At 50.1% G+C, this 141689-nt stretch overlaps 1 protein-coding gene across 1 annotated transcript; it reads left to right on the forward strand.

Annotated features, from left to right (window-relative positions):
• Positions 1-28172: 28172 nt before the first annotated feature.
• Positions 28173-113744, forward strand: HSPG2 (heparan sulfate proteoglycan 2). The gene is made up of 99 exons (XM_049775565.1): positions 28173-28244; positions 29112-29253; positions 30913-30992; positions 37121-37262; positions 37785-37829; positions 44437-44546; positions 44619-44677; positions 44938-45098; positions 47010-47138; positions 47330-47584; positions 47662-47781; positions 49756-49887; positions 50011-50155; positions 50260-50411; positions 50506-50652; positions 53778-53941; positions 54365-54544; positions 54645-54841; positions 54950-55097; positions 55723-55850; positions 56120-56206; positions 56287-56345; positions 56504-56571; positions 57371-57511; positions 57632-57808; positions 57934-58113; positions 58216-58334; positions 59650-59761; positions 59855-59968; positions 60051-60178; positions 60476-60562; positions 61194-61243; positions 61575-61672; positions 61956-62096; positions 62389-62580; positions 67927-68019; positions 68357-68437; positions 68580-68810; positions 71300-71413; positions 72921-73048; positions 73172-73258; positions 74807-74865; positions 75028-75195; positions 75324-75434; positions 79386-79486; positions 79576-79756; positions 83753-83893; positions 84070-84219; positions 84293-84435; positions 84795-84930; positions 85018-85172; positions 85345-85507; positions 87473-87642; positions 87727-87886; positions 88284-88435; positions 88637-88772; positions 88865-89016; positions 89704-89839; positions 89985-90136; positions 90228-90366; positions 90465-90616; positions 91362-91497; positions 91612-91763; positions 91992-92130; positions 93283-93434; positions 93615-93750; positions 94125-94276; positions 94681-94822; positions 95287-95438; positions 95748-95889; positions 95992-96132; positions 96437-96571; positions 96692-96876; positions 98929-99124; positions 99333-99512; positions 99761-100021; positions 101710-101899; positions 102394-102491; positions 103593-103859; positions 104812-104921; positions 105041-105188; positions 105272-105388; positions 105862-105967; positions 106383-106527; positions 106612-106711; positions 106832-106941; positions 107060-107168; positions 107559-107657; positions 108149-108370; positions 108791-109035; positions 109895-110066; positions 110140-110262; positions 110361-110417; positions 111504-111579; positions 111675-111753; positions 111845-111915; positions 112086-112169; positions 112410-112513; positions 112604-113744. Exons 1-99 carry the CDS (start codon positions 28173-28175, stop codon positions 112774-112776), a joined length of 13458 nt encoding a protein of 4485 aa, XP_049631522.1. The 3' UTR covers positions 112777-113744.
• The last annotated feature ends 27945 nt before the right edge of the window (positions 113745-141689 follow it).

The raw sequence follows: 141689 nt of genomic DNA on the forward strand, positions 1-141689 counted from the left end.
ATGCATTGTTCACTTTGATTGAACTAACAGCCCCACAGCCGAGTATCTCTTGCTTTCTTCCCACACATCTCTTGCTGGACCGTCCCCCTAGGCAGAGTCAGACCCAAGTACCCAAATGCAAAGTGACAAATGCTATTCTAAGTCTGTCCACACTGACTGCTGGAGTCTGGAGGCACCTGGTCTGCTCCCTTGCACTTTCTGCCAACTTCCCTGTGCTCACCCCTATTCTTTGTTTGTTTCTTTTTTTTTTTATTTTTGGTATGTGTGTATGGGGTGGTGGGTCACACCTGTTGGTGCTCAGGGATTATTACTGGTTCTGCACTCCTGGGAACCATATGGCATGCCAGAGATCTAACCCAGATTGGCTGAATGCAAGGCAATAGCTCTACTCATTGTGCTATTGCTCTGGCCCCTTTGTTTCTTTATTTGGGGGAGCACGTTTGCTCAAAGTATTCAGGCGTTACTCCTGATTCTGCATTAAGAAATTGATCCTGGGCCCGGAGAGATAGCACAGCGGCGTTTGCCTCACAAGCAGCTGATCCAGGACCTAAGGTGGTTGGTTCGAATTCCGGTGTCCCATATGGTCCCCTGTGCCTGCCAGGAGCTGTTTCTGAGCACCGCCGGGTGTGGCCCAAAAACCAAAAAAAAAAAAAAAAAAAAAAAAAAAAAGAAATTGATCCTGATGGTGCTTGGGGACCATGTGGGATGCCAGGGATCAAACTTGTGTTGAATATGTGCGAGACAAACCTGCTGTACGATTGTTCTGCTACCAGTTCTTTGTTTCTTTCTTTTTTTTTTTTTTTTTAGTTTTTGCTTTTGGGTCACACCTGGCAGTGCTCAGGGTCTACTCCTGGCTCTACATTCAGAAATTACTCCTGGCAGGCTCAGGGGACCAACTTCCCCCAAGTTTATTATGGGATGCTGGGATTCGAACCGACCTCCTTCTGCAAGGCAAATGCCTTACCTCCATGCTATCTCTCCGGCCCCCTGTTCTTTGTTTTTTTTTTTTTTGTTGTTGTTGTTTTTGGGCCACACCCAGCGATGCTCAGGGGTTACTCCTGGCTGTCTGCTCAGAAATAACTCCTGGCAGGCACGGGGGACCATATGGGACACTGGGATTTGAACCAACCACCTTTGGTCCTGGATCGGCCGGTTGCAAGGCAAACACCGCTGTGCTATCTCTCCAGGCCCTGTTCTTTGTTTCTTAAACACCCACTTGGCCCCCTTTGGGCCTTCCTGCCACTTGGAACGCTTGTTCCCTAACTCTCTGTATGATCCCCAGTCTCACTTCCTTTATATCCTAACAGCTGGGCCCTTGTTTGCCCCCCCCCCCCCAGCTTTGATTCCTCTTTGTCACAGTCTGCCCTGCTTGTTTACTTGGATACCTCCCCCATGTGTCCCCCACCCCCAGTTTAAGCTCCCTCTTAAGTATCTTTGCTCACTTTCCCCTAGTGCCTGACTAACATCAAACACATCTATTTACCAGGTTCACCTATAGTGGTTAGGGTGCTCATTCTTTGACCAGAGGAAACTGAGACACAGAGGTCATTGACTTACTCAGGGCCTCACACACATAGCCACTGGTACCACAAGCCTGGGTCACTGGCCTTCTTTCCACCCCCCTCCACCCCCATCCAGCCAACCAGGCCCCCACTTTCTTGTCACTGTTGATAAAACTGTCGTCATTGGTGTGATAAAAGGTCCCAGGTAGTGTGGGTCAGGGACAGCAGGGCCTGGCTGTGGGGACAGAGGCACGTAGGGTGGGTGTGCCCCATTGTCCTTGAGACCTTGGGATGCCTTCGGGGCAGGAGGGGGTTAAAGAGACTAAACTCTAGGATTACCTGTCCTCTGTGGGCTTACAGTGAACTGATTTTCTCATCAAATGTTCCCTTGTGGGGGCTGGGGAGGTGGCGTAGAGGTAAGGTGTCTGCCTTGCAAGCGTTAGCTTAGGACGGACAGCTGTTTGATCCCCCGGAGTCCCATATGGTCCCCCCAAGCCAGGGGCAATTTCTGAGCGCATAGCCAGGAGTAACCCCTGAGCGTCAAACCGGTGTGGCCCAAAAACAAAACAAAAACAAAAACAAAACAAAACAAAACAAATGTTCCCTTGTGGACATTTGGGATCCATCCAGGAGCTTTAAGGCCCAGGGGTGTCAAGCTGGGCCCTACCAGTTTGTGTGTGGGGGTGGAAGGGGTGCTACTAGCTATTGAGGGCCTACTCAGTTAGTTGTCCTATCTACTCTGTGGAGTTATGGGGGGTTGAAGAGGAAGAATGACTCACTTCTTTACATGGACACCTCCCAAGGGTCCCTGGGGCTGAAAGATAAGTCTTTCAAGAGTTTGGGGGCTTGCTGGCTTTGGGATGAGAGCCTAGGGAGAAAGGGTAAAAGGGACCTGCCAGAATTGTGGAAAGATCTGGAAGGATGATTCAGAGGCCACTTGGATGCCAGACATGTGGTTCTGGACCCTCAGAGCCCTTGGGGCTTAAGGGGCGGTCTCCCCTCCCAGCTCTGACTGATCTTAGTCTGCTGGTGGAGGAGGGGCTTGGGTGACCCTCCTTTCAGAGCCCACCTTGGCCTTTCCCTATCTTGTCCTGCAGGAAGGGGCAGGTTGGCATGCTCTTCCCAGCCCTACTCCAGGCCTGGGCCTCATTGGTCCCACTGCCCCCTCCTGCTCCAAGGCCTGGCTGCCCAGCAGCCAGAGCTGGCTGACTGAAACCCAGAAGAATGTGTGGAACTCGCTTCGCGGGGAGCCGCCAGCCTCACTGCCTGGCCTGGTGGCGGCGGGTCCAAGTCAATAGTGGCCTTGAGAGGGGAGTGGCTGAGGGTTACTGAGGGTGGCTGGGCCAGGGGCACAGTCAGGAAAGTCCTGGGAACAAGGCGGCTCTTTGAGGCCTGGGAATGAGACTGCCCTCAGACCCTCCCCTCCCTTCCTTTCCCTAGGCCTGACTGTTCCAGAGTTATGGGGACCTGAACACATCCCAGGGCCTGAAGGGCAGTCTGAGATGTCCTTAGGATCAACTTCTTATCCTGCCATTGCTCTTTTGCTTTAGATTTAGGGGGTGTCTGCACACAAAGGCCTGCAGTGTGTTGTATGGATGAATGCACAATGAAGTATGTGGTTAAGTATTCAGTCTAGTCCCCTTCAGGTGTGCGTTTGGTCCAAACTTCACTTAACAGGCTGGGGAGACATCTCAGAGGGTGAAGCACATGTGTCTAAGATTCTTATCACTGCATGGCTCCTTGTTGACTAGATAGTGCTTTGGTGGTCCCTGAGCTGCCCCTGAGTGGCTCTTGTATGTAGTGCCCGATATGTCCGCCACCCTACAGCTTCACTGCTGAGCTGAGTATCAGAGGGAGCTTCCTGAGCCCCCCAGACATTGCTGGGGATACCCCTGTAAAAATTTTATTTAGGGGACTGCAGAGATAGTAGAGTAAGCAGATAGGACACTTATTTTGCACATGACTGACCTAGGTTCAATTTTCGGCACCCCATGTGGTCCCCTGAGTCCTAGTAGGAATTATCACTTGGGCATAGGGGCAGGAGTGAGCCCTGAGTACCAAAAATGAGGTGTGACTCAAACCACTTTGCCCACCTCCCCAAAATTTTCATTTAGTGGGTTGGAGGAATCATTTAGGTGTTAAGCTACTTGATTTGCATGTAACCAACCCTGGTCAATCCCTGGCACCACTTATGGTCCCTGAAATCCTTCCAGGAATGACCCTAGAGCCAGGAAATAATCCTCCAGGAAGGATTCCAGAGCTAGGAAAAAACTCTGAGTACTACTGGGTATAGTCTCCACTCCTACCCCCAATTAATTTAGGAGACTGAGAAGTTGGAATCAGCCTAAGGGTTGGAGTCCATGCTTCACACATGCAGGAGACCCATACTACATGGTTCTCCACCTTAGGAGTGACTCACATGTACTGAGCCAGGGCTTGCTCCAGCTCTGCTAGGTATGGCCCCAAAACCTAAACCAAAAAACACTTTTATTTAAATATTTGACCCTGTTCTACTTGCTGAGGTTATGGCAGAGAACAAAAATATCAAATTCCATCTCTTAGGTAACTTTTGTGAGAGGTTGGGCTGTAGAGGAAGAGAGACAAACCAGTTATTATGTCAGAGGGAACGAGAGCTGATCACTGGGAAGAGAAGAGGCAGGGCAGAGGCAGGATGCAAGAGACATCTTTGCTAGCCTGAGGGAGGAATCCTGCAGAGAACCTGGACAGGGAAACTAGTCAGGTACAGGAACACTGGTGCAGGGGTCTGGGGTGCTGGCCTTTGTGTGGAAATCAGAGAACCTTATAGCTGGAGCAGCAAGCATGAGGAGAGTATGTTAGCTGCATCAGGGATTGGCACATGCTGTTGTTGAAAAGGATTCTGGGTTTGCTTCTGAGTGGAGAGAGATAGAGACAGAGAGAAAATGTTGTTGTAAGACAGAATAGAGGGGCCAGGTCCGGGAGTCCCTGACTCAGTCCAGAGACCATTGAGAGTTTTGGACCACGGTCAGGGAATAGAGATGGAGGAAGAACCAACAGGGGCAAAATCCAGGTGGAGCTTGCCAAGAAGAAGATGGAGAATGGTGGAATTGGAGGGTGTGTGTATAGGACATGGTTTGGAGGGGATTGCATTAGACTGATGCTGGGATAGTCAATATCCCTTCTGCTTTTCACCCAAGCTTGGGCCCCTCTGCCTGGGCCTGACGAGTACAGGCAGGAATTTGGTTAAGTGTACGAGGGGGAGCTGCAAATGCAGATCCCTGAGAACCCCAGCCACTACTCTTGGTGTTTGACTTGTGGGCTCACCGGAGTGGGCTGTTTCTCATATCTGCAGTGGAAGCTCCTGAGTGCAGGGACTTGGCTGTGCTCACTGTAGGCATCTGTGCTCAGAAGGATGGCTGAGAGAGAGAGAGAGGGCTGGTGAGTGGTGAGGGACAGGATGAATGAATGGCCTTGAGGAAGCCAGCCAGTTCTGCTGAGGACCTGGAAGGGCTTCTAGTCCTCACTGCTGGGGACTCTGTTGATACCTGGGGACTGCCCAGCCATTATCCCTTCTTCTGAGTCTTGCTTATAGGAGTCCCTTTTCCTGGGCTCTGAGATAGAGAGAAAGGAGGAGACTAGGAGGGCCTGGCCTACAAGTCTCAGCTTGGCCCAACTGGCTGTGCTGCCTGGGGTGGTCTCTGCGCCTCAGGTCAGGAGCAGTTGGGAGGCCTATTTCCAGGTGGACTTATTCTCGTGGTGTCTAGAATATGCTCAGTGCTTGGCACCGGGTGTGGCCCTGTTGGTCTGATTTCTGGGACGGCAAGGCTAGAGCTGCTTTTGGTGCTGGTTTCCAGTGCCTAGCTGCCCTGGATCCACATGGGTTTTGCTGGGCGAAGGAACAGGTCTCTCTTCTAAGGTCTGCTTCTTTCCAGTAGTTTGAACTAGCCCCAAGGGTTCCCTCAGCTGCTGCAGGACAGAGTCCACCCTTCAACCCTGATGCCTTCTTCCTGCGGGGGGGGGAAGGGAGGCCATCCCTGGGTGGAGCCTGGGAAAGGCTGGAGCCTAGGGATGTGGTTTCTCCTTCCCAGATGTGAGCACCAGGAGGTGTGGCTGACAACCCATCTGGGTGCAGAGGGGTGTTTACGGCCCTGATCCAGCCTCCCTGAGGACCTCCCAAGCCTGGAAGATGGAGACAATTTTGAGGTCTCTTATACCAGGTGGGGGTGTGGGCTGCTCAGCTCTAACCTGGCTCCTCCCTCTTGTCCTGGAGGACCTGAGCTGCTGAGAGACAAGTTCTTCTCTACTTGAGTGGGTTGCCAGCTGGTGTTTCATTTGTTAATATTGTTCCCTAACTTTCCCTCTGCCCCAGACCCTGTGACTAGGGGAGGACTTCAGAGTCCTTCAGAGGTGAGGCTGGGAATTCCCAGCTGCCACTGGCCCACCTCTGTTACTCTGTCTTTACCTCCCCTTCCCTGCCTGCCGGGAGGAGCCAGCCCGAGCCCCCACTCCCTGGTCCTGGCCTTTTCTCCCTGTAGCTGACTCATCTCTTTCCTTGTTTGGCGGTTCCCATTTCCACATAGTTGGGAACTGGGATCATGCCTCTTGGATCCTCACTGTGCTGAATGGATTGAAGTTCTGGCCTCATAAACTCTAGCCCCATGGCCTCTAACACAGTCCGCCTGATCCCTCTGCTACCCTCATCTTTCTCTGATTCTTGGGCTAGAGGAACTGATGCTGAGGTTTTTTTTTTTCCCCTGAGGACAGTATAATAGTCTCTTTGCCCCAGACCCTCAGGATCTCCCCAGTGGCCTCAGTTGTCTGTCAATGCTCTCTAAGTGTCATTGCCTTCTCTTGGTTAAAATCACCACCCTCTCTTGTCCCAAGCAATCCCTGAAACAGTTGTGGGAGAGTGGCATTGTTTCACTGTGCATGGGATGGCATGGAGTGGGGGGCTATCCCATGCTAGGCAGTCAGCTGCCACCCTGTTCTTTACTTCAGTTGAAGCCTGGAGGAGGAGAATGGCTGTTCCCTGTCTTCCATCCTGGGCACAGCTAGGAGAAGAGCTAGGTGGTCTGACTCCAGAGTCATTGTAGCCCCTTCTCAAGTCCAGACTGTTGAGCACAGAGAGAGGAAGATGTTCTAGAAGGATTAGCTTAATTAGGATAGACTGGCTGCCTGGAGGAGGACTTATAGTTGCATTTCTACTGAGTGGGTTTATCCAGTTCCTGCTTCAGAGACTTGGGTGTTTTTTTTCCCTTGGGCCTCCATTTATTTGTGACAACCAATGGGGGAAATGGATTTGGCTTCCCCTGTGGTGGAGACACTTGGAAATCTGGATCCTTCTCTGTCATGCCCCTAAGTTCCTTACAGGGCCTGTGGGCCTTGCCCTTGTTGGAGTTCAGGTAACCTTTGTTAAGTGGATTGTGTATTTAGCTGTCCCTCACCTCAGTACTGTTGGTTTAGATGATTACAAGGCCCTCAGGCCTAGTCAGAGGCAATCTTGTCCTAGGTTGTGCTGTTTATTTGTTTGTTTGGGGGCTACATCCCTGCATGCAAAATATGTGCCCCAATCCTTTGAGTCATCACCCTACTCCCCCTCCCCCAATGTGTCATTTGAACAGAGGAGGAGCTGAGAATTCGTCCATTCATCATCTCCATTCCTGTGTATTCATTGCCTATGTTCTTAGCAATTTTCCTGTGGTCATTATGGTGTTGCCGTTTCCCAGAATAACTCAGAGATGAGCTTTGACTTGCCCAGGGTCTCAAAGTCAGGTTCTGAGGAATGTGGGTGGTTGTTGAATCCAGCTCTTGTCTGTCCTCTTGAAGAAGTTAGAGCCACGTTCCTTTATCCATAGCACTTAGCACAACTCCAAACCCAGACAATAATAGACAAGGGAAGGGACAAGATAAGATTGGCCAGAGTGATCTGGAAAGACTTTCCAGAGGAAGTAGGACACAGAACAAGGAGGACATCTTCATCTCCCGGAAGTCTCTGCATTGTCCCTGGGGTCGTATTGTTGACAAGGCAGGAAGGCTTTGTCTTGCTTCTGGAATCCTTAACACTGAAGAAAGAATAAAAGGAAGTCACCAAGATAGCAGAGGTGACATCCATCTCAGGCCCCACCCACCCTGTACCTGATCAGACTAGGAAACCAGAGGTGAAGGCCCGAGCCTCCACTTGGCTGGCAACACTTGTTTCTGGGCCTCACTTTTCCTACTCACAAAGTGGGCTCCTTTCTTGCTTGTTGGCTACAGGTTAACTCAGATGAAAGGGATTGAACTCATGGAGAAAATGGCTAGCTTCTCTGTGGTAGGTAGTGGTCTTTGGCTCTCCAGGACTGGAGTGCTTGATTGCTGATCTTCCTCTTCCTCTACTGAAAAGCACTAGGTGCTGTGCTAGAGAATTAAAGGAGAGTGCTCTCAGCTGTCTTAGATCTGAGAGGTCAAGCCTATGTCCTCTGGGGTCACAAGGAGTCACAAGAATACCTTCCTTACTCAGCATCATCCAGGGCAAGTCATTCATTGTCTCTGAGCATGTTTCTAGCTGAAAAACGGGCTCATTTCATTACTCAATAAACTTGTGTGGAGCGCCAGCTCTTTGTTAGATACAAGTAGCCAGTGTGGGCTAACAGATTGTGGACTCAAAGGGGAGGCAAGTAGGGCTGCACCTAGGCATTGGAGGGTGTGGGTAGGCTGCCTTGGGGCACTGCTTCCTTAGAGTGGTCTCCAAGACAATTTCAAGGACACAGACCTCTAGGAAATATCTGGGGTCTTTGATATCCCCTTGTTCTTTTAGTGATTGCAGTCTGCTTCCCTTGCCATTAGCTGGTGGGAAGAGAGACCTCAGGGATATAACTTGTCTTTGCCTAGGACAGAGGAGCAAGTCCACAGTGTGCAGAATGCAGGAGATTTTGTGGTACAGTCTGAGTTGAGCTCATGATGTGAAAAAAAAAAAGCAACTATGCATACTGAATCATTTTCATTTCCAAGAAACAGAAGCTGCCCACGATACTCAGGTATGGGATTCTGGGGGCACTGAGTGAGTTAAATGAGAGGAGTCCTGAAGTTATAGCTTTTCACTTTCCTCCCTCTATCTGGGGAGCCAGGGGGATAAAGAGAGGGGACTGAGGACAGTGATTAGCTTATGTCTAAATTTGACTTGAAAAAGTGGGAGGAAAGGGTTAAGTTAGCCCGGTTTCTCACCTAAGGATGGTGGGGAGCTGGGGGGTGGGGGAGTTGGGGACGAGGACTCAGAGGCTGGAATGTGTGATAAGATCAAAGCTTTCAGTCTGGCTGGGCCCCACCTGTTTCACCTGAGCAATTGAAGGGAATTCTCTAGGCTTGAGGATTCAGAACTGCAGATGGTGATTTCCCTTCCCGCTTTCATTCAACACTCCAAGAAGTCTCCATTGCTTACCAGGACCTAGAGTCTGCCCTCCTTCCCTCTCCCATCTCCCAGAAGGTTCAACCTCTGCTTGACAGCTGCTGGAGCCATCTTTATTTCTCTATCGCAGTCTTGGACAAGGTTGGTTGGAACTCAGGCTCTCTGTGTGACCACAGTTTTCCATTAGTTAATTCTGCTCCAGTCAATCTTACAGACCTGCCTATTGGGACAATACAGTGCAGGAGGCATGGCCCTAAGTGCTGTATCCTGGCTCTATCCCTTAGGCTATGTGACCCTGTGCTGGTAGATTTAACTTCTCTGAACATAATCTGTCAGTTGGGAATGGTCAGATCTTCTTTGCTGGCGTTTTTTATTTCTTTTTTTTTGTTTGTTTGATTTTGGGCCACATCCGTTGACGCTCAGGGGTTACTCCTGGCTATGTGCTCAGAAACCACCCTTGGCTTGGGGATACCAAATGGGACGCCAGGGGATTGCCAGTGGATCGAACCGCGGTCCGTCCGAGGCTAGCACTTGCAAGCCCTTATCTCTAGCGCCACCGCTCTGTCTCCCTTTTTTTAATTTTGATTTCATTTTTTTAGGTCACATCCAATAGTGCTCAAGGCTTACTCCCAGACTCTGCATTCAGGAAATACTCCTGGCAGTGCCCCAGCTAGGATGCCAGGGATGGAACCTGGGTCAGCGGCATGCAAGGCAAGAGCCTTACCCTGTACTATCAATACTCCAACTCCTTTGGAGATTAGAGATTGAGATCCTCTAAATTTCCTCTAGCTACAACAGGAAAATGACAAATAACAGGAGCTATGATTTGGTGATTTTCTTTTTCCAGTTTCAAGATTGCCGCTGGTACCTGGTCTCTAAATTAACTTGGGAGAGAGGTAAATTCCTTCCCTCTTTGAGAAGACCCCAAATCCCAGTTTTCATCCTTCTGCCCAGCACTTTTTCTTCAGTCTTCCTAATGCAGGAAGGGAGAGGGTGTGACATGGAGGCCCAGAGGCTGTAGGGGATTTCTGGGGATGAAGGCACCCTTTGGGTCTGTCCAGCCCAGCCATGTTACTGGGAAGATGGTCCCCGAATGCCCCAGTTTGGGTGGATCCTGAAGCTGTCTGGGGGCTGGGAGAGCAGAGAGAAACATGGCACAAACCAAGCTTCTGCCTCAACTGTCTGCCTGGCTCTATCAATGTTAATGGATAATTATTCTGGCCAGCAAGAGAGCAGGGGCAGGGGAAGGCAGCCCTCTCTCTCCTTAGCCTCTGGTTGCACCTGAGGTATGCTGGCACCTGGCTGGGTGTTCCCCGCTTTAATATGGCACAGCAATCAGGAACAGGGAAGGGAGTGAGAGCTTGAAGTCCTCGATTGACAGGTAGCCTATGCCTGGGGTCCTGGAACCAACAGAGTTGCAAGTGATCTGTGAGCCGCTTTCAGCTAATCTCCTGGGCCATGGGACCTCCCACCACAGCCTGTGGCTTCTACTTAGGGACCCCCAGTCCGTCTTGCCAGGGGCACATGTAGGAGAACCCGTCAGAGAGCATGTGTGGTGGTTTAACTTTGGGGCACTCAGGCTTGGCCTCTAAACTGAATCAATCCTTTGGCTTTGCAGCTTTGTGAGTAGGTCCACTCACTCACCTTCCCTCATCCAAAAGCTGAAGAAAATGAATCTCTATTCTGAAGGTCTCTACAGGCCACAGCATGGGCAGTTCCTCTCATGATTAATACTCAGGGCATGGTAGTAATTTGTGTTCATAGGGGAAAGTGAAAGTTGAATCCTAGTCTTGGGAAACCAGAGAACAGAGCCATGGCATGAGCCAGGAGAAGAAGCAGGTCTGGGGAAATCCAGGAAGCTGTGCAAGAGGGCTGCTTGGGGGTGGGGGGCAGGAAGGACAGTCAAAAGGGGGTGCTGCTTTGTCTCTCTCTTCCACCCTAGAGGATCTCAGACCTCCTTCATGGGCTGGGTCCTGAGGCTGGTGTCCGCCCAAAGTGGGAGAGGAGAGAATTATTTATTTTTATAACATTAGGGCATTTCCCCCACTGGCAGCTGCTATTTTGAGCACCCTGGAGAGCAGCGCCTATGGTTAAATTAGGTAATGTTGCTCCTGGAGGAATGCGGGAAGCAGCGAAGCTGCAGAGGCTGCAGCCAGAGGAGAGTGCAGCCACTCACTCCGTATTACAATTAGTACAGCTTGAAAAAGAGCAGCAAGGGCCTCTTTATAAGGTGATGCAAGAGAGGCCTCTGGAAGCTGCCACTGGGAGAGAGGAAGTGAGGGCCTCAGGACTCTCTGGGGGAAGCCTGGAGGTCTGCCCAGGTCTGGCTGACCCAATGTGGATGGCCCTGGGTCTGAGGAGCAGGCAGGGGGGCCTGGCCCCCTCTTCAGGACTCCTACTGCCAGTGAAATGGGTGGGCCTTGAGGGAGGTGTGGTTTTGGCAAGGATGGGTCTGGAATCCTTCTGCCTCCTTCTGGACTTCTGTGCTTGGGTCAGTCACTTGGCCTCACTAGCCCTCAGTATTAACAGTAGAGTAATAACAATTCCAATCCCCTGGGCATGTGTTCTAATTTTTTAAATTTGGTTTTGGGGTTCCACCCAGCAGTTCTCAGGGCTTACTTCTGGCTCTGTTCTTAGGAATCACTCCTGGTGGGGAACTGTCTGGGGTGTTGGGATAAAACCCAGGTTGCTCAGTTAGTAGTTAGGCAAGCACCCTACCCACTACATTATCACTCTGACCTTGTCATCTGTATTCCTTATAAGGATTAAATCTCTAGAAGTGGAAAAGGCACAGCTAAGTTTTATTGAGGACTTCAGTGCATTGTTCTCATTCCCTTATGTCCTTATGGCTCAAAGACTGGTCCAGGCGCCAGTAGCTGGCTGGTACCTGGAAGCACGCACATGCAGTTTCAGGCCACACCCATTCCTGACACTCAACAGTCCACTTACTCTCAATCCCCCTCCACCCACCCCCCCCACATCCTCTGGAGTTCCCAAGTGTGCCAAGGCTGAAGCAGCTCCACTTTACTTATGCCAGTTCCACCCTTTTCTGTGGGAATAAGCATCATTAGACAGTGATGAACATTGGATGTGGGGAGAGGCCAGCAAAGACACTAACATTGTTTATTCTCCTCCCAAACTGTATCCCTTCTTGCCCTCTTTTGGTCTAGACTGGACCAGTGGAGGAGAAGCAGGTTCTGGTTGGATAGGAGAAAGTCATGACTGGTTTCTTCCTTCCTTCCTTTTGTTGGGAGGAGGGATGTTGGGCCACATCCAGCAGCACTTGGGTTACTCATAGCTCTGGGCTCAGGATTTACTTCTGGCAGGTTCTGGGAACTGTATGGAATGCTTGGGAATGAACCTAGGTTGGCCATGTGCAAGGCAAACACCCTACCCACTTTAGGACTCTCTTTCTCCTTCCTTCCTTCCTTCCTTCCTTCCTTCCTTCCTTCCTTCCTTCCTTCCTTCCTTCCTTCCTTCCTTCCTTCCTTCCTTCCTTCCTTCCTTCCTTCCTTCCTTCCTTCCTTCCTTCTTTCTCCTCCCTCCCTCCCTCCTCCTCCCTCCCTCCCTCCCTCCCTCCCTCCCTCCCACCCTCCCACCCTCCCTCCCTCCCTCCCTCCCTCCCTCCTTCCTTCCTTCCTTCCTTCCTTCCTTCCTTCCTTCCTTCCTTCCTTCCTTCCTTCCTTCCTTCCTTCCTTCCTTCCTTCCTTCCTTCCTTCCTTCCTTCCTTCCTTCCTTCTTCCCTCCTTCCCTCCCTCCCTCCCGCCCTCCCTCCCATAGATGAAAGCCAGGGTTGCATTTACAAAGACCATGAACTCTATCCTGAGTACATCTCCAGCCTAAACTGGGCTGTGCTTTTGTGTGTGTGTGTGTGTGTGTGTGTGTGTGGTTTTGGGGCCACATCCGGTACATCTCCAGCCTAAACTGGGCTGTGCTTGTGTGTGTGTGTGTGTGTGTGTGGTTTTTGGGCCACATCCGGTGATGCTCAGGGATTACTTCTGGCTATGCACTCAGAAATTGCTCCTGGCTTGGGGGACCATATGGGACACCAGTGATTGAACCCAAATCTGTTCTGGGTCATCCGCTTACCAGGCCAACACCCTATCACTGTGGTATCACTCCAGCCCCTGAACTGTGCTTTTGAGATTTAATAAGAGTCACTTCTGACTGAGTCCACTCACCCATTGGATCCATTATATATATTCTGCCCTTGGAGAAAAATGAGAGTATGAAAGGATTTCTTCAACAAAGTAGCTTGTGGTCCCAACTATGGCCAGAGTCTGGCAGGTCTGGGGAAGGCAGAATCAGAGCAGGAGCTTTCTGCTCAATTCTGGTCACCCTGTCTCTCCCTGGAACACTTGGGATGAATCAGTCTAGCAGCAAATATCCAAGAAATACTTGCTTACATACAAATCCTTGGGGAATGCTAAATAATCCCAGTTGTAGGTGCTTTGTTGACCTTGTTCCTCTTGCTGCTGAAATCCACATGCAGTTTTGTTTTTTTTGGTGGAGGAGTGGGCATTGGGTTTTGGGCATGACCTGAGAACAGTGGTTTTCATGAGCTATTTCTGGCTCTGTGGTCTGGGGAACATATGCTACATGCAAGGCCTTGTAGTTTTGTTCTATCCCTCACATGCAATGGTTTTTTTTTGGGGGGTGGTGGTGGTGGTGGTGGTGGCTCACTCTGTCTCTCTACACTTTGGGATTACTTCTGGTGGCACATGGGTTGTCTGGCATCAAACCCAAATATCTTACTGCTGTGCTATTTCTCTAGCCCCATTTACATGCAAGTTTTGAATCTCCCAGATAGAACTTTACTATTCAGAATGTGTGACTGACTAGAAATCCTGCCATTCCTATATGAATTGATTAACATGAAATTTGTAGGGCATGTTATTTATATATAGTTTTCTGACAATAAAGCAAGATAGAGGAAAGAAAATGTTGAGAAAATTATAAGGAAGTGAGGGCACATTTACTATGGTGTATTTATTGATATTATAAGTTTGTATCACCTGTTAATAAGAAAATACTTTATCAATATATGATAAGACAAATGAGCCCACATAATTCAAAGCTGTGATTCAGTGGTCAATAATATAGAAAAAGATGCCAATACAATTATTTTATATTTACTGTATGTGCCACAGACTATGCCTAGCATTTGACTTACATAATTGCTTTTTTCTTTTTAACTTTGTAATTTTCTCCTCTATAAAATGAAGAGAGTACAAGAATATAAAGTCTCTATAAAATGAAGAGAGTACAAGAATATAAAGTCTATCTTAAGGGACTGTTATAATGCTATTTGTCAAATGTCTGTAACCTAAGGGTCTATTATGTAAATGTAATAATTATCAATCATATCCCAGGTAGCAATGGTACCATTTTTTTTTGTTTGTTTTTGGGTCACACCCAGCAGCGCTCAGGGTTTACTTCTGGGTCTACGCTCAGAAATCACTCCTGGCAGGCTCGGGGTACCACATGGGATGCCCCGGCATCGAACCACCGTCCTTCTGCATGCAAGGCAAATGCCCTACCTACATGCTATCTCTCCAGCCCCCAATGGTACCATTTTTATCTTTAATCACAGATGGAGAAGTTGAGAGTCAATGCCAGGAAGAGTATTTCCCAACAGAATCACAGGAGATAGAAACAATATAAGCCATTGAGTCCCCAAAATTCCAAGTCACAATTCTAATTCAATAGAATGTAATAGATGTTCAATGATTTATCATAGCTGCTGGGCAGTGGGAAATATCTCAGAGTTAAACATATATATTTGGGGGGCCGGTGAGGTGGCGCTAGAGGTAAGGTGTCTGCCTTGCATGCACTAGCCAAGGAAGGACCTTGGTTCGATCCCCCAGCATCCCATATGGTCCCCCCAAGCCAGGGGCAATTTCTGAGCACTTAGCCAGGAGTAACCCCTGAGCATCAAATGGGTGTGGCCCAAAAAAAACAAAAACATAAAGAAAAAAAATATATATTTGGGGCCAGAGTGATAATACCGCAAGTATTTGCCTTGCATGTGCCTGACCCAGGTTCAATCTCCAGTATCCCATCTGGTCCCCTGAACCCACCAGGAATGAGGGCAGAGCCAAGAGTAACCCCTGAGAGCCAGTGGATGTGGCCCCAAAATCAATATATATATATATATTTGCGGGGGCTAGAGAGATAGTATAAGGGTTAAAGCACTTGCCTTGCATATGGCCAACTCTGGTTTGATCCCTAGTACACTTGGTCTCCCCACCTCAGCACTACCAGGAGTGAGCTAAGAGGATTGGGTAATCACCTGGAGTGATCCTAGACAACTCTCCCCAAGTACCTATGTACATAATGGGGGATAAAAAAACAATCTGGATAAAAACCAGTTAAGTCAAGGTCAAAAGATACAAACTTCTACTAATACTATAAATAATTTCTAGACACATAATGTCCAGCATGATGAAGATAGTTAGCACTGCTGTGTAGTATAAGAAAAATTTATTAAGACAGGGGCCAAAGAGATAATATTGCAGGTAGGATGCTTGCCTTTCACACAGCTGACCTGGGTCCAATCCCTGGTACTACATATAGTTCACTGATCACTGCCAGGAGTAGTTCCTGAGTGAAGAGTAAGAAATAAGCATAGTTGGGTGTGACCTACCCCCGACCCCCAACAATTTTTATAAAGTTAAGACAGTAGATTCTAAGAGGTCTCACACAAGGAAAGAAAATTTTTTTCTTTTATAGCTACATGTGATAATGGATTATAGTTAAACTTGATAAACTAATTTTGGGGAGAGGATTTTGGGCTACGCCCAGTGACACTCAGGGGTTACTCCTGGTTATGCGCTCAGAAATGGCTCCTGGCTTGGGGGACCATACGGGATGGAATCGAACCCAGGAATCAAATCCAGGTCCATCCGGTGTGCAAGGCAAACACTCTACTGCTGTGCTATCACTCGGCCCCTTGATAAACTAATTTTTATCACTAAAAGTAATTATGAGTCAAGTCCTCATGCTGTACATGTTAAACTTCTATAATACTGTACTCGATCTCCATGAAACCATGGGCTAGAAGAAAGACACTAAAACTGTAGCACAAAACACTAATTTTGGGGTTGGAGAGATAGCACAGCATGTAAGGCACTTGCCTTGCACACTGTCAACCCAGATTGGTTACTGGCATCCCACAGGCTCAGGTCCTCTGAGCACTGCCAGGAGTAAGCCCCGAGTATTGCTGGGTGTTGTCCCAAAACAAAACAAGAAAAATCACCACCAACCTGGTGTCTCTTCCTAGGTAACTTGATAACACAACAGGAGAGACTTTTATTCAGATGGCTATAATTAAGACCAAGTCGGTTGCTCTCAGAGGTAGAAATTAAGTCCTATAGAAGTGGGGATGGGCAGAGAAAGATGTCTTTGTGAGAATTCTAGAAAAATTTCAGAGTAGAAGGAGCAGTTGAATCAGGCCCTAAGAGATGAATGGATTCTATTGGAGGGGTCCACAGGAATAGCATTTTAAGAGGGAAGAGCAGATATAAGGGCCCAGAGGCAGGAAAATGTATCCAGTTCTCAGGAGCTTCAAGGTTAGACATGGTATCTGGGTGATGAGGTGGGGAAGGCTGGGCCCAGATTTTCTTTACCAATTCTTGTTTCCTCTACCAGCTGGGATTATGCCATCATCATCCTGCCCTTTCTTGTCTGGAAATCAAAGACTTTTTTAAATGGTCTGGCCAGCATGTGATAACTGGGACAGCTGACAGAATTCAGGCCAAGAGCAAGAGACTTGATGTCTTGATTTACGGGGCAGTCTTATCGGGCACACATGTATGATTTCCGTTAGCCTGTTCCAGTATTGACAATGGCCTGGGTGGGGAGCCACAGAGCCTGGCCTGAGTTCTGGTTTTGCCTCTGTTGTTACTCTGTTGTGTTCGGCCAGTGGTAAGCCTCAGTTTCCTCCTTGTAGAATGGAAACAGCTTTCCAAACTTGGCTTCAGGGATGGTGATGTTCCGTATAATAGCTACCAGTCACTGGAAACTATTTATATTTTTGTTTATTTTTAGAGAGCGCACTTATTTATTTATTCTTTGTGGGGGAGGTGTTTATGGTCACATCTGATGTTGCTCAGGGACAAGTCCTGGCTCTGTACTCAGGGATCATTCCTGGTGGTGCTGGGTGCCGAGGATCAAACTGGATTTGGTTGAATGCAAGGCAAGTATTTTAAACCCTGTGCAATCTGTTTGGCTCACAGGGGACTATTTAAATTTGCTTTAATTAAATACCAGGTAAAATCTTAAAGGTTCTATTTCTTGGTAGTACTAACCATATTTCAAGTGCTCTGTAGATGATTCAAAGAACTGGAACGGGGGCCGAAGAGATAGCACAGTGTTAGGGCATTTGCCTTGCAGGTGGCCGACTTGGGAGGGATCCAGTTCGATTCCTGGCATCCCTTATAGTCTCCCAGCCTGCCAGGGGTGATTTCTGAGTGCAGAAACCAGTGCTCAGACCCCTGAGCGCCACTGGGTGTGGCCCAAAAACCAACCAATTAATCAATCAATAAAATTTAAAAATAAACAAAGGACTGGAGCTCATGTTTTGTATGCTGGAGGTGAGAGTTTGATCCCTAGTGCCTCATGATCTTCTCCAGAGTGGTGCTGGGGACACTGCCAAAAAAAAAAAAAAAAAAAAAAGAAAAGCATGCTAAAAAAAGACAAAGTAAAAGGGGAATCATAATAAATTGGTTCAAATAAAATCACTAGTTTCCAGTACTATTGAAATGAATTCTAAGTGCTCAGTGGGCACAACTGGCTTGTGTCTGCCTTCTTGGTCAGTATGACTTTGCTGTCACTGCTGGAAGTTGTTCTGGGAAGCTACCCACCATAGGACTGCTGCTGTCACTGTCACAGACCTCTGTCCCAGCCTGGTGGCTCTCATGCTGAGGGCACTTGAGAGACTCTGGCCTTGATTGGACAGGATTACCCTTGTCTTTGTCCTGTGCTGTCTGTTCCCATTCTCTCCTAGACAGCTGGGAGGTCTCATTCTTCCTTCTCCTGACTCCACCCAGAATGTTGAAAAGTTCCTCTTTCTATTCCCACCTGCTCTTCCTAGTCTGTCCCTGCTTATGTCCCCATTCAGCAGTTGCTATCTAGAATCAGAATCCCCTTGTCTATTAGGGGAAGAGGTCTCCCTTATCTTGTCCCCAGCTCCCAGCAGAGGTGCCAGCCTGGGCCCCGGGGCCCCTCTTAGCTAAGCAGAGGTGATGGTTTGTTGTGACGGGGGCTGTGGGCAGCCTGCCCGCTCTAACACGCCCGTATCTGGGCGCCAGGCATGCTGTTTGCACTTGGCTGGGCCTTCAGGTCTGGCCCAGTGCCCAAGAGGGCAGGCTAACTTTGGCGCCCCTAGTTACAAAGGCTGATGTGGGCCTCTGCCTGGTCAAAGCACTTTCAGCTTTTCTGGGCTGGGCCTTGGGGTAAGAGGTGTATCTGCCACTTGGTGCTAGAACATAGGACAGATTCCTAGCCCTGGTTGGGCACCTGGGGCTGATGAGTTCATGGCTCAGACAGGGAGCTTTGGGTCTGAGATACCCCTCCTCTCTCCTGCTCCCTCTTTGGACCTCCCTCCCAACAGACAGGAGAACCTGGGCAGGGTGATAGAGGCTCCCTCTTTCCACAGTGACACTTGTACCCTGCCACCATCACTCTACACTTCCCTGTGCTCTTCTCCCTGCTTGTTCTTCTGTTTCTTCTCTACTGTATTACCTTCCTTCATGACCTTGAAATTGACCCCTGGCTCCCCTACACGACCACCCCCACACCCTCTTAGCCCTCTCACAGTGGAACCATTGCTTCTTTATGGTCCTTCTGGTCATGTACCAACTCCATAAAGGAGGAGTATGCTAAGAAGACCTGCTTAGCCAGCCATCCCTGGCTATTTGCCTTCTCAAATTCTTTCCCCTGAGCCCCAAACTACTGATGACCAGGGTGTCTTGGCACCTCGCTCTATGCCATGCCTTGTGCTAAGAAATTCAGGACTCAGGCCCATAATTTCATGGGGAAACCCTTGTCACTTGTATTAGAGACACAAGCTGGGCAGTCCTCAGTGATTAATTTAGCTGGCACAGACTGAGCTTGGCTTCCTGCTGGTTTTGTCCTTGCAGAGAGCACCTTGTGCTGCCTCCCTAGGTCCAGTTAAGATTCAAGCACCTTCCTCCAACTGGAGCCATGTGAGACCAATGACACAGATCAGAGTTGGGGTGGCTCTCATCCAGCCACTTGATTGATCAGTCATTATGGCTTCTCCTGGCTGAGGAGACCCAAGCATGGGAGGTAGGGAGCCAAGAATGAGCCCATGCCCCACAGTCCCTGGGCTATCCCTGGATATTCTAGGTCCAGGCAGACAGGATGTTCGCTTAGGCTTCGGGCATTCCAGGGCTGAAGTGCGGGAGCGATACCATTTCTGGTAACCTGAGTCCCCCAGGAGGTGGCCCCGCTCCAAGGACACATACCCTGGCCATGTCCTTCTTGCCATTGCATTAGCTCTGCCTGCCTGCCTGGGACTTAGACTAGACCAGCTCTAGACCTGAAAGTTAAATGTGAGGTTTGGGGTCTGATTTGTGACCAACAAAGACTCAACTGAGTGACATCCTTATTAGTGTGACCCTGAATCCTAGTCTTGGGTAGGGGGTGTCCTCATCCTCAAGGACAGAGCAGGGACTGTGAGTCTATGGCAGGTGGAGGAGCTTGTGTTAAAGATGGGAGAGTTGGGTCCTGGGTGTGCCCCCATTGAGGTGCTGGTAGATGCTGTTTGCTCTCCTTGGAGTCCTCACAAGGTTCTAAGCAGATTGCATATGGGATATGGCTCGGCCATGTGATAGTATGAGGGGCCAGAAAAGGGGCACTTACATGAAGCCTAAAGAGGCAATGATGTCCAGCAGGAAGTGGGAGTCACAGATGGAATTTGAACTCAGGCCCTTCAACTCTGTTCATTCAGTCCTCCTTAGTGTCTTTTGTTTGATCAGTTTTGGGCCACACCCAGTGGCAGTATTCAGGGCTTACTCCTGGCTCTGTGTTTAGATTTCACCCCTAGAGGGGCTCAAGGGAACATATGTGGTGTTAGGAATCAAACCTAAGATAGCTGCATGCAAGGAAATCCTTTGTACTATTTCTTCTGCCCCCCCCCCCCCCCATGTTTTTACTTCTCAGGCTTCTATTCCCCACGTGATGAGGCTTTGGATTGGGCTATCCCCCACCCTCCCACCCCCAGCCTGACAGCACACCGTCTGGGAATCTGTTGGAATCTTTTTCAGGCAGGTTTCTTTTGTGCCTTTTCTGGACTGTGGAGACCAGAGCAGGAAGTACTTCTCCATACCCAGAATTCTGGAGATCTCTCTTGTCCTGGGGACTCTAGGTGCTGGGACCAAGGGGAAGATGGGATGCTGTGACACTTTCACTTAATTCTGTAAGTGCCAGACTCCAAGCAAAGCTCTTGGGTTGTCCTGTTGGATCTTCAAGACAGCAGCTTGTTAGGTGGCTGTTTTTATTCCTGTTCTGTGGATAGGAAACAGAGAGGCTCAAAGAGGTCAAGAGATTGTCCCAGGGCCACACAATTGCTGAGGTTAAAGTCAGCTCCTAGTGGTGGTGTGGCATAGCATGTGGCCCACATATTTCTTAAGATGGTTGGGGGAGGGTTGGAGGAGTTTCAGAAGGGCAAAACTGTAATGCTCAGGGCCTACTCTCAGCTCAGCACTGGGAGGTAACTCCTGGCAGGGCTCAGGAGACTGAAGGCTCCTGCATGTGAAGCATGCACCCAGCCCATCGAGCCATCTCCCTTAAGATGGATTTGTTTCAATAGTAAAATATGAGTTAAAATAGCAGACTTTCCCCTAACCTAGAAATGTGGTCTGAGAGTGCATCCAAACTACCTCTCCATCCAAGCTTCCTCTCCCAGGCTGTCTCCGGGACACGGAAGTGACCTGGGTGGAAGTGACCTGAGTTTGTTAAACTGCTTTTCCATGGCTGCTTTGGAAAATATGGTCAGTTGTAATTATGGGTATGTGCAACTTTCGAGGAGAGAGGGCCATGTGGGCTGGAGCCGCCGAGAAAGGACTGGCATGGATCTGGGGTTGGAGCTGTGGGGGCTTAGGTGGGGCTGGCAAGGTTGAGTTCATAGCCTCCAGCAGGCTCTTTCAAAGGCCTGCATCCAGGGCACTTGCAATAAAACCACAAGACCTCTCCTTGGACCCCCGTCCCACACTGCTTCACTCTGCCCCCACTCCCATGGGATCTCCGGGGCAGCCCAGACTCCAGGCATGCTCAGCCCACAGACCTTTGCTCCAGCCCCTCCGCCTCACTCCAGACTTCTCGGGAAACTGGGTAAAGGGCTGTGGGTGGGGCAAAGAGGCCTGTATTATTTCCAGGACCCAGCCAGGCCAGGCATGGTGGGATGTGAGTGCTTGTCAGCATGAGGACCAAGATGACTCCAGGCACTCCAGGCTCGTACAGTGGGGCCTTTGGCCCTGAGGCCCCAACTGCTGTCAATAGGGAAGGCTGACAGAGAAGAGTCAGAGTAACTGCCTAGCCTGCCCCCTTGTTCTGCTGCCTATGCTAAGCACAGAGGTCTTATCAGCTGCTGTTGAGCTTGTTCCAGAGCCAGCACAGGGCATTCCTTGCCTCTAACACATCTCAGCATTCTCAAGAGCCGCTGCCCTTGGGGAGGGATTGGGGCTAATATTGGGGAACATAGTCACATCCCTTCCTTCTTTTGATCTCTCTAATAGCGAAAGAAAATAGGAATTATCATCCTGTTTTGTGTGTGTGTGTGTGTTTTGGGATCACACCTGGTAGTTCTCGTGTGGTGCTATGGGTGGACCCTGGGCCTCCCATGTGAAAAGCTTGTATTTAGCCCATGGAACTGGCTCATTTTTCATGGAAGAGAGAACAGATTCAGAGATACCAAGGGACTTGCTTGAAGTCAGACAGCTTTGTGGCTGAATGAGATTTCTAACTCTCAACTCATGTTCTCTCTGCTGTCTGCCTGCGCAAGTGTATACATGTGTGTGCAGGATGCAAAGGGCTTGGGGTCTTGGTTTGAATCCCAGCTTGGCCACCCAGTAGTTTTAGGACCTCAGACAAGTTGCCTTAAACCACTTGCATTGAAACTCCCATTTTCATGCTTGTTAGTATCTTTTTGTTGATTGTAATTGTGGAACAAATTAAATGAGATAATCAGTGTAAAGAACTTCACCGGAAGACTTGGCATGATGTTAGTGCTCCAAATGAGAGCCTACGGTCTTATCATCAAAGAGGGTTTGCTACTTGTGCACCCAGCACCGCGGGTGGTTCTGTGGGAGGTACAGACACACTTCATCAAGATTCATATCAGTCAGTGAATATTGATTTGTTTGGCACCTACTGGATGCTAGGAAAAGAGCAGTGACAAAGTATACAAAATTCAGTCCCTGCTTATATTCTAGTGCACATACTAGCTAGGGAGACATGGTTTAATCTCACAGATGCCTCAGAGCACTTTTTTTTATACATGCTTCTATTATCTTATTTTGGTGGGGTAGATGGGGAAACATACCCAATGGTGCTCAAGGTTTACTCATCTCTCTATGCTTAAGAATCATTTCTGGGGCCAGAGAGATAGCATGGAGGTAAGGCGTTTTGCCTTGCATGCAGAAGGTCGGTGGTTCGAATCCCGGCATCCCATGTGGTCCCCTGAGCCTGCCAGGAGCAATTTCTGAGCATAGAGCCAAGAGTAACCCCTGAGCGCTGCTGGGTGTGACCCAACACCCCCCCCCCCCAAAAAAAAAGAATCATTTCTGATCAGACTTTGATGACCCTATGGGGTACTGGGGATTGAACCTGAGTCCACCATGTGCTTACTTGCTGAACTATCACTCTGGCCCTATTATTCACATTTTGCAGAGGATATATAACAGACCCTGAGAACTGAGGTAGATCAAAGGCCAGGACCTAATGCTTCTGAGGATTTTCAGCAGCTGGTCCATGAAGGCCTCCAGGAGGAGGTGGCACTTGATATGCTGCCGAGTTTCAGGGCCTGGCCAGAGAGGCACAGTCCTTAACAGTCTGAGCAGAACAATTTCAGGAAGGTCTTGCAGAGGTCAAGGCCTTTTGTAGCCTAGGGACCCCAGAGACCCAGCCAGAGCTTTAAATACTCCTCCCGCTCAGAATAGCCCCCATTGTCTCAGGCTACAGCTGGGAGATCCAGGAGGACTGAGGGAGACTGATCCTGGAGGTGGGGAGCAGGAGCTCTGGGAGCACTTCCCTATATGGAGCGAGTGGTGTTTCTGCGAAGCCTTTTCCACTTGGCTCCCGCAGAGAGACCCGCCTTGTGGGAAGGGTGGAGCTGCCGCCCAAGCTGGGTTCTGCGTGAGCAACGTGCAGTGAGGGGCAGCTGAGGAGGTGGGTGACTCCCAGACAGCCCTGGGCCCAAGCAAAGGTACTTATTTGTATGCCAGGGCTGTGTGTGCCTTTATCCCCCACCCCATTTACTCCTAAGCAGGCCAAGCCTGGGCTTCTGCCCGCCCAGCCTCCTGGCATCTTCTCTTGCTCTTGCTATTTTGGGCACCGACTGTGTTTAGACCTGGGGAGAGACGGATAATCCTGCCCAGACCAAGGATGCTAGCGAGGTGCTGCCTGGGCGGCCGATCCAACCACCTAGATCACTACAGTCTTTGTCCCTAAGTCGGGCCTTGCAAGGCCATGATTGAGAGTTGGGGTGCCCAGTGCTCCCTATCGACAAGGGCAAGTAGGGCACTAGGCAGAGCCTCTCCCTCCGGACGTTCCTGCCCTCCGAGTCAGGAGAGTTTATGCTTTGCCTAAGCAACGGATTTGTTTTTACCTCCTGGGACACACAGTCTAGGGGCTGGTCAGGTTTCCTTCTTCCCATTGGCCACTGGAAAGCTCCAAGCATGGACGCTTGATGCCAGACACACAGCTCAGTCAGTTCAGCCACCTTCTGACCATGTGCTGCTCCAGGCTGGCTGGCTGCCCTGCCTATGTGTTTGTTGCCCTGCTATATATGTTACCTTGACATGTTCTGTGACGTGTCCTTCTTGGTGAGCTGCTTTGAGTTTTTTTGCAACAGGGTGTTGGGGACATAAAGAATAAGTGACCATGCTGGTGATAACCACCCTCTGCCAGGTGGTTCCCTCTCAATCTGCTCTTTAGAACTTGGTCCTGACTTTGTAATTTCCTGCACTGGCCCTACCCTCTTTGCGGTTGGGGGCTATAACCTAGACTCTTAGTCTCTTGGTATTTCAGGACCTTAGAGTCCTGCAGCGTCAGAACTTGGGTTCTCTAAATTGAGACTTTTAACATTAGTATTACTAAGTAGAGAAACCCTAATTACAGCCAAACAACAGTAATATAGCAGACACTTACAGAGCCTTGGCCTTGGGTGAGTGTTCTCTGTAGCATTTTGTATTTTTTTTAGTTCTCACAGCTCCCATAGGAGAGCAATACTGTTCTGAATTACCCTGACCATTTCACACATGCAGGGATGACCTGCTTGAAACCATGCCGATAATCAGGACTCAGAATATGTCCTGAAAAAAAAGCAAAAATTTTTTTGACTGAAGTAAATATTAAAGGAGGGGCTCAAAGTCTATCTGACCCACTTTGTATCCTCTTACGCACTCCATAGTGGCACCCTAGAGAGAAGAGACTTGGCTTAGGCATCTGGGTGAGCCAAAGCCTGTTCTCTTCCCTCCTGGCCCACCAGCCTGCCCAAAATACCTCACTTCCACTTCCATCAGACCCTACCCCAGTCCCACTATATTGAACCCAACAGTAGGCTCTTCTCCTGCCTTCTTAATCCTAGGCCCAAGATACTTTACCTCTTGAACACATCAATCTCCGACCCTTGGCCCAGTAATTCTTGGTACTCCCTGGAGTATACAAATAGACCCAACCCCTGAGTTCAAAACCCACCCCTTGAATACAACAGGTTTCACTCTGGCCCAATAGGCCCTGCCCACTAGGCACCACAGGCCCCGACTCTAGAACACCCAGCTTCTTCCTTTTCTTCTGTATTCTGCCTCTGCCAGCCTCTGGTGCTCACTCATAGGGTGGAAACTCCTGATGTTTTCTTAGTCAACAAGTTGTCCATGCTAAGAGGGAGACACCTCCCTTCCTGCCACCGCTTGCCCACACCAGCACTTCATTCCATGGGACATTTTCATTTCAAGAACTCCTTTCACAGTCCTTGTGTAGACATGGAGGTAGCATGAGGTGGGGCTCACAGCCTTACTGAGGGAGAGTGCATTGGTGGCTGAGGAAAAGCTGTACTTTTAGCTCAAAACATGTGTGACATCCCATTCCCATGAGCTCTGTCTGAAGAAACGGTTTCAAGGTGAGCTAGTGTAAGAAACACTGAATGGTGAGCTCCATTCTGGTGTGCAAAGCTGTTAGGACTCAGGGACCCAGCTCATCTTTGTTTAACCGGCCTTCCCAGATGTGTTTGTTGGCTTGGACCCAGGCCAGCACCTCTTCCTGTCCAGCTCCTGTGCTGCCTGGGATGGACATCCGTCTGAGAAAAGAAGTCGGGGCACTTCAGAAGGAAGGGGCCCTTGCTTATATTTCCAGCTCTGGGGCCTTCAGACTGCCTTTCGCTGTGGATAGGAGCCTGCTGCCCCTCTTCCCTCTTCCCCTACAGGAAGCTGATGAGAAAGTCCTGAGGGACGGGGGGAGCTGACCTCCTCAGCTGCAGCTGTGGGGCTGCTGTTCCAGCCTGTTTTTTCCTGTTGCTGATGCCCGCGGGAGCAAGCAGGAATGGAGTCACTAAGGCCTGGTGGTCTGCCTGGTGGCCTGACACAAGGGTCTCAGGTCCCTGCCTGCCTTTGAAAGTGGCCCACTCCCTGGAATGCCATGTGGGAGGAGGGCAGTTCTTTACTCTGTGACCCTGGACTGTGGCTTCTCCCTGCAGAAACAGATCTCCTGACTGAAAAACCCAGGTGTTGGGTGGTGGAAGGAGGGTTCAGGTCATACTGGGTAAAGGGATTATTTTGTTTGGTTTTGGTTTTGATTTTGGGGGAGGGGGTGATGCTCAGGGCTCACTCCTGGTTTTGTGCTCAGGAATTACTCCTAGTGGTGATGGGGGACCATATGGGATGCTGTGGATTGAACCTGGGTCAGTTGTGTTTTCGAAAGGCAAGCTATCAGGCTCTGGTTAGTTTGTTTTTATTTTGGGGCTACACCTTGCAGTGCTCAAAGCTTACTCTGTACTTAAGGGTCTGTACTCAGGGATCACTCCTGGCTATTCTTAGGAGGACCATATGCAGAGCCATATGCAAACCCAGGTTGGCCTCATACAAGGCAAGTCCCTTAACCCCTGTACTATCTCCCTGGCTCCCATGAGCTGTAGGGATGGAACCAGAGTTCAAGGTTCAGTTTCTGACACTTCCAACTCTGTGATTTCAAGCAAAGCACCTGTGCCTCCATGTGCTCATCTATTAACCTCATTCATTCATTCATTCATTCATTCAACAAATATTAATGACCATCTACTGAGTACCAGATCCTGAGGATACAGCAGAAGCAGAATGAACATGGGTCCTGCCTTTGCAGAGCTGCTGTTGGAGTATGGAGGCAGGTGGTTAGAGCTTAATTGGGCAAAGTGGATGGAGCCAGTGAGGTGTTCTGTAGCAGGTAAGAGAAATGGCATACTTAGCTCTGATGAATTCTTTACACAGGCTGTGATTAGAGTAGTAAGAGAAATTGGAAGAAGAAACGGTATGAATGTAGCTGGGAGCAGCCTCCTAGGTAGGACACAGAATGTGCAAAGGTGGGAAGAAGAGACTGAGTGTGTTTAAAAGCTCTGGACAAGCCTGAATGTGGCAGGGAGTGAGAAGCACAGGGACAAACTGGAGAGGTGTGTGGGCACATACACTGTGGCAGTGGCACCTACAGGACCTGTTGGGTCCTGCAAGCCCTCTGGAGAGTTGAGGGCAGTGGAGGCAATGTCTGACCTCAGAGGTCCAGAGAGTGGCCATTACACTTAGGCCAATGCCATAGAACTTAGTGCAACATCTACCCTCCCTGCCCCCCATCCTTCTGTAACCTGGCACTGTGCTAGGGCGTCAGGCAGGAAATCTACGGCTAGTGGCCCAGGAGCACTTGGAAACTCCCTGCCAGGTGGGTGTGGCCTTGACAGTCTGTGGATTCACTATGTAGCAGGGCCACCCGGGAGCCAGAGAAACGGAAAACCTAGCCCGGCTGTGGGCATGAGATGGGCACGTGAATGCTACAGGAGTTCTTGGCTCAGACATTGCTTGGTGGATTGTGTTCAACCCTCAGGGACCTTCTTGCTGGGCGGCCTGGCCTGAAACTGCTCCTGCTTACTTTCACCTGGCAGTGATGTGGCATTTTCTGGTGGCTTCTCGCTAGGTCCCAGTGAAGTGACAGGCCATTTTTTTAGCAGAGGGGAGGCTCCTTTGGGATTGCCTGTGGGGTAGGAGAGCACAGGAACTCTGGGGGCACTAGTGTTAGGTGCTAACATCGTGACAGAATACACTAGAGAGCATCCCCCTTCATGTGGAAATAGACCCATGGCGGTTGGTTTCCTTTGGTCTCCTGTCACCTGGCCTTCATTGTCCATGGCACCAAGTGTTTTACCCTCGACGTGTCCTTCCTGTTCCCTGAACACTTCCTCCTCCACCTGTTTCAGTGAAGTCATCTTTTGGACCCCAGGAAATAGCCATTTCTCTGGGAAACCTTCCCCTGACTTCCAGCCTCTGTAGTGAAGCGAGGAGGCCTTCCTCAGGACTCTGCCCAGACCTGCCCTTCTTTAGGAGTGTTTGCAGATACAGCTCCCACAGTTCAGGATAATGGCACTTCCCTAGGATCATGGTGTTGGGGTTTCTGTCTCCACAGAGTCCAGAACTCAGCAGGGCCAGTGTCAGGCATGGTCAATGACTTAAATCCAATCTTCAGGGACAGAGCTCATTTGTTTGTTTATTTTTTTGAGGGGTGTCACTCATGTTGAGCTTAGAGAACAGACTCTGTAATTGGCCATTTGCCTAATCCTTGAACTATCTCTCTAGCCATAGGAGCTCATTGATTATCAACTTACCTTTACAGAGTCAAAATGACAGGGACTAAGATGGCCTGGAATGAGAAGTGTCTGAGCAGAGTCGACTTTCTGTTCCCCCTCGCCCAGTGCCACATCACTGAGTTATGGTAAAGAGCTATATCACTGGACCCTGGCAGTAGCAAGGCCTTCTGGGTACAGATCCCAGCTTTGTCTAGGGATCTTCAAAGCAGAGACTCTATCAGGGCTACCTGGGATAGGACCAGCCATGTCCAAGGTTCTTGTCATGACACAGGGCCCCCCTCATCCCATTTCTCATCCCCAGAAGCTCATGGAACAGGTACTCAAACAGTTCTCCCTCTGCGTCACTGGGAATGAAGCCTGAAAGATGGATTTCAGGGTTCCTTATGATGAGGTGCTGTGGCCTCAGTTTTGTGAGTGCAGAACTGAGGCCTAGGCTAAGTTTGGAGACTTTCTCAAGAGTGTTCTTGGAAACCCTCATTTTCTCTTTCAGAACTTTGCTTTCTTCTGTCAAATGGGCTCGTTTCTACTTGAAATGTTGGACAAATTCGTTCGGTCATTTGTGCTCCAGGAAGACCTCTCATAGTCACAGGGCCCATGTCCTGTGTTTTCTGTTCTGAAGAGGCAGCGCTGGTCAAAATAAACGAAAACTTCCTAGTTCTTTTGCCTATGATGGCTGCAGTGGCTGGTGTGGAGAGAGGCCTAGCTCAGGGGTGGGGCTCAGGAGTTTGTTAAATGGGAAGAGAATTTCGAGGCTTTGTTTCGTGGGGTGGCTAGGGAGGTGCCCCTGGGTTTGGTCCTTTGCACCAGACACAGGCGCTCCATGCCACAAATTCACAGACGCCGGCTTCCTGCTTCCTTCCGTGCTATGGAAGTAAGGCTCTGACAGGAACAGACCCTGGAATGCAGTCTTTCCAGCTCCCAGGCCTTGGGGGTCAGAGCAGGGGCCTGTTCACAGAAGAAAGAGGGGGCCTGCTTTCAAGCTGGATTGCCTTGACCATGTGATCTGGGGAGGGGGGAGCAGCCAGTGACTTCACCTCTGAGCCTCCTTACTTATCAATAAAGTTGAGGGGGAGGCATAGTGTCTGACTCATGGTACTGTGCATTTACAGGAGATAAGGGTGAGGCCTTATCTCAGCACCTGGAACTGGAACCCTGGATGAGCTGGGCCCTGCTCCTTTCTCAGGGACCATCATTCTTCCTCGCCAATTGGCTGGCCAAAGTCATGGCATCCTGGGAGTTAAGCGTGGGAAGCTGGCAGGCTTCCCATGTGGCACGGGCAGCAAAGGCATGCCAGAAGAGGCTGCTGTCTCCTCCTTTCCGGCCTGGTGCCCCTCACAGCCTGCCAGAGAATTAAAGGGTTTGTAGCCCTTTGTGTCAGCGTACTTGTCCCTGGCAGTTTACATAGCAAAGTGCAACCCTGACAGATTCCTCTTGCCTTGACCTTGCTATAGTCCATACGCCGCTCCCAACCCTGGGCAATGCAGTGGCACTGGGGCAGGGAATAGGACAGGGCACCAGGACCCTGTGTATGAGGGGCAAGGAGAAGCAGGGTTAGCAGAATCTAGGTGCTCTGGTGGCCTGCCTCCCACTAGTTGACTGATTTGGGTTTCTCCCTTGAAGTTAGGCTAAGGATCTCATTGTGATGAATGGGAAGGGATCATTGAGACAGAATGCTGGGGGGCTGGAGCAGGTGGGCAGGCAGGGGCCCACACACAATCACTTCCCTCCTCCTCCTGGATTTTCATGGGGTGAGCTCACTCCACCCAGATGCCTGGAGCCTTGCCCTGGGCAGCTGCGGCTACCCTGGGGGACTGTGGGCTTCAGCCTTCCTGCCCAGCTGTGGGGGTGGTGGAGTATTGGGCCTTAAGCCTGGGGCCACAGAGAGGGGGTGGTGGGATGGCTGCCCAAGGCATGTAAGGAATGTCTGAAGAAACCCCTTTATAATCCCCTAGAGCTGCCCAGAGTCAGCGCAAGAGCAGGCAGATAAATGGAGCTTTGGAAACAAGCTCTGGGGTCACCCCCAGCGAGGGACTGGCCTGTTGAGCTGATCCTATCCTGAACTGGAGGCCTCTAGCCCCACCCCTGAGTCTCCCTTCCCATTTATGCCCTCCTCATTTTTTTAAATTTTGGGACCATGCTTGTCAGTACTCAGTATTTCTGACTCTGCTCGAAGATCTCATGTGATGGGACTTAGGGTACCGGGAATAGACCTTGGGTTGGCCACATGCAAGGCAAATGTCCTATCCACTATATTATCACTCTGATCACCCCTCCTCATCCTTTTTTTTTATTTTTGGATTTTGGGGTCACATCTGGCAGTGTTTAGGGGTTACTCCTGGCTCTGTGCACAGAAATCGCTCCTGGCAGGCACCGGGGACCATTTGGGATGCCGGGATTCAAACCACCATTTGTCCTGGATTGGCTGCATGCAAGGCAAATGCCCTATCACTGTATTATCTCCCCCCCCCCCCATTCTTTTTTATTTTATTTTAATTTTGTTTGTTTTGGGGTCATACCCAGTTGTGCCAGAAATTACTCCTGACTCTGCGCTCAGGAAAGATTCCTGGATGCCAGGGAATCTCTGCATGCCTGGTAAATGCCCTACCCACTGTACTATCACTTAGACTCCATTCCTCATTTGTATCCACACCACCACCCATTTACCCTGAGCACCCTTGGTACTAATCTGACACTGTTTTAGCACTTACTGAAAACAAGGCACTGCCCTGAGCACTGTGCTCTGGCTCATTCACACAGATGACCCTGCTGAGTCTCAGGTTTTCCATCATCAAAATGAAAGAACACACACTTGCAGCCCCTCCTTGAGTGAGGAAGGTGACCTGGGAGCACAGGGCAGCTGTGGTGTAGGTTGCTCCCTCAGTATCATCTGGGGCCACACCCCAAATTCAAATACCTAGACACTACAGCCAGTGGGGATGGGGAGGGAAAGTGAAAATGCTATTCTCTGCTTCCTGTCTGCTCAGGTCAGGATCTGGCACTGAAGAGGATTGCTATAAACTTTGTTAAAACCAGCAGAACAGGGGCCTTCGTGGTGGCACTAGTGGTAATGTGTGTGCCTTGCCAGCGCTAGCCTAGGATGGACCGCGGTTCGATCCCCCGGTGTCCCACATGGTTCCCTAAGCCAGGAGCGACTTCTGAGCGCATAGCCAGGAGTAACCCCTGTGCGTTACTGGGTGTGGCCTAAAAACCTAAAAACAAAACAAAACAAAATAAAAAACCCAGCAGAACAGCAACAACAAAAAGCTCCTTTTTGCATGTCAGAGCTTTTTGACTCCCTTAATGGCCATGAGAGACAAGCAGGTTCATTCTCCAGGCTAATGCTGAACTAAGAGTGATAGTTACCTACTCAGACTAGGGATAGAGCCTGGCTGAGAGACAATGTCAGTGACATGTAATTCTTAGTGCCAACTGGCTGACACCATCTTGTTTGTTTGTTTGTTTGTTTGTTTTGGAGCTATACTGTTTGTTCTCAGGAATTACTTCTGTCTCTGTTCAAGGATCACTCCTAGCTCTGAGCTCAGGGATCATTCCTGGCTCTTGTGTTTAGGGATCACTCCTGGCTCTGTGCTCAGGGATCATTCCAGGTTTTGTGCTCAGGATGTGGATTTCTCAAACATGTGAGATTCTAAGTTCACTGCTTGCTCCACCTTATTCTGTTGGACCTCAAGCACTTGTGGGGTGACCTTGGGTGTCCAGTACCACTGGACCAGAGCAGTGCTGCATGGAGCTCTGACTTATCTAACTGGGAATCAGTGGAATTGCCTCCCTAACCCAGGCTCCCTGACAGTTTCTGGGGTGTACAAAAACTTAGCAACATTTTTATTTTATATTTTCATTACTTTAAATTTTTATTTATTTATTTATTTTTAGTAACTTGCCTTGCCTTTCTTTTTCCCAACTTTCTTGAGGTATTGTGATTTCCAATGCTGTTAATGATCATTTCATGTGAATGTGGAGCCAACACCACCATATATCTGCCACCAGTGTGCTGGCTTCCTCCACTACTTTCCTAAAAACCACTTCTGAATCCCCCCTCTGAGGTGAACTCAGATAAACAGTAAGGGAGCAGCAGATGGCCAGAGGCAATAGAACTGGTATTGTTTCGTTCATTACTAGCCTTCTTTTTAAATCATTTTTATTTTATTTTTGTCATACCAGGATTCTTTGGGTTTACTCTTGGCTCTGTGTGCAGGGGAACATATAAGATGCTGGGGATCCAACCCAGGTCTATTGTGTTCAAAGCAAGCCCCATAATCACTGTATTATTTCTTCAGCCCCTCCTTAAATATTTTTACCTGATATTCTATATCTACCTTTATACTCCCATGCTCTCTAGTTCTCCAACTCCTGTACGCTTTTCTGATGGTATTCACCTCCATGCTGAGTTCTTCCCAGCCACTCTTGGCTTCCTCTACACCAGGGTCTATCCCTTGTCCTTAAGAGCCTCTGGGACTTGGACCTCGAGCTCTATGTGTTCCCTTGGCCTGAAGCCCAGCTACAGGGAGTGGCTGCCTCCCAGAAATCCTTAAGTGACCTGATATCCCACCTTTGTGCTCTGCCCACTCACACCTCAATTGTTCCCATCATGTCTGTGTGAGCCACCATCTACACCTCTTCCTTCCAGTTCCCTCCCCAAGGAACCTCCAGGAGCTGGAAAGCCCCCTCTGCTGGGCTCCTTCCTCTTAGGGTCCTCTGGGAGGAAGCCAGGTCCCTCACTGCTGGAGATGACTGGAGAGCAGGAAACCTGGGCTTTATTTTTTGCCTTTGACCTTGGAGACTGAGGATCTTGTGGACTTAGGGCTGTCGGGTTGAGCTGAGCATGAGCTTTCTGGTCCTGTCTGCCCTCTGCTTCAGCCTCTCCACCAGCCTGCAGCCAACACCCTCTTTTCTGGTTGTTGGGTAGCTAGGGCTGGGGACCCTAGAGGTACTGGGTCACTCCAGGTTTTGCAGGCCACTACTCAGTGGTCTTGGGCAAGTTATTCCTCTGGGAGTGGTTTCTTCACACATGCTTAGCCACTCCCCAACAGGGTTGATGCTGAGGTGGAGAGAGTACTCGGAGTGCTGGGTTCTCAGAGACTCCCCAGAGGCCTCTGTTCTAGCTCATCTCAGTGTTAACTTATAGACGCTGGCTCCATGGCCAGCATCTAACCATGGAGTCGGGTTCACATCTCAGCTCTACCATAGATGGCCTGACTCTACCGATCCCTGTGGGCACAGCAGGGCTCTCTGCAATCTGGCCTCTGAAGTTGCAGGCACACATTAGGCACCTAATCCATGTTTTCTTCCTCCCCATGCTGACCCTGTGCTTCCCAGCTCTGAGTCCAAGTTTCCTTCTGGGGTCACAAGCATGCAGGCCCCTTGGGGGCCTTCCTGGGAGCCTCTTTCCGGTCTGGCCTGACTCCTCTGCAATGCAATGTGAAATGCAGCTGCCGGAAGCTTTCGATCAGCTGTGTTTCACAAACGAGGCCTCTGCCTTGGCTGCTCTGTCACTGGCTCAGGCCCCATCTGACACCAGAGTCCTGGGACCTGAGGAAGGGTCAGCAGCAGGGAGGCAAGCCAGCTCCAGAGGGCCTTGTGGGGTGCTTCTGAGTGCCCCCCCCCCAGGGTTTGTACCTTTCCTCTCTTGCTGAAGTTTGCCCCCTGGCATTTGCCTCCAAATGGAGTCTTGCATGGCTACTTCTGTCCATCCGAGCACCTCCTGGCATCCCCTTCCTGGATATTGCTGCTTTGGAACTTGTTCATTGCCAGACTCCTCCCTTCTCCCTCTAGAAAGCAAGTTGGGGGTGCTAAGAACCTCTGAGCCCCACACATGCCTTTCCAATCTGGCCCACACCATAGGAAGTTCTTCTCTGTCCCATAGATGGGTTCCTGCATGGATGCAGCCTCAAGCTACTCTGGAGACCTGTCAGGATTCACCCTCACCTAGGGACCATCACATTGAACACTAATGAGGGCAGAATTCCCTGGGCATGCACCCCCTTAAGCCTTCTGTTTGGGGAGTAGAATTGTGATTTGGTGGCTCTGAGAAATGGCCCAGGAATCTGCATCTCTCACCAGTGCCTGGAGATTTGTTCCTGGACTAGACCTCTTGGTCATGCCTTGGGAACCCACTAGGAGTCCAGGACTGGCCTGGACATTCAAGATGGGGAAAGGAAAAGAAATGGAGATGAAACTGGTGCAAGGCTTGGGGAGGGGAAGAAGCGGTTGGTTCTAGTAGGGAACAAGTGGTTGATTTGGCAGCAGTGCACCTACAAAGATTATGGAGGGTGTCCAGCCTTGCCCCCAGGGACCACTAAGAGAGTCTAGGAAGGGAGATTACATGTAAGCTTCATGGGGCGAGGGAATTTCCAAAATTAGGTATGATTAGGAAACAGCAGGATGATTATGTTTTTGTCCATTTCTTCTTCCCTTCCTCAATCGCTTACTAGAACATGGAGTGCTAGGAGAGTGAACAAAAAATAAACACAGAGGGCCAGAGACATAGTACAGTGGGTAGGGCACTTGCCTTGCATATGGCCAATTAGGGTTCAATACCCAGCATCCTGTGTGATCCCCAAGCACCACCAGGAGTAATTCCTGACTGCAGAGCCAGAATTAACCCCTGAGCACTGCCCAAAACAAAAGAGAAAAAGATAGGAAGGGAGGGAGGGAGAAAGAAAAAGAATTAAGCACAGGTCCTGCCTTCAAAGGGCTTCCATTCCAAGGAAAGTTCAGAGTGAGTCCAGGAGGGCACTGAAACATCAGAGACAGCTGGCTGTGAATCAGGGTCCAGTCCTGGGGTGGGTGACTCTTTTTATGCCTTTTAGAAGTATTCTGCATCTCACTCACAGGTATGCATGTTTCTTTTTTTTCCTTTTTCTTTTTATTTGGTTTTTGGGCCACACCCGGTGGTGCTCAGGGGTTACTCCTGGCTATGCACTCAGAAATTGTTCCTGGCTTGGGGGACCATATGGGATGTTGGGGATCAAACCCAGGTTTGTCCTGGGCAGCCAGCCACGTGCAAGGCAAATGTCCTACTGCTGTACTATTGCTCCAGCCTCAGTATGCACGCTTTTAAGAGCACATTTGGGTAAGATCAATGAGATGTGTACCTATGGAATGATTTCCCACTCACCTTGGCACCATGAAATGTACCCTCTAGTTTCATGTAAATAGGATGCTGTTTTTTATTTGGAGCTTTTTGTTTACTTTTTGATCAGGGGTTACTTTTGGTCATGTGTGCCTGCTGGTTGGATGCATGGTGCTGTGAAGGGGTGGCACTAGGGCTGTGGGAGGATTGAACTGAGACCATGTACATGGTAGGCAGGAATGAACCCTGCCACTTGAGCTGTCTTCCAGTTCCTGTCTGTCTTATCTCACTCAGTGGAACATGTTTGACATTTATCCTCTTGCTCTGTGAATCAGTCCTGTGATCCTTTCATACTGACAAGTTAGAGAAGCAAAGTTTAGAGGCTTTGAATTAGAGGAGGCGAAGTTTAGAGATTTGCGGAGGATGATTTCAGTGAGTCAAATGGACAACAAATGGAAACACATTCCAGCAGACACACCCATGTGAGAAAAGGCTATGGAAACCTGGATAGTGTAATGGGGGAATCAGAAGGATGAGCAGCTGGCTTTTTCTTCTTACTTTTCTCCTTGGGCCTTTTACCTTGTTCAGCCACCAAGGGCTGGCTTGGTTTTCACAATCCAAGCTATTTCCTGCTGGCTGTCTGGGTTCCCAGGCTAGTGTAGCATCCAGTAAGGCCCACAGAACTTGTTCCAGGCCATCTGGGGTTGGATGCATGTGATGGAACCATGTTGAGCCTACACTCCTTTGGAGGTTCTGCAGTTCCCTTGGGCTGAATTAGTTTGCCTATAAATTTTGTTTGCTTTTATTTGGGGCCACACCCTGCAATGCTGAGGGCTTATTCTTGGCTCTGTGCCCAGGGGTTACTCCTGGTGGGGCCCAGGGGACCCTAGATGGTGTCAGGGATTCAACCCAAGACTGCCATGTGCAAGGCAAACTCAATACTATTTCTTTAATATCCCTGTTTGCTTTAATGTCTTGAATAAAGCTCCTTGGCAAACCTCTTACTCTTGTCTATGGGGTGAGAGTCATTCATTGATTCATTGGCTCTAGAAAGGCAGGGGTTGGGTTGGGGACATGACTCAGTGGGAAGTTCCTTGTTTTTCGTGTGTGAGGTCCTGGGTGCCATCCCCAGCATAAGCGGAAACATCAACAGAGGGAGATGTTTTGGCTGCTGGGGACTCTTCTGCTTTGGCTGGCAGTGTACTGGACCTCAGCAACCCCTTATGAAGTGGGCCCAGGCAGCCCATGCTAGTTTAGTTTCATCACCAGCCTGAGCTCACACGGTGGCATCACTGTGCCAATCCTGTTCCAGAATGGCCCCATGCTACCCTACCCTGGCTTAGGGCGCACAGATGAACTAGTCAGAGTGGCCACCAGTGTCAGAGTTGGTTCTTCAGTGAGGCCAGGATGTATTTTTGTGGCCTGGAGATGGGGAGAGAGGCAGAAAAAAAAAGGGTATCCAGGGCAGCGGGTGCTGAGAGCTGCTGTTGAATGATATGCTCCTCTCTGTTTCTGCCTCTGCTGATCTTGTCACTTCCCACCCACTGGTCTGCATTTTGCTAGATTGGTACCCCTTTCCAGGCTGCCTTTTTGTGTTTGTTTATTATTTTGAGAAGGGTCAGAGCTGATAATGCTCAGGAGTACTTCCAACTCTGTGTTTGGGGATCACTTCCACTGGTGCTGGTGATCAAACCCAGGGTTTTCCATACAAAGTGTGAGGTCAACCCTTTTAGCTATAACTCTGGACTCTAAAGTCTCCCTGTGTCTGACCCTCCTCCCCGACTCTCTGACCTCCAAAGGAAAAGTGTCCTTTATTGAGATGATCTTGATTCTCTTGACTATTTTTTTTCTCGACTATTTCAAGGAGTCTTTCAAATTTGGTAGATTGGCAGTATTGGGCTTGGAAGTCTTGGGGTTCATGGAATTTGGGGAAACTGAGTCTAAAGTAGTTATTCAGCCATAGCCTGGCTGTTAACCAAATCTCATCTGACTTCACCCTTGAAAAGGGCTTGCAGGTGGGACTCGGGGTCTCCACTGAAGAGAGGGGAAGGGTCCTGGACTTGGCTGGAGGGTGTAACACTTGTCTGTATGGTCTCTTGCAGGGGACCCATGGGCTGAGAGCATATGATGGCTTATCCCTTCCCGAAGATGCAGAGACAGTCTCAGCGGGTCGAGCCGGCTGGAACTATTCTGACCCTTCAGATGATGAGGACTTGCTTGCAGATGAGGCAGAAGCCTCTGGAGGTGATCCCCAAACTGAGGGGTCTCCAGTGGGGTTTGGTTGCAGGAGGGGGTGCCAGGACCCAAGAATCCTGCCCAAGGTCAGCTCCATGGAATGGGCCCAAGACCCAGGGAGGTAGCTCAATGACCAAGCACATGCTTGAAGACAGAGGCTCATGATACTTTCCCTGGCATCACGTGGTTCCCTCAGCACCAAGTGGTGCAAATCTGGTGGTCTCTAAGGATTGTTTGGGAGACCATCTACCCTAACAAATAGGTAGGCTGGACTGCAGGTATCTTGAATCCTGACCTGAGACAGCCCCAACCTTCCACTTCCATTTTGTGTGACCTGGGCTGAAGTTCCCACATCCCATTGGATAGTCAAGAGCTGTCAGGATGCTGGCTGCTTTTTGCCTGGCTGCCCTTTGCCTGCCTGTCCCACCTAAAGTCCAGTCTGGCCTGGCTCTTCCCACATAGACATCCCTAGCCACCCTCTCTGTACCCAGCAAATGCTCAGCAAATGTTTGTTGCTCTCTTCTGTTGCAGATGAACTGGGCAGCGGGGATGTGGGCAGCGGGGACTTGCAGCTGGGTAAGTTGCTAAAGGCATCCTGAAGACCCCCCACCCAGCTTCCTGGGGAAACCTAGGGACAGAGACCCTATGTCCTGGGCTGAGGCCCAGAGGGCTTCTTGATCATGCCTTGGGCACTCTCCTATCTGCTGGGTGCACTAGGCAGGTTCCTTCGAGTCTGGGAAGGGCTGGGCCAGGTTGTACTCTGCTCTGACCAGAAATAAATACACAGTTCTGTGGGACCTTGAAAGGCAGTCACTCACTCTCAAAGCTCTAGGGGCCAGAGTGATAGTATAACACATAAGGCATTTTCATGGCATGTAGCTAACCCAGGTTTAATCCCTGGTACCACATATGATCCTCTCCAAATTCCATCAGAAATGATCCCTGAGGGCCCGGACAGCGGTGTTTGCCTTGCAAGTAGCCGATCCAGGACCAAAGGTGGTTGGTTCGAATCCTGGTATCCCATGTGGTCCCCCGTGCCTGCCAAGAGCTATTTCTGAGCAGACAGCCAGGAGTAACCCCTGAGCACCGCTGGGTGTGGCCCCAAACCACCACCCCCCCAAAAAAAAGAAATGATCCCTGAACACAGAGATAGGAGTAAAGTCCTGAGCACTGCTGGTGTGTCCCCCAAACAAAAGCCTTTCTTGGTGGTGCCTTCTACAGAAGCAGAGACCCTAGACAGTGAGACGACTTTGTAGTTTAGGGTCTTTGGGCCAGTTGGCACATCTCAGCTGCACACTGGATCTGGGATCCATGTGGGGTTAGGATTCCAGGTGGGTAAAAATAGGATGAGTTTAGTGGACCTGTGTCCCTCTGCCAGCAGAGCATAGGTGGCCCAGTGTTGGGATAGGGTTCCCTGCTTCGTCCTATGCTGGGGTTCTGGGTAAGAAGGAGCTAGCAGGTGATGAGGCCCTCCAGCTACACATGGTTCCCGGAGCCTCTCTCTCAGGGAGCAGCTCTGGTCCTGGGATAGAGCTGGACTCTGCTCAGGCTGATGCAGGGGCCATCTGAGGCATTCTTGCTACCCACTTGTCAGGCCTGGTCTTCTCCAGGGCTGGGTGTCCTCTTCACTGAACTTGTGTCTATAAGGGATAGACACTGGCGATTGCATCCATCCTGGGCCAGTGCTCAAAGGAGGCCTGGTGCTATTGTCCTGACTGTGACCCCTACAACTCCTGCAACCCTGACTTTACTTCTCACCTTTCCAACCAAAGGTCTTTGCAGAGCCCAGGATACTCCCATGTGAGTGTCCAGTGAATCCCAGGTACATCCCCACACCCCAGAACAGCCTGTATCTGGAACTGTCTTTTTTTTTTAATTTTAGTTTTTGGACCACACCCGGTGACACTCGGGTTACTCATGTTTATGCGTTCAGAAATCACTCCTGGCTTGGGGGACCATATGGGATGCTGGGGATTGAACCTAGGTTTGTCCTGGGTCAGCCATGTGTAAGGCAAATGCCCTATCACTGCTCTATTGCTCCAGCTTCACGGAACTGTCTTTTGTTAAGCTCAGCTGCCCTGACCTATTCTCCTGCTTGCATGTGTCTCCCACACACTGCACTCTAGGGATGCTTTGCTCAGGGCGGCTAACCCTTCTCACCCCCATGATAAACAACTTTGAATACAGGAGAGGCTAGAGGTGGGAGGGACCACAGTAGTTTGGGGGACCATGTGCAGGGCAGGGCCTTTCCCTCTACTTTCCTTGTCTGGAGACAGCATGTGTCTCCCTGGTGGGTCCCAGGGTCTCTGTGTGTTGCTTCAGCCTTGTCCAGGGCTGTGCCCAGCACCATGGTGCCATACATGGCCAAGCCCCAGCTCCCCAGAGATTGCTTTCTTTTTATTTTTGGTTTTTGGGCCACACCCGTTTGACGCTCAGGGGTTACTCCTGGCTATGTGCTCAGAAATCGCCCCTGGCATGGGGGGACCATATGGGACGCCGGGGGATCGAACCGCGGTCCTTCCTTGGCTAGCGCTTGCAAGGCAGACACCTTACCTCCAGTGCCACCTACCCGGCCCCAGAGATTGCTTTCTTTCCTGTGCCCTCAGACACACCTCCATCTCTGCCTCCTCCAACCTGGGGTTGGGTCCAACCTGGGATCCCTGCCCTCTTCCCCTTATCCAATTTTATCTCTTTTTTGTTTGTTTTGAAACCATACCTGGCAGTACTTAGAACTTAGTCCTGACTCTGTGCTAAGTGATTACTCCTGGTAGGGCTTGGGGAATCATATGAGTTACCTGGAATTGAACCTCAATCTACTACATGCAAGACAACTACCCTCTATATATTTCTCCAGTCCTTGTCTCCATCTTCTGACCATCTTCTCTGCTTTCGCATGCTTGCTCACCTGGTTCTGTCTATCGCATCCCTCCTGTCCCTTGCTCCCTGGCCTGTGATCATGTCTCTTTTGCTTTGTTACCTGTCTTAATGTCTTTCTGTCTTGTTCTGTCTATCTTTTTCTATCCATTGTTCCCAACTCCTCCGCCTCCGCCTATTGCTTTCTCCCTCTTGTTCTTCCTGCACTGTCTCTCTGCTTCATTTCCATGTCTTGTGCCCTGCCTCTGTCCCTAACACCCTCTCCTGCTGCCTCTGCTGCTTCGCTCCACAGGCCTCTCTGCCATGGCGGGCATGATGGTCTTGGAGCCTGATGAGGACTCTCCTCTTAGTAAGTGCCCTGCTAGTTCTTTCTCTCTTCCTCCCTTTCTCCTATGGCTCCTTCCCTTCTCCTTCTCCCCCTACCCTTACAGCCTGTACTTAGTGCCCCAGGAGGCCCCAAAGCACCTTTCTGCAGGATGGGGGACCTTAAGCTGCTGCTCTGCCCATTGGGGCCACCTCCCCTGCACTGCCCTGGATGCATCCAGGCACACTGATGGAGACAGTGGTTGGAGACTTGGGGGGGTGTTGAGGGTGCAGTGAGAGGTATGCGGGCAGCTTCTCTGGACACAAGACCATTGAGTCTTGGTTTCTATGTCCACCCATGAGCCTGAGCCCACCCAAGGGTTCCAAAGGATCTCAGCCTAGGCTCCCAGGGCTGAGTGGAATATAAGCATTGCAGAGGTTACTCTAGAACAGGGTGTGGTTGGGTGGGGGTGCCACTGCCCTGGGTTGGAAGGTTCTGGGTCCACACTCTGCAGAAGTCTCCACCAGGGTGAGAATGAAGGGCAGGTGGGAGAGGGCTAGCAGGGTACCTGGGGCACTCTCACCCAAGGTGCCCCTTTCCATTTCCCCTGCTTGCCTCTTAGAGGTTAGGGGGCTGCTTCCTGAAGACCTGACTCCCCTCTGCCCGCCCTCAGGCCTCCTGCAGGGGCAGCTCAGGGTGAAGGGCGGTGCCTGCCTTAACCTGCCCTTGGTTACGAGAAGGCAGGGTGGGGTCAGGCTGGAGGGTCGGTGCCCTTCCCAGGCCCTGGTGAAAAGGGGCTTTGTGGAGGTTTGTCCCCCTCCCTGGAGTGGGCACATTCCTGGGCAGAGGTCCGGCCTCCTCGCCTGTGCGGGGCCCCAGGGCTGAGACCAGAGGCCGGGTTTGGGGGACTCTCAATGGGCCTCTGTACCCGCTCACAAGGGCCCTCTGTGGCTGAGCTCATGGCCCCCATGCTCTGAGGCGCAGAGCCCCACCCAGCCAGCAGCTCTGTGTTCTCAGGCCCCCTTGCAGGGTGTAGGATGCCTCTTACTGGATGGCCATCCTAAGGCCTCAGTCCCGAGCAGGCTTGCGGAGGGTCTTGGTTGGGGTCTTGGAAGGAATCACCCCTCAATGTCCCTCCTGGCCTGTCTCCCATATGCAGCTCATTTCCCTTTGGAGTCACAACACTGTTTCCTCTCTCACAGATCCCTCCTGCCCTATCCTCATCCTGTATCGCCTTTTCTCACGAGCTGCTCCTAAGAGCAGAGGCCTTGCCTCTTGTTTCGGAATGGAATAGCTCTCCAGGCTCAGCTTATTTCTCTCTGAGTTCCTATGCTTCCTTCTCCCCACATTAGGAAGCCATCTTTGCAGCCACAGGAAGTGCTGTTTCTGGGGCACAGTGCACTTATCTCCCCGGCCAGAGAGCGACAGCTGTCATATAGAGGGCCCTCAATATAGATGCCTTAGAGCAACAAATGCCCCTCACAGATAGGAAGAAATAAATACAACCAAATCCACTTCTTGGGTTTGTCGTCTAGACCAGAGATAGTAATTACAGCTGTCTTTTTTTTTTTTCCTTTGTCTGTGAGCCACATCTGACTGATCAGGGATTGCTCCTGGCTCTGGCTCTACACTCAAGCATTACTCATGGCAGTTCTTGGGGAACCATAGGGGATGCTGGGAACCAAAGATAGGTTAGCCACATGCAAGGCTAGACCATACCTTCTGTGTTTTCACTCCAGCCCCTAATTACAGTTCTTTTATTTGTCTGTTGTTTGTTTTGTGAGGTCTGAAATAGCACCCAGACCATGTTGTATGCAAGGCATGTGCTTGACCACAGAGCCACGCCCTGGCCTCATGCCAACACTTTTTTTTTTTTTTTAGTTTTTTTTTGGGGGGGGCATACTCTGTGATGTTCAGGGGTTACTCCTGGCTATGCACTCAGAAATTGCTCCTGGCTGGGGAACCATATGTGACATCCTAGGTCGGTGTGTGCAAGACAAACACCCTAAGCTTGCGCCACTGCTCTGGCCCCTTCCCAACACTATCTTAAACTCCTTATATTTATTCTTATTGTTATCCTCACAACAACCCTTTGGGATGAGCACGACTGTTATCTCTATTTTATGAGTAAGGGCATTGATGCTCAGGATGATTAACTTGCTGAAGGGCACATGGCTATTAAATAGAAGTCCTGCTTCAGAGACTAAGCTTTGTGACCACCAGCTACACTACCTTGCACAAAAAAATGACTTCTGTTATATGGCACCTTTCTATTGTCAGACTCTGCTCTAAGCATTCAGTATAGTTTAAAACTAATGGACCAGGGGCCGGAGAGATAGCATGGGGGTAGGGCATTTGTCTTGCATGCAGAAGGATAGTGGTTCAAATCCCAGCATCCCATATGGTCCCCTGAGTATGGCAGGAACAATTTCTGAGCGTAGAGCCAGGAGTAACTACTGAGCGCTGCCAGGTGTGTCCCAAAACCCCCCAAACCCCCCCAAAACAAACCTAATGGGCCAGAGAGACTGTAGGGGTTTAAGGCACTTGCTATACATGCAACTGACCCTGGTTAGACCCCAGCACCTCATATGGGTCCCCTCAAGCAGTGACAAGAATGACCCCTGAGCACAGAATCAAGAGTAGCCCCTGAGTTTAGTGGCCTAAATTTCCCCACACCAAAAAAATGTGAAACAATAAAAAGTACTTTTAACTCATATAGAATCAGTGCTTATAATTTTAAGTTGTAGACATTATGAACTTTAAAAATATTTTATAAATAAAAGCCTGATTTCTAATAGATTATTGAGGACTAATTAGGGTGTGTATATGTGTGTACACAGAGGCATGATTCATTTGCAACTCATCAATTCACATTATTAGTTTCTAAGTCAACTCATAAATGAGCTATTTATTTTGGCTACTCCAGATGGTGCTCAAGGGGCCCTGAGGTGCCCAGGATCAAACCTGGGGCTCCCAATTGCAGAGTCATTTAGCTTTTTGAGTCATCTCTCCCACCCGCATTATGAGACTTAATGTGTGTAAATATCTTGAGATATGGAGATAGCTCAGTAGTAGAGTACATGTCTTATATGCATGAGACTTTAGGTTTGATCTCCAGCATCTAAAAATACCTATTTAGTAAGTATTTAAAAAACAACGGTTTAAGTGCCCTCACAGTTACAGTTACCTGACAGGAATATATCTAGCTATCACTCACAGGCAGGCACCTAATGTGTGCCAAGAATAATGCCAGCATGGAGGACATAGGCGAACATGAAATCCAAGGTTTCTCCCCTCATGATCTGGCAGTAAGGGAATGACGACAGCCCGAGGCTCTCTAGCACTTACTACATGTCAGGCTCTGCATCACAGGGCAATGGTGCACAGAGCGAGCATGAGATCATTTGTCCCTCTAGCAGCCCTCTGTATGATAATTAATGTCCCCATTTTATTGAGAGGGAAACAAGAGCTCAGAGAGCGAAGGCCTTGGAACTGGTGATTTGAACTACATTGCTCTCTAGTCCTAATGTAAGGAGGCAGGATTTGTGTAGTGCTTGGTGGAAGGTCCTTTGATGGGGGAATAAGTTGGGCTAGGGCAGTCCAAAGGAGGAGTCTCTGATATTTCCAAGGGAGGAGAGCAGTCCTGGAAATCTTCTTAGTGATAGCTGGCTGAGCCCCAAGGAATGAGTAAGAGCTGACTAGGGAAAAATGGATAAGCATGTAGCAATACTGATCTCTGGGCCATAGCTACCTCTTCTGGAAGCCACATCTTCCATCAATAGAAGGCCTCCCTTCTGGGGGTCTTTTCTTTCACATCACCTTGACTTTTCCCAGACCATATATCCTGTTAACCCCCTCAAGGGTAGGGCTTCAGTACTGACCCCTGGGCAGGCCTACCAGGGACAGCTGTGGACATACAGGTGTCAGCATCAGCATTAGTGAAGGGTCTCCAGGCCCTGTCTCCCAATTTAGATCCCTCCAGGTGACAACCCTCTCTGTCCACAGTTTATTTCCGGGCCTTGGTAAATTTCACACACTCCATCCACTACAGCCCTCGGCTGGAAGATGCCACCTCCCAGGAGTTCCTAGAGGTGTCGGAGGCTGTAGTAGACCAGGTAAGGGGAAGGCAGGTCAGGCTGGGGATGGTGAAGGCAAGCGGAGGCTGATGTTGCTGCTCCCCTCTTTAGCTGGAGTCGGAGTACCTGAAGATTCCTGGAGACCAGGTCGTCAACGTGGTGTTCATCAAGTGAGAAAGGGACTGCAGAGGGGCTGGCAGGGATGGAGAGAAGCTGGGGGACTTGGAGCCAGGCAGGAGAGGCCCTGGGTATGACTCTCTCTTGATGAAAGTCATTGACCAGGGGACCATTTGAACCCTATTAGTCTTGCTTTGGGTGCAAATCTTTCTGGAGCAGGGTCAGAACCAGGAACACAGGACAGTGCCTCTAGGAGGGGCCTGAGCCCAGGTATCTCCTTCACCCTGCTTTCCTACCCTGCAACCCTCCCTAGGGAACTGGATGGCTGGATCTTTTTGGAGCTGGATGTGGGCTCTGAAGGGAACTCAGATGGGGCTCAGATCCAGGAGGTGCTTCAGACACTTGTCTCCAGAGGTTCCATCGCTTCCTACACCACCTCTCTTCAAGGATTCCAGTTCCGACGCCTGGGCTCAGGTGAGCCCATCCCGGGGCCTCTGGACACCTCCCATAGCTTCTCAGATACATGTGCATTTCCTTGGTGTTCCCATCAAAGAGTCTTCTAACTTGAACTTGCATAACACTCTTTTTGTGTGTGTGTGTGTGTGTGTGTGTGTGTGTGTGTGTGGTTTTTGGGTCACACCCGGCAGTGGTCAGGGGTTATTCCTGGCTCCAGGCTCAGAAATTGCTCCTGGCAGGCACGGGGGACCATATGGGACGCCGGGATTCGAACCGATGACCTCCTGCATGAAAGGCAAATGCCTTACCTCCATGCTATCTCTCCGGCCTCTGCATAACAATCTTGACAGAGAGCTCACCATCATCTCCTGCATCTGCCTCCATCAATTATTACATGATATTGGTTTGGACTGAGCACACTCTGTCCCCATAAGACTCCATTTTGCTCTCTAAAGATCTCTATGCATTTTGATGGGATGATGGTATTTTTTTGTTTGTTTAGTTTGGGGCCACACCCAGCTGTGCCCAGTATTAACTCCTGCACTAGGGAAATTACTCCTGGCAGGCTTGGGGGACCATATGGGATGCCTGGTATTGAACCCTGGTCAGCTGCATGCAAAGCAAACACCTTACCCACTGTATTGTCAGTTCAGCTTCTTATTTTTTGAATACAACTTTTAGGTCCAGACTTTTAAAATGTTTACTAATAATGACAATTAGGTAGGAGCATTGGAAATACCAGGTTCTCCCTGAGATTCTGCCTGCCCTCCCCCAGCCTTCACAAAATTCCCTTTGAAGTAGATATTCTTTCTTTGGCTTCAGGGATGAGGGTACTGAAATCAGGGATGGAAAAAAACAGCTTACCCAAAGTCACATCAACTGCCAGTAAAAAAAAAAAAAATACCAGCATTTTTTTTTCCTTATATTTTTGTGGTGGCTGCAATGAAATCCATTCTTGCCAAGACCAGTGACAGAATGAGATGAGACACTGGCTCGTAGAGGCTGGAGCCTGGCAGCTTCACACAGCATTTCAGGCGAGGCACTCATCCTCTCTGGCAGCCACGCCAGTGCTTCACACGGGACCTGTTTCCTCTGGCTCCATAAATTCTGTCTTCTTTCTGCCAAATGAGATCCCAGCCCATTCCTGCAAACTTTGCCTCTCAACCCTGTCTCCATCCCAGTTACCACTGAGAAAGCACCAGCCTATCTCCATTACCCAATTAGCAGGACCCAGAGCAGACTCAGCCCTGTGCTGAGTTGGCTGATCAGAGGCAGTGGAATTATATCTTCACTCTTCTGCACAGAATAGCTCAGTCAATGATACCCCACGATGGTTGACTCTTATAGCTCAGTGGTGCTGAGGGTGCAGTCCTCTTCTCCCCACTCTTTCCCATGAGGTTCCTGACTAAGGATGGTGGCAATGGCCTGGCTCAGCCCTGTAGCTCCCAGGTCTCAGCTCCTGTAGGGATGGATGGTTACTGACACAGCTTCCTTTCCAGTGCAGATACTCCCACTTACCTTGCTCACCATTGCAGCTCACCAAGTGAGTGTGCCAGCCAGGCCCATCCTGGCTAATCACCTCCATCATAATAAAGGGAAGGAAGGATGAAAGTGTGATGGCTGGCATAATCCACTAGCCGCCCCTTTTCCCCTTCTTCATGGTCCTTGCTGGGCTATATGGGTGCCTGCCCTTGTGTTATGTTGAAGTGTAATATGTATGGTCTGTGCTCCATGTGTGGGATCTAAAATCTGGCCACATCTCCCCACCCCATGTGTGCTGTCTGTGCCTGCTGTGTGCTCCTGGCCTCTGCTGCATCTGCCAGAATCCAGGAACTTAGCACAGGAGCCCAAAACCCTCTCTTAGCCCTGCCATGCCTGAGCATTTGTGCATCACCCTACAGCCTCCACCTACCCTCTGACTCTTTCCAGTGCCCCAGTACCCGAGAGTCTGCACTGAGGCTGAGTTTGCCTGCCGCAGCCACAATGAATGTGTGGCTCTGGAGTACCGCTGTGACCGTAGGCCTGACTGCAGGGACATGTCTGACGAGCTTGATTGTGGTGAGAGGCTGGCAGGGGACACAGCTCTGAGCCGCAGGGTCCACCAGGGCTATGAAGGGCAGGGAGCCAGCAAAGAGGTCTGAGGGAAGTACTCGCAGGGTTGGGACTAGGAGACAGGGATATCTAGAAGGGTCTGGAGGGGGTGTGGGGCACAGGGATGAGGTGCCACCCCCTTGTGCCTTTGTCCACAGAGGAGCCAACCCTAGAGCTCAGCCCCACACCACCCCTTCTTGTGGCAACATCACTGCTGCCCCCCCAGCCAGAAACAACCTCTACACCATGGGTGTCCGTCAGCCCCACTCCGCAGCATCTGTTCCCAGGGTCTTTTGTGCCTCTGCCATGTGGGGCCCATGAGGCTGCCTGCCACAGTGGACACTGCATCCCCAAGGATTACGTGTGTGATGGGCAGGAAGATTGCAGAGATGGCAGCGACGAGCTGGACTGCGGTGAGGGATGGGCGTGGTCAGGGCTAGGCGTAGATGTGATGGCCTGAAGCTCCCCACTGAGCCTGTCTATTCCCCAGGCCCCTCTCCACCCTGTGAGCCCAACGAGTTCGCCTGTGGCAATGGGCATTGTGCCCTCAAGCTGTGGCACTGTGATGGTGACTTTGACTGTGACGACCACACCGACGAGGCTGATTGCCGTGAGTATTCCAGAGTGACCCCAGTCTGTCCTCTTTGGCCAAGTTTGTCCACTCTCCTGAGCTGATTGCTGTAGGCCCAGGTGGAAACACCCTTCTGTGCCTTGGACCCTCCCCTGGTCTCTGGCCTGGCCTTGTTCACGCCTTTGTTTTTTCTTCCTTGCCATTCATCTCTCATGGTTTTACTCTGGTATATGGTGGTGAATGACAAGAGGGGTTGCTATAATGGGGTTCTTGAAAATGAATCTTTTTTTTTTATGCTCAAGAGAGTAGACTGTGCCAAGCATTGAACCTGGCCTTCCATCTGCAAAATACTTGTTACCATCCTTTAGCCACTTCAAGGACAAGGAATTTGGGCTAATGCTGATTCTAAATTACTCCTTCCTCCATCCTTCCAAATCCTATCCCCTCTCCCTTGCCCCAGTCTCTTCAGCCCTTTGGTCATTCTTTTTTTTTTGGGGGGGGGAGGAGGGGTTTGGATCACACCCGCAGCACTCAGGGGTTACTCCTGGCTCTATGCTCAGAAATTGCTCCTGGCAGGCTTGGGGGACCATGTGGGATGCTGGGATTCGAACCACCGACCTTCTGCATGCAAGGCAAATGCCTTACCTCCATGCTATCTCTCCGGCCCCCCTTTGGTCATTCTTTAGATTGGCCATTCTACAAGGATGTATTTCTGGTCTTTGTAAAGGATGTATTTAAGGTTCTTTGTAAAGAATTGCCCATCTTGCCTTCAACTGGCCTTCACCATTTGAGAAGTTGGGTGAGGCTAAAGACTATGAGGTCACCCCACATGGAATCCTATGTGCTCTGGTCTCCAAGGTGACACCTCAGGCTAGTTTGTCTGAGACAAAGTGTGTCATCTTCAGACCATTTCTTAGTGGCATGGGCCACAAGTTGGAGCATCCATGGACTTCCCTACTGTCCACTGAAAGCATCTGCTCCTTGCTGTTCCCCTGTGAGAGGGAGCATCATGGCACAGACTAGCGGATTTTGCCAATACATTCCTTGGTGTCAGCCTCCTTCACAGCAGGACCCCAGGGAGAGAGATTGAGTGCTTCACTTTTTTGTTTGATTTTTGTGCTTGGGAGGATTCCCACCCAGTATTGTTCAAGATGGGCTTGTGGTGATATTCAGGAGATGATGTGATGTTAGGGGGTTGAATCAGGGTGGGACCCCTGCAGGCAAGCACCTCTCTGATCTGGCACTGGGGACTTTAGCTGAAAAGCCCCTTTCAGGACCACGGTAATATTACGATGGGGTAGCGTGTTTGCCTTGCACAAGGCCAACCAGGGTTCTATCCCTGGTATCACTGCTAAGAGTGCTTGCAAGGCAAATGGCCTACCCACTGTACTATCTCTATGGCCTCTATGAATATTTCTGTGACTCATGTCTCCAAGGAAGAAGAACCACCAACATCTACTAGAGATGCCTGGCTGGGGCCCAGGCCTGATGCCAGGCCAACCCTGGCCCCTGGCCATCCCTGAGCAGTTGCCTTAGTTCAGGGGTTCTTTCTAGGCCAGCCAAAGAGCTGCAAATACTTGAGATCTAGTTGTGGCAAGCCCCTGGCCAGGTCTTTTCAAGAAAGAATGTGGTGGGACTCTTGGGTCTATGGTGGGACTCTGGGAGTAAAAGGGTGGGGTGTGCAGCTGTCTTAGTTCAGGGGTTCTGCCAAGGCCAGCCGAAGAACTGCAGATACTTGAGATCTAGTTGTGGCAAGCTCCTGGCCAGGTCTTTTCAAGAAGAATGTGGTGGGACTCTTGGGTCTATGGTGGGACTCTGGGAGTAAAAGGGTGGGGTGAGTTATAGGCACAGAGTGGTGGCTGAACTGGTGCAGTGTTGTCTGGAGACTAATATTGGGGACAGAGTTAAGGGACCAATAGCAGTGTGTGGTGCAGTGAGATGAGGGATTCTCAAAGGGATAGTAGATGAGGTGGGCAGAGAAGCCACTGCCCACACCCCCTGCCATGCCCGCAGCTGCCAAGCGCCCGGAGGATGTGTGTGGGCCCACACAGTTCCGCTGCGTGTCTACCAGCACGTGCATCCCAGCCAGCTTCCACTGTGATGAGGAAAGTGACTGTCCGGACCGCAGTGATGAGATTGGCTGCAGTGAGTGGGGAGCAGGGGCCAGAAGGTTTTGGGCACCCCTCTGTTCTCAGTCTCCCCTCTGAGTGGAGCTCAGCTTTCCTCCCTGGGCCCTTCACTGCCTCACTCCTGCTCTCATCTCCCCAGTGCCACCGCAGGTGGTGACCCCTCCACAGGAGTCCATTCAGGTTTCCCGGGGCCAGACAGTGACCTTCACCTGTGTGGCCATTGGTGTCCCCACCCCCATCATCAACTGGCGACTCAACTGGGGTCACATCCCCTTACACCCCAGGTGCGATTCTCTGGGTCCTGAGTGGGCTGGGGAAGAGGGAAGGCTGGGCCAAGGTGGGGACTCCCTATTCTGACCGATCCCACCTTTGTCTTGGGGCATGTAAGGGTGACGGTGACCAGTGAGGGAGGCCGTGGCACTCTGACCATCCGGGACGTGAAGGAGTCTGACCAGGGAGCCTACACCTGTGAGGCCATGAATGCTCGCGGCATGGTGTTTGGCATTCCTGATGGGGTGCTGGAGCTCATTCCTCAGAGAGGTGTGGCTGGTGGTGGGGGTCAACCCTGGGTAGGGGTAGGGCTGGGCCTGCCTTTTGGGAGGCCAGCTGCAGATCCCTCCATGCTGTTTTGCAGGGCCCTGCCCCGATGGGCATTTCTACCTGGAGGACAGTGCCTCCTGCCTGCCCTGCTTTTGCTTCGGTGTCACCAACCTGTGCCAGAGCAGCCGCCGCTTCCGAGAACAGATCCGGCTGCGCTTTGATCAGCCTGATGACTTCAAGGGTGAGTGATGGGCAGCAAGCAGTGAACAGTGGGCAAGCTCTGGACTCCCAGGATAGTGTTTGTTGGGAAGGCAGTGCATGCTGGGTGATAGGGTCTGCAGTGGACACAGAGTTGCTGAAGACTTGCTGAACCTGGAAAGAAAAGCATTTCAAGGGAAAACAAGCTTTTATTAGAGAAGCCAATCTACCACTGATGCCTGATACCCAGAGCCTGAGTCTTGGAGACAGATTCCTGGTCCGAATCCTACTATCTCCCTCATTGCCTTTATACCCCTGAACAAGTTACTATCTGGATCTTAGTTTCCTTGCTACAAAATGGAATAACCACAGCTCCCTGCCGGCTGTTGTGTGGGTTCATGGCCTCAAATGTACAAGTTGCTGAGAATGGTACTTGGTCCATGATATGTGCCCATGAAGTATTTCCTAAAGTTGTCACTAGCATCCTGGAAGCTAGTGGGCATGAGAGCCTCAAAGCTAAGCTCTGACGTATCTGCAACCCAGGATGGTCTCCAGCTGCACCAGCCACTATCTGCGTGACTGAGAGCATGTTGCTTGGCTTCACTGGGCCTTTTTTGCCCTAACATGAATTTGGGTCATTGGAGTCCATTCTTTCTTGACTTGGAGAGAGGAGCAAAATAACTTGGGATCCAGACATCCAACAGAACTGGATCCCAATTCCCCTTTGTCACTCATCCCCTGATAACCAGCTGCCCCGCACCCCATTACCTTCATCGCTGGAGAGTGCAGGCAGCTCTCTTCCCACAGTCAGCATTGCAGCCCTTGTTTCCTATTCTGTCCTCACTGGGAGAGAAACCTCCAAGGGACTTGTGTCAACTGCACGACTTCTCCAAGTGTCCTCTACGTGGAGAATAGTAATGGCTGTGGATGTTTGATAATCTTTTCAGCACTGAGACTGACCCGGTCATTGCACACAACACTCTTCAAAGTCGGGCTGTTTGTTTTTATCATTTTCTGATAAGGACTAAAGACTTTGAGACATGGTGTCACTTCCCTGGGTCATAGACAGTTTAGAGCAGGGGTCTCAAACTCGCGGCCCTCCGTACAACATTTTGTTGCCCGCGGCTGGCCTTCAAATATCGTAGTATTTGTGATTATTCGCTTACCGAATAATCGCAACAAAAATCGCATTAGTAAGAAAAAAACCACATTAAACATCTGCATACCCCGAGCAGTTCCGTTCGGGGTATGCAAATGTTTAATGCGCTTTTTTTTGTGATTTTTTCTTACTAATGTGATTTTTTTTATTGCGAATATTCAGTAAGCGAAATCCCTTATGCGGCCTTGCTTCACCCCGACTTTGCCTCCTGCGGCCCCCAGGTAAATTGAGTTTGAGACCCTTGGTTGAGAGGCAGATCTGGACCCAGCCCTATCTGATTGGAATTTGGAAGGTCAACATAGGCAAGACTGAGGCAAGCAATGGAGGTTGGAGGTGGGCTGAATGAAGGGACCTTCCCTGGGAAGAACCTGGTTTCAAGGACTCTACAAATTCATTCTGCAGATGAGGGGCTGGTGAACTGCCCCTAAGTTAAAACTGCCCAGATCTGGGAGAGTGTCTATGGAAGGAATGAGCTACCTGTTTTTTCGAACTGTCCACTGACCTAGATATGAGCTACGTGTGGTCAATTACATTTAAATTAATCCCTCCTGTCCCTCAGTCCTATAATCATGTCTCATGTGCTTGATAGCCACACATGGCTAGGGTCTGCTGTACCAGAGAGTGCAGACACAGAATATTGCTGTCATCTTGGAAAATTCTTACATTGTTGCTGCCTTTGACAGTCAAGAGGATCTCTCTCTGTGTCTGTGTGTGTGTCTTTCTCGCATACACACACACACACACACACACACACACACACACACACACACACTTTTGTTTTCTTTTGATGTTTGGGTCATACCCAGCAATTCCTGGTTCTATGCTTAGGAATAAGTCTTGTTCAGGAGACCACATGGGATGTCTGGGATTGAATCTTGGTTGGCTGCATACAGGCAAGTTCCCTATCCACTGTAAATTCAGAATTGTGTGTGTGTGTGTGTGTGTGTGTGTGTGTGTGTGTGTAAGAGAGGGCTGGACTATATCAAAGCACTAGTAAAAGTTTTCTGAGCCACAACAACCAAAAATTAATTCAGAATAAAGCTGATCCATGCTGCCTATGAGGGCTCAAGATGTCAGAGTGGAGACATACAGAGCAACAGAGGGACAAGATAGCCAGTTTGGGAATACTTCCTTTGTACCACGTCCTGTTTTAAGCATTTGATATTAAAGTACACATTTCTTCTTCTTAGCAACCTTAAGAAACAAGCCAGGGTCACTCTATTGCCATGATAGGGAAACTAAGGCCTTCATTCAAGCTCTGGAGGGTGCTGCTCATCAGCTCTTTGCTTCCCCTGTGATGTTCCAGTCCTGACTATTTGAGGGCCTATGAGCCAGCCAAGATAGCCTGTTTTGAGACCTTTCTCAGACCTGTGGTTCCACTGTCTCACACATCTGTGCATCCTTCAGGATGTGCCACTCCAGAGCTTTGGGAGAAAGTTAAACAAGGCTGTTTTGTTTAATTTTTTCCTGATTTTGTTTTTTGGATCACAGCCAGCAGTGCTTAGGGGTTATTCCTGGCTCTGTGCTCAGAAATCGCTCCTGACAGGCTCAGGGAACCGTATGGGATGCCAGGAATCAATCATAGGCCGGCCACATACAAGGCAAAATGCCCTACCTGCTCTGCTATTGCTCCAGCCCCATAACATGACTATTTTTTTTTGTTTGTTTGTCTTTTTTTTTTTCTTGGGCCACACCCGGCGATGTTCAGGGGTTACTCCTGGCTGTCTGCTCAGAAATAGCTCCTGGCAGGCACGGGGGACCATATGGGACACCGGGATTCGAACCAACCACCTTTGGTCCTGGATTGGCTGCTTGCAAGGCAAATGCCATTGTGCTATCTCTCCAGGCCCAACATGACTATTTTTGATCAAGGGAGAAGGACTCCATTTCTTTCCAAGAACACTGTCTTTAAGAACTTCCAATCTGTCTGTTGATTGTTTCTGGGCAGGGATATTGGGCAGGCACATGCCACAGCCCTCATCCCTTTTTCTCCACCCCACCCTTCTCAGGCGTGAATGTGACGATGCCCATGCAGTCCGGCACGCCCCCGCTCTCCTCCACCCAGCTGCAGATTGACCCTGTCAGGCAGGAGTTCCAGCTGGTCGACCTATCCCGCCGATTCCTGGTCCATGACTCCTTCTGGGCTCTACCTGAGCAATTCCTGGGCAATAAGGTAAGAGACCACTTTGTTGCCACCTTTATACACCCATAGACTGCCAGTTGGATAGCAGGGCAGATTCAGTGATGAGGGAAAGTGTGCTCATGCTCGCACATCAGCCCCCATGGCAGGTCATCTGCCCTCCACTCTCTAAGGAGAAAGGCAGACCACACCTCTGGAAAGGGCCCCAGGGCCATCCTCCAACCACTGTGCTTGGCTCAGTGCTTTCCCTTGGCTGCTTCTGTGCCACTTCAGCATACTACCAACATACAACATACACTAAGAACTACAATGGCAGAGCCAAGTCCCACCCTGTACCCTGCACAGTTCTTGACATATAAGGAGTGCCAGGGTCACAGAGCAAGGGAAAAGGGTCAAGGTAGGACATGGTGGCCATCACACTGGCCACGGTCTGGCAAAGTCTCCTCTCTGGTCCAGGTGGACTCCTATGGTGGCTTCCTGCACTATAAGGTGCGCTATGAGTTGGCACGTGGTGCCCTGGAACCAGTGCAGCGGCCAGATGTGGTACTCGTGGGTGCTGGCCATCGCCTTCTCTCCCGTGGCCACACACCCACTCAGCCCGGCACTCTGAACCAGCGCCAGGTCCAGTTCTCTGAGGTGGGTGGTACCTGCATGCACGGGACTGGGAGGGAAGCAGATGCAAACTCTGTGGGCCCTGACATGGTATTCTATCTCACTTGCCTGTGTCCATGCCCAGGAGCACTGGGTACATGAGTCCAACCGGCCAGTGCAGCGGGCAGAGATGATGCAGGTACTGCAGCGCCTGGAGGCAGTGCTCATCCAGACTGTGTACAATGCTAAGATGGCCAGTGTGGGACTGAGTGACATTGCCATGGACACCACCGTCACCTATGCCACCAGCCATGGCCGTGCCCACAGCGTGGAGGAATGCAGGTGACTGGTCTGGCAGGCTTAGGGACCAAAGAACTGCTTGGGGTTGAGGGGAACCTTTTCCAAGGCCACGTGGTTCCTGCAGCTTTTCTCCTGTCCCTATCTCCACAGATGCCCCATTGGCTATTCAGGCCTATCTTGTGAGAGCTGTGATGCCCACTTCACCCGGGTGCCTGGAGGGCCCTATCTGGGTACCTGCTCTGGCTGTAACTGCCATGGGCATGCTAGTTCCTGTGACCCTGTGTATGGCCACTGCCTGGTGAGTACTGCCACCAGTACTAGGATACTGAAACTTGTCTAAGGACAGGAACAGCATGGGAGTCCCAGGTAGAGGCTTCATTATGTTTGCATGTTCACTGCAAACTTCCAGAGGGAGTGCTTGAAATTCAGACTGGGTCTCATGTTAAAGAATACATTAATAGAGACATCAAGCTAAGGTAAAGGAGGTAAATGTCTTACCATTTTCTATCTTGAAGAGGAGAGTGTAAGGTGTGGCCTCTACCAGGGAAGCTCCGAGGAGAAGGAGTCTAGAAATTATAGTCAGTCCTTAAAATTGTGGAGTAGGTTGGGATTTGGGAGTTAATAGGAGAAAAGGCTCAAGTAGTGCAAACTTAATAGCCCCTGAAGAGCTTGCAAGTTCCAGAGTGAGTGCAGATTGTAAAGGGTGTAGGTTTAAGTCCGAGTAAAGCAGGAATCTGGAGCCAACTGTGAGTCAAACTGCCACAGGACAAGTTTTCCCCTTTTGTCCCCCCAATAGATTGAACTGGATGTTTTTCTGTCTACAAAATTAGGGAGTGATTCCAGCTTCAAAGGCCCCTCTCAGCCCAGCATCACATTAGTTTCTGCCCTGCAAAACCTAAGCCATCCCCTGCTCCTTTTCCCAGAACTGCCAGCACAACACCGAGGGACCACAGTGCAACAAATGCAAGGCTGGCTTCTTCGGGGACGCCACTAAGGCCACAGCCACTGCCTGCCGGCCCTGCCCTTGCCCCTACATCGATGCCTCCCGCAGGTCAGACCCAGCTGGCCACGGGCCATGCAGCGTGCTCGAGGCATGCTCTGGGCAGGGAAATGAGAGCCCTGGGCTCAAACTCCTAATTCTCAAACCCTTCTCTGCCCGTCTGGGCCTCAGTTTCCCTTTCTATATAATGGACCCATCTGTCTTGCTAAAGCTGCTATAAGGCTGCTCTGAGTTCACAGGGGCAGCAGCCATATTGGTGAGGCCTGGCCTGACTCTGTATTGTAGCCCCATACCAGATCCTGTCCACTTGACCTTCACAGGTTCTCAGACACCTGCTTCCTGGACACAGATGGCCAAGCCACCTGTGATGCATGTGCTCCCGGCTACACAGGCCGCCGCTGTGAAAGGTGAGGAAGGGCCGAAGGGACTGGGCAGACAAGCTGGGAGTTGGGGCATGAATGACACTGACAGGCCTTTCTTCTCCCAGCTGTGCCCCTGGCTATGAGGGCAACCCTATCCAACCAGATGGCAAGTGCAAGCCCAGCAGTGAGTATCCGTGTTGCCTTGGCATTTGCACCCACCCCACCAGCCCCATCCCTGGAGCCCAGCCCAAATCTCAGGGGCCTTGGGGAGCCACATGGTCTTCCAAGACCATGTCTCTGCCATTACTACCAGTCCCACCAATACACTCTTTGTGCCTGCAGACCAGGAGATTGTTCGCTGTGACGAGCGAGGCAGCACAGGGACACCTGGGCAGGCCTGCCGCTGTAAGGTATGTGTGACGAAGGCTGGTGTTCCTCCTTCTCCTTGTGACTTCTGACTTTGATAGAGCACAGGTGGGCAGTTAGGTAGACTGGCTCAAATCTTCAAGTCCTTGCCAGTCATTCTACGTGTGTCCACAACCCAGAGAGCATCGTGGTTACACTGCACTGTCACTGTCATCATCCTATAAGCCTTACAAAGACATATGACAGAGGTGTTATTATTACCTATCTGCAGACATGAAGGTGGAGACTCAGGAAAGAGATATCATTGGCTCCTAGAGGGAGATAGTTGGGGCAGAGGAGCTCTTACAGCAGGAAAGGCACTTGCTCTGCTGACAGGGTTCATGAAGTAGCAGGAATTTTGATTAAGCTACCATGTTTTGAATCTTTGCTTGTTGTTTGTTTTTTGGTCTTGGGGCCGTACCTGTCAATGCTCAGGGCTTACTCCTGACTCTTCTCAGGAATTAATCCTGGTAGGCTCAGGGGACCATATGGCATGCTAGAGATTAAATCTGGGTGGGCTACATGCAAAACAAATGCTGTGCTATCTCTCCAATCCTTGTGTTTCAAATCTAACTGATGGGTGAGCTTCTTAGCAATCAAAGGAAAAAGGGGATAAAATTTGATTGCACAAGCTCCCAATGATCTAACTATTCATCCCTGTGGTGGCACTCTCTGGTGCAGGCGCTCTTTGTACAATGCCCCTCTGACCTAAGCTCCCTGTGTAGAAGTTGGGTGGCTGAAACCTAAAGCTCCAGGGAGCCCCTCCTGTGGGCCATCCTGCAGCTTCCAGCTCTGTGCCTGCAGAACAACGTTGTGGGACGCCTGTGCAATGAGTGTGCCGCCGGCTCCTTCCACCTGAGCACTCACAACCCGGATGGCTGCCTCAAGTGCTTCTGCATGGGTGTTAGCCGCCAGTGCACCAGTTCCTCCTGGAGCCGTGCCCAGGTACCTATGTCTTGGGAGCACAGACAAAAGGAGGGATCTCCTGGGTCCTGACCAACGATAGATGCCATTTCCAGGCCCTGACCACCCGACTCCCATTCTGGCTTTATCTCCTGCTTTTAGGTGCTTGGGGCCTCGGAGCAGCCCACTGAGTTCAGCCTGACCAACACCGCCGGCACTCACAGCACCAGCGAGGGTATCTCATCCCCTGTGCAGGGAGAGTTAGTCTTCTCCTCCTTCCATGCCCTCTGGCCCGAATCCTACTTCTGGAGTCTCCCTTCACGTTTCCGGGGAGACAAGGTAGGTAGAGAGCAAGGATTTGGGAATAACAGGAGTGATGCAGGCAGAGGTGTGGAGCAGAGGTGTGGGGTCTGGGACAGTGGGAGGCTGGCTGTTTGCTGAGTACTGCTCCTGCTCTGTTCCAGGTGACCTCCTATGGAGGGGAGCTGCGCTTCACGGTGACGCAGCGCCCCCAGCGTGGCTCTGCAACCCTGCCCAAACAGCCGCTGGTGGTCCTGCAGGGCAATGGCATAGTCCTGGAGCACCGCACTTCCAAGGAGCCCATTCCTGGCCAGCCCAGCACTTTCGCCGTGCCCTTCCGGGAGGTAAGCAGCATGCCAGGTGCCAAGAATTCTCTGTGGAGAGCAGGGTGGAGGTCACCGCCCCTGCTGTGTCGGGTGACGGCACTCTGGGTTCTTTTCTTGCAGCAAGCATGGCAGCGGCCTGATGGACAGCCAGCCACAAGGGAGCACCTGCTGATGGCACTGGCAGGCATCGACAGCCTCCTGATCCAGGCTTCCTTTACCCAGAAGCCAGCTGAGACCAGGTGCTGGGCCACAGCAGATGAAGGAGGCTGAGAAGGGGCTTCTCTACTGTGGACAGGCTGTGTGGACCTTCGGGTCCTGTTTTCCTGCTCCATCTCTTAAAAACTAAAGCCTCCTTGCTTACAGGGCATAGTTTAGCTCAGGCCTCTGCAAGTGAAGCCTGAGATGGGGATGGGTGTGCATGTGGCTCACAAGAGATATGAGAAGGGGAAGGTGGGGGAGGGGAAGCCAGTTAGGTGCAGTCAAGCTTTCCAGTGAAGACTAGCCTGGGTGGGCATGGTGCCCTGGCCTAGACTGTCACTGGGCACCACAAAGAGCAGGCTAGGGCCACTTCTCCAAAGAGGAAGGCACATTCTGGGGAGAAAGATGTGAGTTGAAGCCTAAAGCTTTTCCCCTCAGATACTACACTCAGATTAACTTTTATGCATGCAAAGAATTCCCCAAATTGTCATGACTTTTGGAGAAACTATTTAACTTCCTCACCAAATTTATTCTAGACTTTTCCCCCCTAGAGAAGTCCATGTTCTCTATCTGCCTGTCTGCCTGTTTGTCTGTCTGCCTGTCTGTGTCTGTCTGGCTCTCTTGTTTCATTTTTATTTTGGGGCCACACCTAGAAATTACTCCTAGTAGGCTTAGGGAACCATATGGGGTGCTGGAGATTGAACCAGGTCAGCCACATGCCAGGCAAATAAATTCCCTACCCATTGTACCATCACTACAGCCCTTGCCTGTGTTCTCTCTTAAATACATCTCTCTCCTTCCCTCTCCCTCTCCCTCTCCCTCCTTCCCTCCCTCCCACCCTCCCTCCTTCCCTCCCTCCCTCCCTCCCTCCCTCTCTCTCTCTCTCTCTCTCTCTCTCTCTCTCTCTCTCTTTCATGCAACATATTTCTCTAAGCAAATTTCTTTCAATGAAACTAGTTTACTTTGAAAAAGGAAAAGAAAGAAAGAAATGGGGCCGGGTAGGTGGCGCTGGAGGTAAGGTGTCTGCCTTGCAAGCGCTAGCCAAGAAAGGACCGCGGTTCGATCCCCCGGCGTCCCATATGGTCCCCCCAAGCCAGGTGCGATTTCTGAGCACATAGCCAGGAGTAACCCCTGAGCATCAAACGGGTGTGGCCCAAAAACCAAAAAAAAAAAAAAAAAAAGAAAGAAATGGGTTGAAGACATTCCCTCCATCCTCGCTGCTGAGGCTGGATGCTAGGTAGGAAGGGGTCAGGGATCCCTTGGAAGTAGCACAGCAGGACTATTTTTCAAGAAAGCCAGTCAGTGCCTTCTAGGGCCCCAGCACAGACTTGTTACAGTGCATCTTGTCATGCCCAGGATCTCTGGCATCAGCATGGATGTGGCCGTTCCAGAGGACACGGGCCAGGACCCCGCGCTGGAGGTGGAACAGTGTGACTGTCCATCTGGGTACCGTGGCCCCTCCTGCCAGGTACACATTACGCCTCTTCCTCCATGACATCCTGACTCTCTTCCTACCTCCCCTCTCGGGCTGCCCCTGGCACTGCTGTCCTTCCACTCACAGGACTGTGACACAGGATACACGCGCATGCCTAGCGGCCTCTACCTGGGCACCTGCGAACGCTGTGGTTGCCATGGTCACGCCGACACCTGTGAGCCTGAGACTGGTGCCTGCCAGGTGAATGGCCCCCTCCTTTCAGTCCCACATGCCTGGCTGTGGCCTTGCTGAACCTTGCCTCTATCCTGCTCTGCCTCTGCAGGGCTGCCAACACCACACAGAGGGCCCTCGGTGTGAACAGTGTCAACCTGGGTACTACGGGGACGCCCAGCGGGGGACGCCACAGGACTGCCAGCCATGTCCGTGTTATGGAACCCCTGCCACTGGCCAGTATGTCTTATCCCACTGAGCTCCCCTTCCAGGAATACCCACTGCCCTTCCTGTCAGAGTCAGCCCTGGGCTCACCACTCCCTTGGGCCACTTTAAATAAAATCCACTTCTGTCCTAGAGTCTACTTCCTTGACAGTGGCAAGAGACCCCTGCTAGACCCTGTGTGAGCCCCAGGCCTGGGGTGACCTGGGTCCTAACACAGAGCTGGTATTCTGTTCCCTGTGTCCCTTCCTCCTGTCCTGGTCCCAAAGGAAGAATTTTCCTCCTGCTAACCAGAAACCTGCCCCCACCCCCTAGGGCCACGCATACTTGCTTCTTGGATACCGATGGCTATGCCACCTGTGATGCCTGCTCCCCTGGCCATAGTGGACGTCACTGTGAGAGGTAAGGGGAGCGCAGGGTGGGGCCCCTGGAGTTGTGTCTGGCTGGGCCTTGCCTTCTGACCAGGAGGGACTGGATGGTTCCCTCCACTCACATCTTCCATGGCCCCCAGGAAGTGAGTAGTGCCCCTTCTTGGACAGTCAGCTCTGAGCATGGCCTCTGAGATCCACAGGGATCCACCTGCTATCTTCCAGTCCTCAGCACTTCTGTGCAGTCAGACATAAATACCTCACTTTTTTTATTTGGTGGGGCCTTTCTTAGGGCTTACTCCTGACTATGTATTTAGGGATCACTCCTGACTGAGCTTAACCACTTGGGGTGTTAAGGATGGAACCCAGGTTGGCTACATGCAAGGCAACTACCCTGTCTGCTGTACTATTGTTCCAGATATCCAAACACCTCCCTCTTGCTGATCATACTAGGTTAGATGTACTCTGTCCGGCTCTTTAGCTTTGGGGTGCTCTTCTCCCCTATTTCCTCATCTTTAAAATGCAGGAATCTGGATCACAGCCCCTTCAGCCTCCCTCCTGTCATGGCAGCCAGACCACAGCTCCCAGCCACGCCCTTGACACAGTAGCATCCTAGGACTCTTGCTCACCCCAGCGCTCTCTGTCTCTCTTCCTCTCTACCATAGATGTGCACCCGGATACTACGGCAACCCCAGCCAGGGCCAGCCATGCAGGAGTGAGTAGTGGTGGGAGCCCTGGGGCGGCAGGCTCTCTATTTTTCCCTAGGGGTACAACTAGGACAGACCCATTGTCTTCCCACCTGGGCAAGTGACTTGACCCTTCTACACATCATATTGGCATGTTCATCTGTGCAGTGGGAATAATAATGTCCTATCTGCCCCAAAGAGCCACCATAAACATGGAGGGGGCAGGGCCTGCCTGCCCATACTGGGTGATGAGAAGTGATTCCCCCAACTCTGTATAGGTCTCAGACTCCCAGAGTGTGCTGGGAGTGGGTGCTGGGTGGGGGGAATGGATTTTCCAGCTTTAGCTTTCTTCTACCTTAGGAGATTCTGGGCAGTTGCCACAGCCCATCGAGTGTAGCTGCGACCCCCGGGGCAGTACCAGTAGCCACTGTGACCCTGCTGGCCAGTGCCAGTGCAAGGTGAGTCTCCAGCCCAGCCTGAACCCCACCATGTTAACTTCCTGGACCTTGGGACTTGCCCTGTCCCTGCACCCATTTCCCTTCCTCAGGGGCCTATATATGCTCTGCTGTCTGGGGGCCTGGCAGGAAATCAGGCAGCACTAGATAGAACTGGGGCCTCCATAGGGAGAGGCATTCTCTCCAGGGCTACTGGGCATAGCTGGGGAGAAGAGTCATAGAAGTTGCTTTGGGAGCAAGAGATCTTCCCAGCTTCCTGTGCCTACCTCTTCATCCATCCATCCAGGCCCAGGTGGAGGGCCTCAACTGCAATCACTGTCGGCCCCACCATTTCCACTTGAGTGCCAGCAACTCAGAGGGTTGCCTACCCTGCTTCTGCATGGGAGTCACCCAGCAGTGCACCAGCTCCTCCTACAGCCGCCACCTGGTAAGGCTTCACTCTCTGTCCCCTTTCTCCCAGAGCACATGGAACCCAATCCGGCCCCCCAGTCACCTAGAGATGCCCATCCCCATGTCTCATTATTTCCCAGGGACCCTCACTCTTTTCCAGGACTCTCCCTTCAGTCTCATGACTGCTTATCTTCACGGTGCGCCCATTCTCCTATTCCCTATTATTTCTTTTTGTCCTTATCTAAGCACCAACTTCCTACCCCAGTCACCTACCCTACTATCCCTGGGCCAGGATAACCTCATGTGCTTCTGTGTCCTTCTATTGCCAGATCTCTACCCACTTTGCTCCTGGAGACTTCCAAGGCTTTTCTCTAGTGAACCCACAGCGGAGCAGCCGCGTGACCGAGGGCTTCAGCGTTCAGCCTACACCCGAGGGGGCCCAGCTCTCTTTCAACAACTTTGCCCAGCTTGGCCATGAGTCCTTCTACTGGCAGCTGCCGGAGACATACCAAGGAGACAAGGTGTGACATGCAGCAAGGGACTGGACATCCACCCAGTGCCTACCTTGAGCAAGAGCCTTGCTAAGCTCTGGGATCATGAGTTGAACTCAGAGCAGCCCAGCTTAACACACACCACATTGCGATGAAGAGGTCAGGTGTAAAAATCTTGTTGTAAACCCAGCTTTGCTACAGATTAGCTGGCTTCCCACAGATCAACCTCAGCTCCTGGGTGGCTGGGAAGCTCTGAGGTCCTTCCTAGCATACCTGCTCCTACACAGATGAGGCGCTGGGCACAACAATCATCTCATTTCCTTTGCTTATGCAGAATTAGCTTGGTGTTGGGCCTGAGCATTCTAGTAATGGCCCTAATGACTAGACACCCACACCTTTTCATGTCACTAATCACCACACAGACCTGTCCATCCTTAAAGTGAGGAAATGGTTGAGGGGAAGTTGGGAGTGACTTGCCCAAATTGCCACCATCAAAAAGTGATGCTGGTGAGGTTCAAACCCTAGTCAGAGAAATAGCCCAACCCAGCTTCTTCATACATCACTAGTCAGAGAAGAGTGTCTTTGCTACTCAACTAGTTACAGGGTAAGGGTGATGGTATTCTGGTGTTGTGGGGGATAGGTATTAGGGGACACTCATGCCTCTTGCCCCAGCTCATTCTTCAGTCCAGGCCAAAACTGTGGCCCCAGGGAAATGGATCTCAGCACTAATCTGGATGGTCTCCAGGAGGCCAAGGTCATATAGCAATGAGGCTTCTGAGGCTATACTCCCTCTTTCTGGGGCTGGTTGCCTTCTCGTGCTTCTGGGTTTCTCCCTTCCTATTGTACTGTGCTCCTGTCTCAGACTTTCTCTCTGACCCCTCCCCTGAACTGTAGAGGGAGGCATATTTTGCACGACTGCGCCGAGCTCATCAGGTAGGTCAGGGGCCTGAGTGTGCGTGGTGTGGCATTTTGTATCCCTGGACACCCTCAGTTCTGCACGGAGAGGTGCCACATGCATGTTGTTGTATATTGTTGATCTCAATACTGGGGAACTGCAGCACCAGGATTAGGTTCAGGTTGGCATGTATTTTCCCTGCTCGTAAGGTTTGGCCCTGGTGGCAGCCTTCTGTGGGTAAAATGGTGACTAGAGGTCAGGGAAATGGAATAGGTGCGAACCCTCATGACTAACCTGGCCCCAGATTATAAAGTCTATAATCTGCATGTACAGGAGTCCCTCCAGCTAAGTTGTTCCTGGATAGGGGCATACCTTTACTACCCAGTGTGTATAACCTATCCTGGGGAAAGGACCTTTCCCAGAGCCCACAGTGGAGTCCTGGGAAGTCTGAGCTGGCCTGTGCCACCCACCTTCCCTAGAACCGCACATCCCTCTCAGAGGAGCAGTTGCGGAAAGCTATGACAGCTGGGAGGACCTCGGGGCCTCCAGAGGGCAGGGGCCAGACCCAGCGACTCTCCCAGGTAACTGGCTGAACAAGATCTATCTGGGCCCCAGGGAGGAAACCAAAGGGTGTTGTTCAAACAGGAGCTTTGAATGGGGCCCTGACTTCTGACCTTCAGGGTAATTCTTCTATCCCACCCAGGCCCCAGCCTGACACACAGTCAGAAATATTCCTGAGCCAGGAATGATGGGTTGGTATGTTGGGCACACATAGAGACCATCCTTTCCACCTCGTGTGCCTATGCCCACTTAAGCCAGGTTTTTCTTCTGGTCATGCTCCAAGGTAGGAGGTTCATCTTAGGATGGCCTCACCAGTTCCTGAATTCCAAGAGGTAGCAGATATAGGAGCAGAGCCTGGGCGTGGGCAGCTGTCCAGGCACAGCCTTGTCTCACTGTCTTTTTTTTTTTTTTTTTGTGGTTTTTGGGTCACACCCGGCAGTGCTCAGGGGTTATTCCTGGCTCCAGGCTCAGAAATTGCTCCTGGCAGGCACGGGGGACCATATGGGACGCCGGGATTTGAACCGATGACCTCCTGCATGAAAGGCAAACGCCTTACCTCCATGCTATCTCTCTGGCCCCTTGTCTCACTGTCTTTCTCTCCTCTTCCTGTCTTTCCTCTTCGGCCTCCAGGTGGACGAGGCCCAGAGGCGAATGGATGCTGAGATCTGGCAGCTCCTTTCCAGCTTTGCTGCCCCACCTCAACCCCCTCCCCAGGGGCTCGCACCCCTTCCTAAACCTGCAGCTGCCCTAAGAGCAGCTCCACCTTCCTCCTTTTCTTCTTCTTCATCCTCCTCCTCCTCCGCCTCCTCTTCCTCCTTTGCCTCCTCAGCTTCTCTGTCTCCCTCCGCAGGCCCTCAGGTATGTGCACCCACCAAGGGGCCCTCACTGGTGTCTAAGCTGACTTCACATATTTGTCCATTTCTGCACACCACTTGGATGGTGTTCACTCCTAATTTTCTTTTAAACCTGTCATCTACCAACTCAATGAAGCCAACCATGGTTTATTATATTTATTTATATATTTAATTTTGCTCCATACTCACCCATCCCCACAAGCATATATATATATATATATTTTTTTTTTTTTTTTTGGTTTTTGGGCCATACCCGTTTGACGCTCAGGGGTTACTCCCGGCTATGCGCTCAGAAATAGCCCCTGGCTTGAGGGGACCATATGGGACGCCAGGGATGGAGCCGCTGTCCGTCCTATGCTAGCGTTTGCAAGGCAGACACCTTACCTCTAGCGCCGCCTTCCCGGCCCCTCCACAAGCATTTTTAAAGCCACGTTAAAATAGTGCCTAAAGGGACTGGAACAACAGCACATGCCTTGCATGTGACTGGGATTTGATCCCTGGCATCCCTTATGGTCTTTTGGCTGTCAGAAATAACCCTTGTGCTGCTGGGTGTAGTTCAAAAATCAATAATAATAATAATAATATAACCCCTGAAAGGACTGCTGAAGTGATAGCACAACCAGTAGGGTGTTTTCCTGGCACAAGGCCAACTTGAGTTCAGTCCCATCATCCCATATCCTGCAAGCATAGCCAGGAGTGATTCCTAAGTGAAGAGCCAGGAGTAAGCCTGAGCATTGCTGATATGATCAAAAATCCCCTAACTTAAAATACCTTGTCTGGTGTGAAGTCATCTTGGTATGAACCCAAGAGGCACACAACAGATGTGCGGAGACCCCAAGTCCAGACACATCCAGAGAGAGGTGTTTGGGTCAGGGGGGAAACAAGCTGCCCAACAACAGGACTGGGACTGAGCTTGATGCTTCTGTCATCTCACCTTCTTGAGTTTCTTTTTCTTTTCTTTTTTTTTTTCATTTGAGTTCTCAAATCTTACTTTTTGTAAGAAATTATACAATTTTGGTGGGTGTGGGTTGGGGGCAGAGAAAGGGAAGGTCACTCATGGTGGTGGTCAGGGCCTACTCCTAACTCAGTGCTGGGGATCACTCTTGGCAATGCTCAGTTATTTACATGCAATGCTGAAGTTGAGCCAAGGCCTACCACTTGCAAAAATTCCCTGGTTTCTCTCTCTGGCTCCTTCTTGCCTAGACCCATGGTCCCTCAGTGCTTACCACCTGTCCTTCTGTCCTAGTTTGCTCTCTCCTATGAAGGCTTCTCTCTGCTTCCTGAAAGCCTCTATTATTGGCAGCTGCCTCGGGCCTTCCTGGGGAACAAGGTAATGGGGAGTTGGGAGGTAAAACATGGTGTCAGAGTCCAAAAGCACAGAGGGCTTGTTGTCAGAGCTTTTTGTGACTCAAATATTGAGAGTGCAAGGCCTGGAGGGGACCTGGCCTGGTCTCTAGTGAGGGTGAGGAAGCTCCTTAGGGTGGGGTTGAGTTTGGCTCTGGTCTTCCCCTCAGTAGGCTGCTCACTGCTGGCTGAGAGTCAGATTTAGCTGGAAGGGAGGACTGCCCTTCTTCAGGCTCACTTTACCTTATCATCCAGGCTGCTGAGCTAGCTCTGGCCCTGCATGCATGCCCTCAGGAAGCTGTGGCCCTTGCTGTCTGCTGTGATGTGACTGGAAGGTCAGGGCCTCTGGCTGGCATCAAAAATAACCCAGAGTGCCCTGCAGAGCCCATGTAGCAGGCAGTTAGACACTCTTGAAGAAGCAGCACCAGCAGACTGTTTCAGGAGGAAAGGAGAGATCTGGGAATGATCGGGGGCCAAGGACAGAACTGGATGTGTTGGAGTGGCAGGAAGTACCCTGGCTGGGCGCTTGGCACTGTATTGAACAGTCTTGGGAGACCCTGTCTGGGCACTGTAGTTCACTTCCAGCTTCACGCCAGGAAAGCAGAGCTCAGGCACACTTCATGAGTTGTACGCAGCTGTCTAGTCAATGGTGCTTGATTTCAATCTGGGTTTCAGACTGCAGAGTCCTTTTCTTAGTTGCATACATCCACAGCTCCCTCTTGGGCCTCACTGTGATGTGCTGTGCTGGCATCCACAGCAAGCAGAAAGTGGTTTTTGTCTGGGTACTTTCTAGGCCTCTTCATCCTTTATGTCTTCTTGAGCTTATAGATAGCATCCTCAGGACAGGGCCTGAGGATTAGGCATTTAATAAGTGCTCCCTGATAGATTTAATGCTCAGGTAAATAAATAGATGAGATGGATGCATTGTGGCATTGAGTCAAGCACCTGCCCTAATGGCACAGGAGAGTGGGGCAATACTGGGCAGTGTGACCAAAGATGCATGTGTAAATAAATAAGTGATCCCATGGTGAGCCACAGAAAACCCAAGTCTACTGATTCGGATCACTGAGGCTGGTGTCACCAGGAATTCCAAGACTGCCTGATGTCTGGCAGGGCTGGACCATGGGAAGCAGCTGGCATCTCTGCTTCCAGCCTGGCTGGAGTGCTTTGTGCTTGCTGAAATGAGGAACCCCAGGCACATTGGGCCAGACCTGATGGGGCAGGGAAGATGAGGGACACGCATACAGCCTGGTTCCAGTGCCCACTGTCCAAGAAAGGGGGCGGCCCCTTAAACAGCACAGAGGACTGCTTCCTCTGAAGGAAATCATGGCTGTAGTTTTCCTAAAAGCGGGGAAATGGATTCTATGATAGCAAACAAACCAGCATGTCCCAGAGGTGAGACCTCCTCGGGACTCCTCAGCTTCACAGCTGAGAAGGTCCAAACTTTTGCTCCCTTCCCAGGGTGCCCACACTGTTTTCTGGGAAACTCCTCTAAATGGGGAAGCGCCTATTGCTGGTTTGCTTTGGAAGCTCAGAAATGAGGCAGTTTGAGGTTCCCTGGAGCTGTGAAGGCGCTGTGAGATTGCCCGTCTCTTAGGCACACACAGACTCTGGCCCTGGACTCCTGGGGGTACACGACAGGTGCAGACAGTCCTCATGAAATGTTTGCCCCCTACCTCCAAGGGTGGGCTGAGGGGGTGACTGGTGCTTTCCTCTGTGCAGGTGGGGGCCTATGGCGGAAAGCTGCGATATACCCTTTCCTACAGAGCCGGGCCCCAGGGCAGTCCCCTCTCTGACCCGGACGTCCAGATCACGGTAAGTGACTGGACTTTATGAGAATGGGATGGGATGGGTGGGCCAGGATCCTTGTTGGTACTGTCCTTGAAGCGTGGCCTTCATGGGCTGGGCCTGGGCTAGGTGGAGGATGTGGGGTGGGTATGAGGCCCAAGCTCTCACCTCTCTGCCTGATGATACATTCCCAGGTCAGAGAAGCTCAGCTGCTGGGAGAAGGGCAGAGGGCCACGACCCACACCCATAGACATGAATGCTTGGGAGATGGGAGAGCTGGGGGCTGGTGTGCAGGAGAGGCTGGCATTGCTCGGTCCTCTACGCACCCCTCAGTTTTTGTCTCAACTGTACCTGTGTTTTTCAGGGCAACAACATCATGCTCGTGGCATCTCAGCCAGCACTGCAGGGCCCAGAGAAGAAGAGCTACGAGATCGCATTCCGCGAGGTGAGGACCTGCCCTCCTCCCCCTCACTCACTGCTGGCCAGTCTTGACCCTGGCAGACACAGGTGGAATGGAGGTGGGGGTCCCCAGTTGTAGCTTACTCTCCCATGCCACTCACCCACTCTCACCATTATCCCACCCCCAGGAATTCTGGCGCCGGACCGACGGGCAGCCAGCCACGAGGGAGCACCTGCTGATGGCGCTGGCCGACCTGGATGAGCTCCTGGTGCGGGCCACGTTCTCCTCGGTGCCATTGCAGGCCAGCATTAGCGGAGTCAGCCTGGAGGTGGCTCAGCCTGGGCCACTGGTGGGAGCCCAGGCGCTGGAGGTGGAGCAGTGTCGGTGCCCCCCAGGCTACGAGGGCCTGTCCTGCCAGGTGAGTGTAGTGGCCCAGATGGTTCTAGTTCCCTTGGCCCTTGCCCTTGGCATGTTCTCATCTTTTTTCCTGCCAGTTGCCATTTAAAACTCCTGACTCTTTCTTGAAACTGAAGACACTGGCCCAGGAACTCCCTCAAAAGACATGCCCAATTGTATAGCCAGGTATAGCTCAGGGGGCTCCCAACACCACTGTGGGGGACATTGCCAAGACTAAGCACTGAACCATCAGGTTTGTCCCCCCACCCCATCCCAAAAGGGCATCCTTGGAGTCAGGGAGATGGCTCAAGTGGCAGAAACACATCAAGTTGATGCAAGGCCCCTAGTTTCTAATATCTCTCAGCACACCACAAGCCCTGATGGCCTCTGAGCACTGAACTGTGGAGCTGCCCTACTGGGCCCAGCAGCATCAGGAATGTGACTCTACCCCATGAAAAGGAGACGCAAGAGGACCCTGAGGCCCATAGCTAATGTGGGAAGAATTAATGTGAGCCCAGATCTGTCTATACCCCCATAGTCCTCTGTGTCTAGACCCAAGTGCAGAGCTGTGTTGTACTCTGCAAGGGTCAGCACTTGCCTATGCCTTCTGGGACCCAAGCAGAATAGGGAGACGGTCCAGAGACTCAGGTTAGCCTCAGAGGTGAACCATAGAATGAGGTGAAATTCCCAGCAGAAGTTCCATGCCAGAGGGTGATTTGTGGGGAAACAGACTGTGAGGCAGAAGGCTCACCTCTGGGAAACTGGAGGTAGAGTGACTTCTTTCAGTAGGGCATCAGGCTATTGGCCCACTGTGCAGAAGGAGGATGGCAGAGAGACAGAAAGACAAGGATGAGGGAGCATTCACCTCTGAGGAGAGGCCACAGCAGCAAACGTTTCCCCTTGGCAAGAATCCAGGAGCAGCTGCAGGGTTGAAGAGAACCACAGGAGAGCACAAGGCACAGATGTGGTGAATTGGAGCTTCTAAGGGCAGAATCCTGGTAGAGTGGGGCAGGGTGGGGCAGAGCCTGGCAGGTTCCCTGGCAGTTCCCTCAGTTCTCAAGGGGACATCTTCAGCTTCTCTGTGTCACACCTGTGAGCTTTGGCAGTGACCAGAGAACTTTCAGTTCCAAACATGAACTTCATGGCCCTTGAAATTACAACATTTAACACATTTTGAATGAAAACTCCCAGGGAAAGCGACATCCTTGGTGCATATTTTCTACAGTAAAGCCAAAAGACTTAAAAGCATCCCTTTGAAATGGTCATCCAGGGAGGGCCTGGAGAGATTTCAAAGACATGGCAGTGAATGGAAATTCATAATTCATTGTTTCCTGAACCCATGATTACTCATTCGGGACTGTAAAAACATCCTCGGTGTATGCCGCTGCTTTCATTTGATGTAGTGAATTTAATTCAGCAAAATGGAAGGAAAGTCAAGGACTCCATAAAGACTGATCACTTTAATCATCTTTTCCTCTCTGGGGGCTTAACTTTTTAAATAAAGAGCCTTCCAGAAGAATTTTTTAAGAAAGAAAGTCTTGGGATCAGTGAGATAGAATAGGGGCTTAGGCACTTGCTTGATACTTAGCCAAGTCCAGTTTAGTCTCCAGCACCACATGGTCCTTTGTGCCCACCAGGAGTGATACCTGAGCACAGAGCCTGGAGTAAGTCTTGGGTTCTGCTGAGTGGGGAGAAAGAAAGAAAGAAATAGGGTAGAGGAAGGAAGAGAGGAGGGAAGGGAGAAGGAGAGAGGAAGAAAAAAGAAAAGGGAGAATTAAGTGAGGGAAGGAAAAACTCTTGGGTATGCAGAGGACTCTCCATGAAGACTGAAATGTGTGAGGCTGGGAAAACAGCCTTACACGTAGCCAACCTGAATTTAATTTCTGGCATCCTCTATGGTACCCTGAGCACTGCCAGGAGTGATTCCTGAGTGCAGAGCCATGAGTAACCCATAGCATCACTGGGTGTAGCTCAAAAAAAAAAAAAAGTCACCAAAAATAAAATAAATAAAATATGAGGAATTAATCCTAACTAAATTCCTCCCTGCCTGGAGAGTTTCTTTTCTTTTTTTCTTCTACTTTCCAATAAACCTTTCTATTAAAAAAAAAAGTGAGACTGAAATATGATTTCAGAAAATGCAAACTTCCTGGAGATGGCAGGCAGGGTGGGAAAGAACATTGCCTCAGCTCTGGAGTGTTGAGAAAGTAAAGGGAGAGGTGAGGAGGTGACTGGGAAGATAGTTCTAAAAACTGTAGCACATGGTGATGCATAAGGGGGAACCCCAGGTTCAGTCTCCAGCACCTTGTGGTCCCTTGAACACTGTGCTGGGAGAGCCCCCAGGCACCCCTGGGCCTGCCAACAAAAGAGGGGGTGAGGGGGCTGGGCCTAGGCTTTCCCCCCAAGAACCAGTGAGCATCTGATGACGGAGTAGGACTAGGAGGGGGTTTGAGTCCTCTGGTTCCAGTGGGAGCCCATTGAGGATGGAGATGACTGTCCCTCTCACCTCTCCAGGACTGTGCCCCAGGCTACACACGCACTGGGAGTGGACTCTACCTCGGCCACTGTGAGCTGTGTGAATGCAATGGCCACTCAGACCTGTGCCACCCAGAGACGGGGGCCTGCTCGGTAAGACTCTGTGGGACCAAAACAGGCGCAGCATGGTGGGCCTGGGGGAGGTTGTAGGACTGGCTGTGGGCCCTGGTAAAGGAGGCACAGGAATGGGGGTGTCTGGGAAAAGTTCATGGGATGAAGCACCTGAACCAACAGATCTGGTCTCAAGGGTGTGAGGCAGCCAGAACTATGTAATAAACGCCTGCTTTATAAAGAAATCTCTAGGCTTCTGCTTGTGAACAAGACATCATGTTTATTGGTAGAAAAATTAGACCATAGAGATAACCCAACCCATAAAGAAAGTAAAAATTCTGGGAGAATGTGAGAGGCCTGGCATAGGGGTGTGTGTGAGTGTGAGTGTGAGTGTGTGTGTGTGTGTGTGTGTGTTTGTGTGTGTGGTTTGGGTGCCACACCTGGCAGTGCTCAGGGCTCATTCCTGACACAGCACTCAGGGATTATTCCTGGGAGGTTCTAGGAACCATATGTGGTACCGGGGATTTAACCTGGGTAGGCAGCATGCAAGGCAAACACCCTGCCTACTGAACTATAAATCTGACCCTCTTTTCATATTATTAGCTGCTTATCCTTGAACTTTGGAGCATGGGGCATGTCTGGTCCTCCAGGGTATGCCTGGTTAGCAGGACCACATGTTAATCATGGGGCAAGAAACATGTTCTATTAAACAGAGTTGTAAATCTTTCAGGAGAGATTATAAAAATAAAACACACACACACACACACACACACACACACACACACACACACACACACACACCCCTTGGAACTGGAGCAGTAGCACAGTGGAAAGAGCATTTGCCTTGCATGCAGTCAATCCAGGTTTGATCCCTTGGCATCCCATATGGTCCCCAAGGAGTGATTTCTGAGCACAGAACCAGGATTAGTAACCCCTGAGTGCTGATGGGCATGACCTAAGTCCTCCTTCCCCACAAAGTAAAAACACACACACTCTTTATTATGGAGTTGGTATTTTAAAAGCTCTGCCCTGTGTTCTGAGGCATTTTCTTAGGTATACACCTTTCCTGGCCTAATGAGTAAAAACAAACCAAAACCAAAAATAAAAAAATGCTGGGCTGGAGTAATAGTATAGCAAGTAGGGCATTTGCCTTGTCTACATGACCAACATGGGTTCAATCCCTGGAATCCCATATGGTTCTCTCAGTACCACCAGGAGTGATCCCTGAGTGCAGAACCAGAAGTTATAGGTGAGCACTGCTAGGGTGGCCTAAAAAAAAACTTGCAAGATACACTATGTATATGATCCTTTTGGATGACTGTTTGAGCAGATGTGCTTTTTAACTTACTCAGTTCCTTCTTCACATATAACTTTTCTCCAGCGTTTTGCTTCCATAACCCGCCCCTGAAATGAACATTCTTGGTGAAATCTTTGGTGAAATACCTTTTCATGAAATAACCTCACAAATATAGTTTCTAGATCATGGCTCACCAGTACTACACTGGGTCCCTGTGGCCATCAGTGCAACTGATATCCTTTTCTCTTACAGCAATGCCTTCACAGTGCCACTGGGGAGTTCTGTGAACAGTGTGCTCCCGGCTACTATGGCGATGCCACCGCTGGAACACCAGAGGACTGCCAGCCCTGTGCCTGCCCACTCACCAACCCAGAGAACATGTGGGTCCCTTGCTTAAGGCCCAAGGGGAGAGATGAACACTGTGCTGGCCTTAAGTGCAGAGGTGGAGGGAGGGGGCAAGGCTCTAGGCACCCTGAGACCTGACTTTGCTATCCCTCTGTTAGGTTCTCCCGGACGTGTGAGAGCCTGGGCACCGGTGGATACCGCTGCACAGCTTGCGAGGCTGGCTACACTGGCCAGTACTGTGAGCAGTAAGTTGGCTGTCCAGAACAGTGCGAGGGAACTCCAGAGATGAGTCCCATGGGATGTGGCTCCAATGTTCTCAGCTGTGCTAGGCCCTCCTATACCCACATCCTTTCCAACATTCCCCCATTGTCCTTGGAACCAGGTGCCCTGAGGGGATCAGCCTCAGCCAACTTCTGACCCCCCAACTCTAGTGGGCCTTAACCACTTGTTTTCTAGATGGTCAGGTCCTTTTATGTTCCCTCTGCATGGAATATTCTACCTTTCTTAACTTGCTCCTGTTTAGTTTTCAAGGTTAAGCTTCATTCACTTGTTCATGGGTTTTGCATCTGCGGGGCCAAATAATGTGTCAAACTGATGGGCAATATAGTGGACAAACTGGACTTAGTTCCTTTACTGTTAGGGTTCAAGTTGACACCCAGCGCTAAGAGTCAGAGACCGCTTCCAATAATGCAAGGTGCAAAAGGGAATTTATTTGGTTAACCAAGGTCCGAGCCTCATCCAACTAGGGAATCTTGGCAAGGACCCCGAGTCAAATCTTCAAGCAGTTTATATAGAAATTACAAGCATTCACAGCACATTAACAGTATAATCATTGCATTGTATAGATGTCTTAATTAATCATTGATTTTTCTGGCTCAACCTTGGTTGTCTAGGGATACTCTGATTCAAACCTTGGTCGTCAAGGGATATTCTGATTGGAACCCTGGCTGTCAAGGGATACTCTTGAGTCGAACCCTGCTTGACAAGATTTACTCTGATACAGACCCTGGCTGTCAAGGGTTACTCTGGTTCAAACTTTGATTATCAAGGGAGCCTTTTTTCCAACCTCACTCAACCCCTAGTTCCTTATTCCTGGAGGCACCAACTTTGATTTTATTTATTTTATTTATTTATTTTATTTTATTTATTTATTCTTTTCTCTTTCTTCAGCTAGGAGTGGAAAGTACACTTTACTTGGATTTGGGCTTGTCTTAGTTTAGAGTTCCTTATCATGGACTTAGGGTGGGGATCTTATATGGTTCTTATAATACATGTTCACCACCTTTGATAGAAGACAGTGGAAAAGGAATCATACTGGGTTGGAGAGAGAGCACTGAGGTTAAGGCAGTCTTATACACAGCTGATCCCTGGCACTGCATTGTCCCCTGAACACCACCAGGAACAACCCCCAAGCACAGAGCTGGGAATGACCCCTAAGCCCAATAAAATGTGACCCCCTCCAAATAAAGGCACTCATGCAAATATATAATTCCATGCCAGGAAATTGTCTCTGAGATTCAGTCTTGTTCTAAACGTGGGTCACCATGACCCTGCTTGTGGGCGTAGGCGTATTCCCATATGCTGTCCTTCTGAGAATAGGGCCTTCCCGCCTGAGTTCCCTCCCTTACAATTCCTCTTCTCAGCTCACAGGCCCACATGGGCCCTCTTAGTTCTCTCAAATCCTTCTCTCAACCACCTCTTCCCTCACTGGGCAGCCGACTGGACTTCTGATTCCTCAAGTCCACCCCCCCCCCCAAGGGCTTGCCACAGCTAGTCTTTGTTTCTTCTTACAGGTGTGCCCCTGGCTATGTGGGCAACCCCAATGTCCGGGGTGGCCGGTGTGTGCCACAGGGTAAGTAGGGTCCATGGCCCTGAGTCAGGGGGATGGGCAAGGTAAGGAGTCTAGGGAGTGTGAGAGGTTTCAGAGTTGGGGAGCCCATGGGAATGTTTGGGAAGGCGGCCAACCGGTAGATGGGGCTTCCTAGCTGAATAGTTTCTCCTGTCCCTCTCTCAGCTGGCCAAGCCTTGCTAGTAGTCCAGATCCATCCTGCTCGGAGCATTGTGACCCAAGGTGGTTCCCACACTCTGCGCTGCCAGGTGACTGGGAACCTGCCCCACTACTTCTACTGGTCCCGTGAGGACGGGCGGCCCCTATCCAGCAGAACACAGCAGCGCCATCAAGGTGACACGGGACACCCTAGAGCAGGGAGAGGAGGCCCAGGCCTATCCTTTCCCTTCTAGTGGTTTAGGCCTGGAGGGAAGGCATGGCAGGTCACTGACCACTGATGAACTCTGCTCCTTGCCCTCTAGGTGCTGAGCTTCATTTTCCCAGCATCCAGCCATCAGATGCCGGAGTCTACATTTGTACCTGCCGTAACCTCCAGCATGCCAACACCAGCCGGGCAGAGCTGCTGGTCACTGGTGAGTCCCCAGGATGACAGATCCAGTTGGGGTGGGGACTAAGGAAGGGAATGATGGCCTGAACAGGACACTGGCTGCAGGGATGGGTAAGTGGAGTCTGAGCAGGCAGGACGAGAATGGGGTGGTGGGAGCAGCGGGCAATTGGGGCAAAAAGCAAGGGTCTGGGGTCCCAAAGCCAGGCATATGGGACGGAGAAACGCCTCTCATAGGTATGTGTCTACCTGAGTTCCCCCAAAGGGTGAAAATGAAGACAAGGATTTTTTTTATTTTTGGCTTTTGGGTCATACCTGACAGTGCACAGGGGTTACTCCTGGCTCTAAGCTCAGAAATCTCTCTTAGAAAAAAAAAAAAGAAATCTCTCCTGGCGGGCTCAGGGGACCACATGAGATAGATGCGGGGGATTAAACCCAGGTTGGCCATGTGCAAAGCAATTATCTACCCACTGTACTATCTCTCTAGTCCCTAGAGAGACAGGCTTTTTGCGTCAGTTCGTTTACTTGGATATCCAGTGATGGGGAAGAGAGGCACCAGATAAGTATCTTGGCAGTCAGTTCCTACCATGAGCAGTAGTTGCTGAAAGCAGCTGAGAACACTCCGGGCAGATCCCCAATAAAATGTACCATTGGAGTATGCTCAGCTGTTGCTGATCGCTGGATGAGGCCTGGTCCAGAGGCGTCTTGTGGGTGGTCATAGTGGCCTTCAGTGACTTGAGAAAGCCCATATGTCTGGGCAGGTGGCAGCTGGCAAAGGAATGGGCTCTGAGGGCCCTCGCAAAAGGTTGGAGCAGGCCCTGATGTGAGTTGTTGCCTGCTGTGGGCTGGTCCCACAGGCCCTCCCCACCCCATTTGAGGTTGAGTTTGATATATATGGGGAAGCATCAAATAGATCATCAGGCAGCTACTTGTTTGTATAAATCTGGGACTCTCTAAAGAGGCCACAGGTAGAGAAATAAATGTGAGAGCTGTTAAAATCAAGATAGCTTTTAAAGTCAGGCTTTGCACACAGGACCCCCAGGTTTGATCTCCAGTACTGCATAGTCCCCTGAGCACCAAACCTCTATAAGGGGAGGGGGTTGCTTTTTTTAGGTCATATCCAGCAGTGCTTAAGGATCACTCCTGGTATTGATATGGGGTGATGGGTATCAAACTGGGGTGGGTCATATGCAGGGCTTTAACCTCTGTATTATCTCCCTAGGTCCCTCTTCCATTTGTTTGGGGGAGTGGGGACATTTGGGTCATACACAGTGGTCCTCAGGGCTAAGTCCTGATTCTGAGCTCAGAGATACCTCCTGGTAGCCTCAGGGGACCATATGGGCTGCTGTGGATTGAACCCAGGTCAGCCACATACAAGGAAAATGCTCAGTTTACTGAGCTATCTTCTCCAGATTTCCCTCCCCCAATTTTTTAAAATAAAATTTTAATTGAGTCATCATGAACAGTTACAATATTATTCATGATTAAGTTCAGTCATGCAGTGTCCAACTCCCAGCCCTTCAGTAGTGCACATTTCCCATCACCAATATTCCCATTTTTTCCTCCTGCCCTCCCCATGCCTGCCTCTCTTTCTCATTCACTCTCTCTCTCTCTCTTTCTCTCTCTCTCTCTCACTCTTCCTTTTTTCCTTTTAGACACTGATTTGCAATATTGTTCCTGAAGGATATCGTGCATATCAATTGACCTCCTTTCTTGTCCAGAGTGATCATTTTCAACTATCATTGTCATAGCGGTCACTTCTCTGCTCTATCTGCACTCCCCCACCCTTTATTTTATTTTTGAAGGGGGGGTCACAGCCGGCAGTGTTCAGTGGTTACTCCTGGCTCTGCGCTCAGAAGTTGCTCCTGTCAGACTTGGGGGACCATATGGGATGCCGGGATTTGAACCGTGGTCTGTCCTGTGTTGGCCACATGCAAGGCAAATGCCTTCCCTCTGTGCTTTCATTCCACCCCACTTCCCTACTCTTTGACAAGCTTCCTACCATGGACCTGTTCACCTGGTCCTCACCTTATTGTTTTGGGATATTTTTACCGTACTATCTTTTTAATATATATCCCATAAATGAGGCCAGTCATTCTATATCTATCCCTCTCCTTCTGACTTTTTCACTCAGCAAAATATTCTCCATATTCATCCATGTATAAGCAAATTTCATGACTTGACTTTTCCTAATAGCTGAATAGTATTCCGTTGTGTAGATGGGTCATAGTTTCCTTATCAACTCATCTGTTCTTGGGCACTTGGATTGTTTTCAGATTCTGGTTATTATGAATAGTGCTCTAATGAACATTGGAGGGCAGATGCCTTTTCTCTATTGTGTTTTTGGGTCCCTAGGATATATTCCTAGGAGTAATATTGCTGAGTCATATGGGAACTCAATTTCTAGTTTTTTAAGGAATGTATATATTGTTTTCCCCTTTTTTGTTGTTTTGTTTTTGCTTTCTTTTCTTTTTTGGCCACACTTAGTGGCGCTTGGGGATTATTTATGAATCTGTGCTCAGATATCACTCCTAGCTCAGGGGACAATATGAGTTGTCAGAGATCGAACCGCATCCAACCTGAGTCAGCCAGGTGCAAGGCAAACGCCCTACCTCTGTGTTACCACTCTGGCCCTATATTTTGTTTTCTAACAAAGCTGGACCATCTACATTCCTGTAGCAGTGAATGAGAATCCCTTTCTTCTCGCATCCATGTTAGCACTGATTGTTTTTGTTCTTTGTGGTGTACCATGTGTGTTCTTTTGTATGAGATTATATCTCATTGTTGTTTTAATTTGCATCCCCCTGATGATTAATGGTGTTGAGCATTTTTTTCATATGCCTTTTGGCTATCTGTATTTCTTTGGGCAAGTTTCTTCTCTTCTTCCCATTTTTGGGACCTCCTTCAACTTTTTAAACAAAATTATAGCATGCAGGGGCTTGGAATGTGATTCTGTGGTAAAGCACCTATTTCCTGTGTGTGAAATTCTGAGTCTGATGCAAGGATCTGACATGACTGTGACCTTTGGAAGAGGGAGGGCAGAGGAAAGACGAAGGGGCTGGAGGAGACCTGAAGACAGACAGTGGGTGTCTTGGGAACTGGAAAGGATTTCCTGGAGGTAGAATCTCTTTCCTGGCAGTGTGGGGCAGGAAGTTAGGCCAAGAAATAACCTTGGAAGGGGAGGACTTGACCAAGCCGTTTCAGCTGAGCAAAGGGATAGACTCCAAATGAGTGAGGTTGGTTGAGGACGCGTGAGAAAACCATGAGTGTAAACAGCCCTTTTGGGGATGTTGGCTCTGAAGGAGGGCCAAGAAATGGGATGTAGCTGGGGAGCAGGGATCAAGGGCCATTTTTGGAGATGGAGAGGTCTGGTCATTAGTCAGAGGAGCAAAAGGAAAGAGAGCAAGAAGAGTGGCAGGAAGACCCTTGAGTAGGATCCAACATTCAGAATATAAGGAGTGGCTCAGGAGAATATTCAGGAGTCAGGACAGAGGAAGATGAGCATTTTGGGAAGATTGGGAAATTCTCATGAACGGTTTCTGTTTTCTTAACTAGTATGGGTTAACAAGCCATTAAGCTATTGAAGTGAAAGGGGACCCAAGGGAGAAGGGAGAAAGGAGGAGTTATGAGGTGACTGTTGGGAAGGATAGAAATCCACTCTCCACTCTGGATGGACAGAAAAGCTCAGCTTGAGTAAGATGTGATGAACGTGTTAAGAGCAGGTCTGTGGCCTGTGGTTGGAGCTAGAGCCAAGCAGACGTCAAGGTTGATGCTCTCAGTGGCAGTCTGTGGGCAGCTCGGTGCCAGTAGGAATAAAGTGGACATGGAGGTCAGCCAAAAGGAGGGCAGGAGGGCCAGGATATAGGAGGGGATCTACACTAGGTAGGAAAGGAGGAAGTGACTCTGCAGATGAAAGGGAGAGAGGAGCCATGGCCCAGGGCAGCCCCTGCTCACTGAGGCATGCCCTATTTTCCCACAGAGGCTCCCAGCAAGCCCATCACTGTGACAGTGGAGGGACAGCAGAGCCAGAGTGTGCAACCTGGAGTCGACGTCACCTTCATCTGCACAGCCAAGAGCAAGGTGAGCAGGACGGCGAGTAGGGTGATATAGGAGGGGTGGTTTCAGAGCACCCACAGACCCTCACCTCATTCCCCTGGCTCCTCCTACAGTCCCCTGCCTACACCCTGGTGTGGACCCGTCAGCACAATGGGAGGTTGCCCTCTCGTGCCATGGATTTCAACGGCATCCTGACCATCCGCAACGTACAACCCACTGATGCAGGCACCTATGTGTGCACCGGCTCCAACATGTTTGCCATGGACCAGGGCACAGCCACGCTGCATGTGCAAGGTACAGAGTTCATACCAAATTTCCCCTACCCAACTCAGCCCACCCCATACCCACCAAGACCTCTGCCCTGTAGTTGGACCTTTCCTAGAAAGGAGAAAGTAAGCACAAGAACCAAACAACAGACAGTAGTTATGCATGATGATAAGAATGGGGCTAGGAGAAAACAGAAATGGGAAATAAGGCTAGAGGAGGGTGAGCTAATCACTCACAGCGTGGTTAGGGAGGGCTTCTCTGAGGAGATGACCTCTGAACTGAGACCTGAAATAAAGAGATGTCAGTCGCTTAAAGAGTGGGGGCCAAGAATGAGACTCAAAGAGCAAATGCCTTACATTTGCATCAAGCCTTGGATTCAGTCCCTGACACCACCAAGATTAATTGAATAAAAGGATCTGGTAAAGCTCTCTTGGCAGAGGAGGCAACACGTGTCAGGAAGCTGAAGCGAGAGCATGTGGTGGAGTCTGAGGATGGGGGAGATGGGGGTGGAGGAGAAGTCTTGCAAATAAGGACAAAGGGGAGTGCATGCAAGGGATCAAAGCAGGGACTTTGGATTTTATTCCAAAAGCTCTCAGAGCTCTCTGAGAGGAAATGGTTCAAAGAGCTGTGTGTGCTTTGTATGCAGGAGCCCCACATTTGACTCCTAATATCAGTGTAGGAATAACCCCCAGCAGTACCAAGTGTGCCCCAGAAAACAAAATAACATTAAAATAAAAGGACGGACCGTGGTTCGATCCCCCGGTGTCCCATATGGTCCCCCAAGCCAGGAGCAACTTCTGAGCACATAGCCAGGAGTAACCCCTGAGCATTACTGGGTATGGCCCAAAAACCAAAAAAAATAATAAATAAAATAAAAGCAATACAGAGCCATGTGTAGGTCTCAAGTAAAGAAGTAGAGGGGCTGGTAGGATGTTTACCTTGCACACAACCACTGGCATCCCACTAGGCACACAATTAGGAGTAATTCCTAACTAAGTGCAGAGCCAGGAATGATCCCTAAACATTGCCAGGTGTGTCCCCCACCAAAAAATAGTTAGCAAGAGGAACTGGAGAGATAGCATAGCAGGTAAGGAGCTTACCTTCTGCACCCTGTACCTAGGTTTGATCCCCAGTATTCATATGGTCACCTGAGCTTTGCCAGGAGCAATTTCTGAGTGCAGAGCTAGAAGTTGCACCTCTGAGCATCGTTAGGAGTGACTCAAAAACTAAAATGTAATTTTTTTAAAAAAAAATCCACAACATTTTATTGGGGGGTTATTTAGCCACACCGGGGGTTATACCTGGCTCTGCTTGTGGCAGGCTTGGGAGCTGTATGGGATGCTGGGGATCAGGCATGAGTTGGCCACATGCAAGGCAAGCGTCCTCCTACTATAGTATCACTCTGTCCCCAGCGACAAGATTCTTTTGGCTTAATTGACACCTGATTTGCATTCGATGAGAATAAACCATCTCATATGGACCTCTAAGTGGAAATTTGAACCTACTGTATTTTCGGGCATATAAGATGACTTTTGAAACAAAAAAAAGTCAACCGAAAATTGGGGGTTGTCTTATATGCCGAGTATATCCCGAAAAATGTTTCAATATGCCGCTAAATGAAACACAAAAAATAATCAGGTCGCAGAGTTTCCAAATCTCTTTCTTGGGGGCTCCCAAACAGTACTCAGGAGATCTGGGGGCTACTTCTGGCATTGTTGGTGGTTCAGTGCTAGGGTCCGAGGATGGGGTGTTGTTTAGTTCATGTAGTGGGGGAGATTAACTGACGCCACCCACCAGGGAATTACCAGAAAAGGTGCCTATGATAAGGTACCAATCACTGCAAGGCTGCTCGGACAGCCTCTCTAACTCAGCCAATCCAAGCAGGCTTTTTATGCATGCAAATTAGACAATGTTCTGGACCCGAATCTACACAGTCAAAAGCCTGCTCAGATTGGTCAGAGCCAGAAAGGAAGTCTATGACAGTATAACCTTTGAACCTTTGCTTGTTGTGATTGGTTCACTGTGGTACATGAGCACAGGAACACATACAGCACATGCAACACAGGAACGTTCTGTCTGATACAGAGAATATAGGCCTAAACTTATGTTTTAACTGCAAAATTAGGGGGTCGTCTTATATGCCCAGTTGTTTTATATGCCGGCAAATACAGTACCTAAGAAGCAGAGATTGCAGTAAGTGTTCAACTGAACTGAGTTAAAACCTGAAAATAAAGAAACAAAAGCAACATTTTTTTTAGATGAATTAAATAAAATCCAGAAGCTTTTAATGGAATACATCAAATGTCTGGGATACTATCCAAAATTGTACCAAAATTTGAAAAAACCCAAGTGCAGAGCTGGGGGAAGAGCACACAAGTGGAAGATCTACCTCCCTAGCACTGCCAGGTGTGGCCTTGATGGCACCCAGCACTGCAGGATGGGAGCAGGGCTACATCCTCAGACCTGCACATTGAAATATCTGTCCTATTTGATCAAGTACTATCAGAAGTGTACACTAGAACTCTTGAGCACCGCATGAGGGTCCCCCCAAAGTAAAAGGGAAAAAAGGGGATTAACACAGGGCCAGTGATAGTATGCAACTTGCCTTGTTCAAATCCTGGCACCACATATGGTCCCCAAGCCCCACCAGGAATGATCCCTAAGCATAAAGCCAGGAGTAAGCCTTGAGCACTGTATGGCCCCAAAACAAAACAGACAAAAGAATTAGTATAATATGACCCATTCTTTAAAGAAAAGATCCACAGAATCTCTGATTTGGCCAAACATTGAACTGAGTTAATGACAATTGGTATCGGGTATAAAGGTATTCTTGATGGTATAGAAACAGCACTGACTGTGAATGAATAAAAATTATCAAAGGATGTAATCTATTTCAGGGTGTGTGTGTTGGTTGTGGGAAGAAGGGTCATTGACCTCATCCAGTAGTACTTAAAGGCTACTCTTGACTTTGTGTTCTGGAATTCCTAGCATTGCTTAGGAGAACATGAGGTACCAGAAATAAAATTGCAATTGGCCATATGCAATGCAAGTGCCTTACCCCTTACTACTTTTCTTCTCTCCCACATTTTGTGCTTTTAGGCATGTAGAGTTTCTTTTCCTTTTTATAGAAATCCCTTAAATATTTCCTACAGAGAAAAAAGAAAATATCCCATTGACATGTTGTTTTTCATGGGGAGTTGGGAGCAGGGATGTGTGGCCTGGATAGTTCTGGGAATTAGGCATGGGAATAGTTCATGCCTAGTCTTGCTTAGATCTGGCAGTATTTGAGGCCCAGAGCCAGGGCCATCTTGGGTGGTGCAAGGGGATATGCAATGCCCAAGACTGAACCTGAAAGGAAATAAGTGATATGCATTATATTCCTTCATTCATATCAGTAACAGTATTGTAGACTAGTGTCTAAAAGGGAAAAAGGGAGACTGAAAGAGAGATAGAGAAAACAATGTCTGCTGAGGTAGGCAGCAGGAGGATGGGAGGAAAAGAGGACCTTAGTGGTAGGAAATGTGAACTGGGTAAAAAGAGATGGGTGCTGTATATAGTATGACTGAAACTCAATTATGAACAACTTTGTATATATCTCATGGTGATTCAGTTAAAATTTTGTTTAAGGGGGCTAGAGTGATAGCACAGTGGGGAGGGTGTTTGCCCGCAGCTGACCTGGGTTCGATCCTCAGCATCCTATATGGTCCCCGGAGCCTGCCTGTAGTGATTTCTGAGAAATCACAGGAGTAATCCCTGAGCTGTGACTCAAAAACAAGACAAAACAAAAATTTATTTAAAAAGAAAAAATAAGACGGAATCTGGGGTCTCTAACATGCTGGGCTTGTGCTCTCCCACCTGTCATACCCGGGTCCCACCACCGATGTCTTCAAAGCCCCTCAGCTGCTCTGTGCAGCTACAGGCCTGATATGCTTGCATAGAGCAAGAAGAGCTGCAGATCCTCCAATTCTGTGGCTGGAACAACCTTCCACATTCTGAGCACATGCTTTCCTCCTGCCCTACCAGCCTCCGGTCACCCCTCTTCCCCCGGCCTGCCCAGCTCTGCCATCTCCATCCACCCGCCACAGCTCACAGTGCAGCCTGGACAGACAGCCGAGTTCCGCTGCAGTGCTCATGGGAACCCAGCGGCCAACCTGCAGTGGTCAGGTGAGGCCCACAGAAGCCTCCATCCAGGGCCTGGCTCCCTAGATATATATGGGCATCTGCAGGGTGTTTGGCCACTGAGTGCCCAAGCCAAGGGAGGTGAGGTAGGAGCATGAGCCCTGGGGGACCAGGCTATGCTCATCCCCAGGGAAGGGGCTGACTTTCGTTCTCCATACCAGGGCCTAGAGGCCAGCTCCCACAGAAGGCACGAGTCCATGGTGGCATCCTCCTCCTGCCAGCTGTGGAGCCTTCAGATCAGGGCCAGTACCTGTGTCAGCTCCATGGCAGCTCCGGGCAGCACGCAGCCAGGGCTATGCTCCATGTGCAAGGTGAGAGGACAGGGATGGGGCACTAGGTGAGCACAGCCCTTCAGAGAGGAGATTTCATGGTCTCTGTCTGCAGGGGGCAATGGGCCAAGAGTCCAGGTGAGCCCAGAGAGGACCCAAGTCCATGAAGGTCGCACGGTTAGACTGTACTGCAGGGCTGCTGGTGTGCCCAGTGCTACCATCACCTGGAGAAAGGAAGGAGGAAGCCTCCCTCCACAGGTGAGAAGATAGATCAGGGAATTCCTGTATCCCCTCTCCTCCCCTTCCACCCCATCATTCCACTTCTCATCCCATCCTTTCTGTTCACCCTACTCTTCCTTTCCCCATATTCCTCCTGTCCCCTCCCCATCTGTTCTGTCTCCTTCCTTTCCTACTGTCCCCTCCCATCCCAGCTATCCCCTCCCCATTCTTCCTATTCTCTTCTGTTCCCTCCACATCAATTCTCCTCTCCCTGTCCACAGTGGGGCCTAAGTCTCCTTTCATTACCTTCCCTGGAATCTGTTCCTATCTCCTTGCTGGTGCCCGGTGGGTGGTTGTCCATGGCCTCTCCTCTGATGCCCCCTCTTGCCCCCTGGCAGGCACGGTCTGAGCGCACAGACATCGCCACACTGCTTATCCCTGCCATCACCACCAGTGATTCTGGCTTCTACCTCTGCGTGGCCACTAGCCCCACAGGCACCGCCCAGGCCAGAATACAAGTGGTGGTCCTTCCAGGTAGTGGGGGCTCTAGGGCCAAGCCAGGGAATGGGGAAAGCCAGCCCAGACTCCTCTTAGTCTTACTTAGTCCCCCTTGGATCCCAGCCTCAGGAGCCAGCACCCCTCCAGTACGGATTGAGTCCTCGTCACCTGCAGTGGCAGAAGGACAGACACTGGACCTCAGCTGTGTGGTAACAGGGCTGACTCAGATCGAGATCTCATGGTACAAGCGAGGGGGCAACCTGCCTCCCCACACGCAGGTAGGAGGGTTTCTAAGTCTTTGGCAGGGTCCTATGGGAGGTCCCAAACTCAGGAGGGGTCTCCCTAGCTTCTGGCATGGTGGCTGCTCCCAGTAAACTTGATGACTGTCCCCTGACCCAGTGATCATGGTCCTTTACTCAACTCACAGATCTGTCCCCCATTTCTGCCCAGGTCCATGGTGCCCGGCTACGGCTCCCCCAGGTGTCAGCAGCAGATTCTGGAGAATATGTGTGCCGAGTGGAGACGGCATCAGGACCCAAGGAAGCCTCCATCGTCATCTCTGTTCCCCATGATCCCCAGTCAGGCTCTAGCTCCAGGCCAGGTCAAGAGTCAGGTGGGTATGGGCTGGGTCCAACCCACTCTAGCAACAGGGAAGAAGCCTGTGGTCTCTTTATTTTTATTTATTTGTTTGTTTGTTTGTTTGTTTTTGGGTCACACTCTGTGGTGCTCAGGGGTTACTCCTGGCTCTGTACTCAGAAATCACTCCTGGTAGGCACGGGGGTGGGGTGGGGGGTGGGGTGGTGGGGGGAGAGACCATATAGGATGCCGGGATTCAAACCACTGTTCATCCTGGATCCACTGCTTGCAAAGCAAACACCCTACCTCTGTGCTATCTCTCCAGCCCCCATGCCTGCAGTCTCTTAGGGGCATCTATACAAGAGGGGACACTCCAGGCAGGCTCTCAGGAAGGCCAGGGGATCAAGAGTGGGTGAGGCTGGTTTGCTGGACACTCCATAAGGGAGATTCTGCTTTCAGAGTTCAAATCCTCACTTACTCACTCACTCAGCACTGTTCAGGCTTTGAGCTGATCATTTTTTCTTTGAGGCTCTGAGTTTCCTCATCCATGACATGGGGACAACACCACTTGTGCTGTGGATGCATGGCAGTTCTCTTTAGGAAGGAGTCACTATGTTGTCAGCATTTATTTCTCTAGTTCAGTTTAAAATTTTTATCTTGGTTCACTGTCGTTATGATACTGCAACATAAAAGTTCAAATCACACACACACACACATACACAGAATATCTGTTTCCTTCTGCCAATGTCTCAGTGTCCCCCATCCCCACTCCATCTCCCTGCTCTGTTGCTTTGGACCATTTGTGATTTCCTTCATTAGCTTTATTTTTATTTTTTTTATTTTTTTGGTTTTTGGGTCACACCCGGCAGTGCTAAGGGGTTACTCCTGGCTCCACACTCAGATATTGCTCCTGGCAGGCTTGGGGGACCATATGGGATGCTGAGATTCGAACCAATGACCTTCTGCATGAAAGGCAAATGCCTTACCTCCATGCTATCTCTCCAGCCCCCTCCTTCATCAGCTTTTTTATATCCCATATGTGAGCATAGTCATCTGTGTCTATCTGTCTGTCCCTGGCTATCTTTTCTCAGCATCATACTCTCTAATTAGCAGAAGACTATAAGAATTCATCTTTGGGACTGGAGAGATAGCATGGAGGTAAGGCGTTTGCCTTGTGTCCAGAAGGACTTTCGTTCAAATCCCAGCATCCCATAAGGTCCCCTGTGCCCGCCCGGGGCGATTTCTGAGTGTAGAGCCAGAAGTGACCTCTGAGCGCTGCCGGGTGTGACCCACAAAAAAAAAAATTCATCTTTTCTTATAGCCAAATAGTATTCGATTGTATATAGCTACCACAGATTCTTTATCCACGTATTTGTTCTTGGACACTTGAGCTGTTTTCAGATTTTGAGTTGTTGCCAGCATTCTTAGGCTTGACCTGGACACTGAAGGTCCTGCAGGCTAGAGCAACTTGTCACCGATAAGAAGTCATGAAGGCTGGGGCAAAGCTCAATGGTAGAATGCTTTCTGGCATGTGTGAGGTCAAGTACTATCCCCGATACCACAAACAAAACAAAAAAGTCACAGTTGTGAGGCCAGGGGACAGAGAGATAGTATAGTGAGTAGGGCATTTGCCTTGCATGCGGCCAACTCAGGTTTAATCTCTTGCATCCCATATGGCCTCTTGAACACTACAGGATTAATTCCTAAGTACAGAGCCAGGATAACACCCCCCAATAAAAAGAAGTTATGGTGGGGTAAGGTGAGGTGGGGAGGGGAGCCTTGGGATACAGTTCAGTGGCAGTGATTTCACATGTATAAGTCCCTAAGTTTGATTCTCACCACCAAAACACCAAAACAAAAGTCACAGGTGAGCTAGGGGTCGGGGCAAAATTTGTCTGTCTACTATGCTGAGATGGACTAGTGTGGTTCTAGCCCTTACTCCCCTCCCAGAGTCTTGGTCTTTCCAGAGCCCAGGCCTCTGATCTATCCTTCTGTTCCCCAGTTCCTGCTGGAGCCCCAGCTCCTGGCAGCTCTCCACCCATCCGCATCGAGTCCTCCTCCTCCCACGTGGCTGAAGGGCAGACCCTGGATCTGAACTGTGTGGTGCCTGGGCAGGCCCATGCCCAGGTCACGTGGCACAGGCGTGGGGGCAGCCTCCCTGTCCGACACCAGGTATGGCAGCCCCCAGAGTCGGCCTGCTGGAGGGTGGGGATAGGACCACACGAATCCTTCTAAACCCATTCTACTTGTACACAGACTCACGGCTCCATACTGCGGCTGTACCAGGTGTCCCCAGCTGACTCGGGCGAGTACATGTGCCGTGTGGTCCTTGGCTCAGGGCCCCTGGAAGCTTCTGTCCTGGTCACCATTGAGGCCTCTGGGTCCAGGCCTGGGTCCAGGCCTGGGTCTATCCCTGGTGAGTGGTCTCAATGGCAGAGGAAGCCGGAGTGGGCTGAGGGCCTTCAAACGCACTGCGATTCTCTTGATTTGGGCCCCCAGTGGGGGCTGGGAAGGGGCAGAGCCAGCGACCCACACTGGAGCTAACTACAGGCAGGGTCAACTCACCTCTGAGCAATCCAGCAACTTCCTGCTAGACGTTTCTCTGGGCATGGTGTTCCTTATATTTCTGCTTCTGTTTCCTATTCCTCTCTCCCAGCCCTTGCCTTCCCAGCTAAGGCTGTCAAGCTCAAGGAACCAGATGCTCTAATATGTGAGCCTAATCTCAGCAGACAGGGCTGAGCAGGGGCAAGGTTGTGCTTATCCCATTTTCTGGAGAATATGAACATGTACCAGCTCTGTCCTTTTGCTTGCAGCCCCTGGACCCGCCACACCAGTCAGAATTGAGTCCTCCTCCCCTACTGTGGCTGAGGGGCACACCCTGGACCTCCACTGTGTGGTGGCTGGGCAAACCCATGCCCAGGTCACGTGGTATAGGCGTGGAGGCAGTCTCCCTGCCCGGCACCAGGTATGTATGTGGTGGTGGCAGAAGGGTGGGAAGGGACTAGCCAGAACCAAACCCTGTACTGACAGTCAGATGGACAGATAAACAGAGGCATATATAAGTCTTGGCCTCTGAACTGAGGGACTGGCATTCCCAGTTGAGAAAACCAAGGACAGGGCATCAATTGGATTTTGGGATTTTACCATCCTGCTCACTGCTTCCCAGGTTCGAGGCTCCCGCCTGTACATCTTCCAAGCATCCCCTGCAGATGCGGGCGAGTATGTGTGCCGGGCCAGCGATGGCATGGAGGCCTCCATCACTGTCACTGTCACCAGATCCCAGGGTGCCAACTTTGCTTATTGTGAGTTGGGTCATTGGGCTGGGGAGACACAAGGGGCATCGACAAAGACAGCTGCTGAAAACTAGAATGACCAAGTGCTGTCTTACATCCAGCTCCTGGTAGCAACCAGCCCATCCGAATTGAGTCCTCCTCCTCCCATGTTGCTGAAGGACAGACCCTGGATCTCAACTGCGTGGTGCCTGGGCAGGCCCATGTCCAGGTCACATGGCACAGGCGTGGGGGCAGCCTCCCTGCTCGTCACCAGGTATGAGGCTATAGGAAGATGAGCAGAGGTAGTCTAGATAAGGAGTGGGGAGGATTGGAGGCTCCTGAGAACAGGGAGGCCTTGGGCCTCTGTGCACAGGTGTGAGTACTGTGACTAGAGTCCTCATTCAGGACCACCTGGCCTGGGAGTGACTCCTGCTTCCATGACTTTAAGTCTGTGTCCTTGAGCAAATCACAGACTTATGTCAGCTTCAATGTGTACACAATGTGTACAGCTTCAATGTGTACACAACAGTCTTCATCATTCCTGCTATCTAGAGTTGTCTTTTCAGTGAAGAGAAGCCACTGGTGCCTGAACTTAGTGCCCTGGTGCCTACAAAGTGTTGTGCTTCTCACCATAAGCTGTTTGCTGCCAGTGGGATCTATCAGAGGCTTCACAGAGATATACATCTTCACTTCAGGGTCTTGGGGAGGGGGCTCAGTGTAGAGCATGGCATGCTTTGAAGGGAGAGAAGGTCGTAGGTTTGGTTCCTGGCACATCTTAGAATTAATGGAAGGTGGCAATGGTGTTGACCAGGCCCAATGTTATTTCTCCTGCCCACCTGACTCCATGGTGAGCCCTCCACCTCCTCATCCCTCAGCAGGACTCCTAGGTCATAGATTGGAGAGGGTTGGTGATAACAACCCTGACAGGTCCCACTTCTGACCTCACCTCCATTTCTGCCAGACCCACGGCTCCCTGCTGAGACTCAACCAGGTGACGCCAGCTGACTCTGGCCAGTATGTGTGCCAAGTGGTGGGTGGCTCAGTGCCTCTGGAGGCCACTGTCCTTGTCACCATTGAGCCTGCAAGCTCAGTGCCAGGTGAGTGGTACTGGGCAGAGGGTAGGGCAAGGCACCCAGGCTGTGGGAGAACTTGCTCTGCTAGTACCCATGAGACCAATAGCTCCTCTACCACTCATGACTTCTTGCCTCTGCCTGGGATTGACCCTTTGCCCTCTGTTCCCAGCGCTGGGAGTAACCCCCCCAGTCCGGATCGAGTCTTCCTCCTCACACTTGACCGAAGGGCAGACCCTGGACCTCAACTGCCTGGTGTCTGGCCAGGCTCATGCCCAGGTCACATGGCACAAACGCAGGGGCAGCCTCCCTGCCCAGCACCAGGTAGGCAGAGGAGATACCAGGATCAGAGAGGAAAAGCATATAGACATATAGACCTATAGCTCAGACCCAGGGCCTACCTCTTCCTGCCCAGGTACATGGCTCCATGCTACGGCTCCCCCACCTGACCTCAGCTGACTCCGGGGAGTATGTGTGTCGTGTGGTCAGCAGCTCGGGCACACAAGAAACTTCAGTCCTCATCACTGTCCAGCCCCGCATGGACTCCTCCCAGAGTAAGTGTCTCCAGGGCCATGGGAAAGCATTGGGGATGTTCCAAAGGGTTCTCCCCACCCTCTGTGACTCCATCTTGCCTCCTGTCTCACTCCTGCAGCCCAGAGTGTGGTGTACCCTGTCCGCATTGAGTCCTCCTCAGCCTCCTTGGCCAGTGGCCATACCCTGGACCTCAACTGCCTGGTGGCCAGTCATGCCCCCCACACTATCACCTGGTATAAGCGTGGTGGCTCCCTACCCAGCCGGCACCAGGTATGCAGCCAGGGGGCAAGGTGTACAAAATTGGGGGTGCCAGCCCTTACTGAAAAAGGAGACACAGCACCACAACACACTACCCAGGTAGCTCAGCATACATTGACCATTCTTGCAGGTCATATAAGTCTCACCAGCCTCAGTTGGGTCCTATGTATAATTTTTTTCTTTTATATATTAAAGAAAAACATTTCTAAACTGTACTCTGGGAGCTCAAAGCCTAGAGGCCCTTCCTATAAGCCTTGGTGTGGCATTGTGATCCTGGTCTGGCCCAGCAGTGATGGGAACCACCAGGGCCCCAACTATTGGTGCTCTGGGGAACCATGAACACAACACTGGAGATTAAACTTGGGGCATCTTGTATGTCAATCACACATTCTGGCCCTCTGAGCTGTTCCTTCTGCCTGGTTCCTATATTTTGACTCAGTATTTGGGGTCTTGGTTTCCCTGAGAAACTAAGTCGTGTGCCAGGCACTCAAGTTTCCAAGTAGACTTGGTAGTCTGGGGGTGGGGGATGAAACGTGACCAAATGCTGAATGGTCAGAAGGTAGCAGGAGCCAGTCTAGGGTCCTGTGGACACCCAGGAGAGCCTTCGGGGGGCCTCTGCAGGGCACAGGTGAGAGATCAAGCCCAAAGCTAGAGGCAGTATCTTCCCTGAGGGGGGCTTGCCCCAGGACAGAGAGTCTGGCTAGCAACAAGCATGAAGACGATGTGCTGCTCCACCCACAATCACCTGTCCCTTCAGATCGTGGGCTCGAGGCTGAGGATCCCCCAGGTGACGCCGGCAGACTCTGGCGAGTACGTGTGTCATGTCAGCAATGGGGCTGGCTCCCAAGAAACCTCCCTCATCGTCACCATCCAGGGAAGTGGCTCTGCCCAAGGTGAGCATATGGGGAGCAGGGGTCCCATGTGGGAGTGGAGGGCAGCAGGGTAGGTAGCGAGGTCCCTGACTCACTTTTCTCTGACTCTGTTCCCCTCACTACTCTCTGCCCCAGTGCCCAGCATCTCCCCACCCATCAGGATCGAGTCCTCATCCTCCACTGTGGTCGAAGGGCAGAGTTTGGAGCTGAACTGCGTAGTTGCTGGGCAGCCTCAAGCCACTATCACGTGGTACAAGCGTGGTGGCAGCCTTCCCGCCCACCACCAGGTATGGAGTGCAGCCAGAGCTATGCAGGGGCAAAACCTGCTTCCTAGGGTGGGCAATATAGAATTGGGTAGGGGCAAAGAATCAAGGGTCCTGCCTCTTGCTGGGAATCCTGGTGTGATCCCTCCCTTATCTTGGTAAACAGAAGGTAGCCTCAGCAGGTCTGATGAGGGAGGCATTCAGTTAAGATCCTTGCAACCTTTCAACTACCTCTCCTCCACCTTGTCCCAGATCCACGGCTCCCGCCTGCGACTACACCAGATGTCCACGGCTGACTCCGGAGAATATGTGTGCCGTGCTAACAACAACATCGATGCCCAGGAGACCTCCCTCATGGTGACAGTCTCACCCAGTGCTGGCAGACCCTCTAGTGAGTGGACTAAGGTCACAAAGGGACAGGGAGACCCCATGAACAGTGCTGTTGGGGGTGAAGGAGCACTGGAGTAAGACCCTCAGATTGAACATCAGGCCAGGGCAGGTGTGCTGTGAGCAGGTTCGAGGGTTCAAATCCTGCCTGCCCAAGTTGCTGGTGTGAGTTCCTGATTGGCCAACTGGAAGTGTTGATCATCCCAGCTCTTAGAGCTGTCCAGGACACTCATGAGGCAATTAAAAGTAGATAAAACCTGGACGGGGGTGGGAGCAGAGGGTGGAAGGATAGCATTTGCCTTGCACGTGACTTATCCAGGTTCTAACTCATACATGCCACGTGGTTCCCTGAGCCTGCCAGGAATGATTTCTGAGCACAGAGATAGGAGTAACCCCTGAGCACTCTTGGGTGTGGCCCAAAAAACAAAACAAAGTACGATAGGTGATCCCTTGCAGTGGCTGACCCAGGTTCCAATCCAAAGCCCCACGAGGAGTGATCCCTGAGCATAGAGCCAGGAGTAAGCTCTGTGCACTGGCAGGTGTGGTCCCCCAAAATAATAAATAAGTCAAAAGTAAAAGTAGATGTAAACTAAAATTCATGTCCTCACATTTCTAGTATTGCCTAGGTGCATGTTGCTGGGGCAGTGCAGGTGGCAGAACATTTCTGTCATCGCAGAGACATTATGAATGCTGTGAGGATTAAATGAGTAAATATGCCTAAGTGTGTGACTTACAGTACTGCACACACATGTTGTACATGCCTGCTAAGTGTTTATACTGCGATGACCTCAGTGGGTAAAGGCAGTCACAACTGAAAATAGAGCTCAAAGGACTGGAACATGTGCGTGGCATACGTTGGTCTCTGGATTTGGTTCCCAGTACCACATGGCCTCCCAGCACCACTGGGTGTGGCCCCTGTAGCTCAAGCACTACTATCGAAATTCATTTTATAAAAAGTTACTGCCATGGGGCTTGGAGAGAGCTCAAGGAAATACCTGCTTCGCACATGGGATCACTGAGCCCAGGAGTGGCCCCCAAACACTGCCAGAGTGTGGCCCCAAAACAAAACAAATACTGCTGCTCTGTGCCCTTGCAGTCTGGTTGTCCCTAGATCTAATTGTGACCAAAGTACCAACATGTTGTTTTGTATCCATAGTGCCTGGCAGTGGCCCCCCCATCAGAATCGAGTCCTCATCGTCACATGTGGCCGAAGGGCAGACCTTGGATCTCAGATGTGTGGTTGCTGGACAAGCCCATGCCCAGGTCACATGGCACAAGCGTGGGGGCAACCTCCCCACTCACCACCAGGTATGAGAACTGGGGGACAGGAAAGTGTGGGTGAGCTGCTGAATGTGGGGGATTTGTCTAGGGTTGTGCCCTGGAAGTCAGCTGGTGCGGAATGCGGGTCTAACCCTACATGGTTAGAACTTGGCACCAGACTTTATGGCATCTGATGGCATCTCACTATGTCTTCTCCTGCTCCCTCAGGCCCATGGCTCAGTGCTGCGGTTGTACCAGGTATCCCCAGCCGACTCGGGCGAATATGTGTGCCGAGTGGTGAGCAGCTCTGGGTCCCTGGAGGCCTCTGTCCTGGTTACCATTGAGGCTGCTGATCCTGCCCCTGGTGAGAGCCCCAGGATGGGAGGGAAACCAAGGCAGAGCTCAGAAATCAGGGTGGGTGGGACTCATTTCTTGAGCTTGAGCACAGACTTCAGAGGCCAGTTCATATTGATCACCTTGTCCCCACTCAGATGGGGATGGTCTACTCTGTTTCACTTTCCTCTGTGCAGTGGGGAGAATTTGAAGGACTCTCAAGAGAACCGTGTGAGACCCTGTCACTTCCACAAGTGTATGTGAGGGTCCACTGGTGTTCTGATAAACAGCTTTCCTAATATTAAGATGGGAGGAACCTGTCCTGATTTAACAGGCATCATCACCTGTAAGCGAGTAAAGAATTAAAGGCCTAAGACCTCAGGCTCATTGATCTCTGTTTCTCAGACACTGGCAGAATCCCTCCCATCCGCATCGAGACCTCCTCCTCCCATGTGGCTGAAGGGCAGACCCTGGATCTGAACTGCGTGGTGCCCGGGCAGGCCCATGCCCAGGTCACATGGCACAGGCGTGGAGGCAGTCTCCCTGCTCACCACCAGGTACAGGGGTCAGGCAAAGTAAGATATGAATGCTTTACCAACCCCCAGCACCAGGCATTTTGCATAAATCCAGCCTGGGATGCAGGAATGGTGGCACCAGCACCTGGGACATGGAGGGAATTATTGCAACAGGAACTGACAGGTGGTAGGGTGGGGAACAGGCTGGCCACAGCAGGACTCCCACTGGCCCCAATCACCTGGGTGTGAGTCAGGAGTGGACATCTCTTGTTCAAGATCCTGAGTTTCTTTCTAAAAGTCATTTCAATCAGGCTTTAACATCAAGGGCCAAAGAAGGTGCTTTAAAGTCTGCTGTAGTGACAGTTGGGGGCCAGAAGGCGTGGGCCACTGGAGGCCATTGGCCACCCCTCCCAGCTCATCTCCCCACTCTCACACTGTTCCCCTAGACCCACGGTTCCCTGCTGAGGCTGAACCGGGTGTCCCCGGCTGACTCCGGAGAGTACTCGTGCAGTGTGACAGGCAGCTCAGGCACCCTGGAGGCTTCTGTCCTGGTGACAATTGAGGCTGCCAGCCCGAGTCCTATTCCTGGTGAGTTCCTGGTGAGCTAGGCATTTCAGGGGCCCACAGCAGGACACTGACTGCCAACCACATAAGCCTTTTCCACCTCTTGTCCCTGACTTGGAGAAGCAACCCAGCAGTATCACCACCACCATCACCATCACCACCACCCACACATCCATCCCCCAACCCATCCACACCCCACATCCACACCCCACATCCACACTCACCCACCCCCCTCCCATGGCATATGGGGCTGAGGGCTAGGAGTCAGCAGTAGAGAATGTGCAAGCAGAAGGCTCTGGGTTCAACTCCCAGCTTCAGAAATGAAACACACTCTCGGCCCCAGGATCCACGAGACCTCTCAGGCCAGAGCAGCTAAGCTTTGGCCATCATCCAGAAGCAGCAACTGTTGTCACCACCCATTCCCCACTCCATCCCTCCTGACACCCTCAAGAGCCTTGTTTCTCATCACCTCGCTCCTATGTCCACAGCCCCAGGACTGAGCCAGCCCATCTACATCGAGGCTGCCTCCTCCCACGTGGCCGAAGGACAGACCCTGGACCTCAACTGTGTGGTGCCTGGGCAGGCCAATGCCCAGGTCACATGGCACAGGCGCGGGGGCAGCCTCCCTGCCCGGCACCAGGTACAGGGGGCCAGGACCGGGCACTTCTAGGGTAGGCAAGACTCAGCCTAAAGTTCCCTTCTGCATACTAAACATGCCAGTTTTCGCCTGCTTGGGAGCTCTGGGCAGTCAAACATTTGTGGAGGATTGGGGGTTTGGGGACCAGGACTGACCTAAGACTACATCTCTGGACGCTTGTCCTGAGCCTGTCTTCTCACATTGGGAGGGATGCACTTGAGGATTTGGAGCAACCTCTGTCTGCACTATTGAACACTGACTCCCTGACACTGGGTAAGCCAAGCTGACAGCTGCCTCTCCTCCCTCCCACAGACCCACGGCACCCGGCTGCGCATCCACCAGGTCTCCCCCGGCGATTCGGGCGAGTATTTGTGCCGCGTGGCTGGCAGCTCAGGCCCCGAGCAGGAGGCCTCCTTCACAGTCACCATCCCACCCAGCGCGGGCTCCTCCTACCGTGAGTAGGGCTGGAACAGAGTAAGGGGTTTTTGGGAGCTGAAATGGGGGATCAGGATCACCTGGACCTGCTGAGTCCCAGCCTCTGTGCCCTGCACCCCAGGCCTCCGGAGCCCTGTCATCTCCATTGACCCACCCAGCAGCACGGTGCAGCAGGGCCAGGACACAAGCTTCAAGTGCCTCATCCATGAGGGGGCGGCACCCATCAGCATTGAGTGGAAGGCTCGGAACCAGGAGTTGGAGGGTGAGCCTTGCCAGCTGGGGGACATGAAGGACAAGAAAAAAGGGGGCTCATTACCTGGGGTGGTTGGAGACCAGGGGTTACCTCACTGCAGTGAGGCCCTTCTGAGGCCTCGAGGACCCAGCTGTGTGACTTAGGGAAAAAACCCTGGGCTCCCCAAGGGCTCTTGTAGCTGCATGTATATCTGTGAACTGGGCACACTCAGGTTTGAGGGGCTGGGGTGTGGGTGGAAGTGTGCTGGCTAGTAGCACCAAAGCCCAAGGTTATCCCCTCCACTGACCGACCTCTTCTCTCTTGCACTGTGCAGACAATGTCCACATCAGCCCCAATGGCTCTGTCATCACCATCGTGGGTGCGCGGCCCAGCAACCATGGGACGTACCGCTGTGTGGCCTCCAATGCCTATGGCGTGGCTCAGAGCGTCGTGAGCCTCAGTGTTCATGGTGAGCCCAGACCCCCAGGTGGTCCATCCCATCTGCCTCCCAGCTTCCACATTGGATCCCCCATGGCAGCTGCTGAGAAGAGGTCCCTGACATAGTGGGCCTGGCCATTCCTTTGGGCAGGACCCCCTGTGGTGTCAGTGCTTCCTGAGGGCCCTGTGCGGCTGAGAGCAGGAAAGACAATCGCCCTGGAATGTGCCAGTGCTGGAGAGCCCCGCTCCTCCCCCCGCTGGGCCAGAATTGGCGCCTCTGGAAACCTAGAGCCGAAGACTTATGGGCATTCCATGGACAGTCGCGCAGTGCTACAGGTGAGGTGGGGCTGCTGAGGTCACTTGTTTTGGGGTCTGAGGCCAATCCAGATGCTTGTGGCAGAGGGGTGAACAGGCAGCGAACAGCTGGGGAAAAAAAGGGACAGGAATGATGGAAGGGTGGGAAGTGAGCATGTGGATGGATGCAAGGGTTGGTAGATGGACTAGCATGGGGTGGGTGGGCTATGGAGCTGTCTGTCTGTGAGCATATCAGCTGACAGAGTAGACAGCTAAAAACAAAACTGACCCAAGCCAGGGACTGGAGCGATAGCACAGTGGGTAAGACATTTGCCTTGCATGCAACCAACTCAGGTTCAATCCGTGGCACCCAAGCCTGCCAGGAGTGATTCCTTCCTTCCTTCCTTCCTTCCTTCCTTCCTTCCTTCCTTCCTTCCTTCCTTCCTTCCTTCCTTCCTTCCTTCCTTCCTTCCTTCCTTCCTTCCTCCCTCCCTCCCTCCCTCCCTCCCTCCCTCCCTTCCTTCCTTCCTCCCTCCCTCCCTCCCTTCCTCCCACTTTCCCTCCCTCCCTCCCTCCCTTCCTTCCTCCTCCTCCTTCCTCCTCCTTCTTTCTTTCTTTCTTTCTTTCTTTCTTTCTTTCTTTCTTTCTTTCTTTCTTTCTTTCTTTCTTTATTTCTTTCTTTCTTTCTTTCTTTCTTTCTTTCTATCTTTCTTTCTTTCTTTCTTTCTTTTCTTCTTCCTCCTCCTTCCTTCTCTTCCTTCCTCCTTCTCTCTTCCTTCTCTCTTTCCCTCCCTCCATCCCTCCCTCCCTCCTTCCCTCTCTCCCTCCCTCCCTCCTTCCTTCCTTTCTCTCTCTTTCTCTCTTTCTCTCTCTTTCTTTCTTTCTTTCTTTCTTTCTTTCTTTCTTTCTTTCTTTCTTTCTTTCTTTCTTTCTTTCTTTCTTTCTTTCTATCTTTCTTTCTTTCTTTCTTTCTCTCTCTTTCTCTTTCTCTTCCTTCCTTCCTTCCTTCCTCCCTCCCTCCCTCCCTTCCTCCCACTTTCCCTCCCTTTCTTTCTTCCTTCCTTCCTTTCTTCCTCCTCCTTCTTTCCTTCCTTTCCTTCCTTCTCTTTCTTTCTTTCTTTCTTTCTTTCTTTCTTTCTTTCTTTCTTTCTTTCTCTCTCTTTCTTTCTTTCCCTTTCTTTCTTTCTTTCTTTCTTTCTTTCTTTCTTTCTTTCTTTCTCTTCCTTCCTTCTCTTCCTTCTCTCTTCCTTCTCTCTTTCCCTCCCTCCCTCCCTCCTTCCTTCCTTCCTTCCTTCCTTCCTTTCTCTCTCTCTTTCTTCTTTCTTTCTCTCTTTCTCTCTCTTTATTTCTTTCTTTCTTTCTCTCTTTCTCTCTCTTTCTTTCTTTCCCTTTCTTTCTTTCTTTCTTTCTTTCTTTCTTTCTTTCTTTCTTTCTTTCTTTCTTTCTTTCTTTCTTTCTTTCTTTTTCTTCCTTCCTTCCTTCTCTTCCTTCCTCCTTCTCTCTTCCTTCTCTCTTTCCCTCCCTCCATCCCTCCCTCCTTCCCTCTCTCCCTCCCTCCCTCCTTCCTTCCTTCCTTTCTCTCTCTTTCTCTCTTTCTCTCTCTCTCTCTCTTTCTTTCTTTCTTTCTTTCTTTCTTTCTTTCTTTCTTTCTTTCTTTCTCTCTTTCTTTCTCTCTTTCTCTCTCTTTCTCTCCCTTCCTTCCTTCCTTCCTTCCTTCCTTCCTTCCTTCCTTCCTTCCTTCCTTCCTTCCTTCCTTCCTTCCTTCCTTTCGTTTTTGGCCACAGTTGATGGGGCTCAGGGACTACTCCTGGCTCTATGCTAAGAAATTTCTCCTGGCAGGCTCAGGGGACCATATGGGATGCTGGGGATCGAACCCGAGTCTGTCCCAGGTTGACCATGTGCAACGCAAATGCCCTACCACTATGCTATCGCTCTGGCCCTGCCAGGAGTGATTTCTGAGTACAGAGCCAGGAGAAACCCTCAGTACCTCTAGATGTGACCCAAAATTTGCCTCTCATAAAAGATTGTCCCACGCTGAGGCTGGGAACCCCTTTGGTGCCCATGTGACCCACAGCTTTTCTTCCTTCCTTCCAGATCACTTCAGCTAAGCCCTCAGATGCAGGCACCTATGTGTGCCTTGCACAGAACACACTGGGCATGGCACAGAAGCAGGTAGAGGTGATCGTGGACTCGGGTGCTGTGTCCCCAGGGGCTCCGCAGGTCCAGGTGGAAGAAGTTGAGCTGACGGTGGAGGCTGGGCACACAGCCACCTTGCGCTGTTCAGCCACAGGTATGAGTGGAGCCAGGGCCTGGGGTCTGCACCTGGACATCAGGAAGGTCCAAAGACAATATCATGCCTGAGGAGAGGGCTTTGCACCAGAATCCCATGAGGGCTGAGATGACTACGTAGAGCCTCCTGTCAGAGGCAGAATCACCCCTGGGTCCAAGCTGGCCCAAGGAATGCTCAGCAAGTGACCATCTTCTGCCCCAACCCACAGGCAGCCCCATGCCCACCATCCATTGGTCCAAACTGCGCGCTCCACTGCCCTGGCAGCACCGGCTGGAAGGGAACACATTGATCATCCCTCAGGTGGCCCAGCAGGACTCAGGACAGTACATCTGCAATGCCACTAGCCCCACAGGACATGCCGAAGCCACCATTGCCCTACACGTGGAAAGTAAGGGGCACTGCTGCTTCCTGCACTCTATTCCCTGCATATGCGGAGGTCTGAGCTTCTCCAACAAGCCTTACCCTGATAGTACGCACAGGACCTATGGCCCTCTGGTCTCAGAATCTGTCCAACCCAACCCCATATTCCCTTTCCCCAACTTGTGCTTCAGGGCTCACCATTCCCCCTTTCCCAGTGTTTGGATGTGGCCCCAGACAGACATGTGCTTCCTTTTGAGCTGTGTGCACCCATTGCAGGCCCTCCATATGCCACCACCATCCCAGAGCACACATCAGTACGGGTTGGAGAAAGTGTTCAGCTCCAGTGCCTGGCGCACGGGACGCCCCCACTGACTTTCCAATGGAGCCGTGTAGGCAGCAGCCTGCCCCCAAGGGCCACCACCAGGAATGATGTGCTGCACCTGGGGCCAGTAGGTCTTGAAGATGCCGGCCGCTACCGATGCCAGGTCACCAACAGGGTGGGCTCTGCTGAGGCCTTCGCCCAGGTAGTCGTCCAAGGTGAGCAATCTTGACACCCAGGTGTCTTCATTACCCAACCTGGATGACTTCCCTGCCCGCCAAGACAGGCAGCTTCCCCTAGGAAGACCCCCATCATTGTGTTCTCAGCACCCCTAGTTCTCATTGCTGATGGGGGATGACTTCTCAGTGACCTTGTGCTGCCAGAGTCTGGTCCCCTGCCCCCTTACTCTCAGCAGCCCTGGGTGTGTCCACAGGACCCAGGAATGGGCAGAGTGCAGATTAGACAGTGACAGCAGTGACTGAGAGGCAGCTACTGGTGCCTCCCTGGTCTCTTCCATCCATGGCACAGGCTACATAGATGTTTCCAGATTCTGGAAGCAGAAAAGCATGGATCTGGGTAGTCACAAGCTTGGCCTTGACTGTGAGCTCGGGTTTAATATATGTTTGGACACTTACTAGTTGCATGTGACTGTGGCCAAGTGGAGAACCCCCCAATAATGAGAACACATACCCCATCCATTCTGTGTGAAGACATGAGGATGCCTTTACCATCATCACAGAGCCTCCATTTTTGGAGGGGGGTCTACCCGAGCAGTATTCAGGCTGAGGATTCACTCCCAACAATATTCAGCCAACTGGGTCTGACGTGTAAGACCTCATAATACTGCTCAGACCCAGCACAGCCAGGGACCACCCTGCCCATCCCCATGGCTTTCAAGGACCATGTGTTACACGGCTTGAGCCTTGAACATGCAAGGCACATGCTCTAGTACTTTGTGCTATCTCCCAAGCCTGAGCCTCTTGGGAGCCAGACCCTGGTAGTGTTCAGAAAGCATACAGGCTTGAAGCAGGGCAAGGCAAGTGCCTTAACCCCTATCCTGTCTCTCTGAATCACATGCCTCTTGCTTGAGATGAGAACTGGAATAGTCTTTGCTGTTCTTCCCAGGGCTGACCATCCCAGTTCACTTGTGGCTTGGGCTGCCTCCCCACCCACCTGGATGACAGGTGGGTGCTGAGCCCAGTGCTCCTCAGACTCTGTTGATAGAGTGACTGCACAAGTGAGCAAAAGAGCCATTCAGCAGAAGTGGGCAGAGAGGCAGCTCACAGGCCTCAGTGCAGGTTCTGCATGTAGGAGCCTTTGGTTCAGTCATTGATACTGTTTGTTCCCCCGAGCACCACCAGGAGCCACAGACCCCTGAGGACCGAACCAGGAGCAATTCCTAAGCAATCCCTCCAGATATCACCAATAAACAAAAAAGAAACTCCTTAGACCTGGAGACATACTGGGCATACATACTTATATATACATACTGGGCATACATTCAAGGCAATTGGGCATTTGCCTTGCAGGTGGCCAAACAGTTTGTGATCCTTAGCATCCTGTATGTCCTCCCAAACACTACCAGGAGTTATCACTGAGCACAGAGCCAGGAATAACCCCTGAGCATAGCCAGGGGTTTGTGATCCTTATTTTTAAAATATAAAAGAGACCAGAGAGATAGTATAGTAAGTAAGGCATTTACCTCACATGCAGTTGACCTGAATTTCATCCCTGGCATTCCACATGGTTCCCTGAGCCTGCCAGGAGTAAGCCCTGAGCACAGCCAGGTATGGCAAATAAATAGATACATAGAATGTCCCTTGGGTATTGAAGGGGGTCTCCTAGGCCTTAGGGAAGTGTCTGGGGCATGACGCCCACCCATCAGACCTCTTACATGTCATTGCAGGTTCCTCTAGTTCCCACCCAGTGGGGTCCACACCCACGATTCAGGTCATACCACAGCAAGAGACCAGGAGCATCGGGGCCAGCGTCGAATTCCACTGTGCTGTGCCCAGTGATCCGGGCACCCAGCTCCGCTGGATCAAAGAGGAGGGTCAACTGCCGCCAGGCCATAGCGTGCAGGATGGTGTTCTCAGGTGAGTGGATGGAGCCAGACATGAACTTGGACATTCCAGTTCAAGGTGAACAGCGGGGCTGAACAGAATTAAACCTGTCCTAGGGACTTCAGCTGGGGAGATACTGCTCTTGGGAAAACTCTTCACCTAGCCAAGCTTCAGTGTTTCCAGCTATAAAATTGGTGTACAAGACTGGACTAAGATTATCCGTAAGACCTTTGGTCAATGATAGCTCCTATTTAGATTATTATTCTAAGAGGAAAGAAAACAGACTCCAAGGCCAGGTGCACACAGATGTGCCAGTGTCAGTTCTGGCTTGTGAGCTGTGTGATCTTGTGCTGCAACTAGAGTGTCTTTATCTGAACTGGGCTTGGGCATAGGTACCTACTCGCTTCTTCCTGTGGCTGCCAGAAGCCTGCAAATGTGTGAAGGGCTGATCTCTGGCAGCTGGTTACTCTTCACAGTGTTCTCACCAATTGTTTTCTCTCCCCCATGCCCTCATATTGTTTTTAAAGAATCCAGAATCTGGACCTGAGCTGCCAAGGGACATATATTTGCCAGGCCTCTGGCCCATGGGGACAGGCCCAAGCCAGCGCCCAGTTGATTGTTCAAGGTAAGAAGGTGGATTTAGTATTCAGAGAAATAATATGGCAGGTAGGGCTCTTGTCTTACACATAGTCAACCTGGGTTTAATTTCCAGCACCCAGTATGGCAATATGGTACCACCAGGAGTGACTTCTCAGTGCATAGCCAGGAGAACCCCCTGAACATCCACCTTGGTGTAGTCCAAAAACAACAACAACAAAAATAAAAGGGTGTTTTTAGGCCTCTTAAAAACAGGATAAGGGCTGAAGATAGCACAGTGGGTAGGGTCTTTGCCTTGCACACATCCAATACAAATTTGATCCCCAGCATCCCATATGGTCCCCCTAGTCTACCAGGAGTGATTTCTGAGCATAGAACCAGGAGCAACCCCTGCGTACTACCAGGTGTGGCCCCAAAACAAGCAACACACATGTGTACACACACACACACACACACACACACACACACACACACACACACACACACACACTCACTCACTCACTCACTCACTCACTCACTCACTCACTCACTCACTCACTCACTCACTCCCAGTCAGGAGATGGGAGGTTTGAGCAAGGCTCAGACCAAATGTCAATAGGAAACTTCTTAGATGAAGGAGGGGGTAGAAAAATGGAAATTGTAAAGAATTTCTGATTTCCTGGGTGAGTAAACAGGGAGAGCAAATATGAGAGTATGTTCCTAAGAACACATGAAAAGATGAGTGAAGAAATAAATGAGTGAGACTGGGAAATGACAGAAAGGCACCACATGTTTCTACAAGCACCACTGTCTACTATCCCAACGTACCATAGCATGGCCTAGATCCAAAACAAAAAAAGAAAGAACAAGAGCCAGAAAGATAATACCGCGGTAGGGCATTTGCCTTGCAAGCAGCCAATCCAGGATGGACGGTGGTTCGAATCCCTGAATCCCATATGGTTCTCCATATGGCAGGAGCAATTTTCTGAGTGCAAAGCCAGGAGTAATCCTGAGTGCCGCCAGGTGACACCCCCCTTAAAAATAAAACCATAAAACTAAACAAAAAAGAAAGAACAGAGTGGATATCTAAGCTTTTCTGGTGTCTACCTGCAGTGAGATGTCTCCAGCTCCTTTTCCCTCCTCCCTCTAGCCCTGCCCGCCGTACTTATCAATATCCGGACTTCGGTCCACACTGTGGTGGTCGGCCATGCTGTGGAGTTCGAGTGCCTGGCTCTGGGTGATCCCAAGCCTCAGGTGACATGGAGCAAAGTCGGAGGGAGCCTGCGGCCTGGCATTGTGCAGAGCGGAGGCATCATCAGGATTGCCCACGTGGAGCTGGCTGATGCCGGGCGCTACCGCTGTACCGCCTCAAACTCAGCCGGTGCCACCCAGTCCCATGTGCTGCTGCTGGTGCAAGGTGAGGGTGGGCAGGGCCTTGTGTGGGAGCACAACCCGATCTCCCAAGCCACTCTCTCTACTCTGGTCCTTCTGTCTGCCTGGGGCACTTCGGGAATAGGTTTCTTAACAAGAAATGGCTGAGGGATGAAGAATGTCACCAGACTGGAGATCTAGTACAGGAGTTAAGGCACTTGCCTTAACTTAATTTATTGCTTAAATCCCTGGCACCCCATATGGTCATGAGCACAGCCAGGAATGATCCATAAATGCAGAGCCAGGATTCAACCCAGAGCACTGCCAATATGTGCCAGTACCCCCCCCCCCCAAACACACACGCATACTGGAAAAATTAAATGTTACTCTGGTACAAGATTATCCTGGGCAGGAAATGCTGTACCAGGGCATTAAGTGGGAAATGAAGGCCAGATAGATAGCTCAGAGGGTGAGAGCATGTGCTTTGCACTTTGGCACCCCAGGTTTTATTCCCAATACCACATGGTTTGTCCCTGAGCCCTGCTGGCTGTAGCTGATCTGTGTGTTCTCATGCACAGATTGGCACTCAGCAGGAAGGTCTGCAGCCTGGAGTGATGGCAGAGACAGTACAGCCCCCTGACATAAGACTGAGGAGAGGGGACAGTAAGGGCTACCCTGCTCAATTTTTTCCTAATGACAGTTTGTTCCTTTCCCCAGTCAGCATAGGACTTTCCCAGAATAGTCCTACCTCTAGGTCTCCACACCACTGCCCAGTTTTCTGCACAGGAGTATAGGGCTGTGGAGCCAGATGGACATGCCTAGCTTCCTCCCAGCCCCACTCCTTCTGCACTGCCAGACTGCTGTTTCTCTTCTCTCTGGACCTCAGGCTCCTCCTCTGTGAAATGGGGATATGGAGTCCCTACAGAGGACAGTGCAGTCAGCCAGTCAGCAAATGGGGGCTTTCCCCTTGCTGATGGCCTGTTTTCTCCCACTTGCAGCCTTGCCCCTGATCTCCACACCCCCCGAGGTTCGTGTGCCTGCTGGTTCTGCTGCTGTCTTCCCCTGCATGGCCTCTGGCTACCCCACACCTGTCATCACCTGGAGCAAGGTGTGTGCTGGGCAGGAACCCAGGCTTCCCCTGGAGGGTGGACCCAAGACAGAGGTGGAAGACAGTCTGTGTGGAGGTGCAGCCCAGGGCATGGGTGCCAAGTGTGGGTGTGTCTGCAGCTGGATGGTGACCTGCCCCCTGGCAGCCGCCTGGAGAACAACATGCTGCTGCTGCCCTCAGTCCGGCCCCAGGATGCAGGCACCTATGTCTGCACTGCCACCAACCATCAGGGCAAGGTCAAAGCCTTTGCTCACTTACAGGTGCCAGGTGAGACCTTACTCCCCCAGAACTGGCAGTGCCCTGTCTGCTCCCTGGAGGGCATCATCTCTCACTGTCCTCTCTCCCGGCAGAGCGGGTAGTGCCCTACTTCACACAGACTCCCCGCTCCTTCCTGACACTACCCACCATCAAGGATGCCTACCGGAAGTTTGAAATCAAGATCACCTTCCGGCCCGACTCTGCCGATGGTGAGTAAGCAGAAGGCGGGTGATGGGTGGCTGGGGGTCTCCTGGAGTGGTAGCCATCATGGAATGGGCCCAAGCCCTGGGCCCGCTGGGCTGGGCTCTGCACCCTCTCCTAAGCCTCCTCCTCACCCACCTCTGTGTGTCTCCCCGTGGTCCTCCTCCATGGCTCCCTCTGCTCCCTGTGTCTGCACCCCCGGCCCCCCTCTGACCTGTCCTCTCATCTCTTCTGTCTCTGTTCCCACCTCTGACCTCCACTGTCCAGGCCTCCTCCTCTACTCGGGTGAGTCTCCACCCCGCCTCCCATCAGACCCTTGAGTGTGTGTGAAGCGACTTCAGTTTCTCTGTCTTGGGCACCCCCTCCCAAAGATGGGGCCAGGGCTTCCCTCCTGGGTGTATGGGGTGTACCAGAGGGAGGGGTAGGAGTGAGAGAGGACATACCATACAGGAGGTCTCACACAGCTGTTCTTTTCCCCCAGGGATGCTGTTGTACAATGGGCAGAAGCGAATCCCCGGGAGCAGCATGGCCAACAGGCAGCCTGACTTCATCTCTTTTGGCCTTGTGGGTGGAAGGCCTGAGTTCCGGTGAGGATTGTATACCCGTGTGCCAGGAGCAGGCACACAGAATCCCCAAATGGACACAAACCAGGACAGAAATGCCCAGGTGCTGAGTGTCCTTGCAAGCTGCTTTCATCCACCCATTCAGCGAGGTGCCAGCTCTGGTCAACAGATTAACTGTGCCTGTGGGGCTGGATGCTCCAGACAGGGAGAAAAAGCCCACAGAGAGGTTCTGAGGGTGGGGGCTAGACACCTGGGACAAGGTCCCAGGAAGAGTGTAGAGAGAGGAGGCCATGGGAAAAGGGCAAGGAAGGGTGAGCTGGTATAGGTGACAGGGAAGGAGGAAAAGGTAGGGTTGGGGACTATAGGAAATAGTGAGCCCCCTTTGCCCAGGCTGACCAGCCCCCTGTTGTCTCCCAACCCTCCTTTATTCATGGATCAGATTTGATGCCGGTTCAGGCATGGCCACCATCCGCCACCCAATCCCGCTGGCTCTGGGTCAGTTCCACACGGTGACACTACTACGGAGCCTCACACAGGGCTCCCTGATTGTGGGCAGCCTAGCCCCTGTCAATGGGACTTCCCAGGTGAGGCCTAGTGCCCATTCTCCCCTCCCTTGTCCCCCCACGCCCTCCCTAGCCTATCCCGACTTCTCCAACTTCCATTCTCAGGGCAAGTTCCAGGGCCTGGACCTGAATGACCAGCTCTATCTTGGGGGACATCCTGACTACAGTGCCATCCCCAAGGCAGGACTGAGCAGCGGCTTCGTGGGTGAGCATCTCGTCCCCTCTAGCCTGGCCAGCTGGCAGAGCCAGGAGGGCACAGAAAGGTGAAACTGGGTGGGACCTCCTGGCACCCCTCCCTGGCTCACCCTGGCTCCCTCCTCCCCAGGCTGTGTCCGGGAGCTGCGCATCCAAGACGAGGAGATCGTTTTCCATGACCTCAACCTGACGGCACATGGCATCTCCCACTGCCCCACCTGCCGGGACCAGCCCTGCCAGGTGCCTCCACCAGCCACACCTGCCCGCCGCTCTCCACTGTGGCCAGCTCATCAGGGAGTGGGGGAGGGACTGCATGTTTGTGGTCTGACTCTGGGGATTATGGGGGGCTGCCTTGCAGAATGGGGGTCAGTGCCAGGACTCTGAGAGCAGCAGTTATGTGTGCATCTGCCGGCCTGGCTTCACAGGGAGCCGTTGTGAGCACTCCCAGGCTCTGCACTGTCACCCAGGTATGTACCACCCTCTCTGCCCACCGCTGCCCCATCAGACCTGTCCCCCATTGCTAAGCCACTTCCATGCCTATCCTCACTCATACCCAAGAATGCACCTCTAATCTCCTTCACTGCCTTACCACGACCCCCACCTATCACTGTTCCCCAGTCACTGTCTCCTTACCTAGCTACTTGTCCAGGTACAGATGCAGTCACTTGCTCTGTCCCCACCCCACCTCTGTCCCTGCATCCTCTCCTCTAGCCCCACCCAACTTTAGTCTGCCCCCCTCCTGGCTGGCTCTAACTAGCACATCCCCTGGGGTACAATGAGGTGGGTTCCAGCCGTGGAGCCTGCCCCCCTATCACCTCAATGTCCTCTTTGATGGCCCATGTGTTCTCCCACCCCAGAGGCCTGTGGACCCGAAGCCACCTGTGTGAATCGGCCCGATGGCCGAGGCTACACCTGCCGCTGCCACTTGGGCCGCTCAGGCATGAAGTGTGAGGAAGGTGAGTAGGGCCAGCCTGAGAGCCAGAGTGGGCCTGCTGTGTGTGTGGGGGGGGGGACTCTGGGTAGGAGAACTCTTGAGGCATGATGAGTTCTTATAGAAGAGAATATATTCCAAAACCAGCAGGTCTCAAAGGCCCCTCTCTTAGCTTCCACTCAGCCTGAATCTCCTCAATGAGGCTCTCCCAAAGGGAACCCCATCTTATTAGAGATCCTTTCAACCTGTCTGCCATGCTGGGTTTCCTTTGCTACTACATTAGAGTCCACTCCCACACACACGGCTCAGGGGTCCCTTCTAGCAGTATTGGGGGCTGAGGGGTACCAGGAGATCTGACCGAGGGCTGCTGAAGTCACAGCATGTGCTCCAGCCCTGTGAGTCATGTCCCAGGCCTGCCTGGAGGAAAGAGGGGGGTGGACAGTCCCAGAAGGACTTAATCTTGAGACTTTGTAGTCCCTCCCCATCCTCCATCCCCACTGAGTTGTGGTTGTGCAGGTGTGACAGTGACTACCCCATCCATGTCCGGCACCGGCTCTTACCTGACAATGCCCGCCCTCACCAACACACATCACGAGCTGCGCCTGGATGTGGAGTTCAAGCCGCTGGCACCTAATGGCCTCTTGCTCTTCAGTGGGGGCAAGAGTGGGCCCGTGGAGGACTTTGTGTCACTGGCCATGGTCGGCGGCCACCTGGAGTTTCGCTATGAGCTGGGGTCAGGTGAGCCTTGAGCACCAAGAGCAGACAGGCTCTGGGAGCTGAGCTTTGTGTCTGACAATGTCCCAAAGAGATTCCAAGGGGCCAGAAAAACAGTACAGTGGGAAGGGCACTTGCCTTACAGATGGCCAAGTCAGGTTCAATCCCTGGCATCCCATATAGTTCCTCCAAGCAAAGCCAGGAGTAATTCCTGAGTGCAGAGCTAGGAGTAATCCCTGAGCACCATTGAGCATGCCCCCCCCCCCCAATAAAAAAACAAAACCAAGGAGGCTCCAAGGGATGACACCAGAAATCCATCTTGTCCCCCATGTTTCTTCTCTCACTGAAGCTTCAGGAGACTCAAAGAAGTCCCCTGGCCTATAGGGGTAGGCGGGGCAAGGCAGGGGTCCCCACTGTGCCAACCCTTGCCACTGTCTGCCCCAGGGTTGGCTGTCCTCCGGAGCCCCGAGCCACTGGCCCTGGGCCGCTGGCACCGAGCATCTGCAGAACGACTCAACAAAGATGGCAGCCTGCGGGTGAATGGCGGGCATCCTGTGCTGCGCTCCTCGCCGGGCAAGAGCCTGGGACTCAACCTGCATACTCTCCTCTACCTCGGCGGAGTAGAGCCCTCTGTGCCCCTGCCCCCTGCTACCAACATCAGCGCCCACTTCCAAGGTTGCTTGGGGGAGGTGAGGACGAGTTGCCAGAGGCACTGAGGCAGGGAAGGGTATAGCCTGGGCCCCCACCTGTCCTCCCACCCCTAGGAACCAGCCAGCTCAGGAAACCCAAGTCCTTCCCCCTGGAGTCTTAGTTTTCTCCCCTGTAAAAGGAGATCATTACTTTGGGCTCCGGCCACCTGGGCCCTCATCCTCAAAGGGAACCCCATCTTATTGGAGACCCTTCCATCCTGGTGTGCAGTGGAAAGTGAGGGAGGGAGGGAGGGAGGGAGGGAGGGAGGGAGAGAGAGAGAGAGAGAGAGAGAGAGAGAGAGAGAGAGAGAGAGAGAGAGGAGAGAGAGAGAGAGAGAGAGAGGAGAGAGAGAGAGGAGAGAGAGATAGGGCTGGGAGACAACTCAAAGTGGTCTTTGTGCACGTGAGAGAGAGAGAGAGAGATAGGGCTGGGAGACAACTCAAAGTGGTCTTTGTGCACATGCCACCGTGCAGGCTTGGCATATGGGAACCAGGGTTCAAGGTGATGGAAAAGGGTGTGAGTCCAGAGGTGAGTCAGTGGTAGAGCACTTTAATGTGTGAGTCACTTCCTGACACCACCTATGCCCCCCCCCAGCACCATTGCTGGAAGTGACTGACCCCTGAGCACCCCCTATTGTGTGCCCCAAAACAAAACAAAAATCTAAAGAGATGTGGAAGGTTGTGCTAGAACTGTAGCACTAAGGCTGTTTCTGGCTCAGAGAGATCTTCCTCTTTTCTTTTCCTGCCCTCCCTTCCTCCCTGGCCCTGGGTCAGAGCCCGCCTGATTTCTAACTGCACTGTATTGCTGCTGCTACCTTTGAACCTCCTGCTTGACCTCCTGGGATCCATGTGCCCACAGGTGTCTGTGAATGGGAAGCGCCTGGACCTCACCTACAGCTTCCTGGGCAGTCGGGGCATCGGTCAGTGCTATGGCAGTTCCCCATGCGAGCGCCAGCCTTGCCAGCATGGCGGCACATGCATGCCAACCGGCGAGTATGAGTTCCAGTGCCTGTGCCAGGATGGATTCAAAGGTGCGTGAGTGGCAGGTCCAGGGGGATGGGCAGGATGGCACAGGACAGGGCCTCACTTTGCCTCCCTCCACAGGAGACCTCTGTGAGCATGAAGAGAACCCCTGCCTCCTCCCTGCACCCTGTCTACACGGGGGCACCTGCCACGGCACCCGCTGCCTCTGTCCCCCTGGCTTCTCAGGCCTACGATGCCAGCAGGGTGAGCACCTGGGCTTCTCACTCTCTCCCTCCGAGGGTCTGGAGCTTGACAACTCCCTGTGGTGCTGCACCCACTCATTGGCCCTGCCTTCCCCCTAGGCCCTCGGCACGGCACAGCAGAGACCGACTGGCATCTGGAAGGCAGTGGAGGCAATGGTATGTACTTGTTTGTCTGTCGGAGAGGCTGCAGGGCTCTGGACTCTCAATCAGCCTATTCCATTGACCTTGAAGCCATGCAGGCTCTCCTGAGTGGCTTGCTATGCAAGGGGGCGACACAGGCAGAGATGGGTCCCTACCATACGTGGACCATAGGACCTTGACCTGTCTCTGCCCCACTAAACCCTCAGTCTGCCCTTTTGAGCTCCTGTTGCTGGGTACCTTCCCATGCTCTGGAAGTAGTATATGTGAGACTAAGATGAATCAGCAGAACCCTATTCACATTCTCAAGGGTTTTACAGTCTGTTTAAAAGTAATAAATACTAGGGGTGGAGAGATAGGTAGGGCGCTTGCCTTGCACATATCCGACCTGTGTTGTATCTCTGTCACCCCATATGTGGTTCCCTGGGCACCACCAAGAGTCATCTCTGAGAACAGGGCCAGGAATAAGTCCTGAATACAACTGCATGTGGCCCAAAACTAACAAAAAACAGTGATGCTAATTGTATTTATTTATTTGTTTGTTTATGTAATACAGAACCAGGGTAATCATTTTTTTAAGGTTTACCACTTTTTGCTTTTGTATGTTATGTGTACTACTTTGTTAAACCTTGCATTGCTTGGGGTGTAAAGCAAGTATAGAAGGTAGGTCTCTAGGGTGTTTGCCTTGCACATGGCCAACCTGGGTTTGCTCCCCAGCATCCTATATGGTCCCTTGAGTAATGCCAGGAGTGATTCCTGACTACAGAGTCAAGAATAATCCCTGAGCATCACCATGTATGATTAAAACAAACTTCCACAGCAAGATATAGTGGTGATGCTGACACTTGGACAGACAGTAAGTTGTCACATGCTTGCACCCATTCAGGAAATCTTTGGGTGATGGTGATAGGGGGTTCCCTTGACACGTGAGATACATGCCTAATGGGAGGACCACATGAGCATTTCAGTGGCAAGTGCATGGAAACAGAGGTAGAATCCCCATGATTCTGCACATAGTTCCTTGGGTACTCTGAGCCCACAGGTGGTGCCACTGGGGGTAGCTGAGTACAGGGACCAACATATGATCACCCACTCTGCCCACAGATGCCCCTGGGCAGTATGCAGCCTACTTCCACGAGGAAGGTTTCCTGGCCCTCCCCAGCAGTGTCCTGTCCCGCAGGTGAGGCTTAAAGGAGAAGCCTGTACCTTGGCAGGGAGTATGGGGTTCCCAGGGGAGCAGCATCTGACATTTGCACTTCTCCCCTCTCCCCCAAGCCTACCTGAGGTGCCAGAGACGATAGAGCTGGAGGTTCGGAGCAGCACCCCCACGGGCCTCCTGCTCTGGCAGGGCGTGGTGAGTGTGGGCACAGGAAGGGAGCAGAAACCACCTCTGCAGGGAACACTCTCCACACTGGGACCCTACACATGCTGTGCTTTCTTGGCAGGAGGTGGGCGAGGCCGGCCAAGGCCAGGATTTCATCTCTCTTGGCCTTAAGGACGGGCATCTGGTCTTCAGGTGGGACCCTCACCTGACCCTACCCTACCCCTTGCCTGGCCCCTGTGCCCCAATGACTCCACATCTGGCCAGCCCTAATAATTTGTAATGCTCTTCCACCCCCCCCTATCGCCCCCCACACCCTTCCTTTCACACTGCCGGCTCACCCCCTTGGATCTGTGTGGCCATAGCTACCAGCTAGGCAGCGGAGAGGCGCACCTGGTTTCGGAGGATCCCATCAATGACGGCGAGTGGCATCGAGTGACGGCACTGCGGTGAGGGTGCCCCCCACCCCGGGCCTTGGGGTGGGAAAGGGTGGTTTTCAGTGGGCTGGGACCCTCACTATGCATGGGTGGGCAGGACTAGAGGCCAGTGTGGGGGATCCCTGCAGATAGAGGGCAGAGACTGAGGATGAGGGCAGAATACAGGGCCATTGGGAGTGTCAGTATACCCTCCTGGAGCAGGAAAGCAGGAGATGCCCAGAGCAGAGCCTGACCCATCCTCTACCTCCCCAGAAAGGGCCGCACAGGCTCCATCCAGGTAGACGGTGAGGAGTTGGTCACCGGCCAATCTCCAGGCCCTCACGTGGCGGTCAACACCAAAGGCAGCTTTTACATCGGTAAGTGCTGGACTCAGGCCTCAAGGAAACAGAGGTTCCCTGCTGGGTTTCAGAAGCTGACAGGCCCTCTCTTCCTTGCCATGCCCCCAGGTGGAGCCCCTGATGTGGCCAAGCTGACAGGGGGCAGATTCTCCTCAGGCATCACGGGCTGCATCAAGAACCTGGTGCTGCATTGTGCCCGGCCCGGTGGCCCACCGCCTCAGCCCCTGGATCTGCAACATAGTGCCCGGGCAGGTGCTAACACCGGCCCTTGCCCCTCATAGGCACTGCCACTCTGTGTGGACTCCCGGGCAGTGCCCAGGTCCTGTGACATCGAGTATATTATTATTAATATTATTGTCATGAATATTTTGTAAGAAACTGAGGTGATGCCATGCTTTGCTGCTACTGCCCTGGGCTGGACTGGAGGGGCCTCTTAAAAGCCCCCAGGCATAGCCACAGGCTGGTGGGCAGGGCAGCTGGACAGAAACAATGCCTCAGTAGGCCACTCAGGACTTGGGGTTGGGTACTGCGTCCAAATGGTCTCAGACAGAGTGGGACCCCCACCCCGTGGAACTACCCTCCACATACACAGAAGTGCTGGGCAGCCCTGGAGCCTCTAAGAGTCACCCTTTGCTCCCAGCTGGGGCCTCCCTCACTCTGGAGCAGGCCAGCGTGCTCTGCGCCTCCTTTGGGACAGCTGTGTAGTGACAGACAGACACAGTGCCAGCTTGCAAGCAGCAGTCCCTACCCCAGCTGTGTCCTGGCCTCCTCCACCTCCCCAGCCGGCAGCATCAACCACCCCCGGCAGCCTCCTCATCCCACCAAACCATCCTGGTGTGCACTGCCACCCCCCAGCCCAAACCCTCACATGCCCAGAGCGCCTGCCTCAGGGCTGCAAAGGAAATCCCTCCACCTTTTACCAGGAACTGCTACAGACAGAGCCCACACTGGGCCTTGTCCCCCCACTGATCTGGAAGTGAAGGCCCAGGGGATAGGGGGGCAGGTGCCGGTGATGGTAGAAAGTGCCTTGAATGGGGAATGCCAGCCCAGACTTGGGACTAGGAGGGATGTAGTGGGGGGCACAGGAGCCCTGCTCCATCCCTGGGAGCCCGATGGCCCAACTGGAGATGGCACCCCTGCTCCAGTAGCCCCCAGTCTAGGGGCTCAGGACCCCTTGCCCCGTCTGCTCAAAGGGACCCTCCTATGGTCTTTGTCTTGATCTTTCTTAATAAACGGTGCTATCCCCGCCTGCCTGTCTCCCTGTCCTTGTTGCGCTTCACTCAGTGGGGTCTTGTGTTAAGGGTCAGGGAGCAGACTGGCCACTGCCAGCAGCACAGGACATGTGACTTCCTAGGCAGTACTGGAATCTCAGAAGGTTAAGTGATTTGCCCAAGGTCAACAGCCCTCGGGGATGAGGGCAAGATTCAGGCTGTCAGAATGGTCTCTCTTGGGACAGCACCCCTAGAACTGGATGTTTCACTTGATTGGCTGCTGTCCCCTGGGTCCAGTCAACCCGGACATGACTAACAGCTAAAGCCAAGGCCAAGGCCACCCCTGCTGCAGGCCCTCCAGCTGGAGCAGGAGCAACACAAGAGAGGAAGGTTCAAGAGCAGGTCAGAGACAAGCAGAAACCACAAGGAGGCCAGTGCCAACCTCTCAGTCAGGAGCTGGGAAGGAAGGGAGGGTCCACCTAGGCCTCAGCCTAGGCATCATTTGGGGACTACAAGGGGAGCCAGAGATGGAACAGAGAAATAGTAATGAGCTGGAGCACCTGCTTTGCCTGCAGGAGACTGAGGTTCAATCACTAGCACTACGTGGTCCTCTGGCATCACTGAGAGAGACCCCAAAGCACCATGGGGTATGTCTCAAAAACCAAAGCAAGCAGATATGGAGTATAGTACAGCAGATAGGGGCTTGCTTTGCATACAGCCTAGCCAGGTTTCATCCCCAGCATAATCTCCCTACTATCGTAATCAGGAGTGATTCCTGAGATAGAGCTGAGCACTGCTGGATGAGACCCAAAAACAAAAACAAAACAAAACCAGGGCTAGAGTGATAGCACAGAGGTTAGGATGTATGCCTTGCATGCGGCCAACCTGAGTTTGATCCCTAGCATTCCATATGGTCCCCAAGCCTGCCAGGAGTGATTTCTGAGTGCAGAGCCAGGAGTAACCCCTGGGCACAGCTGGTTGTGGCCTCAAATCAAAACCAAGCCAACCAAAGAAAAGGCAAGCAAACAGAAAAAGAACCCCCTGCCTTCCAGAACTGCATCCTGTTGTGCAACATCTCTGCCACCTGGATGGCCCCTCAGCTGCAGTCTGGAGATAGCCTGCAGAACTGGGAGCTAAGATGATTGTCAGGGGCTTGGAGAGCCATCACTTCAACTCCGATGACTGCACCAATGAGGGGCCTGCAGTGGGAACAGGCAGAGCAGCACACTACACCCTTTAAAAACATATTCATGGCTCACTGTCCACCAAACCTGGTTACTTGATGTTTCAGTTTTATAGAGAAGAGAAGAAAGGTTTCGTCACTTATGTAGGTCACATTTGCCACTGTGCTTCTTTAGACCCATCCACCTAAGGGGTTAGAAACATGTTGTGTGGGATGATCTCACAACTTGTGGATTTTTATTTTACAATGATTCAGTTCAAGGACCAGGGCTTAACCAATGTTTCCGGTGTCTGGATGGAGGGTGTCCATGGGTTAAATATTCTCTGTACCCCAAGTATATATACTCAGTGCTGACCCTAAAGTTTGGGGCCATGTTTAAATGTGTTGCTTCCATTTCACAGATAAAGGAAATGAGGCAGAGATGTTTTGTTGTTGTTGTTGTTATTGTTGTTGTTTTGGGACCACAACTGGCAGTGCTCAGGGCTTACTCCTGTGCTCAGAAATCACTCCTGGTGGTGTTCAGGAGACCAAATAGGGTGGCAGGGATACAACTCAGGTTGGTTATGTACAAGGCAAGCACACTAACCACAGGCCCTGAAAGGTTAATTCATTCACAACTTGACTATGCAGTGGGGAAAAGAAAGGGAATTATGACTGTGAAAAAAATAAATGTAAATGTTTTTATGAGGGCCAGAGAGAAGAATAAGAACCTGGAGCCCATACTTTGTAAGCAGTAGCCCCAGATTTAGTCCCTGCATCACATAGCCCCCTGAGAATTGCTAGAGACATCCCCAAGCATTGAGCAGAACTTGACTCCACAACATTAGGTATAGCCCCCAAACGAAAAGGTTCTTCTAGAACCTGCATTTTAGTGTGGGGGATAATCTCAGTGGAGGTAGGTTTTCAGGAGGACAAATAAGCAGGGGAAATGGAGCAATTTAATAGATGATGGAGGAGCAGACGACACGAGTTGATCACTTCAGTCACAGCTCAGTGGCTTTAAGTGTATCCACATGACAGTGCAACCATAACCACCATCATCTTCAGAACTTTTCCTGGATTATATTTAGTATGCTCAAAAGCTATTCCCAGCTCAGTGCTCAGGGGTCTCCCCTAGCAGTGCTCACGATACATGTGATACTGGGTGATTAAGTAAGTCTCTCATGCAAAGCATATGCTTCAACCCTCTCAGCCTTATTTTTTTCCTTTATAAAATTGTGGGCCTCCCTGAAGATAATGGGTAGGAGAAGGATACTCAGACCCACTCCTAGTAAGTAATGCCTGAGCCTGCAGTGTGAGCCTCAGAGCTTTGGTGCTTGGCTGGGAGGCAGTGCCGCTCATGGCCATTGGGGCTGGGGTAACAGGGTTTTCTAGATGAAGGGATCACTGAAAGAGTAAAGGTAGCTGAGCCAGCAAGAGAGCTCCAGGGCTTGTCTGGAGCACATGCTCTACATATAGAAAGCCTGAGTTTCAGTCTTCAGGTCCACATGATTCCTAAGCACTGAGCAAACTAGAGCCCACTGAGCAAACTAGAGCAAATTACTTCTGGGATTGGCCTCCAAAAGAGTGAGGGTAAGGCAGTAACTTGTAGGAGGCAATAGAATGGTCATAGAAACTTTTTTTTTACGTCACGCCTGGCAGCACTCAGGGGTTACTTCTGCACGCAAGGCAAACACCCTACCTCCATGCTATCTCTCCGACCTGGAAACCTTTTTTTTTTTTTTTTTTTTTAAATAGCTTCCAACCTGTAGGATAGCACAGTGGGCACTTACCTTGCATTGTGGCTTAGGTTTGACCTGGGTTTGATCCTTGGTACCTCATCTGGTACACTGAGATCTACAGTAATGATACCTGATTACAGAGACAGAAATAACCCTAAGCACCACCAGGTGTGGCTCCCCCCAAAAAACAAACCAGCAAACACAATCAAGAAAACAGCTTCCAGGCAAAAGAAAGGGAGCTGGAGCAGAGGCCAGAGCAGGATAAGGCTGGAGCATGTGAGGAATGAGGGGGGAAAAGGAAAGAGAAGACATGTGGGGTTGTGCTTTTGCTGAGTGAGCTGAAGAATGTGGAAATCTCTGTGTGGGGGTGACATGATCTGACTTAATATTCCAAAAGCTCTTCTGGCCTGAAGCCTGGTACTCCACTTCAAGTGGGGGCTGCCTAGAGAACGATTTCTCAAGAGGACAATGTGGAAAGAGGAGCAGAAGGGAAACTTTGGAGAGAACAAGGCTACAAGCCCCAGGCTCAGCCAGTGAAGTCCACACCTGCAGATGTGCTACTAGTGACTAAACTGGCTGGGCTTGATAGGCCTTCAAAGGTGGTCTTCCTCCTCATGATCCAGACTTCTGTTTTTTATTTTGTTTTGTTTTGTTTTGTTTTTGGGACACAGCCAGCGATGCTCAAGGGTTACTCCTGTCTTTGTGCTTAGGAGTTATTTCTGGAGGACTTGAGGAACCATATAGTATGCAAAAGATTGAACCCTGTTGGCCATATGCAATGCAAAGGCAAGTACCCACTGTACTTGCTCTGGCACTAATCCGCAGACTGCTGCGAAACACATGGGATGATGGCAATGGCTGGCTTAAGGAAAAAGGGGGACTGAACATTTGGGGTGAGAAGGGGAAAGTGGACAGGGGCAAAAAGGGGGGAGTGTTTTGGTCAGGAATTGAGTTAGAGTGAGCTAAGCTGGTGATTATGTAACAAGTTCAAGCTGCAAGGCAATGGAAAGGAGACAGAGGGACGGAGAAGACAGAGGAACTGGCTCCCTTATGCAGAGCCCAATGCCAGAGAGAAAACCAAGACCTGCAAAGGAGCCTGAGAAGTGACTGGAAGGAATCTTGTGGAGTCCTTAACATGGAGGCAGGGAGAGAACCCAGCACCTTACACATGCACGACTTGGGCTCTACTGCTGAGCTCCACTTTCTGCTCTTGGCATGATTATTTTGGGGGTGAGGGTTGGGAGGAGGTTGAGGCTTCACCCGGCCATGTACAAGGGTTATTTCAGACTACTCAGGAGCAACCTCTGGCAGTGATCGGATGACCTTATAGAGTACCAGGGATTTGAACCTGGATTAGCAGGGTGCAAGGCAAGCACTGGAACCCCTGTACTACCTTTCTACTCCAGGGATTTGTTTTTTTTTTCCCAAGGATTATACCCAGCAGAACGCTCCTCTCTGAGGAGCTACTGCTCAGGTTGATGCTGCTGGGAGACCAGGACTGTGCCTAGAAGTATTGTGGGAGGGAGGGTGTGAAGAGCCAGAGGTCAGAGTGGGGCCCTACACACTTTGGCCTACACTCTCCATCACTTGAGTCATATCCCCTACCACCACCCCAGGATGTTTCATTTGTTTGTTGGGGCCACACTGAGGTGCTCAGGGGCTAATCCCAGGTTGACACTCAGGGATTACTCCTGGCTGTGCTGGGGGGGTGGGGGGTGGGAAGGATCAAACACAGGCCTTCTGTGTGCAAAGTATGCAGTGGGGGTATTTCTCTGACCCCAGGATGCTTTTTTTTTTGCAGCAAACAATGTTTCCACATTTCATTACATTGAGCCCTGCTCTTTCTCACCATTAATTTGGAGAATAGGGTGTCTCCATATCCCCAGAAGGCTCTTCCTGAATGACCTATTCTGGGACATTTCCCCCTCTGTCCCATCTATACCAGAGACCAATCTTTAGGGGTTTTTTTTTCTGTGTTTTTTTTTTTTATAAATTTATTTTTAATTATGAGAACAAAGATGCAAAGAAAGAGGAAAAGGTAAAGTTACAGTGGAAGGACAATCACCCATAAACAGAATGCTTAGAAGAAAACCCTTGCTGATACCTTAATTTTGAACTTTCAGCCAAAGAACATTAAGAAAAATAAAATAGAACCCATGTACAATTACTTTGTCCCTAAGTCCCCAGATTGTAGTACATTATAACATTTCTTAGCAGTACACAAAGCAATCTAAGGCCATAAAACTTATGTAACTCCTTAAACATTGAAGGTATAGCATTTTCTTACATTTCCATGCCCATGCATATTAGTTTAAGTTAATCACAAAAGTTTAGGTGGTTTTTTTTTAAGGATTAGAGTCAAAGGAGCACCGTACAAATGGTGTTAGAGTTGCAGATATTGTTTGCATAGGCCCACCAAAATATGAGGGACATGGAAAGGAAGAGCCTTGGCCTAAATACAAGGAGACCCTACCCCTGAAGTTTCCTGGCAGAAGACCAACTCTAGGCTCCAGGCAAACTAGTTTGTCCAATTCAAGTCATTGTCTGTAGTGCCAATACACTTTTATTTTTTACAGTCTCTGTTGTTGGTATCATGTTTCTGTATTAAAGATCCTGGAATCTGCATATCCTAAATTGAAGTCAGGATGGTGTAGAGCATCCTCTAGTTTCACCTCACAATAAAAGGGCAATACAGAGACAATCTTTAGTTTTGTGCTGATTGTGTGCTGATTTCATGATCTGGAACAAGCCATTTCCTTTACTTGACCTACCTATAGATAGGTAAAAGTGGGAGTCAGACTGGATTAATAATTTTCAAAGTAGAAATGGAGTGATAGTGCAGCAGCTAGGGCACTTTATTTGCATGTGGCCAAACTGGGTTCAATCCCTAGCGTCCCATATGGTCCCCCCAAGCACCACCATGAATGATTCCTGAGTGCAGAGTCAGAAATAACTCCTTTTTATATTTTTGTTTTTTGTTTTTGGGTCACACCCGGGGCCACACTAGGGGCCACTCCTGGCTCTACCTCATAAATCGCCCTCGGCAGGCTCGGGGGACCATATGGGATGCTTGGATTCAAACCACCGTCCTTCTGCATGTAAGGCAAACACCTTATCTCCATGCTATCTCTTCGGCCCCAGGAATAACCCCTTAACATCAACCACATATGGCCAAAAGTTGATGTTAAAACAAATCCACCCATGGGACCCAATGTTCTGTTCTCTCTCTGTGTGTCTCTGTGTGCCTCTGTGTCTCTGTCTCTGTCTCTCTCTGTGTCTGTCTGTCTGTCTGTCTGTCTGTCTGTCTCTCTCTCTCTCTCTCTCTCTCTCTCTCTCTCTCTCTCTCTCTCTCTCTCTCTCCGACCTCTGATCTGAGCAATACCTTAGAAGAAGCTTCTATCACTGACATGGACTTTGCAAACATCATCTGATGTATTCGGATCCCCATTCTTGCCCTTTACTTGTTCTCCCCATTATGCCCACTGCCAGCATGCCCTGGTAGAGGAGCATAACCAGGCTTCCCTCTCAGCCACACCACAGGGCATTTTACACTGGTCACTCACCTCTGCAGTTGGCTGGTGGCCAGGAAGCCTAGTAGCTGCTATCACCATGTTTCAGCAATCACACACCAGGCTTGTGGGGGTGCACCTGGCCATTATGACAGAAGAAGTAAGACCCACAGGACCCATGAGTAAGAAGGGAAGTGGGAGGTGAAGATTTGTGGTCCTTCCACAAGTCCACTGGTAATGCAAAGCTCTAGAGAGAATGTGAGAGTCTGAGCAGATGACAGCTGCCATCTCGAGCATGTGTGTGAGTACTGGTGAGCCTTTTTATAGGAGGGAAGTACATGATAATGATGTTGATGGCTAATGTATACCGAGTTCCCAATTCAGGTTGTAGACACTTCCCATCCCAGCTCAAAGTTCTCACACAGCAGCTAGAGTGATAATAGAGCAGGTAGAACATTTGCCTTGCAAGCAGCTGAACCAGGTTTTATTCCCTGCATCCTATATGGTCCCTTGAGCACTGCCAGGAGTGATTCCTGAGTGAAGAACCAGGAGTAACCCATGAGCATCACTAACTGTGACCCCTTCCCTTCAAAGAGAGAGAGACAGAGAGGCGGGGGGGGGGGGGATGGGAAGATAATCATTGAAGTTCCCAATGCAGGGATGAGTGTGGACTTGGCATTGCAGGATCCCCTTACTACTGAGTAGAAAAAGGAGCCACGAACATTCATACAGTGAATTACAAATGAGAGGATGAGAACATAGACAGAGCCAAAGTGCCAAAGCTGAAGTTGCTGAACCAATGCCTTCATATTCCAGTTATGGAAGCACGCCTGCACCATTCTCCTCAGATTCTCCTCAGAAAACCTATTAGGACTGGATTTTCTTAGTCTCAAATGAAAGTAAATACTATTTAGAAGGCGTATAAACTGAATGTCTGAAAAACACAGACATTGACACGGCAGCGGGGGAGTTATATGTGGAACGAGGAGTCTACCCGCAGGAAGAGAGTGTGGGCGTGAGCCAGCAGGGGATGCTGATGAGTGAGTGAGCTTGCCTTTTGCTTGAGCATGTGAAATGAACCTTTCCTTGTTCCGATGACAAAACTGACCCAAGGAAGCCTGAGTTTTATCCAGTTTCCTCAGGGGCCTTTTTTTTTTTTTTTCTGGAACCCAGTTCTGATAAACATGAACCAGCTGTGGCCTTCTTGGCCTCTTTGGCTGATAGCATCTCCCCCTCAACAGAGAGGGCGGTAGGGAAGGGGTAGGGCGCCTGATTTCCAGTCAGCCAGGAGGGCTGTGTGAAAACAACACAGTAGGAACCCTGCTTGCCACAGCCAGAACGAGGGACCCCACAAACCATGGGTCATAGACCCATGGATTTAATGTTTTGCTTTGGGTTTTTCCACATTGGCCAGTGCTCAGGGAGGCTACTCCTGGCTCCAGGCTTGGCGGCCACGCCTAACAGTGCTTGAGGAGACAATAAAATAAATAAATAAATCCAGGCTTCTCGCATGCAAAATATGTGTTCAGCCTGTTGAGCTATTTCTCAGCCCAGTTTGTTTTGGTGTTTGGGCCACACCTGGTGGCGCTCAGGGGTTACTCCTGGCTCTGTGCTCAGAAATCACTCCTGGCAGGCTCAGGAACCATATGGGATATCAAGAATTGAACCCAAGTTGGCTATGTCCAAGACAAACACTTTACCAGCTATACCATTGCTCTGGCCCTGATTTTATTTTGTTTTGTTTTCATGTTAGAACTATATGCTCAGGAATTCCTCCTGGCTCAGTGCTTCAAGGATCACTCACTTTTTGGCAGGGCGTGGAGGGCCATATGTCATGCGGAGAGTTGAACCCAGATTAGCTGTATGCCAGGCAAGCATCATACCCACTGTACTATCTTTATAGCTGCCAAATCTATTAATTTTTAATACAAATTTCACACAGTTCCTCCCAGAGTCAGGGGGCTCTTCTAATAAGTGTAATTCCAGGAAGAAGGGTAGGACTTCACTAGAATCATTTGGAGGCTCTCTCCAAACTACTCAGTGCTATTTGGTGGGTTTTGTGTATGTATATTTGGTTTCTTTATTGTTGTTTTTTTGGGGCTCACTCAGCAATGCTCAGGGGTTACTCCCAGAGTTGTTCTCAGGAATTACTACTTGCAGTGCTTAGGGGATTATTCACAGCCTAGCATGTCAAGGTATAGTGTTCCAGAAAACTGTATGAGGTCTCAGAGACCATCTTATTCTTTCTTTTCTTTCTTTTTTTTTTATTTAGGGAGGGGACAGAGGGACAAGGAGATGCTCAGGGCTAGTTCCTGACTCTGAGCTCAGAAGTCACTCCTGTGGGTTCAGGGAACTCTATGGGGTGCCAAGAAACAAACTCAGGTTGGACATGTGCAAAGCAACACCAAACTCACTGTAGTATCTCTTCAGCCTCTACCCTCAGGTTTTTGTCTGGAAGGACAGACCCAGACTTAAATCTTTAGTTTGTATATTTGGCCAAAGATGGCACTAAGGGGCCGGAGAGATAGCATGGAAGTAGGGCATTTGCCTTGCATACAGAAGGTCAGTGGTTTGAATCCTGGCATCCCATATGGTCCCCCAAGCCTGCCAGGAGTGATTTCTGAGTGTAGTGCTAGGAATAACCCCTGAGCGCTGCCGGGTGTGACTCAAAAATCAAAAACCAAAAAAAAAAAAAAAAAAAAAAAAAAGATGGCACTAAAATTCTCACATGGTTTGGGAATCTATTGGTCTTGGGCCATTTATCTGTTCACTATCACTGGACAGCCCCCCCCCCCCCATGTTGATGAGGCAACTGTGTCTCCAGCCCCAGGGAAAGTGCAGGGATTACAGCTGGAACTCAGTGCCCTAGGCCTTGCTCCAGCTGCAAAACTTTAGCTGCTTTAGTTGTGATCAGGCAGAGAACCTCAGCCCTTTATTTCCTTCCCAAATTCTGTCTTTTACTCCCAAATAAAAGTGAAATTACTCTTGTATAATTAACACATGGGATCCAGTGTGCACCACTGGTAGCTCACACTTAAACATGGCTTAATAACCCAAATTACAGCCACTGGATCAATGCATTATCAAGGAGAAAGGGAGAACAGTTGTGAGGAATAATTGAGCATTGAACGCAGCTGTGTAAGAGCCAAGTTTTGCTTAATGAGTGATTTTATTGCTAGGAGGTCGTGAGGCCTGGGTTCCATCCCTGACACTACCAAGAGGACAAGAAAATAAGGGTCTGGGATCAGATCAATAGCATAGTGGGTATGGCATTTGCCTTGCTAGTGGCTGACCTGGATTCCATCCTTGGCATACTATAAAGTGATTGAACCTGCCAGGAGTAATTTTTTCTTTCTTTTTTTTTTATTCAGAAGTAATTTTGTTTGTTTGTTTGTTTTTGGACCACATCTGGTGACACTCAGGGGTTACTCCTGGATATGCTCTCAGAAATTGCTCCTGGCTTGGTGGACTAGATGGGACATCGGGGTATCAAAATGCGATTGGTCCTGGGTCAGCTGCATGCAAGGCAAATGCTTTACTGCTGTGCCACTGCTCCAGCCCCTCAGGAGTAATTTTTTGAGCACAGAGCCAGGAGTAATCCCTGAGCTCCTGAGTGTGGCCCAAAAACAAACAAACAAACAAACAAAAAATGAGGGTCAAATAGGATAGCAGTTAAGACACTTGCCTTGCATGCAACTGATTTGGTACCACATATGTTTCTTCAAGCGCCTCCAGGAATGATCCCTGAACATAGAGCCAAAAGTAAACCCTGAGCACCATTGGGTGTGCTTTCCTCATTCCTCCCTGACCTCTCCCAAAATGAATGACAACTTTTTTTTTGTTTGTTTGTTTTGTTTTTTGGGGTCACACCCAGTACTGCTCGGGGTCACAGGTTACTTATGACTCTGCATTCAGGAATTACTCCTGACAGCGCTTGAGGGACCATATGGAACCTGGAAATAGAACCCAGATCATCCAGGTGAAAAGCACCTGTATTCTCTGTATTTCCTCCTGTTCCTGTTCTTTTCCTGCTTATATGGCTTTCTATTCCATACAGTCACAAGTGTTCTACTCTAGCCCTATGTGAACACCTGTAGGGTGGTCCAGGACAGAGAAATTGTGCACCCCTGTGAGACTGTGAGGAGTTGCGTGGATCAATGTGTTGTTATCAGGGAGAAGGAGAGATCTGTGCATGCCATAGTACCATGTGTGATATGTGTGTGCCCTGTGAGGTGTAGAGGTTGTGGGTTGAGTGCTAAGTTATGTTACTTGTGTAAATGATTCTATAGGTGAGATGTTGGAGAGCTATGCAGGAGGGCTGAGTGTGTGTGTGCATGATTCTTTTAAGTGACTGGTGTAAACACTCTTGGATGCCTGGTGAATGGGATTAATTTTCTGACTTCCTAACTCTGACCCCTCACTTGGAACCTAGTCCTGCATGTTCGCTGTGGGGGTGAGGAATGCACCCATTGGTGACTTTAAGCCTGCACTGCCTCCTTTTTATGGAGGCCCCAGGACTGATCAACAGTCCCAACCCACCCAACCAGAAAGAAATGACTTTGCCTACAAAGTTCACGCAGAATTAATGGCTTCTGGCGACCAGGTACAGTCCTAGGAAGGAGCTGGAGGACATCAGGAGGGCCAACCAGATGGTCTGACCACAGAGAGAGCAACCTTGGATCCTCATAGAATGGCAGGTAGCAGTCAGGAAGGGGAGGAAGTGCTGCACACTGGGGGTGTCCAACCCAGAACCAGGCTATAGACCAGGAAGAAGTGGAACTGGAAGTGGATACTGTGGTTCAGAGGCCTTCATCACATCCAGAGCCTATCCCCTTGACACAAGATCCACGAGGTCTCTGCAGTACAGGCCATGGCTTCAGCCTGGCTGGCTCTGCCGCTTTACTGTGCAAACTAGAGTAGATCACTCACCCTCTCTGAACCTCACATGGTAAATAGGGGTGATAAAGCATTCTTAGAATTTTTGTGATGCATTTAATTTAATTCTAAATAAATATTTATTCTAAATAAATATTTGTTTTTGGTTGTTGTGCTTTATTTTGTTGCTGTTTTTTGTTTGTTGGGTTTTTGTGGTTTTTTTTTGGCTTGTTTTCTTGTCTTGGAAATTGTACCAGGCTGGTGTGGTTCAGACATGTAGCATAAAAAGATAGTGCGAAATGAGAAAAGCATTAACACTAAAAATAACTTCCTAGGCTCTGACACTACTTTTTTTTTATGATTTCTGGGTCATACCTGGTGGTACTCAGGGGTTACTCCTGGCTCTGCACTCAGAAATCGCTCCTGGCAGGCTTGGGGACCATATAGGATCCTGGATATTGAACCCGGGTTCATCCTGGGTCATCTGTGTGCAAGGCAAACACCCTATGTCTGTGCTATTACTCGGGCCTCTCCCTTCGTCTGTGCTATCACTCCAACCTCTCCTTTGGTGACTTTGGAACAAATTCCCCGAAAAACCCTTCATATTTCTAGTGACCCCATCTAAGTGATTGCAGCATGCCAGTGCTGTAAGCTTGCCACATACTCTGTTGTGCCATATAGTCTATCATTGTCTCAACATCACAGTAACCTTGCAAAGAAGCCAATCTTTATGTTTTAATATTTTATTTATGGGCCACACTCAATGGTACTCAGGGCATAGTCCTGAGTGAACAGTCTTAGAAGGGGCTCAGGGAACCAGCCCCAACGAGAGCAATTGTTACTTTTTTTTTTTTTTTTAATTTTGGTTTCTGGGCCATACCTGGAAATGTTCTGGCTTACTTGGTTCTGTGCTCAGGGATCATTCCTGGTGGATCTTGGGACCAAATGGATTGTTGGTAATAGAATCTAGTTTGACTATAGGCACTTTCCTTACCTCCTATACTAGTTCTTCAGCCCCCCAAAATACATTCTTGTTCTTTTGCTTACTCCTGGCTGTACATTTAGGAATTATTCCTAGTGGGTTCAGGGAACTATATGGGAGAGAGGGAATCAGACTTAGGTCAGTCTCATGCAAGGCAAGCACCCTACTCATTATCACTATAGCCCCCGAGAGAAATACTCTATTTTGGGTTTTGGGGCCACAACCTGTGGCACTCATGGGTTTCTACTGATTCTGTGCTTAGAAACTACTCCTGGCAGGCTTGGGGGACCATATGGGATGCCAGGAATTGAACTCCAGGTCAGCTGGGCTTAATAGGCAAATGCCTTATCCACTGTGCTATTCCTCAGCCCCCAAGGACATTTTTATGAGCTGCACTTGAGGGGGGAAACACTTGGCAGTGCTCAAGAACTGCACAATTCCAGGAATCAAATCTGGATCTCCTGCATGCACAGAATGTACTCAGCCTATCTCCCCAGCCTTGAACTTCTTTCTTCAGAAAGAAGGAACCAGAGATAGTACAGTGGGCAGGGCGCTTGCCTTGCATACAGCTAACTGGGTTTGACCTAGTGTTGTTTGAGGGTCACTTGAGCCATGCCCAGTGGTGCTGGGGTGTAAGTGGGGCATCTAATTCAGGACCTCACTGATGATCCTTATGAGTTCTGCCACCTGAACCATCTCTCCAGACCTGAAAGGAGGATGTTTTGCCCAGTCCCATCTCTCTGTGATCTTTGGACAAGTTCAAGCATTCCATGCCTCAGTTTTCTTTGTACTCTTTGCCTTGTTTTGTGGAGCAAGAGGTCAAACCCAGGGCCCCACACAGACAATGCAAGTGCTCTACCACTGAAACAACTCCTTGTTCCTGTACCTCTGTTTTTTATTTTGTTTTGTTTTTCAGCCACACCCAGTGACACTCAGGGGTTACTCCTGGCTATGCACTCAGAAATCGCTCCTCGCTTGGAGGACCATATGGCATGCCAGGGAATCGAACCCTGGTCTGCCTAGGCTATCTCTCACAAGGCAGATGCCTTATTACTTGTGCCACCGCTCCAGCCCTGTACCTCTGTTATTTTTATTTTTAATTTTGTGTTGAGTTATACTCAGCAATTCTCAGGGTTTACTCCTGGCTCTGTGCTTAAGGATCACACCACTGGGATAGAGGAGCTGCCCATCTGCACTCAGGAATAATGGGCACACCTGTCTTAAAAGAAAAAGGCATTGTAATTATATGCGGAGCTGGGTATTGATTCCTGGTCAGCCAGGTGCACCCCAAGTGTGAATCCTAATGTCTGAAAGTCAAGTTGCCATCAGAGGATGTGAGTCAGGCAGAGAAGTGGGCAGGAGGAGTTCTGTTTGGGGCACAATTGGGCTGAAATAATGATTGATGAAATAATGGAGATTGAGGAGCTAGAGTGATAGCACAGCGGGTAGGGCAATTGCCTTGCACACGGCCAACCCAGGTTTGATCCTTGGTGTTTCATATGGTCCTCTGAGCCCCCCAGGAGCTTTTCCTGAGCACAGAGCCAGGAAGTAACCTCTAAGCACTGCCAATTGTGCTTAGAGAAGTATGAACTTGGGTAGCACTGAGGACAGTAGAGCAGAGATGACTGTGACTCAGTTTGAGCACAGAGAGGAAAGAAACTGGACAGGGGCACTGATCCTCTTGGACAGGGAGATATGGTACTCTCATGGCCCTGGAGGAAATGTCCTCTAGAGGGCAGTCAAAGGCAACACAAAAATGGGAAGCCTTGTTCTGCAGCCTAGAGGCGGCCACTGGAGATTGATTCTTGAAGCCAGTGTCTACTCTCCAACTCAGTCTCTGAGCTATTTGTTTTTGTTGTTCTGGGCTTTATTTTTGTTTCTAGGAACACAGCAGGTGATGCTCAAGGATTACTCCTGGATCTGGGGTGCCATATGGGGTGCCAGGAATTGAGTTGGTTGCATGCAAAGCAAATGCCCTACCCACTATATTATCATATTATCACTTCGACCTCTTAGTTATGTATTAAGGTAACCACAGCAAGCAGATAAAGAAAGGGACCTCCTATGGCAATGAGTTCTTGGGAATAATAAAACTAACTAGCGCTAAGGTTGCCAGGACACCTCTTGTGAATACTCTTTCTGGAAAATTGATGCAAATCTGGGAATATGGGGCCGGAGAGATAGCATAGAGATAAGGCATTTGCCTTTCATGCGGAAGGATGGTGGTTCGAATCCCAGGATCCCATATGGTCCCCCGTGCCTGCCAGGGACGATTTTCTGAGCATAGAGCCAGGAATAACCCCTGAGCGCTGCCGAGTGTGACCAAAAAAAAAAAAAAAAAAAGAAAGAAATCTGGGAATATGAGGAAAACTAGCAAGGACTTATGGATATGTTGGGGAGTGAAGGAAGGTGATGAAGAATTCTGAGCACAATAAAGTCCGGAATCATCAGAGCATAGAAACTGAAGCAAAAAGTTAGTTTGGGGCCGGAGTAATAGCACAGTGGTAGGGAGTCTGCCTTGCATGTGACTGACCCGGGTTCCATCCCCAGCATCCCAGATGGTCTCCTGAGCCTGCCAGAAGTGATTTCTGAGTGCAGAGACAGGGGTAACTCCTGAGCACTGCTGGGTGTGCCCCCCAAAAAAGGCTTGTTTAGTCAAAACCCTTTGTTCTTCAAAGACACATCAACTTTAACAGCACATTAGTTTGTGTAACCCTCTTTCTTACTTGTTTGCTTGTCTTCATGTTTGAAAACATAAAAATAGAGTGGACCCTATGTTTGGGGCCAAGAGACAGCAGAGCTACCTTTATTCTTTCTCTATGCGAATAAACTCTCTTCTCTTTCATCACCATGGGCTGCAATCTTCGTTTTTATTTTTGTTTTGGGACCACACCCTGGATGCTCAGAGGTTACTCCTGGCTCTGCATTCAGAAATCACTCTAGGCAGGCTTGAGGAACCATATGGAATGATGGATAGAACCTAGGTCAGCCACGATAAGGCAAAAGCCCTATCCATGTGCTTTCACTCCAGCCCCACTGGGCTGCAATCTTGACTCCTTGAACTTTCCCTAATAACTGCAACTAAGGTCAATAGACCTTTACCTGGTGCCAGCACAGTCCCAGAGAAGGCAGCCTGGACCCCTCTAAGAGAGACATTCCAATAGGAGCAAAGTCCAGGTGCGGGGTCCTAAAGCCCCCCGGAGGGGCCCGGCCAGCGGGGAAGCGGCTGGGAGGCTCTTGGACGTCCGCACCTTTATTTGGCTGGGTTAAAAGAACAACCACACCTGTAAAAAATCTGAGAGAGGTTAGTAATGAAGACCTCAGGCGAAATATCCGGTCAGAGGTAAAATTTATTGGTCCAGCATCTCTTATATAGAGGAGGAGAAATGGGCAGGTAAAAAGGACATGTCAATCATACTTTTTGGCGCGAAGGCTATAGAACAAAGGCAGTAAAATATTCCAGAGGGGAGGGAGACCTTATGTCTCCAAAGTGGGATCTGCAGCTCGCTTATCTGGAGCTAACATCAGTCTGTGAAGGGGCAGGTTTTTGAAGCGTAGCTATTAACTCCGGAAAGAAGCTAAAGGGAGTGGCCTAAATCTGGAACTGGCATTGGGGTGTTTACTTTTCTCTTTGGCTTCAAAGAAAATCTCCTTCAGCTGTGAAATACCTTTCCTGTTAGCTCAATGAGCACGGCCGAAACTGCAGCAGGCAGCATAAAGACAGAAGACAGAAAATTGATCTCTGACAGGACACTGTCTTCAACATCCAGGAAAGGAACGAAAAAGACCATCAACTGCCCCAGCTTTTCACCTTGTAAATCATCCTAGCAATAGACTCTCATCTAGGTAGAAAGCCCCACATGAAGGTCGAAGTGATAGCACAGAAGGTAGGTTGCTGGCCTTGCACACGGATGACCTGGGGTTTAATCCCCAGCATCCCATACCCCTGAGCTTGCCAGGAGTAATTTCTGAGCAGAGAGCAAATAGTAGTAACCCCTGAATGCAGCCAGATGTGGCCCCAAAACAAAAACAGAAACAAAAGCCCCACCTGGGGCAACTTGAGAGAAACCCTTTAAAAGCCATTTGGAACAATGGAAGTATATACATGTGGTGCCCAGAGCATGTGTTGACAGCTCACAAATATGATTCCTTCCATCACATGCCACTGCATCTCTCTTCTTCATATATATATATTTTTTTTCTGTTAGGTATATAGAGGTCTTTGTATAGTTTTCTTTTGTACCTGTTCTCAGTGCCTCCTTTTTTTCTTCTTCACCCTAGAGAGAAGGTGTAGTTTGGATCTGAATAAATTGGAGGCAGGTAGCTGAGGGAATGAGCTTTTCTTCCTGCAGGCTTGTGGGATCCTGGATTGGAACAGCTGGCTTGTTGGTGAATTGCTTGGGTTTCTTGCCTTCTATTTCCCTCATATCTATGTGGATTATTTATTGTGGACTAATATAACTGGAAGTTTCTCCTATCCTTCCTGGATAGGGGACATGGGGATTCCCTTCCCCTTTTGGGAACTGTGGAATAACCAAACCTTAACTTTACATCCAGCAAATGGTTCACTTCAAGATCCCTGCGCTTGATCTCACCAGCAAGCCTGAAAGCTCCTTGAAGGAATTTCTCTTTTACCCAGCATACAGAGGCAATTAGTCTGGCAAATGACAGGCCCATGGGGCTAGACCATTTTTGCTGTTTTCTCTAGTATGGGCCCATCACAAGAACTCATGCTGACCATCTGGACTCACCCTTCTGACATCCAGCAGCTCTGTCATCAGCCCTGCAGTCTCCTTTACATGATTCAAACATGGGTCACATATTCTTCCTATTCAAGGCCCTCTAAGCCTACATTTCCTTGCCTCAAAGACCACAGCTTGGGCATTGCACACGGTGTGTAACATGACATGTGACACACCTGTACTGTTCCATCCCCACAAGTTCCTTTAGGGTTTCTAGGCTTATAGGTAAGAAGGCTTCTGAGTGTCATTTTAAATGCTTTTCTTGTTTTGGGTACACCCAATGCTTGAGGGAACATTTATGGTACCAGGAGTCAAACCAGAGTCAGCCTTGTTCAAGACAAGTACCTTGGAGTTGGGTGTGGAACATTACTTCACTCCTGGGCCTGCACTGCTAAGTTTTCTTCTTAGCCCAATTAATTGCATTAGGGCCCTGAGTGTGGACTAGACCCCCAAAGAGCCCTCAAGGTACATCAGGGTGTGAGGCCTAGAGCAGGAGAGTTGGGAGGACTCTGGACAGAGGGGTTTGATCCAGCTTAGCTATTGCAACAAGGTTAACTCAGACTCCCTCAATCCCAGAAGAGGTGACAATGTGGCCATGCTGGGTGTCAGCTGATGTGATCCTGGCTTCTTTACAGTCAATTGACTGTAAATCTGACAGTCAATCTGACAGCTGCAGCCCCTTGGACACATGTGACCCTCAATCTCTGTGTCAGATTTCCCCCCTAGTGGTGGAAGGTCTGCACATGAGCTGATAGTTCCATTGTGGAATGAGGAGAGCGATTGATGGGAGAGATAGTACAATGGGTAGAACGTTTGCCTTGCATATGGTCAACCCTGGTTATATTATTGCCACTCTGTATGGTCCCCTGATCCCTGCCAGGGGTACTCCCAAGAACAGAGCTAGGGTAGCCTTTGAGCACTGCTACTTATGGCTCAACCACCACTAAAAAAGATAAGTGCCTTAAGCCTGGCAATCTCTTTCTGGCCTCTTATTTCAGTTTTTCTTTTTAAATTTTTGGGCCCTACTCAGGAATGCTCAGGGGTTATTCCTGGCTCTGCACTAAAGAATTACTCCTGGATTAAGGGACCATATGGGATTTTGGGGATAGAAGCCTGATTCAGCACATGTAAGGTAAACACCCTTCCCAATGTGCTATTACCCCTGTCCCCTTGTTTTAATTCTGATGGCACCCAACTACAAGTAAAATAAATCAGAGGGTAATTCTGTCCATGTTTTGAGGGGGCCCATCTTGCTTTACAAAACAGCTGTACCATTAGTTATTTTTTACCAGAAATATACAGATAACCCAATTTCTATACAATCTAGGAAACATTTACTTTGTGTGTTGATAATAGCCTGTTCACAGATTTATTATTTCACAATGCAGTATCATATCCTTAAATATCATAATGAAGTGATACCTCATGTTTATTGTAATTGAAATTTCCTTAATGAATATGGTTTATTGTCAATTTGTTCATTTGCTTTAGAGAAATGTGTATTCAATTTTTTGGTCCATATTTTAATTGGTCTTTTTGGTGTCTTCTTGGGTTGTAGTTATTTACATATTCTGACTACTACTCTCTTATATATGTGATTTGCAAACCTTCTTTTCTATTTTGACACTGTCAATAGCTGACAGTGTCCTTTGATGCACAAATATATATTTTATTTTGACGACACTTGATTTAACAGGTTTTTTTTCTTTCCCATTCTCTTGGTGCTATACCCAAAAATCTTTGACCATTTAATCTTTTTTTTTTTTTTTTTTTTGGGTCATACTAGGCAGCACTCAGGGGTTACTCCTGGCTCTACATTCAGAAATCACTCCTGGTAGGCTCAGGGGACCATATGGGATGCCGGGATTTGAATCACCGTCCTTCTGCATAAAAGGTGAATGCTCTACCTCCATGCTATCTCTCCAGCCTCTAACCATTTAATCTTGTGAACCATTGTGCCTGTTTCCTTCTAAAAGTTTTAAAATATTGTCCATATATTTAGATCCTTTATCCATTTATGTGTTATTTTTTCTTGTGGCTTTAGCTAAGGATTCCATTTCCCAGCACAACTTTTCTTTCCACATTTAGTGGACTTGCTAGTTTGCATAAGTCCATTGCACATTTATTTCTGTGCTTGCTAGTTCAGTCTATTTCCCTTTATGTATATATTTAAGTCAGTGCCCCATAATTTTCATTACCAGAACTCTGTAATACATTTTGAAATTCAGAATCTTAGGATTCCACTTAGTTCTTTGTTTCCCAAAGAATTTATTATCTATTTATATTCTTAATATTTTATGTGAATTTTTATAGGTACTTCTATTTATTTCCACAAACAAGTTGGGATTTTGATAGGCATTACATTGAATCTATAGGTTCCTTTGGTTAGTAGTGTTTTAACATTTGTCTTTCAATCCATGAACAAAGGTGTGCTCATTCATCTATGTTTTTATTAATTCCTTATATCATAATTGTTATTTTTTGTCTTGAGTCTTTCACTTATGGTTATTTATTCATAACTATTTTATTCTTGCTGATGCTATTGTGAGTGAAATTATTTTCTAGATTTCCAAATTTCCAATTTTTTGTTAGTACAGAGACAGAACTTGTTTTTTTTTTCAATTATTTTCTGTATCTTTATTTAAAAAAACGTTAACCTGCAATACAAAAATATATAAAATAATTTGAGCTGATTTTTAAATCTGAGGTGATGTCTGGATTAATGGCTACAATGAGCATGTTTTGCAATGCATAGCTTTTCGAAGTGGGATTTGAAGCAGGACACAGCAACTCTCAGCTCCAGAGACATACAGAGACATAAACACAGGGCTTAACTTGTTATAACAGTGCTTGCCAAGGTCAATAGCGCCCCCTTTATGGAGCCTCACGCCCCACCCCCCAGGGTCATGCCCCACTAGTAGAGAGGCACGGTGTTAAATGAAGTCAGAAGAAGAAGGATAAATACAGTATGATAACACTTTTCTAAGGTACTTAGAATATACACCATATATATACATAATACTCCAAGAACAAATACAATGGTCTAATAGGGTAGAAACTCCAAGCACTGTAGTTGTCAGCATTTACTGGGGAGTAGTGTTCAAAACAGTGGAAGAGGAACAACACAAAGCCTTGACTATCCATTATACCATAAAGAATCCAGCAACAATGAAAACAACGGTTTAGAGTGAACAGAAACAGGTATGTAATAAGCCTTTTTTACTACAAAGGTCTATAATAATGTCTTAGGGAGCTTATACACAGATACAGGTGAACAATATGATTGGAAGCCAGAGACTCCAGTGGCAGAATTTCCTAACAATGTGTTTTAATGCCTTAATCTTATTAGTATAAAATAATCTCTCAGCTTCTCTGTCCACAGGGATTTTTGGATACAAAGTGTGGACACCCCAATTTGACACCTAGGTGCTCAGTCATACTAGATAACATATTCAGTTTGCATCATGAAAATGTCTTGATAAGACACTCCAATATAGCCTTTATCTCTGGTTTATGTCCTCTATTAGGACCTGAAGCCTATGATCATTCGGACTACTGAAACAGTCAACTGCGAACCACAGACATATTACAGGACCTACACATCAAACACGTTTGGGCAAATTAACATTTCTTTTCTCTCTCTTTTTTTCTCTCTTCTCCCTACTTCTTTTCTTCTCCCCTTTCTTCTTCTTCCTTTTCCTTCTCCTCATCAATTCGATCTCTTTCTCTTTTTGTGGCCTTTGGTCATGTGTTGCTCTGTTAATGGTTTTCTTCAGATTTTTCAGAAGAGGGAGATAATTCTGTATCTATTATTCTCTTTATAACGACTTCACTCAGCATATTATTACTTCTTACCTAGAGATAACCAATGCTGTAGGCAGCTTCTGTCCTACAGCCATAAGTGGGATTTCAATGAATCCACTTCAGGGAGAGTGAGTTGCACAGGCAGAGAAATATGAAATAATAAAACCACACACAGAGTATGTGGGTTCAACACATCTTCTGGCAGGAGTGAGACCAGAAACTTGGTTTTATGTATTGATTCAGTACCCTGCAATTTTGTTGAATGCCTTTATTATGTTCTAAGAGCCTTTGGTAAAACCTTTAAGGTTTTCTGCATAGAGGAAAGTGTCTGCTATGGACAGAGATAACCAGACTGCTTCATTTTCAATTTGGATGATTGATAAGTTTTTTTCTTGCCTAATTGTTCCATCTAGAATGCTTAGGATAGTGTTAAATAGAAAAGATTAAACAGACATCCTTTCTTTTTTAGTAAATGTTTGCACTTTTGTTTACAGCACTGTTTCTGATAGGGCTTTACCACCTTTGTACCATCTCCTCCTCTTTGTTCAACACTTTTCTCCATGATAGGCATTGCCCCTCCCTGTTCTAACTCCAGCCACCCTCAGGCGGCATGTATGTTAGAGAATTCTAGGTCTTCTCACGCTGTTTGTTTCCATTGTCTTTGGACATTTGTTATTCCATCATATGTTTCTTTATATTCCACAAATAAAAGTGACCATTCTGTGTTGGTTTTTCTCTCTCTTTCTCTTTCTCTGACTAGCTTTGCTCAGCATGATACTCTCCATGTCCCTCCATGAAGCAGAAAATTTCATAACTTTATACATTTTTATAGCTAAGTAGTATTCCATTGTGCATATGTACCCAAGTTCCTTATTCAGAGTTTCTTTATCCTGTATTCAAACTGCATACTTCGGTTTTTTTCCCAGATTTTGCCTATTATGGATAATGTTGCAGAAAAAAGTGGTACAACTGTATTTACCCCATTTTTGGACTCTTGGAGTACATTCCAATAGATGTCTTTTCTTGTCATGTTATTTGTGTGATTTAGAAATCCAAATTTAGGATGCAAGGCTGGAGGTATGCATGTTTGAGGACCTTGCTGACTCTGCCAGAGGGGTGATGGACAACAGGAATAGGTTCAGAGGATACAGGAGAAGAGTCCAGGGAAACCTCATTAGCAAAAGGGAAAAAATAGCAGAGGACTGGAGAGATGGCTCCATAGACAGGTGTGTGTCCCAACCCAGCATCCCATGGTTCTCAGAGCACCAGCAGGATGACCTTCAACACAGAATTGAGAACATCCCCCATGGTTATTGCCCCATAAACCAAAAGCAAATTAAACAATAAGCAGCATTTTCATGAGCATGTGGGTTTCTGGGAATTGGTTTACAACTTAGCTCTGAGAGTCCTTTTAAAACCAAGTTGAGCTCCTATTTATAAAGGACAAATGTTGACTTTCACCTTGAAGTGGAGTGTGAGTTTGTGTTTTTGATGTGGATCTTTTATGGTGCTACAGTATATGTGCTACTTTAGATTTGTAAGAATGCCCAGAAGATCACTCAAAGGGCAAGTAGAAGACACCAATTTGCCCCCCAGAACTATGTGGTTTTCCAAGCAAGTGTCAGGAATGGTCCATGAGCACAGCTGCGTATGGCCCTAAAACAAAGAGAAGCAAACTGTAGTGGGATGACCACAAAGACCTTGCACTTTCTTTTTGGCTGTAAGTCTTCCAGATCAGCTTAAAGACAAAGCTGTTGATCAACATAACTGATGATAACTGAATTCAGTTACTTGCGTTTGTAAAATTATTTCAAGCTCTGGCTTAATGGAGGTTGATGGTGGGTGAGAGCAGTCAAGGAGTCCGACACTAGAGGGAGCCTGTCACCAGTAGTAGCACCAGACACGACCTGCTGGAAAACAGCGATGATGCGACCCCAGAATTGATGAGGAGCAGTGTCTCCTGCACACAATCAGGTGCAATACTTTGTTGCATCCGTGAAAGGTACAAACCAGCAGATTTAATAAAATTCTATCAAATCAGTGAAAAAGTCAAAAACAGATCAAATTATAAAATTGTGAAATATTTATAAAGCTGATAATTTATAAGCATGAAAATATTGTTTATGAGAAGGTGATCTACAGGGCTGGGAAGGAACCTAGATGGCTGGAATATGTTTGAAATCTTAGGGCCTGGAGAGATAGCACAGCGGCGTTTGCCTTGCAAGCAGCAGATCTAGGACCAAAGGTGGTTGGTTCGAATCCTGGTGTCCCATATGGTCCCCCGTGCCTGCCAGGAGCTATTTCTGAGCAGACAGCCAGGAGTCACCCCTGAGCACCGCCGGGTGTGGCCCAAAAACAAAAAACAAAAACAAAAACAAAAACGAAATCATAGAGTACTGGGTTTGGGTCCCAGCAACACAGATGGTTCCCCAAGCTCTATCATTATTGAACTCTGAGCACCAAAGGCTGAGCCATGCTGGGGTTGGCCTGCTTCCCCAAAAATATTTTGGGGGGCTTAATACCCTCAAGATTGCCAAAGACAATCAAGTCCTAGGAAATTTTAGATCAGAGGTTTTCAAACCCTTACCTTGGTGCAGACAACCAGAAATCTTGGGCCAACACTATTCTGAAGCCTGGTCATTGAAACCCACTGGATTAGGTGAAGCCATGATGGCAAGTGTACGCCTGGGGGAACTTGGAAAGTGATAGGGTAAACCAAGAAATTTTTTGTTTTCAGGGCTGGAGTGGAGGGCAGTTGGGCCATACCCTGCAGCACTCAAGGGTGACACCCAACTCTCTGCTCAGGGGTTGCCTCCAGCAATGCTCAGGGAATTGTTTGGTGCCAGGGATTGAACCAGGACATACCACATGCTGGACAAGTGCCTTAACCCCTGTGCTGTTTCTGGCCCCACACAGGACTTTTATAACTTTTCCATTTGTGGATGTCATAAACCCTTAAACCACACTTGAGGGAAACACAGGTGAGATCATTACAAGTCATAGGTAAAATTACTGGACCATGTGTGTGATGTCACCATCATAGAATGCCAAAACCATGGCAACCTGGCTTGGGAAGCCTTCTCCTGGGGACAGCTAATTGAGAACCCCCAAATGCTCTCGGGAGTCTGACATGTTTTCCCAGGCAGCAACTATACAGTTGTCAGTGAGGCTGTGGAGATGAGTGGAGCCATTGCTATCACAGCAAATGTCTTCCAAAGATAGGCATAGAGTCTCACAGAAGCACAGGGAGGAAAGTGCTTGGAAGCCAGGCACTGAAGGGAGTTATTCTACAGATCCTCCACCAAAAGCCTGGCCTCCAGACCCTTGGGTTCCCAGTCTGTGCCAGTCACAACACCAGGACTCTGCTCTCTAAAGCTGGCAGAGAAAGTGGCTTCTATTTTTAGCCACTAAGTTAGTTGACACAGAGGCTGCCAGAAATTCTGGTCACTCTAAACCAGGACAGGAGGACTATCACCTCAGAAGCTGACTCTAACCAGACACTGCAGCAAGAAAAATGGATGCCTGCAGCCACCACTGGGAATGAAACAGCAGCAGCTTCCAAGATCTCCATCAATAGAGCCCCAGACCAGGGTAGGCCTGAGCATTCCCTCCTGTACATGTGGCTGATACTTTTTCTTCTTTTGTTCCTTTTGCAATTAAAAAATAAAAATAGTCTTGATGCAAAGTTAAAAACAGGAGGGCGATTTGCATAAAACCACAAGCTCTCAATTACACCAACTACTTCATAATTATAGGCAATGCCATCTCAGATTTTTCAAAACCTACAACTATTCTTAAATAAACTGTTAGAAAGAAGGTATCTTTGCTGGGAAAGATTCCAATTAGTATGCATGTGCTATATCGAGGAGTGAAGCCTGCTGGTGCTCCAGAGACATGAGAGAGCAGGAGCACTGAGTCTGCCCACAGTGGGGAAGGACTGGAGAACCCCTCTTTTCGTTATCAGCTTGCACCCTTTCTCACCCATCTGCACTCCCAGAAGCCTTCCCTTGCTTTTTGGAGATGTGTGGAGAAATAGTCTGGGAACCCAAATTTCCCACAAACAGATGGAAACACACAGATCAGATCAGCCTTTGGACAGCTCCCTCTAGCCTTGTTTTATCTTTCACCAGCTTTGTGGGGAAGTTGACCCCATTATCTGGGTCTTTGTCGGGTATCAGCTCAGAGAAGTTTTTAGAAACAAGGCAGAGAGGAGTGGCCCCTCCAGAGGAGAAGGCCAGCTTGTGAGACTTGAGTCTTCTCATTGCCTTCTCAAGAATTATTTTGCTTTCCTCACTCCAACTGCTTGGACTGGGTAGGATAGTGCTTAGAGGCTCAAAGCACAGCTCCTGAACAGCTCAAAGAATAGTTACTGAGACCTCACAGACCCACAGGGTGGACATTGTGGACCATGAGATGTGGGTGGGGAACATTCCTTCTCTGCAGAGCTGGAAGTGATTCCTGAGCACAGAACTATGAATAATTCTTAAGTACAGAACTGGGAGTGACCGCTAAACAGTGAGCACAGAGCTAGGAGTAACCCCTAAGCAGATAACTGAGAACTAAGAGTGATACCAGGAGGAATGGTGGGTCCCAGAGCCAGTGTGATTAGGACCCAGAACTAAGCTGACAGTGACCACTTCATGCCAGCAGGGCCAACTCCTCAGCAGCATGTGGGCACCATCTCTGTGGTGTGAGACACTGTGTTACCCCATCCCTCATTCTTCCTATGTAACCTTACCTGCTAGTAAGACCTGCCCATTTCTAGGAGGGGCCTTTGGGAGGTATCAAAAGATTGCCTCAGGTGCAGGAAGAAGATTGATTTGGAGGACTGATTGGGAGATAGAGATTCAGCAAGGAAGAGGCAGGAGGATGAGACATGGTGGAGAGAAGTTAAGATGCAGGGCAAGCTGAAGAGAGCATGCTTAAATAGGTTTAAGATTATAGACCACACATGTTGGCTAGGGCCTTGAATAAAGCTGAAACCTGACTGCCTGTGAGTTCTCTCCCTGCCGCTATCCTGAACCTGCAGACCTGCTGGCTGGAGGGGTTGCAGTCATGTAGTCTGGGCTGGAGGAGAAAGGCCCCTCCATCCATCCCATCACCATACAGCCCCATCCATGCTGTTTATTCAACAACTCTGGAGCACTGGTCCTGGACCAGACACTTATCCAGTCAATAAGCTGGGCCTTAATGAACTGCACGCACGCTCACACGCGTGCGCGCGCACACACACACACACACACACACACAGAGTATGGAAGTACACAGGGTAATCTGTGCTATGTGTTCTAGGCAGCTCCTCTAGTCTCTGCACATGGGAGCCTGATGGGGTTCTGCAGGGGGGTGAACCTTCCTCACCTCCACCTTGTCCATAAGAGTAAGAGAACCTTAGCCTGGTGTGGTCCAGAGCAGCAGAGCACCAGGGATGGAGTTCAGCAGAACCTCAGGAGCCAAGAGCACCCCTGCCTCACCTATGCTGTCAGAACATGCTCGTGGAGTCCCACTCTTTGGAGACCTCCCTTTAACTCAGAGGGATCTTAGCCCTTCCTATTGTGACAGCACCACTTCTTTAACTAGGTGAGGGCTGAACTCTGCACCAAGTGGAACCTGGAAAGGAAGCCAAATGGAAGTCAGCGTACAACAGGAGTTGCTGGGCACCATGGCTGAGTTTCAGCCTCAGTTTCCCTTACCTTAGCTAGTGGAACTGTGGGTTGACTGGTTCATCTAAGAGGAACCTGCTCATCTATGATCTTCACAAGCCTGTTGGCATCATCTCTTATCCTCCCTTTGGTTAGGTACAATGACAGAGAGAGGGGGAGAGAGAGAGAGACAGAGAGAGACAGAGACACAGACACAGATAAAGAGAGATAGAAAGAGAAGATAGGATGATGCTTTCGATGCATTTACTTCAAATTAATATTAATAGACTTCATAATTGTTGACACAGATCCTTTTGCTTTCTTTGGCATGCAAGCTCCTAGTATCTGATAGTGGAGCCAAAAAAAAACAAGGTCTATGCATGTATGATAGAACATGATTGTATCTCAAAGTGATTGAGAACCAGTGTACATCAACAGGTGTGTTTGAAATTACTTTAAATGATGTGACTGGTCTAAGCCGAAATATGGCTACCTTCCATCCATGCAACAGCTCATGCAAATTCTTTTTTGGGGGGAGGGTTGGGTCACACCCAGCAGCACTCAGGGATTACTCCTGGCTCTACACTAAGAAATCACTCCTGGCAGGCTCTGGGGACCATATGGGATGTCAGAATTTGAACCACCGTCCTTCTGCATGTAAGGCAAACGCCCTTACCTCCATGCCATCTCTTCGGCCCCAGCTCAAGCAAATTCTTGACTATGAAACGAAGCTTAATGTGCCTATGGATTCAAGCCTACACCATCAATCATTTCCTCACCTATCGGCACTGGAAACTCTTGGACATTAAGGGATTTTTGCAGGAGCAGAGTGACTGATGCCTTGAAGGCCTGCACTGAAAACAGCCCGTTGTTAGTGAAGACCAAGAAACTTACTAAACTAACAACTAAACTAACACTAACTAAAGCTGTTAGTGCAACTTTCTTGGCAGGCTCATTGTACCTCTTGGAAACCTCAATACAAAATAGTTTTTCAGCATTGCTGCATTTCAGAATTCTGCATATACTACTATATAGCTTTTTTCCTTCCCCAAATGTCAGGGACCTGACAGCCCCACACACTTGGTCTGCTTCTGCTGCTGCTTTGCAGAACTTCCTGGTATAGCTGCCTTCGAGGCCTCCGGGCTTGGGGCTTAGGAAAGGAGTAAAAAATCAAGAAAAAGCACAGATTGTGCTACCTAACAGGATGTCTGAGGAGGTTTGCTAAACTATGTTGCCAGCCTTGTTCCTGCTGACCTTTCAAACATGAGCTAAGAGCTAGGTTTAACTTTATGTTTAGTAAAAACATTGGGTAATTGTAAATTTTTAATGGTAAATGCCTTCATGTTACACATTTCTTTCCGCAGGCCCACTCCCCTGCCTCTTTGTGGCTTGGTATATAAGCTCTGTGAACTTTGCAATAAATGACTCTTGATCAGATTCTTGACTTGAGTCCTGTTTGTCACCCTCCCCAATTCTTTTACAGGTTAAATCCTCTTAGTGACCCACGAATAACTGGTGACCCCCGTCC

Source organism: Suncus etruscus, chromosome 6 (genome assembly GCF_024139225.1).
Source record: "Suncus etruscus isolate mSunEtr1 chromosome 6, mSunEtr1.pri.cur, whole genome shotgun sequence".
NCBI lineage: Eukaryota > Metazoa > Chordata > Mammalia > Eulipotyphla > Soricidae > Suncus > Suncus etruscus.

What these genes read in the sequence shown, in the direction of transcription:
- HSPG2 (XM_049775565.1), top strand. Translation starts at nt 28,173, where the DNA reads ATGTCCAAGGTTCTTGTCATGACACAGGGCCCCCCTCATCCCATTTCT. An exon ending in CAGTGATGAGATTGGCTGCA is followed by an intron (nt 49,888 to 50,010) that starts GTGAGTGGGGAG and finishes TCATCTCCCCAG; the next exon opens with TGCCACCGCAGGTGGTGACC. An exon ending in CAGGCCTGGGTCTATCCCTG is followed by an intron (nt 87,887 to 88,283) that starts GTGAGTGGTCTC and finishes TTTTGCTTGCAG; the next exon opens with CCCCTGGACCCGCCACACCA.